Source organism: Vicugna pacos, chromosome 5 (genome assembly GCF_048564905.1).
Source record: "Vicugna pacos chromosome 5, VicPac4, whole genome shotgun sequence".
Classification (NCBI taxonomy): domain Eukaryota; kingdom Metazoa; phylum Chordata; class Mammalia; order Artiodactyla; family Camelidae; genus Vicugna; species Vicugna pacos.
This window is the reverse complement of record NC_132991.1, coordinates 31,513,975-31,658,153: the sequence shown is the minus strand read 5'-3', so window position 1 is coordinate 31,658,153 and position 144,179 is coordinate 31,513,975. Positions and strand designations below refer to the sequence as shown.

General features: G+C 35.6%; 1 protein-coding gene across 2 annotated transcripts; it reads right to left on the bottom strand.

Annotated features, from left to right (window-relative positions):
* Positions 1–23,183: 23,183 nt before the first annotated feature.
* Positions 23,184–143,188, bottom strand: KCNJ3 (potassium inwardly rectifying channel subfamily J member 3). Of its 2 annotated transcripts, XM_006196172.4 has the most exons (3): positions 142,297–143,188; positions 132,097–132,313; positions 23,184–24,941 (listed from the first exon to the last, which is right to left on the bottom strand). In XM_006196172.4, the coding sequence occupies exons 1-3, from the start codon at positions 142,996–142,998 to the stop codon at positions 24,355–24,357; spliced, it is 1,506 nt and encodes a 501-aa protein (XP_006196234.1). In that variant the 5' UTR covers positions 142,999–143,188; the 3' UTR covers positions 23,184–24,354. The 2 variants fall into 2 exon arrangements, with proteins under 2 accessions (XP_006196234.1, XP_031534376.1); XM_031678516.2 differs by lacking the exon at positions 132,097–132,313 and having other exon boundaries at positions 23,989–24,941; positions 142,297–143,079.
* Between the last annotated feature and the right edge of the window lie 991 nt (positions 143,189–144,179).

The following is a 144,179-nucleotide window of genomic DNA, read 5'->3' as shown; positions in this document are numbered from 1 at the left end:
GGTAAAAGAATACAAACACTCTGGAACATAGTTTAGCGTCTTCTTAAAAACTAAACACGTAACTACCGTAACTGTGTTATATTCACACATGGAGTGCCATTTAACGATAAAAAGGAGGAAACTTTTTTTTTTTGCATTTTTTTAATTGAGTTACAGTCAGTTTACAATGTATCAATTAAGGAAGAAACTTTCGATACATGCAACAACTTGAATAAATCTTGAGAATTCTGAATGAAAGAATCTAATCCCCAAAGGTTATATATTCAATATTTTTATTTATGTAACATTTTTGTGATGACAAAATTTTAGAAATGGAGGACAGATTAGTAGTCACCAGGAGTCAGGAACCGAGGGGACAGAGAGGGATGTGGGGTAGCTCCAAAAGGGCAACCTGAGGGATCCTCGTGGTGATGGAAATGTTCTGCATCTTGATTATATGAATAAACTCTATCTTATGCACTTGAAAATACACTAGTAACATTGTTTATTGAAGAAATATATGCATATTTCACGTATAAATGGAACAAGTGTACATTTTATTGAACTGCCAAGATTTGTGCCACCTAGATCCTTTATGATGTTATTGTAAGACTTAGATGTTATGCTTAAAGGGCTAATTTGTATGAGGCATTATTAAAAGTATTAACAGTATCATTTATATTAACAAAAACCACTCTGTTTTTAATAAACATTTATTTCTCCTAACTACTATTACTAATATCGATATTTATTTGATGAATATTCTTCTCCACATTTATTCATGTTTTCTTCCATATTTTTTTGTGAAGTGTATTCCTACAAGAAAATTGCTTACGGGATAAGTATGTTTTAATTTTTTTAAATATATTGCAAAATTGCTATCTAGTATGTTATAGATTAAAAGTATGTGAATGTTTCCTTGTATCCAATATTAGCTGACCCTGAGGAACGGTCACTGGCCAGAAAACTCACTTTGACAAGCCCAGTGCAAAACTGCTAGCTAGTATCATGATAGACACCAGAAGTATTCAAGTGGTGAATAATTTGTTTTCAAGTTTGAATAACAGAGAGAAGCAGAAAGATGGAATGAAGGAATTTGCACTGTTTAAACACCTAAGAAGGAATTCAAGCCAAAAATGGGGTAGTCAATGTAGTTTATGGTAAGGTTGCATTCTGCAAACAACAAATGATTGCATTGCTTCAGATAAATTAATATAACAAAAATCATCTGTGTGTTATTGTCTCAAATTAGCAATGTGTTACATATTTTCAGCCTATAGTTTTGGGAACATAATTCTGATGAGTTTAATTTTAGTGCCAAATGATTCAGCTGCCAGTTTACATTGGCCATGTCCCAATTCATTCCTCCTAGAACTGCCTACATGTAGCTGTAGGGCTTATGTCCTGCTTTGCTCCACATTACACAGGAGGTATTTTATGAAAGCCAAGAGATTTTGGAAGGGACAGATTTACTGTAGCTCAGCAAATCCCAGTGAGGACAGAAAGGCACCAAAAGAAGCACACTAGCTTCAGAAAATATCGCGACAAAGCCTTTGGTTCCTCAAATGTAGTAGACATTTTATTGATAAAAAATTTAGAGTTTGTTATTCTTTATTTTGAATGGACATAGCTGTTTCAGTGAATCAATTACATATAAATTATTTAGATTATGATTGTGTTTGTATTAATACTTAGATAATCCTAGAAAAGTAATTTAAAACATATAAGTTTCCTTTATACTACTATGCTTCAAAAAACAGTTTCATGGAATAAAGAGTGACAAGTAGCTCATGAAGCTGTAAACACAGTTGGCTGGCCCTGCAGTTGTAGTCCTAAGTCAAACAATCCTTTTACAGCTATGACATTAACAAGCCATTACCTCTTTAATCTTCCTTTACTTCATCAATGACAGACAAAAGAAAACCTGCCTTACAGGGCTTTTGTGATAATTAGTGATAATGTCATATATAGTGCCTGACACAAAATAGCTAATAAATAACCATTATTTAGAGTGACTGTCATAAAGTTGGTCCTTACAGATAATTTCACCTAAAAAGCTGAATTATTATTGTGTAGTGCATTACCTATATCTGCCCACTAAACTGTAGATCCCCTTAGCACAGAAACCATGTCTTACCTCTGTGCCCTATTATCTAACACACAACTGTTTCTCTGCAAATGTTTGCTGGAACCAATAACAAAATAAATGCCTCAAGTTCCTAAAACCACTTTAAGTCAGGTGCAGGAATTACCATAATAATGTTTATATGAGTAAAATAGCTCATATAAATTTTATACAGTTCAACTCCCTACTTGTATAATATTTTTATAAGACCAATCAATGTGTCCAAAAAACCAAAGTTTGATTTTTATCACCCATTCTTGTATATAATTATTAATATCCTAGATCCTTACAAACCAGCGTTTGATAAATGTTTCTGAATTGAATTTCATGGGTGTAGCCAAATTTACACCAACATGTTAATAATTTCCTGAACTACTTTTAATGTATCGAGAAAAAAGCTGAACTGTATATTAAAAACAGCAAAAGGAAAATATTTAAAACCATATATACAACAAGTGAATGGAAAAAAAAGATTGTGCATTGAGATTCACAGGAGAGAAATCAACCTTAACCTCGTTGTATTTCTCTTTGATGATGACCTAGTGTAGATGCGATGCTGTTGGTTAACACGTTGATGCCAGTTGTAGCTAATTCATATGAACATGTCTAAATGCTATGAGTCTCTTTGCTTACTATTATTTACCATATATTTCTTACATTATGTATAGTATATGTTATAATGCATTATTTTTTGTATTAATATTATGTATTATTAAACTATATAATGCTTTTTAAGTATACATTTTCTTACTACTAGTGTGTATTGTCTACTATTCACATGCCTAAATAATCAGCACAGACCCACAAAGGATGAAAATTTTCAGTCATTTTGACACTCATTTGGTTTTTTACGAGTTTCAGTTTACTCATCCCTTCTATCACTTTTTTTCTAACTTTTCAGTGTGTGTGTGTGTCTATTCATATAGTCTCTAGCCTGTCTGACCTTCTACTCCCCCAGTAAAGTCTGCCACTAAATGAAGCAGGGTTCTCACACTTCCGTCTTCCAGACCTAAATCCTAAATGTGCCCATATGGTTTAAATTTCCAAGGTTCTGCTATCAAGATATATTCCAATGTGATAATAAACATGATAAATTGTATCAATGTGTTCTGACATAGAAATGGTGGGTAACAAGCCTCCTTGTGTAGGTCATTCGTATGCATTTTTGAGGTGACCTTTTAGAGTAAAGGTCGTCCATATTGCTGGCTAAAAGGGAAGTAAAGTTAGAACTTTATGTCAGTTTTACCATCTGCTCAACACATCTAGCTAGAAACACAGAGTGGTTCTTTCCTCATTTTCCCACATTCACAGCATCCAGACAATCATGATCCCTCTTAAATCCCTCCTCTTCTATCCCACTAGCTTCCCTCTAGCCAAGGAGCTCATCCTCATACTTTGCCTGAACACCCAATAGTGCTTCCCTGGATCCTGGTACCTGAGTCCTTCTAGTCATCACTTCTGTCAGGGAGACTCATCCTGTACCTCACATTATTATGTCCTTGTTCAAAATTCTTTAATGGTTGTCATCACCTTAAAGAGACATTTTCATGTTTACTACATGGCGTGAACGGCCTTTGTCAATCTGCCCACTTGCCCACACCACCATCCCCAAACTTTATGCTGAGGGATTTTATAATTATTTGCAGTCTCCAAAGCACAATTCACATTTGCAGCACCTTCTTTGTGTTTGCTGTTCTTTTCTCGGAAATACTCAACCCGACTCATTTACCAGAAAAATCTTAACTCTTCTTTCCGTTCTTAGATTAATGTTACCTTTTCTGTGACTTTCTATTTCACTCTTATAAATCAACCTAATGTCACCTTTGATTATTTTCCCACCTCATCTGGTACATTATACTCATTATTTTTAGTGCCTTTATAATTTTTAATTTGCATGCCTATCTAATAAACAATATACTTTTTTGAGAATTGGGATTAGTTACGGTTATCACTGTGTTCCTAGATACTAGCTTAGTCATAGCACATATTAGGAGCTCAATAAATATTTGTTGAGTATCTGAGTACATGAATGCCCTGAGCTACCACTCACATCCTAACTGCACGTACTAATGGCTAGCTCGTTGCTTATTCAACCCATGTGATTGTTTTCAATATCCAGGGATCTGAGGGAAAAGCTCAATACATATATTCCATTTTTTTCTATAGATGCCCTTAACTTCTACTCCATTAGTATGAAGTATCCACAGAGAGTTAAAGCAGAAAAAGAGAAACCCAGTCACCATTAGTGACTAAATTATATTACTGCACTAAAGAAACAATATTTTCTAGTATTTACCACTTACCATTATTTAATACATAATATTTATAATACTTAATATTATCTAACACTTTGTATTCTTGGAAAATTGCTAAGAACTTTACGTTTACATAGGTTAACTCAATTAACTGATAAGTGCTATGATTAATCTCTATTTTATAGATGAGGAAATTGAGACAGAGATGTTTTATAACTTGCTCAGGATCTTAGAGAAAGTAATGAAGAAGCAAGCCTTCAAGGCCAGGCAGTGTTGCTTCAGAGATCTTTCCCAACCACTCCACTATTTCACTTTATAATTGAATGTAGTGTCACAGGATTTTGACTCAGCTTGTTTCTAGGCTTGTCTTATGAACATTTGGTGAGTCCACCAGGAGTTATTTGAAAGAGGTATTTTTTTTTAAACCTGAAAAAAAAAATTAGTGGAAAGACTTCTGTGCTGAAGATAGCTTGGTGCCTGCCTTGGATAGTAATTCCCCAGCAGGAACAATAAACTTGTGCCTGAGGCTTAAGGAGAGAGAGACTCCAGGCTGAAAATAAAAAGCTGTTTTTACACCAGGCACAAGGCATAAACAGCTCTCAGATCACCAGATGCGAAATCATGAGGGGATTAGCATTTATCTCACTTCTGCATTGAGCACAGCCTGGATTTGGCCTATCAGTACTAGAGGGCTGAGCTTCTAAAACTTCAGCCAGCATAGGATACACCTGTGGCACTCTTACTGTACAGGGAAGGTTATCCGCAGAGGAATGTGCAAAACCACATAAAAACCCCAAATTATCTGCTCGAGTCTTTGATTTGATTTAGATTTTCTGTGTTATTCAGAAGCAGAGAGAAGTTCTCCTTAAAACATAAACAAAGTTCTGATGGTTGATATTTTCATGGCTGTTTTGAGCTACCAGTTCTGGCCTCTAATAAAGTTCTTTGGCCTCCTCATTGGTGGGCATTTGTGAGCCATGTGGCTGTTGATTTGTCTTCTTGACTCAACAAGTCTGTCTGTCACCTGAAACCCGTACTCCTGTCCCCAAACTCTTGTCCCACAAATGCTGAGGTCTGCAAGTCTGGTACCCAAAATGACTAAGAAGTATTCTCTTCACTGTTTCCATTGCTCACGTGTTACTGTTATTTGCCACACACAGACTCACACAAACATACACACAGAAAAGGATGAGAATTTTTTATAAAGTCATGTTACTAGTTTATAGCATATATTTGTATGTAATAATTATCACCGTAAGCAATTATACAGAAGAAATACATCTAATGAAAGTTACATAAATTTATAAAGACAAACGTGCAGTTATTAAAGCTATTTAATTACAATAAATTTACATCTGATTTTTGCCATTTATCCAAAGCAAGGTTGTAAAATGCTCTAATCACTATTTCTGTTTTATTTTCAGTTCTGTTTATGCAATTTAATATATTTCTTAAGCTGTATTTCCGTGTAATATCAAGAGGTCTACCCACATATAGTAATGGTTTTTAAATTATTATTTTCATTGCTTTGGGTTATCCTACTAAAAAGGAAATGTGTTAGGTAGCATTTGGTCTTTGGCAACTAATCACTCTTTACCACTAGGTAGTGTATTTATTTATCAGGGGCCCATAGTTAAAGATACAGAGAGAAGGTAACCTTAAAGCCAGCATCAGCTCAGTGACCACAATTTGACAGGTCCCTACCTTCCTTTTGTGGTGTCCAGAGTGGAAATACGCTTCTGAACCCAGTCTGTTTCTAAGTTGCAACAGCGACTGTCTGTAAAAGCTGTTGCTCTGGTCAATGAAAGGGACAACTAAAAACGAAACACAAGATTTTTGCCTGCTCTCTCCTAGTCATAAGGACGTCACTTCTGGGGACAGATGGAAAATTTCTTACATTAAAATAGTGGCAAAGTTGAAAATGTGTTTTTTAGATGACGTTATTAAGATTGTGCTGATTACATAAAATAATTTGGAGGGTCTCAGTCTCTATTCTCTGAAATTGTTTAACATTTAAATAATTTGTTTCATGGCTGTGATAGAGTTTACTAGAGAAATTATCCATCCATGGTGATTTATTTGTCATAAGATTTTCATTTACCGATTCATTTTCTATAATAATGGTAGATTCACATCTTCTATACATTCCTATGTCAGCTTTGGTAACTGGAATATTTCCTAGGAAAAATTTCCATTTAATCTAAATCTTCAAAGGTATCAACAAAATGGTGTATAATATCCTTTTCTTATCTTTTTATTAACTGCAGTAGCTGTGGTGATACTTGCCTTTTTATTCCTGATGTTTTTCTGGTGGCTTTTTTTTCTTGATCAGACTTTCAAATTTGCTAATATCACTATTTTTTAATATGCTTTGTGATTCATTAATTCTTGCTATTATCTCTGTTATTTTATTCATCTTATTTTCTTTAGGTTTATTTTGCTCTTCTTTACTGGCTAACTTCTTGAGAGATATTCTTAGCTCATTAATTTTGTTTACTTTTCTTTTCCACTGTTTCCTTGCATTTAAGGTATTAAATTCCCTTTGGTTTAACTGCATTCTACAACTTTTGATGCATAATATTTCTGTTCCCATTTCATTCAAATGTTATCTGAACCTCATTATAATTTCCTTTTTGAACCATGGACAAATGAAAGTACTTTTATAATTTTTAAATATATAAAAAATTCTACTTATTTTTGTCCTATAGATTAACAGCTAATTTGTCCTATGATCAGAGTGCAAATTCTTTGATTTTAGTAATTTGAAATCTGTTGACTGTTGACTTGTTTCATGGCTCAGTATATGATAAGTTTTTGTAAACACTCCAGCTGTACTTAGTATGAATATCATGCTTTCTTTTCTTTTTCTTCTTTTTTTTTTTTTGCAGCACAATGTCCTATATAAAGTCATTGCATTTGTTATAAATCTTACTTTTCCAATATCCTGAATAAATTTTGTCAATTTTTTTAATCAAAGAAGTGCATCAAACTATCCCATTATAATTGTGAATTTGTTGCTATCTTCTTTTAATTTATTAATTTTTCTTTATGTAACATATGTGTGTGTCTTTAGGTCATTGTGGCTGAAAAGTGTTATGTCTTTCCATGATTAATGCCCTTCATCATCTTTGGAAAAGTCATGTTCCTTAAAGTCTGTTTTGCCTGTTATTAATATAGCTACCCCAGGTTTATTTGGAGTAGCATTTTCATCATAAATCTACTTGCATCCTTGACCCAAGTCTCTTAGAAAAAACATAGAATTGAATTTTGTTTACTGTGCAGTCATACAATAGAATTGGTTGGCAAGGTCCATTATTTTACGGTTTGCAGTTTTAACCACAATGAAGTTAGGAGACCTGCCAAGCAATTTCTGCACTATGAAGGTATTAATTATGCCAAAATGTGTTTAAATTGCCCTTTGTAACAAAATGTAATAACATTATTCACTAAAGCTATTTTTAAGGTCTGCTTTCAGAATTTAATCAATTTTACAATTTTGTTCCCTCTAGCTGTGACATTCCATTGCATTTTTATTTGCACTGTATGAATATTGGTGGGTGAGAATAATCAATTTTGATTTAATTAACTGAAGGGAAAAAATGACAATCCAAAATTGGTGTATATAGAAATACTTTTGAAACCAAGTTTTATTTTTTTTAATTTTTAACCAATCATATATCTTTTTCAATTGTTCTTGTTCTAGTTCTCTACTCCAACCAATACTCCCTTTCACTGACTACATATTGTGATAATTCTAGAAATTGCTAGGTCTTTCTTTTTTATTTAGTTGGCTTATACTCCATTCAATTTACAGGCAATTTTTGCAAAACCCCATTTAAATATATTTTATTGCAATACATATACAAATAAATGTATCTAAAATACAGTCAGGTATAACCATTCTGTGCAGAAATGGGTTATACATTCTTTTTCTAACTCTATTAACAATATCCTTAAGAAACTGGAAGGCTGCAGAGCCTTCACAAGATTAGGAAGTTGTCAAGTTTAGCTTGGATATAATACAGGTGCAAGTGGCTACTGAAATCAGATCTTTGTAGCCTGTAATGTCATTAGCAAGTCTGGGACATATTTTTAGTGAATGCTGTCATTTAAATAATTAAAATTATATTATTTTAAATAATTATCTACTATATAATAATATGACGTATTATTTTGGTAAACTTTAAAAATGGTGGACTATTTAAAATAAATATTTTAAAAACAAAATTACATACTCCTGTATACATTACAGTAAAATAAAGATGTTTTTATTTTGATTAGCTCATAATTTTAAATAATGTAAGCAGAATAATTTTTCTTGGTAAATAGTCACATATTTTAATCAGTTTCTCAGTCATATCTGTTTCTAATACTGTGTCTTTGGTTTTCTCCTTGAGTCTTTATTATTGCTAATTTTTTTTAAAAAAATGCACTCATTCAAAGTTGTGGAATAACTTTAATATTTTGACACATTCAAATATTTTTCACTGGGGGGAGAAAACCCACTCCACAGGTCTGAGATAACTGGTAAACGCTGATGAATATCTGCTAAATGAAGCCTATCTTCAGTGCAAATGTCCAAACTAAACAGAACAACTTCTTAATCTTATGATAACCATAAAGACTTCCAGCTTCTTAATAACACTGCTAATACATTTGAAAGAAGAATGAACGACTCCCTTGAACCACATTAAGTCCCATGAAATGCCTATAAGCAATCTATACATGTGATTTATTTTTTTAGTCTTTTTGAGAATATGCCCACTTTCTGGGTGTTTTCTTCCCATAGAACTTCGGGGACCTCCTTCAGGTCTTCATTCAAATGTTGCTACCTTAGTAAGTCCTTCCTGTGCCCCACCTTCCTGTCATCCTTCCTACCTTCTTCTGTATAGCAATTATCACATCTACAAATCTTACCCTTTAGCTATTCGTTTTATTTAGCTCTTATATTTACAACAATACAATATAGACTCTGTAAAATAGTTTTGTTTGTTTTCGATGTTTTGTCTGCTGAAATATGTAGTTGTTTTGGAAATATAGTTATTTCATTCATTGAGCATGAAATTTCCTGCATTAGAAGAGCATTGGTCAATCTACTTAATGCCTCTGTGTGCCAATATTATTATCTTTAATATGAAATTAATAATTACATTTATCCCACTGAGTGCTTATGACGGTTAAAAAAGAATAAAATGAACATAAAAGAGTTGTCACTTTGCCAGGCATGTAGTAAGGACTCCATAAGAAAATAGTAAGAAAGATGACGACCATAAATGGTGATGATTTACTACAGATTCAGAGAATACTTGGTGGCATTTGGTTTCTTGAAACCAGAACAAAAAACTTACTGCCTGTTCTTTAAAAAGCTTCAACAGAAGCTAATGAGCCAGAGAAGACTCATAATTTCAGAAGTTTATTAGTATTTGCCTGCCATCCTACAGTCACCAGGGAAGTCCATTTCAAATATGTAATCTGTCTCTTTCTCTGTCTTACTGCTTCACTTTATTATAATTCTCTTTCTATGTAATACTGTGAAATCAAAAAGATCATCTTTTGAAAAAAAGGATTATCCTTTCACCTGTTTCATTATTCAAGCTATGAGTCCAAAACATACAGGCAAACGCTGGGTCCTCCCAAGGCTTTAATTCTCAGAGGCAATTACAGCCTCTGGTCCCTGTGGCCACATCACTTCACTTCTTAGTATGACTTCTTTTCACATGTTTTCCATTTCAGCTGAATGACAAACCACTTCCCCTCCTACATTATTGGAATGTTGCTTACATATACCCACTCAATCTTATCATCTTCAGTTATATGCTTTGACTCTGCTGCTCTGCTGAAAACTTCACTCCCTGGAGAACTGGATATAGCTCTACCAGCAATTTAGTGATACTACTATTATTTCATCAAATAGGTTTACAAATGCAAATGTCAAAATTGTTAAGGATTATTACTAGTCTGCAATCAGGTTTGTCTAAAAATCTTACTGATTTTGAGGTGCAGCATAAAGTACACCATCTTAAATATATTCCATAGGAGTTGGCTTTTTATTGAACTTTGCAAATTAACTTTTCTATAATTGAATTAAAAACTGATCTTAGAAGCTGAAATATGGATATGGCCTATTTTTTCAACAATTCTAGTCAACATAGTTTGAATATACACACCAAAAAAGAACTTACCTTGTTTATAACCCAGAAAAATGAAGATTTTCAAGGCCAAAGTCAAAGATTGTTTTGCTTTAAAAAAAAATCTAGTGAAATAAACATTGCTGTTATATGTACTCTCAAAACTTCATTGTGCTTTGACCTTACCACAAGTAGATATATTTGTAGTTAAGTCAATTTTAAAAGTGCTTGCTGTTTGAAAATAGTTGGTGAATTCAATGATTGAGTGCACCTGTCTGCTTAGGCTAACCCTCATACTGGAGTTACTTCTGTAGGAAGAGATTTTAAGGGGAAATGAAAAGCCCAAATTATCCTAAATAATAATTCTTTGATAAATTATTCCCTCACTTAGAAAATAAAAAATAAAATCATAGTAAATTAGTGACACTTTGCTTTTGGGAAACTGGATATTATTTAGTCTATGAATATGTACAAAAAGTGCCATCTTCAAGGGGGGAGGCTATAGCTGACAGTGTTAGAGCGGACACTTAGCATGCAGGAGATCCTGGGTTCAATCCCCAGTACCTCCTCTAAAAATAAATAAATACACTTTATTACCCCCCCCAAAAAAAACTAAAAAAAAAATTTTGCCATCTTCTTAATTGACCATTTTCATAGGTAATGCTATATTACATTTCTTGCAGAGTTTTATAAATGGTTACCCAAATAAGTGTGTTGAAATTTTCAAATTTTATCTTAGAAGCTTTTTTTTGTAACGGTGGTGATGGCTGCTCCGTCTTATTACGTCTAGAGGCGCTACGGAATAAAGCTGCACAGGCCTCGTTATTACAGGACTTTGTAGCGGCTACGATTTGACTGGTGACATCATTTAAGGTATCTGTTAAGTTTTCCTTTGCAAAAATGCAAATAAGAAGTTAATGTTTGAAAATTTTTCTCTTTTATATTATTATTTTATATTATTACGCTTGCAAGGTTAACCCACAGTATTACCTGTAGTCTAGTTATTTTCATTACTTTATAAGATGTGGATTGTATAGATTTTCCACAATTTATTTTTCCTTTCTACTATTGAAGGACATTTGGGTCTTTTTATTTTTTCAGTATTATGGACAGTGCTATTGTAAATATTCTTTTACATGTATCCTGGTTTAAATGTGCCTGAGTTTCTCTAGTGTTTATATAGAGGAACAGAAATACTGACTATGGATATAGATAGCTTCAATTTTAATACATAAAGCCATGTTTTCTGGTGAGTTTTTCTGTATAAAAATGAAATAAATTTCCCTCATATATTTTGCTTAGAAAGTCAACCCAAATTCCCAGCCCAACTGAAACACAATGTATGACCTTTTAAGTAGTATTTCTGATTAATTTTTGTCTGTTTCATTTTGGGCAGGCTTTTATGTTTTACTTTTTAAAAATAATTTTGTTCAAATATTACAATTTAATGTATTTTAAAGGCTAAGTTAGATTATTTGGGGATAAGTATTCTAAAAACAGAAAAAAAAGGGTAGAATAAAAATTGAGTAAATAAGTAAGTAGACATAAGAGGTACCTATTCATAATTAACATTAGGAAAAGAAATAGTAATTTAAAGATAAATAGAAAATTACCCCTTCCAGTTACTGCTACATAGATTTTTTTCCCCCATAAAAGTTTCACTTAACATCATGGGTAACATCTGACTCAGAGGTACACATCTTTTCTTCAGGTCATTTTAGAAATCTTGAAACTTGTAGGACTCAATAAAAGGGTAACCGATGAGCTACTTAGAGGTTTGTGTGGAGTCCTACACATTTGAAAATTTTTTTAAAGATGGAGAGAGCAGCAGAGGACCGATTCTAACAATTTTCTGCTGATGTAAAATTTGGTTGATTTATCTGTTCAGCTTGTTAAAATCTATTCCAAATTGTCATAGTCTTCAAGGCAGACGGGAAAAAAAAAGTCCCTTATATGAAACCCTGCTGTGAATGCCTTTATGTGATCCCTACCCTTGCATGTGGACAGGACCTGTGGCTTGCTTAAATTGAAAGAATGTGGGAACGATGGGATTTGGACCGTTGCATATACGTGATACAGAAAAATGTAGCACCTATCTCCCTCTGCACTGCTGGCTTTGAAGAAGCACACGTCCATGAATCCCACAGCCACGAGCAAAGGAATATTTCTTACTTCTCTTGCTCATATTACTTCTGACTAGTACAGTTATTAGAATGCACAACTTAATTATTATTCAAAGATAAGCAAGCCCATATATTTCTCACTCAACACTGGGAGATCAAAAGAGTCAGTTTAATTAGACTTTATCAGGCAAATAGCACTCAGCAACTGTACTGCATATTTTATATTAGAGGCTGCCATTGTATTGGATGTAAAAGGGATGCAGATTAAGTAAGGAGTCAGTGGGCATGTATGTAAAACTTTCTGTAGGATGTAACTGCCCATTATTACCTGAGGAATGTGTTTCCCTGTATCATAGTTCTGGAAGAGAATCTGATGTCTTCAATAACAAATATGTCTTCACTGGCATAGGTGTCACTTCTATCTGAAAGATGAATATGGACAAAAATGGTTCTACAGTTTAGCAAATAAGGAGTTACCTGTTTTCCTGAAAAGAATTAATGACAGACAGTCAAACCACAGTATGAAACCAACTGTTCAAACCATCCAGATGGAGGCCTGGTGCAGACTAGAGTCACTGAATTTGCTCCATTATAATTAGTTTCCTCTTCTAGACTCAACTGAAATTACACTATGACCCGAGTGCCTCATTTGTAGATAAATACAAAAGTGGTCCTCCTAATGCATTAAAAATTATCTGAGTATTTTATCTATTTTCTGTATCCTCTTATCACTTGTGTATTTATTTTTAAATCATTTATAAATGAGAATGAAAACATCTAAAATAATTATTGTAGTCTCTTTATTCCCTCTCAAAGAGCATAATTTTCACATCTCAAACTTTCTGGGAATGTGTATGAGTATACGTACACCAAAATGCATTAGGTCATTTATTATTTTCAAACTCTGATCTAGTTATTTGTACTGCACTGAATAGGCATGAATTCTAACACTAATTAAAGCAAGTACTTGGAATAGTGATCTGGCAGCTCAGAATTTTTTTAAACTACTTTGAGATGGAGCTTGGCTGACTTGCTTTCTTGTCATCAGTATTGTTTTCCTCTTGGTTTTTGCCAAGTCATCTGCCAGTATAAGTGTACTGAATACTCAGATAGTTCAGGAATGAATTTCTTCCAAGGGAGCACACTAAATCAAGGAATTATTCTGAGAGAAAATTAAAATCAAACCCTTAATTAAAATTAAACCTATGCTAGTCAGGCAAAAAATATCTGCCATGTTTATTTAAAATCTTTCACTAGATATAAATTAAACTAGAGTTATATGGTGAGACTGAATGGAGGTCGACATTTGTCTAACCCAACCAAGATGCTCAGGGAATAATACACTGTGTCTCCGCCCACCATACCAGATATTGATTAGGGTGATCAATTCAATTCAATTTCTATTGAAATTTCAAGTGATCTACATGATTTTAGGGACACTAAGATATATACCACTGATTGACTTTGTTTTTATTTTTCTTTCCCTACATGTGGTAAATTAGTTATAAATTAGCAGTAACTCTGATTGGTATCTCATCAAAGCTCACACAGTTCCAGGGATGAAATGTAGGAGGCTTTTATGTATGAATATCAGTCTGCATGTGGTCTACATTGGTGGGTCACTATGCTGAATCTCAAGGTTGGATGAAAGGGTCAGTATATGAACATGTATTTCTTTGAGTGTCGTCTGGTAACAATCAAGATTTTATTTCTCTGAAAATAATCACCAGAAAGACATTTTGTTGCATAAATTTTAAATTCTAGTGATTTAACCAGTGAATCTTTAATTGTAAACCTTTAAATAATGGAGAGTCTGTAATATTATTCTAGATGACTCTAACTTGTGTGCCAACACTGGTTATTGCTTTTTACCTTTTTTGAAATTTCATCTTGGATTAGAGATTAATAGGAGTTATTTCTCTGAAACACATACCTGATACAAAAGTCGCTTCTTGATCTAATATCAAATTTGTTATATTTTAAAATCTTTGCTTCTTCGTAGTTTGCATTTTACCATCTTTTAAAAAGTCAAGTTAATGCTTTTAAATGTAGCAAGAAAAGGAAAAAGGAAATTAACTTTCAAATAACACTTTCCTTTGGGGAATTGTTCAGGTAATTTGGAGTGCTTGATTGCAGTGGTTGAGGAAAGAGACAATGTTGTGAAAGTATAATGAGAGCTAAAAACATCTGAAATTGTTGGTTGTTCTTTGGGGAATCATTGGCTTTTCCTTTTCAGATAAGGGGAGCCACATAAAACGATTTTCTTTTTCCCCTTACTTGCTAGAAGTGAAATATTACATTCAGTTGCAATATCTATATTAACTTTTGCAGTTAGAATATATTTTCTTGGTCTTTTCTCATCTCTCTTGTGTATTCAATTTTATTCATTTTCTCCTATAACATTTTGTAAGCCTCATAAATTCTTAGGGATCTGAGCTGTAAATAAAGTTTAATGAAAAATATGTTGGTTCAAATGAAATAAAAATTGTGTTTATTTACCCCCTATGTGTGTGGAAAGAGCGAACTTTTCTAAAATATGTATCTGATTCCACTATCCCTTTAAAATCTTTAAAAGTTGTCTTCAACATAAAAATCCAACTATTTTCTGAGGGTTATAATATCCTTTATGAATAGGTCCCTACTTAGCTTTCTAATTATCTCCTATATTTTTACACTTTCATACCCCATGACCTAGCCTATCTGAACTACTTATATTTGCAAAACATGTTTTCCAAACTCTCTGACTCTACAACATTGCTTTCTTTACTTCTCCTCCTTTTCATTATCTATGTAATTTCTCCAAATCTCTGAAAACACAGTCTCACTGTCCCTTACTGCAAAATGCTTTTCAAGATCTTCCCAGCTCCTTTCCCCACCCCAATCCCACATCTGATATGAATTGGATCACCTGCTTCCTTGGTGCACCCATAGCATCCTGTGCAGTTATACCTCAAAACATTCAGAACACTGTATGTTAATTAACAGTCATCTCTAATAAGTTTGGAGTGCCTTTATTACCTTCTATAACTCTGGTGTATATCATAACACCTACAACATACTAGGCACACAAAATTGACCAAACAAGTATTTATTTTTGATTTGAAGCTTTTACGTTGATGAGTCTCTGTGGACATTTCAACCTTGTAGTTAATTTCCAACTGGAGGAGAACCCAGAAAGTTCATGTCACTGGACAACCATTGGTTAAGTTTCTACACATTGTATAAATTGATTCCATCATTCCAAGTAAGAGCTCTCTTATATAAAAGGTATGTTTGACAATTTGGAAAGTATTAATAGGATATTGGGAAAAGAAACAAAATAAAATCTAAAACCAATGACTGAAAAATGATGTATGGGTTCACAATGGATTATTGGTATGAACACTGGTCATTCCCAGTTAGTGCTCTATTCCAACTGTAACCAACATTTGATTCTTATCCAATGGGGAAACTACCCTCTCCAAAACTAACTGTAACGCATACTTCCCAAAGCAATTTTTCCTCCAACTTGATTATCAATCATTATTTTATCCACAAATGAGCCTAAGATTTATGATTAATATTTAAATTTTCACTTTCTTTAAGAAACTCTTCCTATCATTGTATAGATTTCAATTTCTTTACCGATTTCTGCCACTTAATGCTTTCTTTACTGTTAAATATGAATTCGGTAAGTCAGCCAGAATGAAAAGTGTCTGGCATTAAACATGAGTCTCATTTTAGGCAAAAAACCACAGTTGGATGAGAAAGTTCATTTACATGTACAAATCTAGATAATTTTAAGTAAAGTCCTAGGTAATGTGAAATAAGAATCTTAGAATATAATGTAACAGAGTTTCATACTATAAATTTTATAAACAAGAAAGGTGAGAGCCAGTGAAGTCAGACCTATGCAGGGTTACAAAAATACAAGTCTATAATATAATTAATTGTCTTAGTCTGTGCACAATTTTCCTTTTATTCCAAGTAGCTTTATGAAACTAGGAAGTCACTTCATCAGTGAATAGGGGGAGGAGATAAAAGTTGACAATAAAAAACAATCATTTATTTAGGAAGCTTTAATGAAAAGGAGGCCATATATTCCATAGACTTTACCAGCCTATATCATTGTAAGTTCATATCATTATAATAACAGGATCCTGGGTAGAAGACATGCTATCAGCTTTTATTTATAGAAATAAGCCTGCATGTAAGTGACATTTTCTGATTTTCCCTTATTCAGTCAGCCACTAAAACGCAAAGCTTGATCGAAATATCAAATCTCATGGGCCCATCCAAAGTCTCAGCATATAGTTTATTGATCTTTTGGGTTAAAATACAATGGAATTTATTTCTAAAATTAATCTGTAGGTCACAAGATTTCATACACTTTTAGTATCTATGTGGCACATATTTTTCTGCCAAAACATACCAACATCAGCTTTTAGGTTATTTACTGAAATTTAAATCCACCCTTGATATTGTTTTAAGACCAAAGGATGGGGTGTTAACCAAGAAAAGTGGACCTGATGTACAAGCTTAGGTTCAGGATGTTGAAGTTATGGATAACATTTTCAATCTATTTAATGAAACACTGTTTTGTTTTATTTTCTTCTCTGAAAAACTGTAAAATAAAACCTGGTCAGACATTTGCTCCCAGACTATGACAAAAATAGATTTCTAAGAGAAAAATAATATCTTGTTAAGTATGTTTCCTCACAAGGAAGGATGACATTTTTGAAAATAAATGTCTGCTCTTATTTTTAAATATACTTAGATTTGGGGAAGGAAATATCTTGTTGAAACTATATTCTTTTTATTTAAAGGGGGATAAGTAAGACAGTTTAGTGAGATAGTCAGAATAAGCGTCCCTAAAGAAGCCCACAACAAAATCTCTGGAGCTGTGAATATGTTATCTTACTTGACAAAAGAGACTGCCATGTGTGATTAACTTAAAGACCTTTGGATGGGGAGATTATTTTAGATTATCTAGGTGAGCCCAGTGTAATCACAATGGCCCTTAAAAGTGGAGGAGGAAGGTCGAAAAGTCACAAGAAGATGCAACTATGAAAGAAAGGCACAGAGAAATGCAACTTTGTTGGCTTTGATGATGGAAGAAGAGAGCAATGAACCAAAGACTATGATGGTCTCTAGAAACTGAAAAGGTCAAGGAAATGAATTCTCTTCTAGAGCCTCCAGAGAGAACTGCAGCCCTGGTAATGTGTTGATTTTCACCCAGTGAGAACCATGTCAAATCTCTATCTATAAACTGTGGGATAATAAATTTGTGTTATTTATGCTGCAAATTTGTGGTAATTTATTATAACAGTGATAGAAAATTAATACAGTTAATATGGCCTTTTCTTCTCAAAATGGCAGATTAAATATAAACATTTATCTCTGCTGTTTCCTGAAACTATTGAAACAATAGCAGAGAATCTTTTAAAGGCATAGCAGATAGCAAAAAGTTCAGGAAAGGAGACAGTAATCCAAAGAACTCCTTGAAAGTCTGTTTAAAAAGCAGACTTCCCTTTGTTTTAATCAACTCAACTGGTTTTCAGAACAAGGGCAGCCAGGTACCTCCTCTGTAGGAAGGTGATTTCAGAGTCTTAACCTGGGCAACGTCAGTCATTGGCTTTAAAGAAGCAGCTTAAGGATTCTAACTTCCAGTGAATAGTCCAACCATGCCACTGAACAGTAAAGACCACAGTTGGACTTACCCCATATAAGTGCACAGAGCCTCAATAACCCTTTTATTGCCTCGCTAGAAAAATAGATTCAAAATCATATATATTGAAAGATACTGAAAAACAGAATGTGGGGAGAAGAAACATTTAAAACACACTCTCAATAATTTGAGAGAGCTAAAATCCTTCACTTATGATACAAGAAAAAGATCCTTTAAAAAAGGAAATAGTTAAGGAACAACAAAAAGTTCTTGTTGAAAATTAAAACTACTATAGATGAAAAATGAACATCTTGAAAGATAAATGAAATCAAATAGATGGATATAAATGAAAGTCACAGAAGATAAAATTAAGAAAATTTCCAAGAAAGTAGAGAAAAAAATACAGAAATAATAAATAAAAGAGGAAACATGAGAATACTAGAAAATCATCCCCAGAGTTCCAACATCCTAATAATGAAATTTCCAGAAAGAAGGACAGGAGGAAGATAGAGGGGAATAAATACAGGAAAATACTAAAGAAAATTTTCCTGATGGATGCGAGTTTCCAGACTGAAAGTGCACAGCAAAGCAGATTAAAAATGGATTTACACTTAGAAGCAGAGATTTTGAAAGTTTAGAACACCAGGGAAGATTAGAATATCCTATAAGCTTTAAGGGGAGAAATCAGTTTTATAGAAGGATTAAAATTTAATGGCATCAGATATCTCAGTAGCAACACTGGAAACTAGGAAAAAAAGGAACAATGCCACTGAAATTCAGAAAGAAAGTTCGACACTGGGCCAAACTCTTAATATTAAGTATTAGGGATAAATTAATTTATTTAAAGATACCAAGCTTTCAAAAAGTTTACTACCAGATTTTTTTTTTTTACTGAAAAACTGGAAAATGTTCTTCATCAAAACCAAGTAATAAACCAAGAAAGCTGAAAACATGTTCCATAAAACAAGATTTCGATACCAAGAAAGAGGTGAATGGAATATCCATGATGATGATAAAGGGAGATCCCAAGACAAGAGCTGCACAGTAGGTTGAAAGAAATTCACACACTTGAGCAGATCAGAATGCTTTGGCAGAGATTTCTTCAAGAAGATAAAATTGCTCCAATATCTTATATGTTTGAGGAGTTAACAGAAAGATATTTATAATTAGGAAAAACACTGGGGCTAAATTAGTGGTAAGTGTATGTATAAATAAGCAAAACAAGAACCACTCTATCAACTCACGGGGGGAGAGCTGTGAAGGGTAGGAAAAATGATCAAAAAACATGGGCTTAAATGCAATAGAGCTTAAAACACTGATTATCTAATTAAAATATGATATAAGAATATTGGAAATTTAAGATAGGTTGCGTATTGTAGAGATGTGGTGGGGATCAAGTGTAGAAACAGAACTAGAGCTCATCCACCAAATGGATCATCCGGAAGAAGCAACTGCATATCAATGGAACCACCCAGAGGGCAGGGACTACTCAGGTTTGTGAATTTAATTTAACTCTCTAAACAATCTCTCTGAGAATCAGTTTCTTCAAGTGTGTAACAGGGATAATCTCTACCATGTAGAGCTGTTGTGAAGATTCAAATAATGCATGCAAATCAGCATGTGAGTGTTTGACTTGCGGAACTGGTAAAGGATAAGCAGGAGTTAAACTGGATGATATTCTTAGTAAGCAACAAGAAGGGATAAAGGGCCCTACCGTATTTGCTGTCCACAGCGTCCATAGATCAAACACAGTCCAAGTATTCAAAAACACCTGTGATTTCAAGAAAACTTTATGGGTTAAAAAATCATAATTTGGAAAACAATTCTACTGGATAATGAGGATCATTCTTTTTGAATTCCACTAGTACAGAATACAAGAACTTGACTTTGTGGATTAATTCTGTGAGGTACTGGAGAGTGGAACACATGACATCATAGAACTCATCTGATCCAAAATTGGGAAAACACCTTCTCTTCCAACCACTGTGAGAAAAAGTAACTGAACACTTTTTTAAAAAGTTGGTTTGATAGTTGAAATTAGGAAAACTGTATTTGTCTGCTTTACTTACTGTGGCTCTTAAAACACGGGTTTAGCAAAGGGTAAAGCTAGATGGTCATGAAGCTTCCTCCAAATGCAGGTCTCAAATAGTTTGCATTAGTAAGTTCAGGTTCCATATTGCTGAAGCATCTCACCAGTAAGGAACCAAAATAAAAGGAACCCTCAGGGAAAGACTTTTAATGGATTGAATCATTGATTTTTTAAGGAATGAAGATTCTTACAATAAACAGAATCAAGTAATATGAGTAATTAACTGTTGAAAAGTAGAAAAATGATGAGCACACTGTAAAAATTTAACCCAATCATACTTTGAAAATTTAATACAGTTTTTATAAAACTGAACTTGCAGTATTGAATACATAAGTTTATATTTTTGAAACCTAAATGACCTTGTACATTTAAATAATAATAAAATGCATGCCTGACAGTGCAGTTAGTTTGATGATAATTTGAATATGTACAACATAATTCAAGCACAAATTTTGAAGTAGAGCTCACAGGTGTGCTGTAAAATCAAGCTGAACTCTCTTAATGGGATGAAATGGTAGAGATTTTCATTCAAATAGAATGTAAGCCACTTTCCCCATAATCTCACTTTTCCTACAAGAGAAATAATCCATTATAATCCCATCCTGTTTCCAAAAACATGGCTCTTGATTTCTGAGACAACCAAATATTTCTCAGAGTAATTAAAGCCATATATGGATGAATTTAAAAGAGCATAAGAATTTTTTCAGAAGTAATTAATGATAAAATATCCTTATTTTTAATTTAATATATATTTACAAAAGTATATTCACATATTGCTGAGAAGGATATTTAAATTGAAGATAAGCATTATCAAAATAATTGTATTTCTTTTATTTACATCATTTTGATAAATAGAATGAAATATTTTACCATGACAGGAGCTATACCAAGAAAATCCCATAGAAAGAGACTAGTTTCCAGTCATTAAGTTGAATTATTCAGTTCAATGAACACATTACATTTTGCTTCCAATAGTCATCACGTTGGTGGGCTGAAAATTATCTTGACTTAAGTTGACTTTTACTTTCTTTGATGTGAGCTCTTACAAATTCCTGAAATGGAAACACCAGAGGTTTATTTTTCATTCAGTCAATAAAATGCATAATTTTTCACTGCCAGGAAAACATGTCATGTACAGATGGAACAAATGTTACAGGAAATCTCTTTGATAAGAAGTCCTGCAGGCTGAAATGTATGAAACTGAGATGACTTTGCTTGGAATGATCAGTGTCAAAAAAAATCAGCAAAATGAGAAGAAAAAAGCAATTCTTTATTTTTATCCAAATATATCAGACTTCATAATTTAGTTAGTTTCAACAAAAACGTAGAGTCACCATATATCATCCAAACTGGGACATGGTAAGAGCGAAAGGGAGCACTGTTAATAATTACACACGTACAACAGATATAAACTGGAACTCTCCTGGGTAAACCGGAACCTAAGATCAGCTTATCAATAGGGGTTAAACTGCAATTACATGCAGAAATCATCCCTCTCCCATACATATGTGGGAAAGATAAGGGAATAGTATTCACTAAGAAAAATTAATTTGGCAAAGTGATTCTTTCTCATCAATCAGGTCTCTGTTCAAATACCACCGCCTCCCTGAGCCAGTCACCTCTCCTAAGATAATCAATCTTATTTCACCCAGTCATTTTCCATCATGTTGGCCTGTTTTCCTTCCTTTAGACTGATATTTTGACTCTCTGAAATCATCTCATTTGCTTTTTGTCTCCCTCTCCCTACTCTCCTGCTGATAATGCAGTGTTTGAATGAGCAGTGACCTCTTCTGACTTAGTCATATCCAAAGACACAGGAGCTAAAAATCTCTAGAACATAAAAGGCATGCAAAAATTTTGTTGAATGAATGAATGAATATATTTGGAGAGTTTATTTTTGGTCCTATATTCTCCTTGGTGTCAAAGATAAATTAAAATGACTCTCCAAATTAAAGTATGGCTCTGTTCAGTTTTAAGTGGTTGGACTAAATGATCTATGCAGTATCTTCCACTGATAATAAATATACTGTGCCCCCTGGACCCCCTTCTCTCTCTGCTACTATTTCATTTCCTATATCCAACGAATAAGAAAGTCTGGGGGTCATGGGTAGGGCAACCAGCTCCATTCACAGTGGATGGATGCTCAGAGTTGATCATTTTGCCAGTAACGATTCCCTGGTATATGTTTGCACCTACAGAATTTGATTGATAAAGAGGTAGCCAGAAGGTATTATTGTAGTCAATGATAGAATTGTGGATGTAATAATTTTCCAATAAAATCATCACAGGATTGCTAAAAACTGGGAAGTGATGAGAGTCCAAACCAGCCATTAAGATTTACATATTTGTGAGGAGAAAGATTAATTCTGGACAGATTTAGACTGCAATGCCCAAAGAAGTTTTATAGGAAGATCCATCCATGATAATCTGATAAGGAGCACTTATAAATTTTCATAAAAATCTCTGCATTCCAGATCTTTATTTTACATGTGTTCTTCTGAGGAATGGTTTTGATTCCCATTAATGGGTCATAAATCAGACCTTTGGGTTCAAAAAATATTACTGCTAAAATGATTTTGGGAGGCCAGAGATCCAAGACACCAATAAAAAGAACGTTTACCAAAACAAAACAAAACAAAAAGAAAACTCACAAGGGTAAAATATCTTCAAGTCATCTGGTTTTAAATTCTCTCAGGTATATACAAAATATTCCTTCTAAATTGAGTGACAGGCATGGGATGAGATAGGTTCCCCAGATGAGGAAAAAAGTCTGTCCTTTTATAACAAATGCCACAAACAAGAGGATGGCATAAAAAGAGACTCAATTAGACATACACATTTTAAGCATAAATATTATCATCTGTTTCATTGTATTAACTCATAAGGATAAATCATTAGTTTTTAAAATGACAAAAGTCCGAGAAAAAGAATAAAAATGTTACCAATCGACTCAGTTTGAAGCAGGGACCATTAATTATGTAGTTTTACACAGATTCCAACATATCCAATGTAACTTGGCTACTGACTGTTACAATGACTCAGCATTTGTTCAGAGCTCATATTTGCATTAAATCATATGCAAAAGAGATTTCCAGACTTTAATTCGTCCAGGAAAGGAACAACTCTCAAAATAAGCAATGTTTATTTTTCCCCAGTACTAGCAACTTTTAAAAATCATAAGAAATTTTCAGCATATTGGTATGCTTTAAAATTTACAAGTTAAATAAATACTGGTTATATTTCTGCAGGGCCATAAACAGAACAGACTTGTGTGACTCCCTTATATAAAGCACAATTGAAACTCTTCCAGGACCTTAAACAGCAGATAACATTAAATCAGATTTTAAAATGACAAATAATTTAAGGCTAAAATATTTGGTATTAATAATTAATGCCAGAAGCCTTCCTAGCCTAATAAAGTAAACATGCACAAGAACTACAACTTCGAACAAAACATCACAATTTTATCAGATATATATGTATGTATGTGTGTGTGTATTTATGGATATACATGTGTGTGTATATATAAAACTGTATTTTATACACACACACACACACACACACATATATATATATATATATATAGTTTTATCACCCTGAAAGCTATTGATTCATGTTTGGCTTAATACATATTTTAGAAATGTTGTGGAGAGTACCACCTCTTTAAATATATATATATGTATATATATATATATACATTTTCCAGAATATACAATATAAATATACCATATAGAAATCATGCCATAAAACTAAATGCAAAATTTGCACGTTATTGCATGCTGGATGTGATAATACATGCCCGTTAATAAGAACCTCCTTGTGATGTTCTCTCTTCACAACTTTTCCTTTCTGCACAGTAGCAATATTTGAAAAGGAAGGGTTCTCAAATATGCATATATGACTGGGGGGAAATGTACCTTTCAGATTCCTTAGAGAGGATGATCTCATCCACCAGATATGGGACTATTACTAAATCAAACAGTAAATAATGCCTGAAGGGGTGTTTTGTTATGTGAATCTATCTGAGTTCATTTTTCTTAATTTTGCTGGAAGATTCCCTTCCATCCTGGCTGCTCCTCCTGCCATCTTTTGAAGCTTTGGTGGCAAATCAGCCACTGACTGGCTCATGGGATCGGACAACATTTTGGTGGTTTTTGATACCAGTTTTTCTTCTGAATTGCCAGGTACTGAACTTATTCGTTGAAGTTTCATGGGCAAATCTCCCAAGCTGTAGGCTTTTTCAGAAGTTGTAGAACTCATTCTTAAGAGTTTTTTGGGAAAGTCTTCTCTTCCAGTAATTTTCTGTAGCTTAGATGGAAGTTTGGTACTAATGTCATCGAGTCCATCTAAGCATTCCACAGAATTGTGTCTTTCTTTGCTGTTAGTTATGGCTGGTGCTATTAAAGGGGACGACATAAGTAGCATTTCCTCCTGTTCTTTCACACTGTACGGTGGGGTGGGGACTTCAAATGTTGCATGGAACTGGGAGTAATCAACTTTAAAGAATCCTTCTTCTAAGGAAATTACAGGAAAAAAACGATGACCCCAAAGAACTTCGTCTTCAGTGTATGACGTTCGAGCTTGACAAGTCATCCCTGAAAGCAAAAAGAAAATCCTCGATAAATTATGCATAGTAGAAGCACAGGTTAAGGCAGTTTGAACTAAAGAGTTCATTTTGCTTTCTTATTTAAGCTTTGGACTGTTTATCTGAGAGACTGAATAACAGAATATGTTAAAAGTTGTGATGTATTAATAGCTTTGATACATACACTTTCTTCCAATAAAATACAAAGGGTACTTTTACTCTTCATGTTTGGAAAATAATACATCAAATCTTAACTAATTGTTTATTATCCATAAACCAAGAAGTAGAAATAACATAGAATAATTTCATAACACATGTCTTTTCTATAAGGAGATAAGTGGAAAAATCACATAGTCATTTTCCATCATTCAAGAAGCAATGTGATATAGGAAACAAACAAAAACTGATTTTGAATCCAAACTTTACCTCTGTGTAAACTTAAGGATACTTAACTGAGTACCTACCACTTTCCTCTTCTGCAGAGTGAAGCATAAAAACACCACTGTCTCATAGGACTTCTATGAGCATGAAATAAAATTATGTGTGCAGAAATGTAAGACGTGCCATGTAATGTCTAAATATGGTTGGCGTTTATAAATGAGAGCTAAGATAACTATCCCAAGTATTTGCTAAATAAATATAAGTTGAAAATATTTCTATGTTGTATAATGGAAAGTCATTGTACAATGTGATTCTCTTCCTCCTGAGCTTTAAGGCCAGAATGGACTTTTGCTCAAGTTTTAAAAATCTACATGCTGAAATCGGTAACCTGGGCCACTGTGATGTGACAAGTTCTAGTCTTACTATACAAATCTTTGAAATTAGACGCTAGATATTAGATGAAAAATGTCGCTATTTATATATTATGTTGCTTGGATATCATGTATCTTATGCTATTCTGATTTACTCAATTGTATTCTCCCCACAAATCATATATAAAGACTGAGTTACCGTTAAATCAGTCAACCTCTGAATATTCATTGTGTGAAGACTGGCAGTACATGAATAAATTAAAACCATGTATTAAATTTCAGTTTTATATTAATGAAAAGGTACGATTTTCTGTAAGTTGCCAAATTCGTTACTCCAGCTTTACTATCAGATTTCTGTTAAAGACTATTAAAATGGAAAATGATAGATGAATTTTTAAAATGCATCTCTTCAAAAGTTAAGTATAATTTATACAAATAGTAACAGTCTTCTTTCATTTCTGTTCTCCCTTTGTCATTTTGCAAATAATTTTATTGTGGTTAAGCCTAGAATACTTTGGGTAAAGAGATATTCTTTCTTTTTCCCCCTGACTAGTAATCACAGATACAATACTTAGAATTAGGATAAAATGCCTAAATCAAAAGCCATATTGTAGATAAATGAAATCCCTCATTGAATCCTTCCAAAATCTTACATTATCATTATTATCAGTTACGTATCACCAAGGAATCAGTTGTTATGACATATGTACTGTCTTTTTCCAGATAGTAGTTAAAGAAATTTATGTGGAAAACAAATGTCCATCTCAGGCACTGTGTTAGGTGCTCTGTCTCCATATTAATTCTAACCAATATCATCCTAGTAAGAAAACATTCTTATGTCTATTTTAAAGATAAGGAATCTAGTTAGTGTTCAGAGAGGTTAAATCATCCTGAACTTCCTTCCTTACAGATCTAGGAAGTTGTAGAAAAAAGAAATCAGAATTATTCCAACTTCTGGTTTTGTTGTTGCTTTTACTTTGCCATGATATCTCTATTATTTTGGGTAGGAAGCTGATTGTAAACTATGTATCAATTTAACTGTCATGGTGGAAGTCTGACAGTGACCAGACATCAGTCTTCAAAATTATTATCATATCAAGAATATCCCCCAGAAATATTTATATGCAAAGATAACAAAGTTAATTTAAAAAGTAATTTGTACATTTTATAGACATGCACATGGTAAGTAGCATTCTGTATTTTCAGATTTCCAGCCTCTGACTAAGTATTTCATGAGGCAAAATTACAGATCGTCACTTATTCAAGAAAGATAAAAAATGTATTTCCTGATATATTTACTTGGCTTTATTTTGAGGCATTTAAATATTGAGTAAACTACCTAGAATAAAGAACAAATATTGATGTTTTCATCCATTAATATATGAAATAATAAAACAAATAAGTACTCTTTATTTGCTTAATTAAAGAAGGATCCTTTAATTTCTTTCCAAGAGCAATTTCTCCCATGAATTCTTTATGTATCTTTCCAGTCCAGGGTATTAATTTAAATTTAAGAAAAAAGATTACAAACATATATTTATTGTTAAGTGATGGTACTTCCTTTTCAACTCCATTTTAATTTTTAAAATTCGTGCCATTGAAAATTGATGGTGGGTGAAATTATCTGACATGAGGGCACATAGTCAATACAACTCAGCATTTACCTTTGTATCCTAGGTTTGTGGGTTTGTCCTTTGATCACTAAAAATGAATGTGCACTGAGTTCAAGTAGCTTCAGACCATGAACTTTGGTCAGTTATTTCTAACAATAGAGTACCTATTGAAATAAAATTTGATTCCTACCACTACTTGGCCCATATTTAGTGACTTTTTTCTTTACATTCAGAAAGGACTATGAAATTAAAAATCAGAACTCTGCCCCCATTACTGATCATTCTAATAAACCACATTGTTGATCCCCAATGCCTACCTTGAGTTGTTTCCTATGTAGTTATTGGAAGCCATAGAGAAGAACTAGAGAAACTTAAATGGAAGAAAAACTGGGGGAAATAAAATCTTGTAAAATTTTCACTTTGAGGAAACAGGACATTGATAATTAAGGTGCTTAAGGCACAATGCCATCTACCATGGGAACAGGTATTTCAAGTGTTGTTCACATAAAAATACTTGTAAGCATTGTCGGTGGATGATTCTGACTGAACAGGAAGGAGGGAATTTTATTTTACTATATGAAATTGACTTCCTTCCTTCCATAGCAAACTAATACTTGGGAGGTAACATTTTTAAATAATTGCAAAATATGTAAATTTGGCTTCCAATCACACTACAAAATATCTTGTGAAAATTCTTCAGAGCTCTCTGAGCCTCAGTTTACTCTTCCACATGGTAGGCATAATAATATTCTCTGATGAGGCTGCAGAGAGCTTGAGATAAGTAAAGTGTACAGAAGAGTGCTTGGTATTACACAATGCTCAGTAATAACTGCTTTTGAAAATCATTCTGTGGGTGATCATTTGCATTTGCTCTTTTTCCTGGAAATTAGTGATAATGAATTGATATAAGTGGAGAATTTTGACATATTAGTAACTTGTCCCATATTAGTAGTATAGAAAACTAAAAATTGCAAGATATCAGATAGCAGTTCTCTTTTGAAATAGTCAATTAAATATTAAAAATATTTAAAAATATAAAAAAGATACATTATTCATCTTCCTAATTTTTAGAGTTTCTTACCATTTTCGACCTAATTATCTAGAATAGCAGGGGAGACTGTTTGGAAATTTGAGGTGTGTTAAAAAGGCCTCAGCAAATTGAGTGACCACAACCCATTGTAATACTTTGGTAATTTGACAAAGAACATTTGCCAGCACTTTACCCTTGTTTGTCCTTCTGCTGTTCCTTTTACAGACATTTCCAATTCAATAACATCATCGTTTTAAAGTCTTGGTTTCCCCTCAGAATATTAATGTACAATCAACATATGGATAACAATATGGAAGCATTATAAACTGGATAACAGGAAACGTTATGATGGTCAATCTGCAGTTTAGACCACATGCTAAGGTATAATTGAGAAACTACTTCTTTTTACAAAAGTTACCCCAAAACGGTGTGGAAAAAAATAGAATACTGATTTCAGTTGAGAAGATTTAACGTAAGTATGGTTATGTTTTCTAAGAACATATATGTTTCATAGTATTTTTCCTTCTAGAATGCATTATCTTGTGATATTTCTTATGCTAAGCCAATTTATTTAAAAGTAATCCATGCTTAGATTCATAATGACAAATGCCATCTGAAGCAACATAAATGCAGGTGAATAGCATTATTCAAAAGACACTGCATTATCACACCTCTTAACTGGCAGTGCGACTGTTTGCATGTTTTAACCAGATCCCAGACTTGAACAAATGTGATGAAAATCAACACGAGCCCATCTCTGTGGGAACTGGCAAAGTAACAGATGCTGCTGGAACTACAAATAGCTGGGACTTCTGAATCCTTGTATGAAAAACATTTTGTGAAAAAAATGACTTATTCTGTGCACTGATTTGTGGACAAAAAGGCTGTATATTGTTGTTTAGTCTAATTCATCCTAGAGTCAGTTTCAATTTAAAGAGACAATGCAGTCTAATCTCTCCATTTTTGACTTTTCTGATTCTGCCTTCACACCGGTAAGTCCATCTCCTTAACTAAATTGAACCTCCATTCAAATAAGAAGTCGGAAAGCTTTGTAAGTGAAAATGGCATAGTGAGTTGTTATTTGACAAGTCTTTAATTAAACTTTCAGAATACCTCCACCTCTGTTATTCTCTATTGTTTCTTCTGGGCAGAGATAGTACCTACTTGAGAGGGCTACGAGAGGATTAAACAGAGTATAACTGCAGGCCAAGGGGAATGTCTGGGTCCCATGACACAGAAAATACTAAATAATCAATAACTTCTGCACAGCAGAGCCTTCATCTAAACCTTACTCAGTATAGAAGTTGCTGAGAGAGGGAGAGAGAGAGGGAGGGAATTCTGCATAATGGTGGCTGTGGCTGTGCTTTCTTTGTGTGCACTAAACAAAAAGAAAAATAAATGCAAATCTCTTTCAATAAGTGATGTAATAATAATAATAAGAAGTAACATTGCTATAGGGCCTACTATGTGTCAGATCTCTTTCTGAGTACTGTTCAGAATCTTCACAACAGCTCTTTGAGGAAGGTGTGTGAACCCCAGTATGCCACTAATTAATGTATGATCTTTAAAAAAACGATCAAAGCCTTAATTTCATCATCTATAAAATGAAGACTCACCATACGTATTTTACCTGGATAATCTGAGAATTGAGTAAAATTAAATTATATATATATATATATATATACATATATATATATATATACATATATATATATATATATGTATATATATATATATATATATAAAATATATCTTGTACAGTAAATACTGGTCATTTTCATCCAGAAGTCCCTAAAAACAGGCTATAAAACTACAAATTTCACTTACACACATACACACACACAAATGAAAAATTCAGCCAAGTAATATATTTTTTTCTTCTTTAAATCTATTCTTTAAATTGGTAGTGGTTTTTATAACTGAATTGACTAATAGCTTAGCACGCATAGGATGTACTATATCAGAAAGTAATTTCCTAGTCCACTCTGTATTGCTCTGAGGATTATTGAATAAGGTCTGTAGCTGTGTCTTCCCTAAAGTACTTCCAACATTTCACTCATCCCCCAAGAAGTAATAACTGAAAGGCTCACTTGGCATTCTCTGCACGCTCTCTATTGTGTTGCACTGAGCTGGGCCCAAATTTAAACTATAAGCTTTCTGAAGAGGCATATGATGTTTGGCCTTTTTCAAATCTTGTTTATAAAACATAAAGACACTGTGTACAGTGCTGTTCAATAAAACTAAGGTTATGCCATCAGGCTCTTCTAGGATATAGGTCGCAAAGCTACTAAGAATATATAAATGGCTTCCAGAAACTGCAGTTTTCAAAGAGTTGGAATCCCTTTAAAGCTCAACACATTTTGCTCAGACAGATTTTTAGTGAGCAGTAGAGGTTTCTGGCATACATTCAATCCAATATTATCCTCTATTATTTACAAGCACTTGGTCTTACAATGTGTTCTCAGACATCAGTTTGCTATAATTGCCTTAGCTCGGTCAGAGAAGTCTGGGGAAAAAAAAAAACCAAGAAGTAAAATCCATTTATATTTGTTAGAGAAAGTGTCAATAAGAAATTTAGCAATAAAGATTTCAGATGTACTACTTTAGGTTTCTAAGTTCCCTGAAGAACCATGACCAATAGAGCAAAATGTTAGATTCCCAGAAAAGAGTAAAAGTGCAAGTGGTAAGAGTTAATGGCAGATGGAAAACATGACAGAGAATTCATTGTTTTACTGCTGAAGATACATTTAAGAGAATCAAGCTAATATTAAGCAAAAGAACATGGGCTTTGAATATAAACTTGAGATTGCTGCTGTTTTAATCATACACTATTAGTGAGGCCTTAGGCATATTACTTCAATGATCTGAACTTTGACTGCTAAAAAGCATGGTTAATAATAAGGAATAATACTTTATAATGTTATTGTAATTATGAATCATATAACCTATTTAATGGGTCAACCATATTATCTGATAAATAATAAAGGTTGAACAATTGGTAGCTATTATCAATCATTATTATTATTGGAGTTCCAATTAGTTGAAAGGTTATTTTTGATGTGTTTCAATTCTTTAGTGATCACTTCATCTCTTAGAATCAACTCAAAGCGAATGAAATAGTTTTCACCTTGCTAGTTCCTATTAATTTGATATAGACCATGTGATCTATACTTATCTGGAGTTTGAGGAAAGGCCAATTATTATACGCATTATGAACTGAGTCAAGTCTAGCACTGTCAGCCTGGTCTGTCCTGCATAAAAGTGACTACCTTTACAGTAGCAACTACTCCCCTCAAAATACAGTTAACTTCTGTGCTTTGTTGACATGGCACTCTCTTCAGCTCTCCACTCTGACTTCATACCGAAGCGCTGCAGAATTTGCCCAATGCACTTTCAACTGATTATCATTCCCTTAGCCTAACGGTGGAAATGTTTCATTCTTAGCACATCTTTTCCTATTTTCCTTCAAGGTACCTATTAAATATGCTTTCTTGCGTTGACAATTATAGAATCAAATCTGTTTATGCCATTCTCTTCTCCTGTCAAGGTATGATGTTTAGTTTCCAAAACATCTTAATGGTATAGGTATAATGTAACCTAATTACTGTTGGGAAATACCCTATGAGCTTGATTCTGAAATACAGAAAATATATTTTTCAAAGGGAAAATGTAATAAATTTCTAGCTTAAAAGAAAGCACACTATCTTTCAGATAATGCTGGAATTTAATTATTTTGGTGAACATTATCCCTAGTCATAGGGAAGAAAATCTTCTGAAATGTTGTCTGACGCAGTAACACATGTCAACTTTTAAAAAATGTTACATACAAATTACAATGATTAAATGTTAAGATTAATCCCTGTTTTTAAAGATATTCCTAAAATTCTGCTTTAAAATGTCATTGATAACCACTTTGTGTAGTGTATGGACTACTGTTTGTGTCCCCTTAAAATTCATAGGTTTCAATCCTAACCCTTAATATGATGACATTAGAAGGTGGGGCTTAGTAACTTTTGAACCATGTGATATTATAAATAAGGAAATAAACAAATTTAATCAAGAAATAAAAAACAAATCCCATACTCACTAGCGCGTCTTCCTAGCTCCTTCAAAATCTAAGTTACCACTATTGCTTTGCTCTTTAAAAACCTCAACAACAATAACCACAGCACATAGTAAAAAATATATGCCAGATCCTAAATGTTATCTCTGTGTATTGTCATATAATTCTTCCACCACTTTATGAAATACATAATACTCTTTTTTCATACGACAGATAGTGATATTGAGGTATCAGGAGGGGGAGTAGCTTGTCCAGTATCACAAGACGAAGGATGGTTGCAGTCCCAGATGCAAACTCAGTCCCTCCACATCCAGAGCCAGTGTTTATAAGCTCTTAGCTATTCTGCTCCAATTTTCCTAAATGGACGACTTTCCTATTAGTAACTACTTTTTTCCACACATATCACCTGGCTCACGCTATTTCAAAGGCTTGCAATATCCTCTTTCATTTCTCTCTACCTGTTGACATAAACCCTTATATTCAAAGCTTCAATCTCATGTCATTAATTCTATGAAGTCTTTCCTGATTTGTCTATTTTAATATATTGTCTTCTAAATACATCTTATTTTCATGCACTCATACACACACATCCATGTTCCTCGACCACTAGGTTTATAAATATCTCAATGACCTACATAATTGACTTCAATCAGTAATAATACTTAACACTTATTAGTATGTCAAACATTGCCTTTCTGCCAGGCACTCTCCTAGGTGCTGAATTACAAGGTGCTATGGCAATGGAGTGAAGGATCAATCCTATCAACCTCCATGTTTAAACCTAGTCTTGAAAAATGAGTAGTAGTTTGCTTCACAGTACATATTCACCATGTGAGAAAAACACAGTCTGGGACGGGGAAAGACTTGTGCACACATTCTGCTGTGTAAGGGCACAACCATTTATACCCGAATTTAGGGTACAGTTCCTGTTTGTTCATTCATCATGGTTACAGGCCAAAATCACATTAGAATATGCTTCTTAAGAGAACTCTTATCCACTTTGGCATCTCTAGTATCCAATATAGTGCCAGGTAGTAGAGGCTTAATGCCTTCTTTGGAGAAAGAGTAGAAGGAATGGAGGAAGAGGAAAATGGGAAGGTTAAAATAGCAGGAGAAGTGCTATTTTTGGTTAAAATAGTGCAGGAGAAGTCAATTTTTGAATGAATTAGAGCTCCCATACCCATTAGTAATTTATTCACCACCAGTAGAGATTGTCATCAACAAAAAGAGAAGGGATATAATTAATGAACTAGATTTCTGTAATATGATAATCCTGATTGTTTTATATGCTATTAAGGTGATGATCTATACACTAGTTCAACTCATGAATTCAAAAATTGACTTTGAAACATTTATAATAAGAGCTTCTTATTTTGATTATTAGGAAGGGAATAAAATTAAAATAAATTATATATAATCAGTATATAGAATATGACTGATTCATGCACAAAGAATCAAGACATGCTTGCTGATAAATCACATTCAATGGTAACCAGTTTTTTCCTTAGACTTTTGCAAAATTATCCGTTGTTAGATGTACATCTAAATACATTAACTAGAGAGGTTTATCTGCATTTAACTGTTAAACCAGTAAATTAAACTATGATAATTAAATTATTTGAATATTTTGAGACACTTGAATACCTGACTACGTCTACACTTGATTTTAGCCAAAAGGCCGAGAAGCGATTGACTACTAGTTAAGTCTAAAGTTTTGAGGAAACTACTCCTCATGCAACCATAACTGATCAGCTTATAAAATGGAGTAAATCCATTTTTATCTGACAATTGAAAACTTATTTTCCTCTTAATTCATGAGGCTGACTTTTTACATAGGTTGCTGCATCTTTCTCAATCACAAACTATAGCTATTTTTTTTAACATCTTCTTTGGCAGAAATTTAAATACATTTTATTTGCTTGCTGGCTTAGAACAGAGCCTGAACAAATATTTGCAATTCAATAGTTGTTCTGCTTCTATGCTTTGCAGTAAAAGGTGAGAGAATTTTACTTCTAAGTTTGCCCTTATGTTATTTACAGAGCCTAAATGAAAAATAAAGTCCCTATCATTTTGTGGGAACTATTACTGAATAGCTTTTATTTTAGGTGTGAAAATGCCACATCACAGTTATAATCACAAGTATATGGTATTTTAGCACATGTATTTTAAAAGAAAATGAATGACTGGTATGAACAAGTATATACAAGTCTTCTGAAAGAATTTATCTTTTGCCATGATGTAACAGGCATTTAAAAGTCAAACTATTAAGTTTCCCTAAACTACATGGTTTGTCATCTCCTTACATAGGACTTTAATTTATTTGAATTAAAAAAAAAAGAAAATCATGCAAAGTAAAAAGTTAAGATATAAAAATGCTGAGGCAAATAGCATATGAGATGCAAACAGTAACTTCCTTAAAACTGACATTTTCAGAAAGGAAATGATAACTAAACTCTGTAGGTTTATGCTAAAATATAGCTCAACTCCTAAGGCAGCCTAGATTCTCTCCCAGGTTCTAAGTGAAAAATGATCTGTCTACAGCATTCTTTTCATGGAGGGACCCAAGATCTAGAGGCAAAATCCTCAACTGGCCCAGTGACCTTGTGGGGAAATTTTATTACATGTATCTTTACAGAAAACTTCCACATTTAGGAACAGAATATTTACATCACACAAATGATACCAAGATATTATATAGTATATAAAACTATCTAATGTTTGAAGGCTTGATAATATTACAAAACAGTATAACGAAGGTCTAAATAAGGAAGAAAAAAAAAAGGAAAGACAAGTGATTGAACCCACTTGGAGTATCAGGAATCAAGGTCTTTGGCCAGATGCCCACTTAGAAATCATACCACTTAGAAATCATAAGAGAGAATTAATAAAGAAACCTGGTAAAGAAGAAGTTCATTTTGTGACCATAGATATCTGTAGGTATCAATTTTTGTATCAGTCATAATCAGAAACTACATTCTTATATATTCTACCAATTTTAATAGGTTTGGAGTTACTGATGTTTTACCCTTAGATAGGTCACTTTTTGAACAATAGACAAGAACAAGGATTAGAAAATAATGTCATGCAAATATTTTATTTCAAGTAATATTTCACTCTGCTTGATAAACATTCCTGAAGTTAAACAAGATTATATTTCATTTGACCTGAAAAATACAGGAACTGTGTATGATTAAATCCTCTCATATATATTGACAAAATTATTGTGAGATTGTTTCATTCACTAATTTGTCTTTATTTAACAAAAATTCCATAGGAAAAAATGATAGAAATTTATCTGCATTTAGGAGATGAGTCAAGAATAATAGAAATATTTTAAGTCAAGTCAAAAGGAAGAACACTGGTGGTACTGATTTTAAAGAATGAGAAGGGAAGCTGATTGGTGGGATGAGGTGTGGGGAGTAAGTATTTTTTCAGATGTGTTATTATGAAGTAATATAGATAATCTCTAACAGTATCACCTAAAGTTTATTGATATACATTAACATATATTCTAAAAAATAGATATTCTATTGAATTATTTTATTTTCAAAATCCCTGTGGAATAGTTACTATCTCATTTTCAGCTGATAAACCTGTATCTAAAAAAAAAGAAAAAAAAACTGGCAAAAAATCTGAACAAACATTTCACCAAAGAAGATATACAGATGGCAATTAATCATATGAAAAGATGCTCCACATTATATGTCATTAGGGAACTGAAAATTAAAACAACAAAGAGATACCACTACACACATATTAGAACGGCCAAAATTGGGGGAACACTGACAACAGCAAATGCTGGTGACGAGGTAGAGCAACCGGAACTCACTCGCTGCTAGTGGGAACGCAGAATGGCACAGCCACTCTGGAAGACGGTTTGGCAGTTTCTTACAAAACCAAACATACTCTTACCATAGGATACAGCAATCAGGCTCTTTGGTATTTACCCAAATGAGCTGGAAATTTATGTCCACACAAAAATCTGCACACAAACGTTTATAGCAATTTTATTCATAATTGCCAAAACTTGGAAGCAACAAAACGTCCTTCAATAGGTAAATGAATAAACAAATCGGTGTGTGTCTACACAAAGGAATGTTATTCAGTGATAAAAATAAGTCAGTCATCAAGACATGAAAATACATGGAGTTACCTGAAATGCATACTACCAAATAAGAAGCAGCAAATCTGAAAAGGCTACATACTGTGTGATTCCAACCATATGACATTCTGGAAAAGGCAATAATGGAGAGAGTGGAAAGATTAATTAGTACCAGAGTTTGGGGATGAACAGACCAGAGATTTTTATGGCAGTAAAACTATTCTGTATGACGTCATTGTACACTTGTCAAAATTTAGAGTGTGCAACACAAAATGCGAACCCTAATGTAAACTATGGGCTTAGGCTGACAATGATATGCCAATGCAGGTACACTGATGGTAACAAATGTACCACAATGGGGCTCAATGGCAACGGTGGGCAAGAGTGCATGTGGAGGTGGGGGTGGAGGGGGGGAATTGCTGCGAGGGAGGCGGGAGATTTATGGGAACTCCATACTTTGTTCTCAATTTTACTCTAAGCCTAAAACTGCTCTGAAAAATAAGGTCTATTGATAAAAAAGTAAATTAAAAAGTTTTTCAAAAGGTAAAAGAAAGCAAAACCAAAAAAGCTGATACCTAAGAGAGGTTAAATAACTTGCTTAAGGCCTCACAGCTTGTAAGTGATGAAGCCAGATTACTTCTGTTCTTGGAATTAACTTTTCCACACCTCAAGGACCCTTATCTATGCTTATTTGCTATATTTCAACCATTTCAGTATGCCATAAAGGTGCAACTAGGCACCATGATGCATATGGTGGGGGGAAAAAAAACTATTGACCTGTTTTCTTGTCCAACAATATCTAAATTTTGATTATTATCATCCATAAAGCCATAACTAGAGGAGTCTTAAATCCTTTAAAAATAATGGAAAAGATTACATTTAAAGATGGAATGAGAAGTCACACAATTAAACACCCTATTTTATTGTTCTTAAATTTGTGTATTCTAAAAACCTTGCTCACCACATTAGGCAATGCTTAGCCTATTCACATAAGTGTTTATGGGACATCTCTCTTACTGTGCCTATATTTTTATCTCCATAAAATGAATGGATGCCAGAAATAAGTGTATTTTTTATGTACTGTAAGCTAATTTCCAAACCCTAAGTTTAAAGTCAAAGTTTCCACAAACAAAGATAATATTACGTAAATCATTCTTTAAAAATATAAGGAAAAAATTCCTCTGTAATTTTAAATCATTATTATTGCTTATACTATTGACAGGGGCTCCATCCTCTCTGATACTGACAGCTCCTAGTTATTTATAGACTGTTGTTATGCCCTTTTATCTACTTCTTCCCTTAAGCAATACATACTCTTTTCCTAATCTTTGTTCAGATGTGAATTCTTACAAGTGCATAAAATATCTAATGAACAGTGGAAAAAGTGGAGCTTACTATACATACTTATCACATAAGATCTAAGTCTAGGATGGTTATGAAAATATGCTAGGATCTTAATGGATAAATGTTCTGATCACCATAAGAGAAAGGAAAATGTACATGGACTATTTGTCAAGAGAAACAGAAAGTAAACATCCAAGACCTCAATCTGCCAGAGGTGAATTTAACATGATACTTATGAAGCTTAAGCTCCAGGGACTTTGATAATTTTGTTTTCTTTTTTCTTAAGAAGAACCCCCTCAACTCCAAATTACACAAGGATCCATCCCTGCCTAGCGCTGAAGCCGAGAAGCGCTATAACATGCAATCAAAGCATGGTTCTGTGACTTCGACTGCCCTCCCAATGAAAAAGATCTGCCATTTCCTTGTTGCTGTTGTTTATAATTTATCCGTTCTTAATATTTATTAACTTTGGAAGGAGATTACACATTCTGCATACTTTTTATTGGCATTCTCTATTTCACCTCCGGTACATATCTTATCCATGCAAATTGCCACTTGACCACTGTTCTAAATCTGACATCATGCTTCCCCACCCTGAAGCTAGTTCAGAAAACAGCCCTCCACAGAATCTGGCAGTTGTCCTAAGGACTCTTCCTCACAATTTCCATTCTTTGATTTCATGGAGAACTCAATAAATGACGGCTCTTCTTAGTATAACCATTGTTATTATATTTTAATATTTACTTTCAGGGACCAAGATCTTATTACACAAAACTATTCCTATAGTGAAAGGTTAAACTTTTTCATTTCCTCAGAATGCTGGAAAACCTCTATCTGTTAAGGAGCATCAGTGTTGAATATTGAAGGGAAATTGTACGTATCACCTAAAAAAATATGTTACTCCACTCACTGGGGGGTAATTGATGTGTTTTATCAAAGGTTGTGATACAGTCTGATAGCATTTTGTAGAAATCATCTCGACGGCTCTGTGGAGGAAATATCTGATCAGGGCAAGACTAAAGCAGGTAAGACCAGTTTGGAAGCTGTGGTAAAAGACAATGGCTGTGGAGATAGATGGAAAAGATATTTAGGAGGCAAATTTAACACGACTTGAAAACTTATTGTATTTAGAAGGTGAGACACACTGGAGCATGACAATTTCATATTGTTAGAATGAAGAAGATGGATGGACTTGCCATGAAATTTTACTTGTACTCCTCATAAGAAAGGGAAGATAAAAATAGTAAATTATATCATACCCTTTTATTTTCTGAACTTTCTGATTAAATTTGTCTGACAGTTTTGTACCATCATGCCTGCCAACTTATAGTCCTAGCAGCCAGTAGCATGAGAAAAATAACCATCCTCATCTAATCATGTGCCATTAAACTAAGAACAATTACTTCCAACTAAACTGTCTCTCCATTCTGCTAAGCTCAAAGGAAATGTTATGACCGAAATGTCACCTCAGATCTCAAGTTTCTATATCTGGCATTAATTTCATTAATTATAGCTTCTTTGTTTTACTCTTGATCTGCTGACAGAGACCGGCTGGGTCTCAGCCAACTAATCAGATTAAATACATTGCATTTGAAATACATGATGTGCATCTTAATGCAGTTGTTTTTCCAAGGCACCTTTCTGAACCAACAGGTATCAATTATCTTACAGTGGTTTGGTGATGCTAAAATATAGTTTTGATGGAAGCCATTAACTTCTCTATAATCAATAGAAATCTCTTGGAATACAGCCACGATTGACTGCTTCTTTTCCAGGAATGTGAGAGCAAAATAGACAGAGAAAGTGTACTTTATTAAGAGCTCAGACAAAGAATTACATCTCTTGTAAGCTAAATAATCTTATTAGCCTGAATAGTTCAATTAAAGAAAGTCAGAATAATTTGAGTTGGACAGGCCTTAGGAAATATAATCTAAAACACTAAATTGTATCGAAGAGGGAAACTGAAGTACAAGAGCACCTCCTATAGAGGTGCCAGACTCACCTAGACCACAAGTGGATTTATAGATGATGTCAACACTAGAAAAGTGAAATGGGGATGTGAGTTCAATGACCACCCAATTTGAACACAGTCTAAATCCTTGCTTTGAAATGAAGAGAGCTGGGAGCTTGTCTAAGTCACCCAGATTAATCTCATTCTCAGTATAGGTTTAGTTACATTCTGAGTTACCTCTTATTTGAATTAACAGTTCTGGTTGTTATTAGAAGCTGTGAAGGAAACAGCCATCTGTTTCTTTCTCTACTGCCATTTTAAAATAATCTTTGTGTTTCAAACCTTGGTATACCTCTTCCAAGGCCCAATCAACTACTTTCAGCCTTTGTTGAACGAGGGCAAGGAGTGAAGAAACAGAACCAGGATGGTATAGTGACTGATATGGTACCATAAAATAGAGGGTTTTTAAAGCTTTATTACTTTAGACCTAAATATTATATAAAATCTATTATACCTAAGACAGCATAGCTGGCATAACACATTTTTGATGTAGTTACTTGGTTAAGTACATTCTACTTTTTACTGACTTTTGTTTGAAAAACTCTTAATATTTTACCTCTAAATCTATCTATCTAGCAATAGAGAGTAAAAGTTCTTGATTTTGAGAGGATACACAATTTTACACATCCAAAGACACGGACAAGAGAGAGAAACAAGAGAGTTCCCACCTCTGCCAGAGGCAGCACCATTCAAGGGAGCAGCATGGGTGGGAGCCTACATCCTAACCTTGTGATGCATGTTAGAACAGGATAGCTCTGTTTTAACTGAGCCCAGAGTCCATCTGAACTGCCGTTCTCATTGTCATTCCACATTGACATTACTCAGACCTACTTGCGCTAAATCCACTGATTACTTCAAATTTTCTGACCAGTCTTCCCAAATCAACACCCAGAAACGCCAACACTCCTCCCCGACCCAGCAAACTCATCATCTTAAACATATTAGAAACTTTTAACTCAACCTTTCTTTCTCCCAGCATTTGAGAATCTACCCTGCCTTGGTTGTCTCTGCACGTGGGAGGTGGACAGGGCTAAGTTCACTGGAAGCTCCATTATTAAGCTGCCTAAATATTTTGTCACCAATTTAAAATATTTGGGTAGGTTTCCCAAGGTTCAAGTGTATGTGCTTTTCAAACACTGGCTCTTGTCAGTGAAACCTACCCATCCGGTGATCATGTGAAAAGCATGCTTTAAGTTTTTTTAAATGTATATGCTAGCAGAGAAGTAGCAGTAATTTTGAAAATTTAGTCATTGGGTTCGGGTCATTTATTTAATCTTCTAGGACTTAATTTTAGCTTAACCAGAATGTAAATGTTAAACTCATGTCATCTATTTAATATGAAGGTAATAGAGCATAGAAGTGCACTCAAATATATGTCCTTGAATCTAACATATTATTAGACTATACTAACATATTACATGTTAGTGTTCACATATATTCTCTGTTCTATAAATAACAGAATATTATGCATATCAATGTTATATATAACATGTAAAATATAAGATACTAAAATACTATTAGTCTTCTGATAGTATCTGCTTTTATTTGCTAAAATCTGAATTAGTTACAGAAAATATATTGTTCTCTCCAGAATCTGATTATTAGACTCATTAGTAGCAACATTAGACAACAAAATTTTCTATTATGTTTAAGACAAACTGTATAGCTTATAAATGTGTTTATATTTATAAATGCCTGCTAAAATATACCAGACTGGAATATATTAGACATAGATATACATCTATAGCAAAAACCTAATCAAATGGTAAATCTTTTAAATGCACATGTTTAAATAAAAGCAATAATTTTCTGAGCATGTATAGAAAGCTTCTGTACACATCTGTCTTCAATTTGTTTGCTCCTCCTCATTGATCCTGTGTCCTCTAAATATCACTAGCTTGTGAGACTCCTAGAGGTTTTGAGCCTGCTGTAAATTATATCTCAAGCAGAGGTCATCACTGGAAAGAGGCAATGGTCTCTTCATACTTGCCAAGCAGAGAGAGTCTCTCAACATGAGGCAACCTATTTAGTAGACTATCTGTTGAGCTGCTTTAGGAAAAATATCACCTTTCAGAAGTCTTCAGGGAATTTCTGGACTAGCGCAGCAAAACACAGAACAGTGATAGGTTTTATCAACACACAAGTCAAAAAGAGTGAGGGGTCCTTTTGAGAATTTTTTTGATTGAAGTATTAAAAAAAAAAGGGTGGCTAGCCAAAAATCTAAGAAGCCAAATAGAAGCTTATGCCTAGAACACTTTGCTTGCAGGAGCTAGGTTTTTCTCAGCAAATCAAGGAGGGTATAAATTCATTAAAAGATATGCTTATGTGACACTCTCAGAATGGGAAATAAAGACTGGTTTATTACATTGGAAGCAATGAAGGATCTGATTTGGGAAAAGGTTGTCATCTTAAGAGAACAGAATGTACCAATAAGAAAGGGTAAGGGGGATCTTGGAGGCTCAGATACACAAGATATATAAAAGGAGTGGAGATTTATATGCTCCAACCTGTTCTTGAAAGTGAAACTGTAGAAGATGACCAGAGGCCCCTAAATGCTGTATACACTGTTTCTGAGCAGTAACTACAAATATACGCAAAATTACTGTGTTTGAAATTCTGTTACATGAAGTGTGCCTGCTTTAAATCAAAGTGAAATTGCAGGAAAATATCTGCCTAAACAAACACACACTTACATATATATAAAAACATATACAGGTAGGTTTGTCTGAAAAATAAAACATCCAGCCAAAATATGCATAACAGAATTGATGATCTCTGGATTCACTGTGCAGCTTTTTGGAGCAAGTTGTGTTGCCCGAACTCACAATATTCAATCTAAATACCCTGATTATTGGAGCGCTCTTGTCAAAGAGAAACAACTGTTTAAAGTATCCAAACGTATCTATTTCTCAGTTAGCATAAAATTAGCTTTAACATTATGTCTGAAAAGCAAATTTTAGTGACAATTCTAAAATTACCGATGTAGAAAGAGCTTTTTTTAATCTATGTGGGAAAGTTTTTTCCATATTAAATTAGCAAAATTCCATAAATTGACACTGTAAATTATTAATATCTTCACCAAATTCTTTTGAATGTAAATAAAAATAAAATAACATAGGGTTTAAATAAAACTCTTTAAATACTTTATAAGTATCTGAAAATCTTCAGATGCCATAACATTTTAGGAAAAAATCTGGTGTTGGTCAAATGCTATGTCCTCTGAACTAGTCTTTATGGACATTACACATATCCCATTGGGCAAAGACTATTCCTTATTCATTTGAGCCTTTTCCAATGATTAGTTAAATCTAGTTGCATATTTGGCCCTCAATAAACAATTCATGAATCTTGAGTAGCTGAGTGACCAAGGATGACCTGGGGAAGGGAGCCAGAGCCTCTCTCTCTCTCTCTCTCTCTCTCCCCCCTCTAAGTTAAATAAATATGTACTATGCCTATCCTAGAAGGCCAAAAAATAGGAGAGAAGTATTGCTGAGGACTTTCTCAGCAAAAAGAAATTGGTGGGTGAGTTCATGTCAGGTAATTTTACCACTGATCTTTGACTAAAATTTTTGATCTTTGACCACTGATCTTTGATTAAAATTTTTATCCCAGCCCTGTATTCTTGGTCAAGTGTTTTGTACAACGGTACAATTTTCTACTAGTGTACAATTAAGTTGTTTGTAATAGGTGATGGCTAATGAAACATCTTGCGTGGATCCTTGGGGCCCTGAGTCTTCATTTCTAAGACTAACTCCTCAAAATTGCTACTTACTCTTTAACATTTCTCTAGCTATTTCAGTTATGTCATTAATACAGTCATTCAAGCATTTAGGTATTGAGCATTGTACTAGGCACTGAATATAAATTCACAAATAAAACAGGTTTGATCCCCAATCTGGTTTACGTAAGAGTCTCGCAAAGAATAGATTTTTAAACACAATGTTTCAATGAAATGTGATAACATCGATCCAGGCACTTTTGAAACTCAAAGCTGATGCATCCACCCACGTCAGGGAAAGTGAGGAGGTCTCAGTGCACAGAGGAATGATAATGAAAGGGTAAATTGGGAGGAAGACTGTTCAGGCCAAGAGCTCTGAAAACTAGACTGCCCAAAGGGGAAGCCAGAAGACATTCTGAGTATATTGAGAAAACCAGTTCTGAACAAAACATGAACTACTAAAAGAAGAATAAGTAGGTAGCGACCAGGTCAGAGCAGGCCGTGAAGCCATACTAAGCAGACTGAACTTTAAGAGAATCACATACGTATTGAAGAATTTTAAATGTGTCACAAACCTAGCAAGTGATCACTTCCCTTTCAGATTTGTTTGATTACAGGGCTGCTAGCACCAAATAACCCCATGACTATTTTTCCTTAAAGGGGCATCATATATGGTTTAACTACGGCCCTTTCGAGAAGACATTTTTGTAGTCATTAGTTTACAGCAGTTGCTTCCGCCTGCATCCCCTGCAAGGTTAACAATAAATCTGTTTCTGATATAAGCCACTTTCTAGTTCACAATCCCTTATCTGGTTTTCTTGAGGCTGGATTCTGCTTTCTGGTTTCTATACGTAGAAATGTATATTTATGGTCTGTGTCATATGATTTAAAAAACACAGTTTCCTTATCCCCATTTTTTAAATGTCTTTACATTTTTCTAAATAGAATACCAGTGTAAGCAAGAGGTATATCTTAAGTTTCTTATATATTTCTTACTGGTTTTATTTCACAACGAACATTTGACTGTTTAAATAACTTTGAAAGGACTAAAATCCAGTGCAGTGTGACTTTAATGTCTATTACATTTAAACACTCAAATCTTTGTTAAAAATGAAGGGCTGATATTTAACATTTAAGGAGACCAGCATGAGTATATCAAGAAATAAATATTAATAAAAATAATATTACAACAATACAGTCTCAAGTATAAGATCATTTAAGCCCAAATAGACTTTCCTCAAATTCACATCTCTTTAAAACCAAAGCAAATAAGCCAAATACTGCTCACCAACAGGTTTTACTTCAAGAAGGTGGCAGCTCTTCAAAGATACTCATTCATTCAACAGTTACATGAGCACTTCCTTTGTGCCAAATACTAAAAAGTCGTAAGGCTAGAGATGAATAAATAACACAAAACCCCTGATTCAATGGAGATAACAACCTTATATAGAAGCAAAATTATAAAGAAATACTTCACAAAACAAGTGATAAGAATAAAGCAAGGAATGTATGTATAAATATTCAGATAACAGGAAAGGAAGTAATTATTGTTGGTCCCCGTGGTGAGATCAGAAACACCATTCAAGAAGAGAGGCATATGAACTGAGCTTGAAATACGCGGAAAACATGATTGCAAAGGGCAATATAAGACCAGGAATGGATATGATATATTCAAAGTTTAATGAAGGTAGTAAGATTAGAGACAGAAGATTACATGAGAGATAATATAGCATTAAGATTTATGAGATTATCATATGTTAGGTGCTGGAGAAATATTTGTTGATTGAGGCAAGAAAGATTGAATAAATAAAACCATGAATTATCACTGGACTTGGTTCACTGACTAGATATGGGAAGTTTCTATGGTACTTCAGTCCTCTTTACCATGACCTTTGGTTTTTTTTTTTTCTCCCTTCCATCTTCTAATTCTATATCAACATTAACTGTTCTTGTTGTATCACTGTCTTTTTATCTTCCAATTATTATTCAGAAAGTTACATTAGTGGATAAAAGTTTTTATCCACAGTAAATGGATAAAAGCCAACATAATGTTGCATATGCATGATTTATACACTTTAATGTTTGCTAGTGCTGTATGAATATTATTTTGCAACATAAATTATTAGAATCATCTGTTAAAGTTACAACATGTCAAAAATGGGTATAATGGTATCATATATTTCTTTAAAATATAGTTTTATCAATATCTTGTTAGTATATTAGTTAAAATAATGATTCATTTACTTGGGGCAATGAGAGCCTTACTTTTGTAATCTAATAGGCATATTCTATTTCCATGCAAACACGGTGTACATTATTACAGCACAATGTTCAGAAATGGGCTACATAAAGTTTCAACTACACTGGCTAAGCTGGTTACAGTCCATCCTTGTCAATGAAGAAAGGGGAAATGGAAAGAGACCGATTTTCTGGATAATAATGAATGGAGAATGTCTCGGGTCCACTTCCTCTAGAATATGCCACACTCACTATTTCATTTTGTCAGTGACAGAAACTGAATAAAATATATTTAACTACTGTCATAGGTCAGCCAGCACTACTGAAATGTCCCAGTGGTTCAAGATAATGATGAGGTGCTGAGATGGAGTTGAAAGCACTATGGATACCACCTTTAATACTGTACTTTTAATTTCACATATTTTAAAAAGTAACTGATCATTTATATATGACTCATCCACCTCAGACATTTGAAAACCTACTCAGTTTCATTTGTAAACATCTGTGGAGATCATACTCCAAGCCTAAATACTGGAGTCAGAAAAATATTACACTGCATCTGGTGTTTAATGTTTTTGCGAAGAACGCCATTAAGTGTGACAAGTAGGCTGCAGGCAGTGAGCAGTAACAGTGCATGCTGAGGTATTCCAAGTCCAAAAGTAAGAAAGTAGCATGACTGCAGTCTTTGGTGTCGTTCTGCTGCCAGACAGATGCTCATTATTTGGAAAAAGTAGCACATTCTCTTTTTCTTTCTTGGAAAGGTCTTGCCACTAGCATTTCCATCCATTGACTGTAAGCTTTGGAGGCAAGTTTTGCTTTCTTGAAATTAGAAAGCCATCCCTAGCAAGGTGCAAGACATAACTGATGAAATTTTATTTAAATTATGCTGCAGAAAATGATTTGTAGATAACTTGATTTTGAAGGGATATCAGAAAATATTTTTTTAAAATATTTTCAAGCTCACAGAAAAAAATGTGACAATGAATATATATATGTTCATGTATAACTGAAAAATTGTGCTCTACACTGGAATTTGACACAGCATTGTAAAATGATTGTAAATCAATAAAAAAGGTTAAAAAATATTTTCAACCTCTAAATCTTTACAGTAGATTATTTTCTAATAGTCAACTGCCCTATAGTCTGTCCACGAAAATATACACTTCAAGGAAACAGTGTCCATGTTCTTGACTCATATGTCCAGGCTATGATTCTCAATATCATTTTCACCCACAAAAAAAAAGATCCCTGGCTTTTTGAAGAATTGGCTCATTCCAGGTCTAGGACAAAAAAAATGCTCTGAAGAGACTCTGACTTCTTGTGCTGAAAAACAAGAAAACTCAAAATCTAACTGGATTGTGTAAAAGGGACACAGGAACCAGCCTGACTGAGCTAGTACTGGTAAGAGGTGGGGGGGAGGGGTTCAGCATGGAAAAGAATAATGAGTACAATTAATAAAAACCCTGAATGTACAAAAATCCATGAGCTCATAATGACACTGCAAAACATCTTTCTACAGAAAGGAATATAGACATAAGTACAGCTATCGCTATAAAGAGAAACAAAGTGTTCAAACAAACAAAAGAGGAAAAACAGAATTCCTGCTTTCACTGGGGGTAGCTGGAATATCGACATTTTACTATAAAAATTGGTAATGAAATGCAAAAATTAAAACTCAGGGTGCTTGGACTGAATTGTGTCCACTCAATTTTAACATACTGAAGCCCTAACCTCTGAACCTAAGAATGTGCCTGTTTGGAGACAGGGCTTTTAAAGGAGTAACAAAGGTCAAATGAGGTCATCAGTGTGGGGCTCTAAGCCAATGTGACTGATTTCTTACAAGAAGAGAAAGAGAAACCAGGGCTGCAGGAGCACAGAGAAAAGGCCACGTGAGGACACAAAAGAGAGTCTTTTGCAAGCCAAGGAGGCACAGCTCAGGAGAAACCAAACCTGCTGACACGTAGATCTTGGCCTTGCAGCCTCCAGAACTGTGACAAATAAATTCTTAAGAGTGTTTTTAAGCCACTCGGTAGGTGGTAATTTGTTTTGGCAGCTCTAGCCAATCAAATGTACAAGATAACTGAAAAATTCTAGTTGTTAAAGGCAAGTTTGTCTTTACAGTATTCCAGATAACAAATTATAAAAACAGACAATAAAATTAGAAAACACCACCATTTTGCAACCCCAAATGAAATAATGATTCAGGCAATGATCACCAACAGATACTAAAATTATGAGAAAAGTTGACAGGGAAATTTACAAGAGAATAACCTAGCTGGGACCTGCATTCCCAACCTGTCTCCATCACTAAAGTAGGACAAGTGGATATTATGTGTGTCCTGATGTGACACGACATTAAGTACCCAGCGTTAGCTTCAAAATATTTTTGTTAAAAAGATAAACCTAAATTGAACTATGTTTTTTGCTCTAACTTCCAATTCTCAAGAAATATACTAGATGCAGGTACATATTCAATTTGATCATGAAGTAACAGTCAGACAAGTTTAGAATGTAGGACATTCTGCCCATCAATTGTTTTGGTTTCTTTGATTAGTTGATAGAGGGAAGCACGGGGGATTGGCTTGTATATACAAAGAGCGATCCTTTGGATCCTAGGGGAGAAAAAAGACACTGGTGAAAAAAGTGGTAAAATCTAAATAAAGTGTATAGTTTAGTTAATAATATACTAGTGCTGATTTCTTGCTTTGAATCATTGTACTATGGTTATTTAAGATGGTAACATTAGGGGAAGGTGAGTGAAAGCTATCCTGCAACTTTCTGTATTTTGCAGTGTTTCAATAACTCTAAAATTGTTTCAAATTTGAAAGTCAAAACAGAGAGACAAGGCAAATACAAAGTGCACAGCATATTTGGTTCTCGATTTGAACATATCAATCGCAAAGTGTCATTTAAAACAATTCTAGGAAATTCAAATATGAATTCAGTATTAGATATACTTAATTTTGTAGGCATGATAATGGTGTTATGGATGCAGAGGAACAACTTATTTTGGAAAAAAAAAATTTAGAAGTATTTAGTGATAAATATCATGATGCCAAGGATCGGACTTTAAAATTCTAGAGGGAAAAAAAGAAGGAAAATTAAGCATTGATTAGTTTCCATTGATAACAGTTTAATCTGGGGATGGGTATACAGGAGGTCTTTATAACATACTTTCCATATCTGAGTTTGTTTGCAAGCTTTAACAATAAAAAGATGCTAAAAAGTTTATAATCCATAAATTTCGCTTGGTCATGCAACCAGAAAAGAGTTGTAGACTTGTTCCTAGCCCCTGTCCACATCATTCTCTGGCTATATGCTGCTGAGTGTAACAAAAGCTTCATGACCTGCTGTTGCAAGGGCTTCCTAGCAACCTCTGTGCCTACGCTGAGGCCTGCAGGAGAATTTCATAAGCTAATAAAGAAAAGCTTTTACAATTAAAGCATTAAGTGCTATGAGATTTCTATTGCAATCTATGACTTCCAAGAAAACAAACAAAAATATCAGATGCATCAGTCATGTTTTGTTGGGCTGCCATGACAAAATACTTCGAACTGGGTCACTTAAACAAGGGAAATTTATTTTCTCAAAATTGTGAAGGCTGGAAGTCCTAGATCAAGACACCAGCTGATTCAGTTCCTGGAGAGAGTTCTCTTCCTGGCTTGTGGTCAGCCATCTTCTCACACGGCCTTTCCTCTGCAAGTACAGAGAGAGAGAGAGAGAGAGAGGGAGAGAGAGAATGTCTCTCTTCCTCTTCTTATGAAGCCACCAATCCTATTGGATTAGGGCCCCACCCTTATGACCTCATTTCACCTTTTCACCTCTTAAAGACCCTATCTCCAAATATAGTCACCCTGTGTTTAAGGCTTCAATAAATGAATTTAGGGGGTCACAATTCTGTCTGCAGCACATGTCAATGGAATATTTGTTCTAAGTCTCCCTCCACCAGCATGGGTGAGAGGACAAACATCTCTGAATTTTGATCAAGTATGGATCAGGGTTTTAATATAGAAATATGAAGGATGAGACAATTATATAAAAATAATTATCAGTCTCTAACAGGCATATGAAATAAGAGAATTTCTTAGTTGATGGATAAATATGACTTTGGTTAACCAAGATTTTTGACCTTTTATAAGTTTTCTTGTTGCCCATGTTTTGAATCCCAATTGAATAAATGTAAAACTTATCTGAGATGTGGGCTGTATAGAAAGTAAAGAAACAGACAGTAAAACAAAGGTTAGAATAAGAGAATATCATGAAATTAAAGGGGAAGGATTCAGCAATTAGGAAGCACTTCCCAACAATGAAATCTATTAGAGCAGGAAAAGTTCTCCTGGGGGAAGTACAGAAATCTTATGGACCAAGTCATTTCAAATAGACTAGACAAAATAATAAAAAATGGCATTAAGAGAACAGTCCCTCAAGAGAAAGATGTGGGTGGGAGGTTGATTAGATAATTTAATAGAGCTGTCTCATCTTTAAATGTCTATAATTCTAAAATCCTATAAGATTTTTAGACAGTTTGGTCACCCAAGAGAGAGACTTCAATTTCATTCTGTATGACATATTTAATAGGTGAACAGCAGTGCTCATGCAAGCTTGGCCTGGCTTGCTCTCTGGGGCTGGCACTACACTAACTACAGCTCTAACATAAACCTCAATGAAACCAATAATTACTAAGCAATCCCTGTGCAGAATTTCCACCAGACATCGAAGGCTCATATCAGCACCATTAATGCAGAATTATTGAAATTTAAATCAGAAGTGTTTATCCAACACTGTGATGAGATAAAGTGATTTGAGACTGCTTATCATGATTAAGGCTGCAGATTGCAGGTTATTATTAGAATGAAAAGGGGATATGAAATGAATGGGAAGAAAACCAAACATGAGTTCTTATTATCTGGGGGAAGTAGAAGATTGCATCTTGAATGCAATTAATGCACTAAAATGGTGTAGCATTGTCCTGTTTCCTGCACTTTTATAACTGAGGACCTGCCTGAATAGGACATAACGCTTCAGAGCCAAATGAACAAAAACAAAGTCCCGACCTGTTTAAAATCTCTCACAAGGCTTTATCTTTCATATATGAAACTATTATTAGTGACTAAAGTAAAGGTCAATGAGAAATTGCAGTAGGAGAAAAGGGCTAACTCTGAACTACACTTTACATCCATACTTTAGAATGTATCTACAGAATTATTCACACTTACATGGAAATGTCATCCCATGGAAATTTGTTTTCCAAGGCTTCCATAAGTTGAAAGTTTAATGCTTAAAGTTATTTATTATAACATTTGCTGATGTATTTATAATTTTCTATTACTTTAGAATCCAGTTATAAAGAATACTGCAGATAACATCAACCAGTATGTAATTATTTATGTTTATTAAATAACACACCTATCACTTATTGTAGTCAATTGTTAGTGCTTTTACGTTCTCAACAGTTCACATACCTTTAATAATATTTGTGGATGTGCCTTTTTTTTTCCCCCAACTAGAATATGACCTCTTTTGGCTTAGGGAATTCATTTATCTACACACCACGTGGTATGAGATAGACAGATAGATAATAGATAGATAGATAGATAGATAGACATAGATTTAGATATACTTATATGAATCTATATTTGTATCTATATCTATTTAGAAATAGATAGCAAGCTCCAAAATGTAAAACACATGAAGGGAAAAGTTAAAAACAAGTCAAAGCCAAAAAAAATATGATTTTCTTTCTTTTTAATCAGTGAAAACTATTTTTAAAAAGTACAACTTTTTAAAAACCTTGATCAAGTCCCAACAATAAATACTCCCTTTCACACAGTATTATGTATAGGAATTTTTACTCACTATACCTTTTGAAAAGGACTTTTTGTTTGATTATGTTAACTAATTTACTCCTTTACATTAAAAAATATTCTGAATTTCCCATAAACGATTCCTTCATTATCTCAATTACAAATAACTTTCAGAATTTACTAGATGCCAGACAAAGGAACACCCTCATGAAATAAACATTCTATTGGGAAGAGAAACAAAAGATGAACAAATAATCGAATAACATCATGCGAGGCAATGATAAGCACCCATCCAAATACTGGATGTGAAGAGACACTTCCTTGATGGGCAGATGTGTGAATAAAGTGAGCAAATGAAACTGTGAGAATATCTGGCAGAACAGGGTTTCAGCAAAAGGACCATAAATGCAAAGGCCCTGGGGTTAGTATGAAGTTGGCAAGTCCGAACAACAGTAGGGAGTTCAGTGTGACTGCAGAGCACAGTGTGGGACAATGAATGTTAGAAACGGAGTCAGAGGGGCTGCTCGTGTGGGCCTCGCGACTGAAGGAAGGAGATACAGGGTATAAGGAAGGGGATCTGTTCCCAGTCAAAATGCATGCAGTGCCTATGTGTAAGTTTCACGAGGTCAGCGCTGGGTTGACTCACACATTTTCCATCTATTCAGCATTGATTCTTTCTGGTGAACAAGGGCATGTGTAATAAACCTATAAATAAATTACAAAGAGGACACTGTTGAAAGCTGACTCTACAATCAATATTCATGTCTAATGCAGTTTTAGAGAGCAAAAACAGGATGTAAAGAACTGAATATAACATAGCAGAATGTATTTGTTATTATCAATTATGAGCACAGATCTTTGGAACAGAATTAGCTGTGGAGGTTTTTTTAAGTTCCTGAGTATTCTCCATAGCAGAATTAATAACTACGTATGTTCACCTTTTTAGGACAGAGTTAAATTCAAAACATATATTAAAGAAGCACAAAGAACTTCCTTAAGGAGTAAAAAAAAAAAAAAGATACAGAAAAATAATTATATGGAAATACGGTTTTAAAGCAAATGTTTATATTGAAAAGAATTCAAACAAATGAGGCCACTCTGCTCTCCTATCTTCCTAACTCAGGGCAGTCTGGGGGGTGGTGTGCAGCAGCTATTTCTGCACGTTCAACACACCATAAATACAGCAGCCTTGCTTCGCTGTAAGTCACGGCGCCTGCTTTAACTGTCTCACCTATTTATGGCTGTGATCTTTTCAAGAATTGCTTTCTGGCTCTAAAAGTATTTTGTTAAATTGCCTCGCTTACAATAAATCCTTTTGTTACCACTGTGTTCCTAGGATTTAACAAAGATCTTAAAATGTTCCTGGATGGTCACCTTTCACTACAATGCACATAACATCACGGATTATATATTTTTACCTAAAGACCTTGGAAGGCATTTCTACTGAGATAATTATAAAAGAAAAAGACTGAAAAATGAGCAAATACAATTTTATCAACCTAATATATTGAATGATTTCCTTAACATACTTTACTTTATACTCTACAAATTCACCAGGACTATGTACTATTATTATATCTATACATTGTATTAAGCATGATATATGTGAAAACTTGGCTAGTAACTCATAAAATGACATGTGTCCCCTGGGAATGGAGCTGTCATCTATGTCAAAAGTCACACAGTTAAGTAAAAACCAAGAGAAATCACTGAATTTTGTTTTAAAGGAAAAGCTGCATCGTTAGGAAAAAAATGTGTATCAGGTAATAATCTTGACAGAATTTTGAGGTAGTTTTGAGGAGAAAAAGTGTGAAGACTAGATTTGGGGACACTGTTTAGTTAAAGAGCAATGTGGTTATTGTGCAGTGAGTGGCAAATATGCAGACAGTACAACCAGTTGATTAATATACACATTTTGTAAAGCAACCAGTTGTGACAATTTACCTGGGGCATGTAAACCAATTTTGAAACATAACATTATAGGGACAATGCATTTATCTCTGACGCAGTCGGGTTATAACGTCTTTTCTTTATAGATGAGGAAAATGTTGGCTGACACCATCAGAATTTGCAACTTAAGCCCATTCCCCTACTCTTAACATTTTGTCCTTAGGGCAAAAAAGTTGAATTTATAAAATCAATAACAAGAGTGATGTATTTCAATCTCTGTAGTGAAATTTGATTCAAATTACGGGATGATGTCAACACCAAATACAAGCTATTTGATATTTTGCTGAGGAAAGTATAAAACTGATCCCAAACAATAAGCAATTTGTCTCCGCCAGTGGCCAAGTAGCATGTCTGTCTAAAGCCCTGGTCCATCAGAATTCAGTGATGCAGGCGAGGACATGTAAGAAAGAGGGAATAAAATGAATTAAATTTGGATCCTAATAGAATGTGGAAAGGATCCGACAACAGAAAGGTGACTCTGATCTGTGATTTCAGAAACAGGAATCCATGACTCCAGGAGCAGATCTCAGAGGACTGTGAATAACGTGATCAACAAGAGATGCCATGGGCTGTGGGCTCCTACCAGTTGCCCTTCAAGTAGAGGCTTGTGGTTTGCACTCGAAAAAGACCACTGTGCCAGGTGGGAAGAAAGTGGGGCATGGCTGCCAGCTGGTTATTAATGAGGACACGTAGGCTTGAAAAAAAACAAAACAAAAAACATGGGACAGCAGCCCCTGCTAGCTACTAAATATAGCAAAGAAACTCTTTAGCAACCAATACAATGTTTAGGAGTGTGACTTCCAGCTATTCACTTGCTGTGTAGCCCAAGTTAATATCAATTCTTTACTAACATCAATTCCTGCATCTGGAAAACAGGAATGGCAATAATAATACCTTGTGGATACTGCCTAGATTAGTGGAGACACTGAAGGAAAAGCACTAACAACTATGAGACACACAGGACGTGCTCCATAAATGTTAGTTAAGATTACTGTTGATATCTATATAATATCCCGAGAGAAGCTTTTATTGCCCCCTTTCCGGCTTCACCCACTGACTGTGTCATAGTGTCAGGCAATCTGTTGTATGACATAGCAAAGTAAATTGTGGACAAACTATTTTCCTGTCTCTTCACGTGGTTATGGGAGAACCAAAATAAATCAAAACAAACTTTTGTAAAGCCCACATCAACTCCCAGTATTGTCCTGTGCCTGTAAGAACAGAAAGATCTGCCGGTGTTCAAAAAAAAAAAGATTTTTTAGTATGAAAAAAGGGGGTAAACCAGGAGACTCAGAATCACTGTCTTATCATGAAATCAATATCCTACAAGAAATATGGAAAAACTCTAGAAAATTTCCGATTTGTCTTCTCAATAGAATTCAAGATTCTGCAGCTTTCATCATAGAAAGGTCATAATACAAAAATAAAGCTTAGATACAGATTTTTTAAAGGACTGCCTTAAATTTAAAAAACCATACATATGCATACATATTAATTTTTGTCCTTACTCCTCTGTTCCAACTATCAGATAGGATACATTTGGGATCCTGCACACTACGACAAGGTAGTTTGTCAAAATTTCCTTGATTATGTAAGTGCCTTTTTGGTTCTACTGGTATTTTGATTATAACTGCATTAATTTTAGAGGTCAATTTGAACAAAGTTTTACCCTTTTAGTATTGATTGTTCTCATCGAGGGCAACGACATTCAAATTTTCTTTTGCGTAATAATCAGTCACATAAACATTTATCTAAAGAATAAATAAATGCCACTTTTTTTCACAATTATTGTTGTAATGCTCTTAAAATAGATCCTAAAATTTCTTTTCAAGTTGATCCAAGATATTTTGTATTTTTGGTAAATTAAACCTTTGTCCTTTTATAGAATTTTCTATTTGTCACTAGTAGGAAGGGCTGCTTAGTGAGACTTTCTTTTGCCCAACAATTGACACCTAAGGAACAACCTAAAACCTAAGGAGATTTTTAGCATTTTTTAAACTTTTATTTTAAAGAGAACTTCAAGCAATAGGGAGCAGACCCTTCCCCCAGGCATAATAATTGTGGCAGAATTAGATGAATTGCCAGCAGTCTCTGCTGCACATCTCCAGGTTCCCCTTCTCCTGTCCCTTTTCACTAAGATAGCTCAATGCCCACTGAATACTGTTTCTTTCCTCAATATTTCTGAAAACTGAAGGCTTGCTGGAGCAATACATGGCGGCAGGTCAAGAAGGGACAAGGTGTCGTGGGGTGGGGGCTCATGGTTAGCAGACGGGGCCAAAGAGAGAAAACTGCAGCTCTCCAAGGAAGTAATGGAGGGGATTGAAACAACGTTGCACATTGTTCCCAAACCCTCTTCTCTTTCCTGAGGACCTGCTTTGTTAGCAGAGGCTCCCAAAGCATAAAAGTGTATGGAAACAGTTTAGAGCCATCACCTGGTCAGCCCTATCACACTGAACACAACAGGTGTCATTTGACACCAACCACGTCTCCTCTCTTTTGACCATGCATTTCAGAAAATTTAGGTGTCCCCAAAAGACTCTTAGTGCATACACCATGGCCTTTCCCCACTCAGGTCCCTCACCTGACACCAGGTGTCAATCAGAGCACAGCTGGGCCTACATGGGTTTTTACAGTGTGCTTAGAGTACTGCTTGGTACACAGTAAATAAACAGTAAATGATATAAATCAGTAAAGGTGGAAAGAAAGTTACCCAGGCTTTATCCTACATGGGAATAAACCTAGTCATCCTATTTCCACTCTGGACAAGAGAATGCAAGAGACATCACAACAGTAGGCTCTAAAGTAAGATGTAACTTGGAAAAGTGAAAAGACCACCCTTGAGTGGTGGCAAATAGAATGTCTTTATTCTGATAAAATTTTATAAGAGTGTGACACCAAAGCATCTGCCAGGAAAGTAAGTAATTATCTATTATAATTTCTTTTTTACTGTTCTAATAAATAGCCTACTCATAACTGAGCTCAAATAAATATTTAAATTACATTTTCATCTAGTTACTTTTGGTTTGGAATTTTCTTTTTTAATTCATGTGAACTTTAATTATATTTTTGAATATTTTTCAAATAGTAAACCAACTGTTACAGGACTATTTAATGATTCTTTAAAAATAAAATTTGATGTGAAATGCCAAGTTTAAGATATGCTGAATCTATTTCTGGGTCTTCTGCTCTGGTTAACTTTTCTGTCTATTATGATAGTATTATTTTAAGTACATAATCTCTTAATTTTACAAGTTGCTTTAGTAATTGGCCCTTATGGTAGCTTATCTAGCGGGATATGTTTTTTAATGTGCCCTTGTCTTGCCTGTTTTTCTCACTCCCTGACCTTAATGTAGAGGACAAGTCTTAATCATCTTTAAAACCATATTTAGTGCCTTGCACATATATATAGTACTGAACTAAATTTTGGAAAATCTAAGTAAATAATGTAAAATGTAAGTAAAATAAATATGTTATACATATATACATATATTTATATATATATAAATTTTCTATAATGTGGAATTTCATAGGCATATATGAAATAGGTAATGTTATTTCCTTATGAAGACTTACACAAAGGTATAAAAACTTGTATAAACTAGGTATGTAATACTAGTTCTTTGAGTATCAGGCAAAAATAAAATATCATGGATAAGATGTTATATTCTAGGAAGCATATTTGTTACTGCTCTATATGAGCACATAGTTAAGAAGTCCTTGGGTTTCAGTGTACAGTTCATTAAAAAAACAAAGATACAATTGACTCTGCTTCTGATGGAAAAGTGGTGAATAAAGCAAAAACCCAAAGCCGAGGCTTTCTGTTTCAAAACAAAAGCAACATCTACCTACTCTTGTTGACCCGATGTTCCAGTGTTACTTATTCTTAGCCTTGGATGAATATTTCTGATCATTGCTTTCTGCCTCTCAATTCATTTTGCCTCTCAGTTTGGCAGTTAAATGACTATCTTATTTAATTAGCTAACTCTCTAGTCTAGCACTGCATAGGTGATAATCATTCCCTCCTCTTCCCAGGTTTCTGTCTATTGAAATGAAGTTCCCATCTCTCAGAAATACTGGGAAAACTTCTCTCACCCAGTCTTGCTTATGTGACCAGGAAGATCAGGAGAAAGAACTGGGTGATTTATCAGGAGTTGCAGGTTTTCGTCCTGCTGCCCTTCCTTTGCTGTATGGTAAGAGGCCCACCCTGGACAGGGCTACCTGCAGTGCCTAGAGCTGCGTATAGCTGGTGAAACAAGCCCATGGGGGAGCATGAAGCAACTGCTATTCCAATCTGCTCAAGCAGCCGCAGCCACATCACCTTGACCTATGTCACATGGTTTCAGTTTTCCAGACCATTTACCCATTTACTCTCTGATAATGGTGCAAGTTTTGTCACAAAGGCCACCCAGCATTAAGCCAACAGTCAAGGTATTTGTTGGGCATTTCATGCCTCTTTTCATCTTTGAAGGCTGGTGTCATTAAGAAGTGGCATGATCCTTGTAAAAATACTCCGAAAAAGATTTTTGACTTCACCTCCCCCACCTCCTGATCCACACACCTTACTAAAGGCAGTTTGGTCACTAAAATATGGCAGTTCCCCCAAACAGTTCATCTCTTCTTGGCCATTTCCCAGGTAATGATCAGGATCACAGGGTTGAGAAGTTATGTAGACCGTTTTGAAACTTTGGGATTCCATCCTACCAGTCATGATGCTTCTTTTGTCCCCCTAACAACAGCCTTAGGCCAGCCTGGCAGGGACTCTCTGGGTGGCAGCATGGCCAAAAGGTAGCCTTTGGAATTCAGACGTAACTGGTTCAGCCACCTGAATTCTAGTATTGGGTTTATCTGGTCCTGAGGTCATGAAGTAATAATCACTAGATTGAGTACACTGATGCCTGAGTCTGTGACAGAGACCCATGTGAGGCAAGGTGAGGGGTATTAATGCATCTCAATAAATTTTATCAAAATGCCCCTATCCCTCTTGCATCTGAAACTCTGGGTGGAAGATCTGGATGCATGGAGATGATAATTAGAGACAAGGTGTATTTATAGTTACTGGAACATGATACACTAACTTACAAATTTTATGGGAGTTTAAGGAGAGTAACAATGCCAACATCTGGGGAGGGATGACCTTAGAACTCAGGAGGTACAGAAGAGGGAGGGACATTAATGATCTTTTGTCTTTCCAAGCCAGTCTGGAGCCTTCTTCATCAAAAAAGAAAAGCATCCCAGTACTCTCTCCCAAAGGGTGGTAAGCAGCTTGCATTTAAATGACTCCCAGATCTGCTAGTCCCCACCAAACGCTGGTGAACCTGACTTGATCTCCAGTCTCTCTGACTTCATAGAGAAGTCAATCAGAATCATTAGAGGGTGGCCTCAGCTCCTGCAACTCCCAAGCAAAATGCCTTTCAGCACCTCTAAATATCTTCCTCCCTCCATTCCCCTCTCTCTCACTGGGTTATTCCATGGGATGGATTACTGGCAGACTTTTGGTCAGACTGACTGCCCTCAGGCAAGCCTTCTAAAGACACAGGCTGAACTGCAATTGGGGAATCTAAGGTTTACCAGCTGAACAGGAGGCCATAGCAAAAGTACCATTAGCGCATGTCCCCTGACTGATATAGATCTTGCTTGGAATAAACAACAATTACAATGAACGCTTTCCTTTCAGGGGCACCATGTTTCCTTTCTGGGACTGTACTATTTCTGTGGAAGCCAGACATTAACTTGTCTGGAAATTGCTTTAATTTGTCCCTAAGGACTGGTCATAATAGCCCTTTAAGTGTTTAAGGAAACACTACCAGTGGATCATGTAGCTCTCAGATGACGGTGTAGACCTCTCAGGATGGGCACCCTTAGTTACCTGGGGAGCTCCCAGGAGGGACAAATGACTGACTCACGGTATGCTTACTCACTGGGTGATTATCCCTACACTAGGAGCCATCTGATTAGAAAAGGTGGTAAGAAATGTGTTCCTGACTTCAGCTGAAGTTGTCAATGATATCACTTTGGACGCAGAACGTAATTAGGTCAGTTTCAGCCCACTGGCTAGGACTGTCGTGGAAGATAGCATTGTCCTACACACCCTTGCTTCAGACCAGGATGGAAGCAGTGAAATCCCTAATATATCTCTGTACCTGAAGTGATTCCTCTGGAAAAAGGAAAGGTTAATGCAGAGGCTTAAAGAGAAAGTCATACGTCTTTCTAAAGTATATACCCTGGTCTTTATGAAATTTGTCCAGCTGGCTGAGTCTGGGACCCTAGGGGGTCATGGTTGAGGTCAGTGCCACAGGTTGGCTCCACCATTCTGCTTGGAGTCTTGTTGATCGTGGCTTTACTTAAATGTTCTATGAGATAAATTGAACCCATATAGGTCCACTTTCTTGATGAGATTAATCAGCGACCCACTGACTGGAATATTCATGTGACAATTCGAATATAGCTAGAACATGTAGGGTTAAGGGGCGGAGGGCTGGGAGAAGCAGTCTGCCAGGACTCTGGGCGGCCCTGTGTGTTCTTGCTGAGTGTGCCAGACTGCAGAGTGTATCCATCTCCTGATACTGAGCAGTTTTTCTAGCTAGTCACATAAGCAACTAAGTAGGCCAAGTCCACCAGACTGTGACAACCACAGGGCTGCTTGCCCTCCAGCGGAGGAGGGATCTGCTTTTCTGCCATTTGCTGTGATATTCACCGCTGGCTCAGAAAGTACTTGGTCCTGGGTTCCTCAGCTGTGAAACCAACCCACTGCATGCGCAGCATCCACCTGGGCTCACTGCGCGGCCCTAGTGGGACAGACAAACACGCTGATGCGCATGCGGCTTTCCGTGCCGTGTGTAATGAGGTCCTTTGCTTCCTTTCAGCCCTCTCTGTAGTCTGTTGGGTCAGGATTGCACAAAATACTGCACATTCACCCCGATTTTAAGAAGTTATTTTAAAAATATTTTACAGTTATTAAATCCACCACTTTTGTACACATACCTATAGATTACGACTTTCCACATGCACGTGTATTCCAATTGCTGAATGGACTTCTTAGGGAAGTTGTCCATTCTTCTCAGGATTCCATCTGTTAGTCCTTGAAAGTACACAGAAGGCCCCCCTTTGGAGCTTTATACATCTCGATCTGCCTATTTTCTCTGTCTATACTCGCTTTTTGTCAACTTTAAAGAAAAGCTACTTCTTATCCTCATGTTTCAAAATCTGATTTGGCAATGAACTTTTGTAACTTGGGAACTACACAGAAGTTTATTAAGACACAGAAAAACTCAAAAGATGTATAATGGAAAATTTATCATGTGTAATTATTTTATATTATAGCCTATTTATATTTAATGTTTAAACAGGTTAGGAACATGTGAAATATTGGCAAGCATTCCTCTAGTTGGAAACATGGTTTCAAGTGGAACTGGTCCAGATTTCAACCTCAACACCATTACTCGTCAGTATGTGCACATGGATAAACTCCTTAACCCCCTCCATCTTGGATTATTCATCAATGAAATATGGATAACACCTAGGTTGGATGCTACCTAAACGGCCCCATGCATAGTAGCTGGCACTTACTTATCAAGCAGAGTATATTTGAACTTGTATTATCTGATAAGAAATTTAGCATAAAATTTATCATGAGACTATGGTGGAATAAAATCTCTCCTTTATCATTACTCACTTGACTACTTCTCCAACAGTGTGAAACATCTGCTAGACAATCTGGAAATACAGAATTTTTGAAAATAAGGACAATGGAAGAAAATAAAGAAAAATCTATGTGACTGACAAGCAAAACAAGTAACATCATATCAGAAATAGCTTTGCAGTAAATGTACTGATTGGATTTTTAGCTACAACTGGCACTTTTCAGTTAAATGGAAACACTTATAACCATTTCCTTAGAGATATCCCGCAAGCCTGTACCCCTCAGTATAATGTTCACTAACCTTCTTAGGTGCCACATGCTGTGTTGTGCTGTTTTTCATGTATTATTTTTCACTGTGTCTGAAAAACCACCCTTTGGATTAGGTATCATTTTCACTATTGAATAAATAAAACCGATGCTCAAAAAGTAAAATGTCTTGAGAAAAATTATAGCTAACAAAATTCTACCCATCCAAATTTTTACATAGCCCTCATAATCTTAAAATCTCTCTTACAAGTATAAAAGCTTTAAAAAAAACTTTAATATAGAATGCATAGAAATGCTCAGATACTATCACAACTCTTAGATTTTGTAAACTTTCTTTGTGTTCTTTCCAATTTCTTCCCCTGCAGCTCAAAAATAATACTTCAAATAGAAAAATTTTCTGTAGCAAGAACACTTAGTCATATACAAAATAATCAGCATTGTTTACTCATTTTGTATTACACTTCAGCTCAAATTCACTATTAATCTGGACTACATTTCCATGCCACAATATAGTCTTCATTTCTATAGGCATCTTGTTAACGAGATGCTCTAATTAAATGTTCTCATTCTGAATTCAAATCCATAACAGAGAAAAGTCAGCATACCCTCAATGTAAAAGCACACGTTTTAGTGGCCAGAATTTAAATCCTAGGCTTTTGAAGTTATGATTATAGAGATACAATCATTTAGTTCAAGAATGCAGGATAAAATCATGACTAAGAGCTTGTGATCCAGATTTTCTTAGTTTTTCTCTGAAGCTCTCTGCTCAAAACCACTAGGGAGGTACACAACTGCAAAGCTGGCAGTATTAACAGAAACTGTACAAGAGATACCAGAACCAAGTCGCAGCAGGGACCAGAACAGCAGGCAGCCACGGCTCTGCTCTCCCCACAAGCCACACAGAATCATGCCTCCCCACACGGCCACCCCTCTTCTGTCCCCACCAGCACTGTCTATAGACAAGAAGACCAGAGGCACAGGACAGCTGAAAAGCTGATGTCAAAAATGAAAAACCAAAACCCCTTTAAAACCCTGATAACATCACACCATGGGTAATGGGTTCTTTCATCAAAGATGCATATGAATAGAAATACGTTAGCCCTGACTCTGAACTACAGTCAGAATCAAATAGAGCGGAGAAAACCCCAAAGCAGCAGCCTACAGCTCCAAACTACATTAACACGAGCCAAGAAACTGGGGCTAAGGCTAATCTGGGGGGTTCTGTTTTGTTTTAGTTTTAGGTATAATATAAAAGGGAGAATATTCCAAGAGCCTAGGAAAATTGTGACAGGTAAGCACAATTCCTTCCTGGTATCAAAAGCTAACAACTGATCTATGTGTTCCCTTTTAAAGTTGGGTAAACAGAAGCAAATAAATAAAAACTATGGGATTTATAAATACTCCTAAAATTAAGAATAAATTTACTAACACTTAGAGTTACTATTATTGTTATTCTTACTAAGTTCTCACTATTTGCCAATTATTCTTTTAAATATTTAACTCAATATATCCACTCATTTAATCCTAACGACAACCCACTGTAGTCAGTTGCATTTTATTTCTACCTTAGAGGTCAGGAAAATGAATCCAAGTAACTGGCCAAGTAACTTACCAACTTAAGCTTAAGGTAAGTGACTTGTCCTGGGTCATGCAGTGAACACAAGTGGGTAAAAGTGGGATTTAAACTCAGGCATCTGGCTCCAGAGTACACAGGCTTAACACTCACTTTATCTTGTACATCTCAGGCTTTTAAAAAGGTGAGAATGTCTGTGATAGATTCTAAAACACTACTGGGTACCTCCTTCAAGTCAGGTGGGAGCCAGGTAGGTAGAAAGCTCTTGGGGACAAAAAGGTCATAGGAGCTTGCTCCTCTGATGAGAATGATACCAAGTGTCCTGCTTTGCCATCTTCCAGTTTGGCTTTGTATTTTTTACCTAAAACATAGTCTATACAAACAAGTAAAAACTTCCTCTAAAGGCACTACGGAAAAGCACAACAGTAAAAAAATTTTTCTATTAGAATTCAAAATACCTTTCTGAAAATAATTGGTGTTATCGAAGAGCATCAAACTCTATGAAAGAAGAAAATAGGCCAAGCTAGGATGAACAAGATGTTATAAAGAAGTAGGCAGAAATCAGAGGAAAAGCAAAATATCCTAAATACTGAAGCTCAGTTAAAATCCATGTTGAAGGCAATAAAAAGTGGAATTCAAAACTGAAAATTAATGATGGAGAGGAAACACGTAAGTACTCTGAAAACAGAGAAGAAAGTCACGGGAAGAAAAGCTACAATAAATATGGTAGATGTGAGGGGAATAGAATGGGGGACAAACCAGTGCATCCATTTCCATCCCTTCATTCAATAAATATTTATTTTTTTCCTAGGACTGCTCAAAACCTGAAACCTCTTGCCTCTAAAATCATGTCCATATTTTCGTAGAAAACTGACCTCCTACCCTCATTTTGTTTGATTTTTGGCGAAATTCCAAGGGTTCTTGTAGAAAAATCTAGAACACACTAAGCTGTGTTCAAAGTTATGGACAGTAAACTTTCCAGAGCTGGGGGATGGGGAGCACCTAAACCCAGAGATCAAAATAAGTCACCAAAGACTAGACAAACATAACACACGTGAAACAACATGTACATATTTTCTTGACCTTTTTTGAGTTTCAAGGGCAATGAAAACAAGCTTTTTACTGTGGAGCCCAGACATGTGCACTGCTAATCTCCCTGCCACTTTCAAGACTCGGTGCAAATGTCACTTTTTTGTTGACTCTGTCCTGACTATCCTGTTGAAAACTACAACCTACCTCCAACTCAACCCCACTCTGCCCCATTTTTATTTATGCTTCATGGTTAGCACGTACTAATGTACTATATAATTTCTAATATATGATGACTAGACTGTAGACTCCATGAGGGATTGGAATTTTTTATGCTATTCAGTGATGAGTCCCCAAAACAAAAAACAGTGCCTGACACTTACTACATATCAATTAAGTGTTAGTTTTATTAAGGAGTGAAATGCCCAGGAAGAAGACAGCAGCAAGATACACAAACAGGAAGAAATATCAGACCCCAAGAACCTACCCTTGGAGCAGAACCAGAAAAGTGGTTGGAATGGTAGATGGGGGTCAAATAATGAAGAAGAGAATTTTATTCTAAAAATTCTGGAGACAATTCTAGAGACAATAGGATTTAGATGTTTAACTTATTCGAGGGAAGAGAAGAGTGGGTGTTTGAATCCAACAAGCAAAGCCTTGTAAACATCTAGGACCTGATTACACTATCGGCTTCTCTACCCATCTCCTTCTTCTACGCCACCCTCCCACAAACTTGTAAAATCATACATACAGTCCTCAAAGACTCCAATCTTACATAGTCAGCCCTGTTTCTTTCCCACCCTGACATACACATATGTGCACGCACATGCACATGCACACTCACATGCACCTGCCGTGCACACGGGCTGTTCCTCAGCCACAACAATCCTGCTTACCATGCACCAAATGGAAGCTACATGGTTAAACTTCAAAGATTCCTAGACCAAAGGCTCAACACTTTAATTATCTGAACTCTTCCCAAATACATCTAAAATTCAGGGCAATCTCAATAAAAATCTCAACAAGTTGGGTTTGTTTTTTTTTTTTTTTGGTAGAATTTGTCAAGTTGATTCTAAAGTCCATCTGGAAGAAAAACTGTGCAAGAACAGCCAAGATATTTTTGGGAAAAGTGGAATAATAAGGGAAGGCTAGTCTTTCTTGATATCAAAACATACAGAAGGTTGCAATGATTAACATAGTGTGGTTTCAGTACAGGAATAAGTCAATGAAAAAGAATAAAGCCGTGAACAGTGGACACTGAGCATCAAGATAAATGAACTATGACATTTGTTGCAACTTCATTTAATGTTAAAGTAGAGGCAACCTATATGTTCAACCTAAGGGGGATGGTTAAATAAATCATCATGTATATCATAAAATATGGTATACTGGGAAGAATGCCCATAATAGATTATTCAGGAAAAAATGCAAGTTATAGTATGATATGTGTATACATGTATATATGTATGAATCTATGTACATAGACATATACATATAAAATATGCTCCGATTTTTATAAAATAATAACACCAAAGGTAGGAACAACAACAAAACTAAATATATTTGAATTATATAAATATATATACATAGACAGGGCTAAAACCATCAAACAACACACTAAACTGTAAACAATGCGGTTTGGAAGGAGGGATTTCCTTTTTTATTTTACAGAGTTCTGTGTTATTGGATATTTTCAACAAGGAACATATTTTCAGGTTTTACTTTTATAATTAAACGTGTATCTGTACATAGATCATGATATTAAATTCCAGGCTTATTGAAAAATGTCCATTATGTAATTTAAGTCTTACATCAACTGTGTGAAATCCAATCACACACGTTAAGATTCAGTTTTATAAATGAGAAAAGAGGTTAAAAGATGCCCCATAGAATGTAATTGGAATGCGTGGGCACCGAAAAGGTGACCGCTGCCTTTCTATGCCAAGCAACCAGAACACCAGGTGATGCAGAGCAAGTCTCTGTAGGTGCTCAGTAATGCAAATTACAGACATTACTTCTAGAGGCCAGGGATCTAAACAACCAGGTAGAGGCTTTTCCTTCTCCCATACCGCGAGCAGGTGAGACCTTTGCTAGAGACAACTCAGCAGGCTACATGCCACAGTCTCTGGTCAGCCATGTTCCAAGAAAATGGGCTGGAGACGGGTCTAGAACAGAATAGACGCAGCCAGCTGTAGCAGCAAACACTGAAGCAAGTATTTTGAAAAGACTTTTCTGCCTTTGAAAGAATAGTTTACACAAATGAATTTATTGCTCCCCCTGAAAATATATTTGATGGCTCTTAAGTGTCCTTCTAAATGTACAGTAATAAACAGCGATAAAATTAACAAGATATTCAGTTGATAACCCAGGTAACTTACTTTAAATGGTGCCTGCATAAAGCCATTCAATTCTGTGATATAGCATCTTTTTTTTTGTCATTATTATCACAAAGGAAACTTGGAAGCATGATTTGAATTCAGTGACTCAAAAATTACAGAGCAACACAGATTTCCATATTAGCTTTTCAAATGTTGAATGCTCTGCCTGCTTTGGACGGAAAAACACGACCCACGAACATCAACTGAGTGACGACTAAAAGGCGTCATTCATTGAGCCAAGTGGTTAGCGTTTAAAAGACACAAAACAAATAACTGTTTCAATGTACCAGTGAAATCACTGACAGAAAACAATAAAGACAGCTAATTGGGGTACTTTTTCAGACAACATAATTGGAAAAACTGCGTATTTCACTTTTGTATGAAGATACAGTACAGGATATTTTATATCTGCAGAAATCCACAGATGTTCTACTGAGTATCTACCTGGTTTGGCATCTCTTCTTTTCTTACCGTACATGCCATTCCTAAAATGAGTCCCCTTTCTGCAGATCTTGTACCTTAAAGATGGACTTCAATTTCTTCAGATAACCTCACACGATTATGGAATTCAGCACTACATTGCAATCTTTGTTAAGACATTCAACATAGTCTGCTGTTTAATCCATCACCCATGTTATGCAAGTGATAGTAGGAGAAATGTCAATGGAAAAAGTCTGCAGTTAGTAGAAAACAGCAATGGCCTAGGGTTTTGTGAATTAGTCTGCAGGATATTCCAAAGGATGCCCGTCTCTTAGAGTTTGAGTTACTGTCATTCACACTCCATTGGGGAAATCCAATTCCTCCAAATCCAATTTCCCAGGTAGAAATCCAATTATCTAAGTCTTTCCTTACTCTGTAATGATGTGTTGGGCTCCACACTGATTTAACAGGGAGGATAAAAGAAAAACACCTCATGAGGAAATCCAAAAATAAGACATCAGGTTTTATGACTCCAAAAATGCCTGCTTTTCAAGTGTCTTTAGGATAAAAATACCACTCATAATCTATTTCATCTAGACAGGTAGCAAATCAATATTATAAAGAATTTAAAAGAAAAGACTTGAACCCTATTAGACTGGCACTGGTATACTAAATTAAAAAGCCCTTAAGAAGCTAAAAATCTTGAAAATTTTTAAATAGTAAAAAAGTTACACCTGATGATAGTAAAAAACCAAACAAACTGAGTTTTAGCATTTAAACTTTTTAAAACATTTATAAAAAGAAGTATAATAAAGAATATTATTATATTAGAATAGTGAAATAGCCATAGGGAATTAATTTCAAGTACTGATTGCCTACTGAATGAGAAGCGCTATGTGTATATATATATATATATATGCACACACATATATATAAATACACACACAGATATATATACATATTCATGCATATATATGAACACATAGTATGTAATATTCATGCATACTATAAGTAGTAAAATATAATTTCAGCTTCAAAAAGATAGTTTAACTTGATTTGTTTTTCTAGGTTGGGATTATAGATTTATGATCTCAGTTTTATAAAACACTCATTTTCCTCTAAAACTGTAGAAAATACATAACTGTACACCAAGCCAATCAAAGGAGGAAGGAGAAAGTCAATATAATAGGTTTCTTAGGCGTAAAACATATGAAGAAAAAAATTTAAAAATTGCAACAGGTTTTGCACAGATGAATCAAACATACATATTTAATATTATAAATCTGAATATAGTCTAGTAAAGATAAATGATATCAACCAAATTATTCACTGAGGAGCACTGATTTGTGACAAGAGATATGCATGTTCCTGTTCAAAAATGCATACTCATTTGCTAAACTTAAAACATAGGTTTCATAGAGAAAAGAAAATTATGGTTGTTCAAAAAGTAGATTCTTCAAAAGGGCAGTTTCAATCAGATTATTCCAAAATACTTGCAAATGTTACTAAGACGATAGCCTTCCTTAATGAAGCGTCCTGTGTACCATTTCACCCTTAGCCTTACTGACCTGTGTCCCTGACTTACTGTGAGCTTCCTGATGGCTGCAACATTGTTTTATACTCATTTTTATATCCCATTACAAGGTGGCTGGCATATAATTTGGGTATTGGGAACACAATACATTGTAATCATTTTTTGATAGGGAAAGTATTAGGCTTTGTTATGGATATCAATACTTGATTTATTTCTATTTACTGAACACCTACTATGTGCTGAGTATTGTGCATCTACTTATTATGTCAATAGAACTAGGTACGAAGTTATCTTTGATTAAAAAAATGAGAATTCAGATGATTCATGTATTATACAACAATATTCAGGACTTCACATACTTGGAAATATTCATCAAAAGTAATGATCACACTTGTTCATAAATGAGTTGCAGTAGGACTTTGAGGGCAAGATGCCACTTGGCAGGTTAATCCCCTTTGCTGGGGAAATGAAAAGAGAGAGTTTAGCTGTGAGTGCTCTTCTAGATACATTTATTCCTGGATCTCTTTCTCTCCTCCACTCAGTCGTACTGCAACATATTGCACATTGCTTTAGCTTGGAACAAGCACCAACTTCAAAATTCAATTTGGAGAACCTTAAAAATAGACTGAACATATCATGACAAATCAAACATTTTGAAGTAACACTGTTGGCAAGGTGGCTTTTACTTAAAATCGAACATGTTAACATTTTGCAAGAAGGTGAATTATTTTTCCTGGAGATATGTTTTAAAGAACATTGAAAGGAAATACTGAATAAGAACAGAAGTGTCTAACATAAAATCGGTTCTCTTACAGGAAAGAAAAACATCAGAGAAATGACAACAAAATATATATTCTCTCCATCTGATAAAAACAACTCAATCTGAACAACAGTTTCCTATCAATAAAGCAATAGAGATTCTTACTCAATGGCCCAAGATATAAAATTATATAATATATTAATCTGATTCTTTCAGATAGATTTGAAATGTCAGCTCCCAATTCAGCAAAACTGAACTTTCCTCATAGATTGGCTTGGAGGCATTTCCAGACACCTCCACGTTACACTGCTGAAAGTGAACACATCACAGCCCCTGAAAATAGCAAGGCATTTGCTTCAGAAAAAAAAAAAAGAATTACCATAATTTCTGGGCTCGGAATCTGCAGTATGAGTGCCTAAAGGCATTAAATCCAATTTCCTATATTCAATTCATGGCCATTTCTTGTGGTACGATTCACTCATTTATTCATTCAACCAACAAATATTTATTAAATGCCAGGCTCCTTGTACTAGTTGATGAGCTTACAGACATATGTATTAAAGGTTAGTCACCAGTCTCTGGAACCTTAAATCTCAGCCCACCTTCCGCGTGTGTGTGTGTGTGTGTGTGTGTGTGTGTATTTAAAAGAACTATCCAGTAGCCAATACTTGGCAAACCTAAAATTTGAGAAGCTTAAGTTGATAACTATTACTTGATCCAATGCTCTCATTCAGATTTCTGTTTATAGGTTTTAAACCACAGATATTGCTTTTGGAAATCAATTTAGAAAACCTCACATGTGTAAGGAATGTGAAACAGGACTGAGGACCACGCAGTCATGGTAAAGTCACACAATCACATTTTCCTGAATTTCTGTGCTCTAGTACAGTCCTAGAAATCACGATTTTAAAGACTTGAAAAGGGAAAAGCACTGGAACACCTCGGTGTTCCTTGTTTTCATCTGTTCACATATATGCCTGCAGTTTCCAGCTTTCACCATAAATTGATGAGCATGTGCCTACAAGGCCCAACCCCGATGGAGTTCACGCAGTTGACGTTGATTACTCAAAACGATTCAATGTCATCAGTGGATGTTTCCCATGGACACAGAGAGGCAGTGAAAAGTAGACTGCAGGCACTGAACTCCCTCAAAGAGAGGGGGAAACAGGGCAAACTCACCAATATTGTATAATTCTTATGATGCGAATCGCATTTTTCATTAACTCACATATTCCCCCAAAACTTGCAGTCTTTCACATTCACGTGCCATGATACGAATCCTTAGAAACTATACTATATTCTGAGGAAAGAAAAATTTGAACCAGCCTGGTGCTTACATTTAAACTGACTATTTTAAGAAGCACTTTCCTGGGGGAAGGATATAGCTCAAGTGGTAGAGCACATGGTTAGCATGTACAAGGTGCTGGGTTCAGCCCCCAGTACCTCCCTTAAAAATAAATAAATAAACCTAATTACCCCCCCCAATTTTTGTTTTTTAAAGAAGCACTTTCTAATGCTCTATTTAGTACAATTTTGGGTTTACATTTCAAATAAAAATGTTTTCTATTCATTCCCTTCTGAATATTTATGCTAAGAGTGTGTGGTAAAGATTTCCTTTATCTTTTTCTTACCTCCGTGATCTTTGTGTAGAATCATAAATGGCAACTTTGTTCAGAAGACATTTTTCCACTCGAGTGGGTTGAAATGTGGTTGACAGCACGATAAACTCAGTTAATACTTTTAGATAGGAAAGTCATATCCAAAAACACACAAATAACTAAAGAAGAAATGAATGAGCAAGGCCAGTCATTCCGTGAAGCCACAAGATCTCTGCCCTTGCCCCTGGCTATGATCAGAGTACGGAATGATCCTTCGAGCCAATATGTTCATCTGCGATGGACTGATTTAAAGAAAACCTGCATTTGCTCCTAAGAGAATTTTGTTGGAATTTTGCACTCCTTAAGTGAACGTGATTAAGTGGTAGGAAGAAGGAGAAGTCACACTGAAATAACTATGTGAGGTAAGAAGTTTGCCTGACACAGCTGCCTGGATTCTCACAGAAAACACAGGACTCCTGGATCAAGGACAAGTAAGTTTACTACTCACAGGAAAATCAGAAGCAAAAGTTTCAAGATATTTGCTCTGGTTCCCTGGGCCCCCAGTCCCACAGGGAAGCAAGAGGTTCATGTGGGGCTTGCAACGTGCCACCAGAGAGGGGCCCTGATCTCAGGGAATCTGCTCCTCCCACAGGCAAGCCGTCAGCCAGCTTCCGTGCTGCCCAGAGGGAGACCTACACTGGCTCAGGCCTCAGTGATGCCTTCCTGGGATGCATTTCCCGCTTTGCAGAATCAGCTGCTGCATAAACAATCTCGAGAAGGGGCACAGGTGAAGGATGGTTTGGCCCCCTCTGCAAGGCATGTAAGACGACACGTGGACCACAGTGGACTGCTTTGCCGCAGACCTGTAAATTGACTTGTGCGCACCTGCAGCTGGGAAGTCCTGCGCTCCTAACTGGAAACAAAAATAGTTCAAGAACAAACCATCTACTCCTACTTCTACTTTGCCTTCTGAAGAAGCTGCATGAGGACAGGAGCCTTTGCTTTTTAGATTAATGTCATCTCAGGGCCTAACACAGACCCTGGCCGGGACCCTGGCCCTGACGGGAGGTTAATATGTTTTTAATATATTTTTCATGCTTGGATAAATAAATTCTGTTTATTTATCCAAGTGCACTTGCCCCATTCTATTAGGCATCTCGCTGATTTACCATTTAGATCTGATGTACTTTCGGTTTGAATCACCATCCTTGACTGTAAAAAAAAATGTGGCTTGTCCCTGTAAACTAATATTGAAGGCTTTCTAGTCCCTGCTTAGATGCCTGGGCCCCCAGGGGTCTGGGGCCTTACCTCTCCTGTCTGCTCTCCTCCTCGGAGCTGTAAGATCACTAGTCTCTCTCTCTTCCTCACAGCTATTCATCCTTACTTCCTACTCTACCACTTCTGATACTTGTCCATATTGGTTAAAAGAACAGATTTCTTGGTCAGAGTCTAGTTTCAAAATCGGATTTAGTCATCCACTAGCTGTATGAGCTCAGGTCTTGTAATGTCTCTTCAACTCACCTTCTTTAAAATAATAAGAATAACAGAACTAAATTAGAATTAGTTAATTAAATGAGATAAAGCACGTGTAACCAGTTTTGCAGAACAGGCTGGACTCAGGAAGTTCAACAAGCAGTAAGCAACTTTATAATTTTATCACGATAGCCTTCTGAAACTAACTTTGGTGCACCCTTTCTCCTCTTCCCTGGACAAAATTTTGGGCACATCCTCTAGATTTTTAAACACTTTCAGAAATTAATTAACAAGCAGTTCTTATACTCTACACTTTAAGCTACTAAAACTTTAATCTTAACCAGTTAAAACTGCAATATTTCCCTAGTTCAGACACAACCAACAATTTCCAAAGGCCAACAGTGGGGTGGCGGTGACTTATCTTTCTTCCCAGCATTTTCCCTGTGTTCTTCCCTCCTCCTCTAAGTTCCACCTCCTCCTCTTAGTCTCTATCATTAGACATCTTCTGGCTCCCCAGACTGAGGAAGAGGGGCAGAAATACGAGGATAAGATTGAAGTCATTTTTAACTAAAGCTGCTGAAATCCAAATACTATTCATCTCTATTGGGGTAGTTATCTGACTTATTCAGAGATCACCCTCACCTTGCTGGGGTCCTCCCACTACTCCTTTCCTAGGCAGAAGGGGCAAAAACTCTCTGGCAGAACCCTCAGGTCTCTCACTCAACAGCTGTCCACTCCAAAGAGTCTCCCTCTGCCAGGACCACCACCTTCAGAGGTACAAACATTTGAAAACATATGCCTTCTAATTGGGAACTCATCCCCCAAACCCCTAGGATCTTGGTGAGCAAAAATAAGGAAACACTCTTACATCTTATGATAACCCTTATAAACCTGTTTGCTTTTTTTGGAAGGGAGGGGCAACCTTCTGCAAAGCACGCAACCTCATGACAAAGCTACCATGAGAAATGAGAGACAGACAAAAGAGCTGTCAGTGTGCCTACCATTCTACTATTCGGGAAGCCTCAGAGTCATTTGAGAGTGCCAGCTGCAGGACAAGTATGTAAGAGGAGCAATGAAAGCAAGTGGAGGAGATAATTGAAGTTCATGTGACAGTATAATTAGGAAAGCATGAAAAGTGTCAGAAGAGGGAAGAAGTTATGTTTGCTGTCTGTGGCTCTATTTCCCTAGTAATACGGTCATCAGAGTAAGATCTACTAAAGTTAAAGTTTGTTCCACATATGACTGTATCACAAAAAAGACACCTAGGATAATTTTTCAGTTCTCTGTATTGCTTTGCATAATTTGGTCCACCTGTCTTGAAAGTTGTGCTATTTTTGGACTTCTGACAAGATACTATCTGATATCTGTCTTTCTGTCATGAAAGGGAGCCAAGATCATGCCCCACAGTGACAGTGATATTTAGGAAACATATCAAATCAGTTACCTTCCCCTTTTCCTGTATGCAATAAAACAGCTGCTAGTTATTGAACAGACTGGAACTTGATTTCTGTGAATTTCTCAAACATTACAAAGTATTATTAATAATAATCTTATCAGAGTACACGGATCACATTAATGTTCATTTTGTATTCTTTCATTTTGCTTCAAATGCTCTCTGTTGCAAATCTCCGTTCTCTCCATCACGCCTTCTTTAAATTTCCTTCTCCTATCTACCTACTTATTTTTGAATATCCAAAGCTTTTCCTATTTGGGCTCTCTAGTATATCCAAATTACACATTTCTCCCCAGAATGTCAACAAAGATTTTTGATTCTAGATGGCAATGTGGAATACTTAGGTCAATAGACATAACTCTAATGTTGAGGACAGAGGATAAAAGGAAAGTATTTTAATTTCTCTATATGCCTTTTATGGCTACTTCTTTGTTTTGTCTGGAAGAGTCTATGTTTTAATGAACTAACAATCTCTAACAGTTGAATGGTGCTTTGTTTATTTTGAATGCATTATCTCAGGAATCGGAGCAGACTTCTACTGCTATTCCATTAAGTCTATTAAGATCATAACATGTAGAGTTAGTACTTTCCAAAGAAAGTAAGTCTAGTTTCCAAGATCCCTTTGCTTCTCTAGTTTCTAATAAAGCCTTTCATAAAGCAAACTCACAAAATTCAGATCCCTAGATAAAGTAAATATGTATCCTCAGTGTTTTCCTCATATAAAAACCTCATGATATTCCAACAAACAAAGTAAATTCAAAGAGATAGTGGGTTTAATTTCCCCTGGGGCCACTGTCTTTTTCGCTTTACGTTTAGCCTGATTACTATTAGGCCCTAGGTACACAGTAACTTCTGGGCTCGCTGGTTGGAAAGAAAGCTAATACTCAGAAATTCTAGTGCTTTTCCTTACTGCAATATTATACAGCTAAGAAAAATATCAGCCACCAAGCCTCTGAGCCTTCAGCAAATTAAGGGTTTTGGAATTAATATAACCAGTAAGAGCAAAAGTTAACATTCATATCAACAAGTTCTTGACCACCTGGGAAAGGTTTCTCAAACCGTAATACTGAACTTCAGGGTGAGAATCGTACATAACTCTGAATTAGGAAGAGATGACATAGTTTTGTTTAAAATCTTCACATTCACATCAAGGAAAATTTAGGGTAACATTTTTTTCTCCAGCATGTCCCCATTTTTTATGGTGCACACTACCTTACTTTTTGAAAATTATCATTTCAAATGTGTTTGACTAGTAATTCTCATACTTGAGTTGCAAAACACCTCAAACTCACATAGTGATATCTTTTCCTCCATCTTAAAAACTATAGCAATACAAATATCAGAAGACATAAATACAGTTGAAATTAATATTTAAAAAAGAAGAATAATGCATGGCCATGCAAAATACTTGTTTATTAATAAATGTCACTAGCCATCTCCAATGTTTTCATCAATATTTCTATAAAAGACTACTTTTGCTAGCAGACAAGCTGTGATAGCAAAGGAATAAAGGAGAATGAAAAAACACCCATGCAGATACAAGAAAACTCTATACGGTGAATTGCTTCTTCTGCAAAAGACTGCCATTTTTCTCAACTAAAGAAGTAGAGCACCCCAATTTAAATTCTAGAATGTCAATGGTCTGTGGCATACACTAGGGCCACTCATACACTAGGACCACTCATGAGTTTGCATTTAAGTAACCCCTATCTACCAGAAAGCAACCTAATACAATCATTTACAAAAATTTATAGTTTCTTTACAATATTGTCTCAATATTTCTATTTTGTCAGGTGCTCACTGTGGATGAACTATAATCATGTAGACTGCATTTACCTTTTATATCAGTAAAGAATGTAGATGCATGATACAGGTGTGTTTCTCCTTACTCTCTCTGATTGGCCTCCTTTATTGTATCTTAAATATTGGTTAAAGTCAAGGCTCTTCTCATCTCACTTTTTATGCATTTTATGGCAGTATTAGCCACTCTTATCTCTTAAATTTACAAACTGAAAAAACGGGTGTGGACAAAGTCTTTTCCTGAACCATCTTCCCTCCACTCAAGGAGTTTTTGGCCAATTAACACAAATGTATTTTGGATTATATTACAAGGAAAGGTAAGGTTACTGTCATAAAAAAGCTTTGAATCTCATTTAGTTGGAAAGCACCACGGAATGACAGTTGGAATACTCAAGATGACTATCAGAGAATATATGACTTTTCAAAAGGCAGAGATGAAAGAAGTGTTCCGCTTAGCGGGAAAATCACAGCGGGAAAAAATGCATCAATGCGGAAGGACACGGGGTAAGTTCAAGGAACCTGAGAAGTACAGGTTGAATACTGGGTAAGTATGCCAGGTTTATCTACATCTAAATCCACCCAGATAAGGCTTTGGCATCTGTTAGGTTACTTGTTATGAGAACTTGACTTGGGGAAGACTGAGGAAACTGAAAGAATAAGAAGGGGTAAATAAACATCTCTGTAATTTGTGGTAGTACCTTGCTCCTGGTTCCCTAGGGTTTCACAGAGGCATCAGACGGGTTGCTGTGGTGGGGGAGGGAGGAGGGAAAAGGAGGGAAAAATGAACAAGTTTGACTCAATCCCTAGTGCAGAGCAGCTCCATATTTTATTCAAAAAGACAGTGAAAAGGGCAACTAACAGAAAAAAAATATTCTGAAAATCATTTCTTTTAGAATAAATGCTACAAGAAAGAGCCATTAGTGAATGGTGGAGTTGGAAAAACGAGAGGAAGACAATGTAATGTAATATTTAATGCCATAGAAAACACAAGGAGAATGAAATTGAACCTTAATTCCAAAGCAGAATACAAAAAATGCTTTCTATCATTTCCCAGTTATGGAAATCTTTTTCATCTCAATATATTTTTAACTGTTTTTAAAATCCACACACATTCTTCACAGTGGCAGGTTAAACACTTATTAGAAGATTAAAAAAAAAAGCCAAACAACATCACCCATTATTCCTACTTTATATCTCAAGATTCCTCTAAGTCGTACAGTAAACTAAATTTGAAAATAACAAGCTAGCATTCTCTGGTTCCTGTTTGCAAACATAACTATTAATTACTAACTCTTCTGTTTCCCTTGTAATGTGGGCATTATACTCTGATATACCATGGCTAATTCGTTCTTGGTTTGCCCTTCAATTAAAAACAACAGTTTTATAATTCAGCTTTTAGAAAATACTGTACTAAACAAATTCCTTTTTTTCAGTTGATTAAAATGAAAAATTTTTGTGATAATACCTCTATTAATGATGCACAGACAGCAATCTGGATGCCATCAGAAAAGGTTTTGATTTGTTTTGTTCTGGCCATGAGTAATAAATAACAGAGGAGTCTTCAATATATATCTGCATCTCAATGATACAGAATATAATAGCATTGCATACTAAGAAACAACGTGACTGCCTGAAAGTAACACAGGGGAATGACATTTCATTCCTCATATAAATGGTGTCCAATAACCAATTGGTAATTTTATAGCTTTGGTGGATAACACTATTGATTCTGAAAAACATTTCTCATGTCTATTGTCTAATGACCCATAAATGAGTAAAATACTTTTAAATCTGAGTACTTTATTTTAGGAAATGTCATAGATAGATATAAGGAAAGATAGATAGATAGGCCTTTAGCATTCCCGGAGTTCCCAAGGGTCTGTGGAAGGAAAATTTTGTAACTTTTTCACCTCAGTTCTCAAAGTGAGGGGATTAAAATTTCATCAGAAATTAATTGAGGTAAAAAATACATGAAATATTAATCTTACAACCAATGGTCATCTTAGTTCTAAATATATGGAGTAAAAAACTCTATTTCAAAAGTTGCCATCAGATTTGGAACTCTTTAATAAAAATATCTTGTCTATCAATCCATTTCCTTAGGAAGTCACAACAACAGGTAATCCTAAATTCATATCACAACAGGTAATCCTAAAAGACAGATACTCATCAGTTTCAAGGATGAGACATTACAAAGGAGATGATGACATTTCAAAGTTGGTCTAGACATTTAGTCATTGGTCTTAAATTCATTTCCCCTAAATATGAAATAAGAGTGTTCTGGGTTGAACTGCATTATTTTATAATCCACAAGTTGAAACCCTAACCCCCAGATCCTCAGAATGTGGCTACATACGGAGATAAGGACTTTAAATATGTAATTCAGTAAGATGAGGCCAGAGGGTGGGCCTCATCAGTCCAATCCGACTGATGTTCTTAAGAAGAAATACGGACACAGAGAGACCAGGAAACACTGCAGACAGAAGAAATACTATGTGAGGACACAGTGAGAAAGTGGCCACCTGCAGGCCAAGAAAGACCTAAACCTAGAAACTAAAACCAAAGAAACTAAACCTGCCAACACCTGGATCTTGGACATCTAGCCTACAGAACTGTTAGAAAATAAATTCCCACTGTTTAAGCTACCCAGTCTGGGATATTTCATTACGGTAGCCCCAGGAAACGAATACAATGGCTTTATAACACATCTTTGCCATTTACATGAAATTATGCATTTTGTCTAATCATCACATAGTCCCTATGAGAGAAAGTTAATAACAGCAACGTTTGGAGTAATATTTCACTTGCTTAATGCTGCCCTGTCTCATCTGCCACTTAGCACATTAAGATCACAGTCCAGCAAATCTCTCCCTCCTCTTCCTCTTCCTCTTCTTCCTCCTCCCCCCCACCACCATCACCCCAGCAACAACAAAATCTAACTAGCATGGTGTAGGCACTATTCTAAATGCTCTAGCTACTATATCACTTAATTCTCATTACTCTACAATTACGGTGCTCTTTTTATTAATTGGGAAATAGACACAGAGAGGTGAGTAATTTGGCCAAAGACACAGAGCTATATGACAAATCCAGACACCCCAACCAGGACTATTATTTAACTATCATATTATAGGGTTTAAAAATAGCTCTCTGCCTTTTAGAAAGTGAAGTCGTCTTCCATTTTGGCTCAATTACTCTCCTTAGATAGACTGAATCTTTATTACAAAAGTCATATCTGCTTTCTACTCAAAAGTTTTTTCTCTTTTATATAATGCCAGTAGCTTTTTGGCTCAGGTGAATAAGCTAAATCTAATTTCTTTTTCCAATTTAGACATAGTCATACATAAAGTTCCTTGATAAATGAGAACTTTTAAATACTAACCATTGTTTCAAAATCTTTGGTAACTTTACCAACTGGAAAACCAAATTACCTTTGCCACAATAATTGACTTATTATTCAAGTAATAATGTAAAATTTAATGAGGTATAGCCTCAAATTTTGACTCCCAGCAAGAAAAATTTTAAAGTTGGACTTAAAGTTTGTAAAATGTAAAGAATATCATGTTGAGTTTCATTATATGTGTTTGAGAAATCGCTTTCTTCCCCTACTCTAATCAAAGAGCAGTAATCCAAAAACATCCCAAGGTTATGGCACACAGAGAATTAAAATAGAGAATAATGGAAATTGCTATCATTGGGTTTCTTGAACGGAGAAGAAGCACTGTCTCTTGCAGTTCAGAAAGGCAGAGTATAAAGTTACCTGGGTTCAAATTTAACTGCACCACCCTGTAGCTGTGTAATCTTGAGCACATTATTTAACCTCTTTGTGCCTCTTTCTCCTGTTCTCTGTGGGGATAATCATAGTGCCCACCTTATGAAGTTTTAATGAGGATCTAACAAGTCAGTATTTATAAGTCACATGAAACTAATTTGGTCATGGTATCTTCTATAAATGTTTTTTTAAAGACAGAACTATTATACTTCTGTGGTTAATCCAGGATGTTAGTGGTGGCAGAAACACAGGGACTAAGGAGACTTTCTCTGACTACGTCATGGAAAAACCATGTCCCCATGTCTCCCTGTTTCTGATTCCAAGTGAAACAAAAACTCCAGCCAACAAGGCATAGATCTGTGAACATTACTAAAGCTCATTTTAAAAATTCCTGAATCATGCAAAATGCACTGGCGGATGTGGATAAAAATCTTTTAACATCCCTGACTATTCCAGCACTATTGCGATCCAAGCCACTTTCTGTTGCTCCAATGTCACTTCTGAGTGTTTCTTCACCAAAACAAAAACTGCTCTCTCACGACTGAAATGTGGAGCTCTTCATTCAAAAGAAATATGAAACTTTGGCTGAAGTGACGTAATTTGAACCCTCATTCTCTTTTTGTATCTTTGCACACCCTGGTCAACTGAGAAAGTAAACAAAAACAGGGACAGTGATTCTCTATGTATGCTTGATCTGAGTAGAACACTGTAGAGAAACTCTCTCTCTCTTCCAAACCTTTCACTGAGGTAGACTGCAAGGGAACGTTTTATTAGCTTCGATGCATGGCACCAGACAGGCAGTTGGGGACATAGTTTTATTAGCAAATATTTTATCATGTCATTTTGCCTCCATTTTCTGATCTACAAAATGCACAGTAGACATGAACGTGTGTGGGTGTGTGTGAGCTTCATAGGAATAAAAATACTTACGTTTCATAACACTTTAAAATGAATGTTTCATCCATTTCCAATCACATGTAAAGTAAGTCATCCTGGCTAACATTTATCTAGCACTTACCATGAACCAGTCACTGTTTGGAGTACCTTAAATATATTAGCTCATGTATTCCTTTCAACAGCCTTCTGAGACAGGCACTATTATTATCCCCATTTCACACATAAGGAAACTGAGGCATAGAAAGGATAAGGAACTTGCCCAGAATTACCCAGTGAGCAGGTAACAGAACCACATTTAACCAGGTATTCTGGCTCCATCATCCTTTATCTCAAGCACTACGGTGCTTCTTTAAACTACCTCAAACAATGCGCATGAGAAAGAAGAAATTCCTAAAATACTAAAAATGAAACAATAATTCACTTAATTCAATTTCACTGACAGGCCAAATAATCAAGAACAGCTTAAAAGGCACAAAGAATTGTATACCCACTTCAGGATATTTTGCGGAACTCAAAACCACTGACCGTTCTGTCCAGCAAGACACACCAGTTCACTATCATTAGCCTGACCCCATAAAACTCCTACTAAGTATAAGGTAGGCAAAGTGGGAGACAGAAAATGTCACCGATGTACTCCACGCTTACATCATGAACCTCTGTATGTAGACATGGCTACAGTAAATAAATTATTAGACAGTTCAGACAAGTAAGAAGTATCCAAATAGTTACTTTTCCCCTTTAAGATATGCTTTTATCTTACTGTATCATTAGCAGCCAAAAAATAAGCCAATCAGAAGCCAAGATTTTGCATGCTATTGAATTCTACTATCATTTTAGTCATTAAAAGGCACATTTTAAGGTACAAATTTCTAAACAGACTCTTCATGGCTAATTCTTGCATCTGTACTTTTGTTTTATTGTTGTGTTGCTTCTCTTTTTTTTTTCTCTCTAGACTGCTTTTACTATCAGCCAAAGGCTGAAATTCAAAGGTAAGATTTCTTTGGAAAGGTTATGGATAATGTCTGGGTACTAATGTAACACTTGGAATCTTCATGTGATTAACTGAGCACAAGGTTCTAGGGAAAAAGTTACGATCATAAAGCTCATTCACGTTCCAGGGTGAATTCATTTCTTAGTGCTTCTGTAACAATTACCACAAATATAGTAGTTTAGAACGAATTTATTATCTTACGGTTATGTAACCCAGGAATCTGAAAAGGGTCTCTCTGGGCTAAAACCAAGGTATCGGCTGGGCTGTGTACCTTTCTGGAGGCTTTAGGGGAAAATTCATTTACCTGCTTTTTCCATCTTCTAAAATCTATCTTAATTCCTTGGTTCATGGCCCCCTTTCATCTACAAAGCCAGCAATGTGGTTGAGTCTTTCTCATCGCCTCATCACCATGACACTGACCCTCCTGCTTTTCTCCTCCACGTTTAAGGGCCACTGTCATGACACTGGGGGCCCCAGATAAGTCAGGATACTATCCTTCATTCAAAGCCAGCATATTAACAACCCGATTCCATCTACTTCCTTAATTCTCCTTTGCTTTGTGATGCAACATAATTAGAGGTTCTGGGAGTTGAACGTGAACATCTCTGAGGGAGGGGGGCATTATTCTACCGACCCGAAGAGGCCGTTCTTCCCTTGCCATTCAGAAATCATTCATATGAATCACTGAAGAATGTTCTTCGAAAGAAAAAAATATATTTAAAACATTGAAAACACTCCCCCAATTCTATATATTTAAACAGAATATACCAAACAATACAGGAGGCTGAGGGTGGTTACTGATTCAATAAGTAATACTACCCCTTTCCAACATCTTAATACCATGCAGAGCAATAAAACGTATCAGGTCACTGGCAGGGAATGGGAGGGGAGAAAAGTGAAATGGAAACAAAAGATAGAGCAAATCTGTCAGAGTGACAGAAAAGAGGAAGACGAATTATGAATTTCATAAGATTGTTGATGGTTATCTGGCTTGCACCTGGTCAGTAATTTTTGACAGCAAAGTCAACCTGACTAAACCAAAACATGCACGTGATGTTGACTAAAACGGAAAAAAAAATTAAAGAACATTTGCTTAAGTTTGACACAGCCATGCAAGTGCTCACACATGTATTCACAAAGGCCAGGAAGACGCAATCAAAGGAATACGACAAGCCCTACTGCAAGTCAGTCCACACACTCGCAGTGAGAACTGCTTGAAAAGACCCTACTTACACAAAATGTTTTTACTTATGTGCATTATGTATGAAGATGTATTTGAAGGGCTGGATCTACTATTTTGATCCACCAGACAAATGTAGCTCATACCCCAACTGTATCTTTCCAATTCGATGATGTGGGGGCAGGGGGAACAGTTGAAAAGACTTCTTGAAAAATTTCTTTGGAACATTTAGAAACTGAGTGATTGGTATGAGCGATGCCATCTTAAAACAGAACCCCAGAACATAATTCCACTTTTACAAAGAATCTTTTTGTGTGTGTGTGGAAGGATTTTTCCTATTTATTACCAATGGATTGCTAAAAAAATGAGTATACAAGACAAACGATAAAAGTTCAGTAATATTATGGAACATTGCTTAACATTTAATATGTCTTTTCCCGGTGTGATCATCATTTTACTATAGCCATTTTTTAAACTAACATTGTAGATATTTATGTATCTTTTCTTCAGTGAGACTAGGATATTAATCAGTATCATCACGAATAATTTTGTAAAGTACTTATTTGTCCTTACTAAATCCTACAGTAGAGATATGATCACATGATTGAAAGAATGTTTTTCGTATTAGGTTTGTGAGTATTTCAAGAATGGAAAAAACATGTTTTACTAAATGTTAATGGTTTGAAAATTACCATGAAATAGCTGAAATCTTTAGCTTCAAAAGCACTAAATTTAATTAAGTAGTTTATAAATTAATTCATTAATCATATGTATATCACTGTATTCTGTGCACTTCTTTACTATGACCAATAGTGAACAACTGCTTTTGTTCAAGCTCCTTCCCCATTTATTCTCTAAACTTCCAGGCAGAAAGGGAGGTTGAGAAAGGAAACCTGGAGAAAAGAGGCGAGCAGAAGCCCTGAGAAATCCTTTCTACTTTTAAAAATGCTCATAGCCTGAAAAAAATTATTTTCCATTTCCTGTTTGCTATGAACTACAAAACAAAATAAGAAAAGAGCAAGCTCAGTATTTTGGAAGGAATTCTTGTTTGCCTCACAGACAATCAAGTGGACCTGAACTGCCTTATCTCCCTCCCTCCAAGTACTTCTTTCCATCATCTCCCAAAGTTGTCCTGGTCTAAGGTCTTGTCCTTTCAATGTTCTTTGCAATTACTTATGCCCAATCATTTAGTAGAAAAGTTCTGTAAAATTCCAAAGAGACAATAAACTGAATTTCCTTGTTTCTAAAATGAATGTTGCAGTGTAAGCGGTTTTATTTTGGGTGATGGAAATGTTTTGGAACTAGACAGAAGTGGTATTTGCACAACATTGTGAATGTACTGAATGCCACTGAATTGTTCATTTAAAATGGTTAATTTATCTAAATTGTGAATTTCACCTCAGTAAATTATTGAAATTTTAAAAGTATGGAAAAAATTAAAAAATAAAAAGAATGTTGTATTACACAATCACATTTATAAAAATGTATTCTTAATTCAATTAGTATATTGAATGAAATAGGATTATTTGATTATTTGGGTGATGACTTTATCTCACAGAATTTGTTGTAAATCTTTTCATTTTTAGCGGTTTGTGACACTTAGGAGAGGGAAAAAAATAAAGAAACTTATGTACTGAGGAAACATCTAATGTAGAAAAAGATCAAACCCAATTCTGTGAAGCAAACAGTCCTGTAATACAGGACTATGATAAAAATAACATAAATGAGTGGTTTAGCAAAAACTCTTCTGTAAAATACTGGTTCCTGAATAGCAAAGTAAACTAAACTGCCCAAGCTTCTTTGAAATCACTTTTTAAAATTTTACCCAACGGGAAAGACAATTCTGTGATATTCAATAAGTATTATGAAGAAGGAAATTCTTTCATCTTAGCAGAAAGTAAAATTCACAAAAATACAATTCAGTGGGAGAAGATAAAAAAGACAGAGGAATAGCTTCATGCGATGTTCATCTGCATTTAACAATAAGAAAGTGCCCAATTATTACATTGTCATTAAAAAAGATAAAAATAGGTGACATCCTAAAAAGCTAACCATAGTTTAAAAAGATAGCCTTGCATTTGTTTTTTCTAACAAGTTCAGGATTCTAAGTTTTTCCATGTATTACACAATTGCTTCCACACATTACTCATAAAATTGGTAATCTGAAGTGGAGTTGTTGATGTCCAGCAATAGTTACAGAGTTCCCACCTGATTTAACCATTTCATCAAAATATTTGCCCTTTTATTACTACAGTTAGTTTTCAAAACAATGAAAACACATTAGTGCTCTAAGAAATAAATATTCACCAATAATAATTCATTTAAATAATTAAATCCTAAAATAAGTCAAAGTTGTTGCAATAAATTAGTCAGTTCTGAATATAAAACTCTAAGCCAATCAATTATCTTACTTTGGGAATCTGTATTATTGAGGTTTAATAAAAATTTTCAGGTATATAAACATTTGAAGCAAAATGTTAATTTACCCATCTGACCATAAATTACTTCATTGAAACACTGAAGCAATGCAAGTGGGTAAGGGTAGCCTTCTTTACCCAAGTGCTGTTAAATGAGCCTTGCAGATGGAATGAAGCAGAGTTTACAAGCATGGAAATTAGTTTCCATTTGAGGGAATTAGTTCTACTCTATACAATTTCCTTCAAAGCATTTGTCCTGGGCCAGTGATTTTTTTTTCCATTTTGAGGATATATATCATTTCAGAAATTGTGCTGAAAGCAAATTATGATTGGCAAATGATAGTTGGTATACTTGGAGGTGATTAAAATATTAAATTTTACTGTCTAAATTGTTTTGAATTTAATAAAATAGTAGGCCAATATCCATCTTTTGCCAACTTAATGCAACAAAACTACATTCAATGATGTTTTCTGCAGCTCACTGAAATGCCATAAATGGAAATATGAACTCTTAGGAAAGGACAGGATTAAAGAAAACACTCCAGCAATTATACATGGGTGGAATTAACAGCCATATAATAAGTATTAAAATACCCAAAGAGTAATGAAATTGTATCTAAGAAAAATCATTCTCTGACAAAGTCTTAAAGAAATAATGCAACATCTCATAATGACGACATGAATGTCCTTAGCATGTATAATCTACATATTAAGACATCCTCACAAGTATGACTATTAGACATTTAATCACTTTAATAACCCTTTAAAACTTTTTAAAGTGCATATACGAAAAGTGTGCAACCAAAAGAGGAAAGTCTGAATTATTAAAATAACATCAAGATACAGAATACTAGTGGTATCCACATCAGAAATAAAGGTGTTAATTGAAACATGACTTCACATAACTCTCAGTTCAATGGTTCTTGACACGTGGGAGAGAGAACTTGGCGGCACCATGGATCTGCTCAGAGCTGAAAATCAGTATTCCAAAAGTGAATTTCATCTCTGGATCATCAAGTCTCTATCCAAACTCTAGGCACCTAATATCCTAATGCTGCCTTTAAACTACTCCCAAATTCCTATTTTCAGAATGGCATTTAAGCCAACCAGCTGGTAAAATAGCCTACAGTCCAAAGGTAAGCCAGACTTAACAAGCACCTCTCACACACACACAGTCTTAAAATTCATATTTTGGTGCTACCTCCAGCAGTTACCAAAAAGAAAGCAATCCCATGGTGTCATGCTTAGAGGAGCTCCAGGAAACCATTCAAGGAGCTGTCTGCATATTAAAAGCAAAGACTAAGTACATTAAAATAAGTAAAGCAACTAATATAAAATGAGAATTTAATTTCAGTAGTTAAAATATGTCATTTTCCTCATATTAAATGTGGTAACTTTTAATCCAGTGTCTCTTTTTAGGTTCCATGCTTACTTCACTCTACTGCTTTGTCCCAATCTACTCACTGGAATTTACCACCCCACTGTCTAAGAGACAATAAACTGTATCTTAAAAAAGCATTAAATATTTTGAAGATTTTCCTAGGAATAAAAATAAGGTAGATTTAAACTTAGAAATCTGATTTTAACACAATACTGAGTTGGTAAAAGTATTTTTGAGAAAAAAAAAAGTCATCATTCTTAGTCAACTGCACAGCTTGAATGGTTAAAACTTCCTGAGCTTTTTTAGCTAAACACTGGGATGGGTAAAGCAAGAAGGCTTAAAAAGATTGCCACTCTCATTCCTGATCTGTTCCTCAAGAAATGGCCTCTGAAAACGAAAAGTTTAAGAGAATAATTCAGAATGATTCTCAGCTTTCAGACTGCTCTGATTTTTCTGAGTTAACGCTTAAAATCAATCAAACACTTTTGACATGCTTTTGCTTGCTAAAGTACACTTTCTTTTCCAACAATTAAGGGAGAGTAATAAAGAAAGTTAAAAAGGTTAAGATGATCACTCATTATCGTAACTTCAGAAATCATATTTCAAGAACAAAACCAATTGTTAACATAGATTTTATATTACTTTGTTTCAACCATTCCAAATTCCATGAAGCATTTTTCATCCTCATGAATTGTACATTAGAATTTTAGAAATTTCTTTATTCCAGCAGAATGCAACAAATTAAAAACATAAACTGAAATAAGGGGAAAAAATGTTGCCACAGTCATTCTCAGCTTTTATCTCTTGTTCTCTCTCTCTTTTTCAATGTACCATCCCAGGGAGAAAATAAATGCAAGGATATGCAAAGAGGGGAATGAGACTGATCCGCTCAGTACATTATTTGGTATATAAAATACAAAAATATTCCTGCCTCTTTGCAAACAATTTTAAAAACTTTAATCTCTGTTTAGATTTCATGCTAAATTCAAATTTTCATTATCAATGACCAGTTAATGTCAATGTTGGCTTATTACCTCACTTGAAAGCAGTCATCTTTCTCATCATTGATTTATATATTTTCAGCATCTTGACATAGATTTTCCTTCACTTCCATCTTGGCCATCTGCTTCCAGCACACATGGGGCTAAATGTCCACAACCCCATGTGGTTTCTCTGATTAATCCCAAACATAAACAAGAGGAATCCAAACTAGTATATTATTCCAATACCTTGTAACAAGTTATCCTTGGTGTGAAGCTGCCACTAATTCTGTGCTCCAAATTCTTTGTCTAATAACTTGTACAGCCCACCTGGCTAGGATCAGTTCCTCCTGTAAGGATAAGAGGAATCCAACCCCTGACCTCAAAGTAAGGCTGTGGTCTTGCCACTGATCAACAACATTGTCTGGTACATAGAGTCTACTTGCCTCTTGAAAAGTGTTCGTGTATTTTCCACTGGACTCTCAGAGCACAGTGACCATGTTGGATACAGCTGATAACAATGTAATGGAGATCAACTGCTTGATAACTGGCCCACGGTATAGTGGGTTCTGTCCTTCGGAATACTCTGCCTCTCAGTTCCCGTAGTTGGTCTGTCCTATTCTGCCCCTTAATTTTACCTTTTACAGTTATCTGACCCCAGTCACTTTAAACTTTCCTGTAGATTCCTTCTTACTGCCATCAAGTCAGCTTTCCACAGTATCACTCCATGTTCATAAAGCAACCCCCAATATTTTTATCTAGTACTTTCACAATTTCATGTTTTTATATTTGATAGGTTTGCAATTTATCTCTTGTATGTAAGGTATAGATCCAAATGTATTTTCTTTCTCAGATGACTGTTTACTTATCCCAACATCATTTATCAAAAAGCCTTTTATGGGGGGAGAGGGGAAGGGGAGAATAGACTCAGTAGTGTTTTGTTTTGTTTTGTTTTTCCTTCTTCTGAACAAATTATTTTTAACAAATTACTTTAAAAATTTATCTTATTGAGACTTGCTGCTTATGAAAGGAGATTTAATATTTAATGATCACAAATTTACCACATAAATCAAATTCTGTTGGTGCCTTCAAAAGTATGGTTTCAGTATGTTGCACTAAGGGAGCAGTCATCCAGAGACACGAATAGGGAAAACAAAACTACTTCTAATAAACTAGTTAATGAAAATCGCAGGATCTCTATGAATCCTTATGATTCCTAACTTACTCCTAACTCACTACCTCCCCAACACTTCACAACAACAATAACAAAAACAATATTTTAAATATAATAGCAATGGAATGAATAAAATAGTAGAACACAACCCTCTTAAGTCAGAAAATTATCTGGTTAGCAATGGTATAAAATAATCACTAAACAATAATACATCCCTAAACCATTGCAGGCAAGAAAGAGAAAGGGGGGGAAAAATAGAGGCAAAAAAACTCTATTATCTCAGTTCCTTCAATCTGCCAAATCTGCTGCTTCCACTTTCCAAGAGCTGCGTTGGAACAGAATTTAGGAACTAGGAAGGTTTCCACCATCATGAATTCTACTCGTCTTTCCAAGAAGTCTCAGTGACATAAATCCTTAACAAATTAGTTTGGTGCACAATATCTGGGATTTCGAAGACGGTTGTTGAGAGAGCAGTGAAATGCAATGACAAGAACTAATGGAGAGGGCATAAAAAAGCAAAAAATTATTATAATTTTTGCAAATATGTTTAATACTGAGAATTGTAAATGACTGAATTTCCTCCAAATGACATACTTCACTCCTCAGTTCAAGTGTGGAACTCATTTTTAAATTTTATCAATCACTGTATTACTTTTCCAGAATTACTGATAATACAAGTCTGCAGATATAACCACCTTACTGAAAAATTCTTTTAAAAGGCTTAAACTTATTACTGAAAATTTCTGTATTAGAACTACCAGTGGAGGAATGATATGAATAGGCAAAGTTTATTAATAGTTTCAGGATTCATAAAATTTCCCTTTCATCCTGTCTGTAGTAATTTATATAATCACAGGCTGATGGGATTGGTATATAGAGTCTATTGCAAATGTAAAGAATATCTGAGCAATTAAATAGGATTTGGACTTTCAGCTAAAATAAATTTGCTTTAATTATAATGGCATTTATGCAATCTATGGCACAATTTAGTGAAAGCACAATTTACTGCAAAAGCAAAAGTAAGGAGATTTGGAGTTTAATTAAAAGTGATAGTTAAGGCCTATTTCAAATAACCTCTTATAAGAAACTTATCTAGTAGAGCCAAGATATTAATAACCTATGAGTAGCTTAGTAACCCTCTGGTAGATACAATGACAAGGCCTAACATATACTTAAAACAATAGCCCAGTTTCAGCATTACTAGACGGTCCCTATGAAAATGAAAAATATACATAATGATGGATTGTTTCTACTAAAATTTCTTCTTTCTATTTTGAGTAACCTAGAAAATCCTCTAAAATCAATCTCATTTTCTTTGAGGACTGAGCTTCAGCTTAACAGCAGAAGAAAATTTGCAACCCATGTCCATCTTAAGCTTCTTATCACATATTCTTTTACAAATCATAATGATGTATCACGTCAAAGATTTTATTCACTTCTTCTGGATACCACGTTAGTGTCTAAGTCTTATTAAGTAGCCACAGACAAGGGACTAGATTCATTCTGGTAGTGGCACATAAAAGAAATTAAAAAGACATTCTATAACGTATTCAAGCTTTTAATAACTAAGCAAAATTCTCACAAAATTGTCAGAAATGTGAATCCCGAAGTTACTAACGTAAATGCAATGGACTGGGTATTTTCATGATTTTATTTCGTCATCACAACAGTTCCACAAAGTTTTGGAATTGTCCTCGTGTAACAGATGAGGAAACTGAGGCCTGAAGAAATTAAATAATCTGCCTGAGCAAATAAGTCAAAGTAGAATGGAGAATTCTCTGTACTTTCCTATAGACCACCTGCAAGGAACCCATTCCCTCTCCGCCCCACAACCCCTTTCTTTTAAAGCTCCCCAGCCCTTTCAATAACCAGTGGAGGTTACTTACAATATTTTTCAAGTCAATACCCAATGTAACATAACAGCCACAGCTCGAAAGGATCTCATTTATTTTCATTTCCAATGTGTTTCTTCTTTTTGACACTATTTCCCTTTGTGCAGCTCTCCAGGATTAGAGCCCCTCTTAACCTACCCCTCTGTGCATCTCTTGACTGTTTATACACAAGATCTTATTTGTTTCTGCAAACAACCCCTGGAGATAGGAAATATTATAAATCCTATTGCACAAAAAAAGGGAAACCAAGATCCCAAAAGGTGAACTGGCTTTGCTGGGAGCACTTCTGCAAACAAGTAAGTGTCGGATCTTCAACATCTAGTCCAGAACTTGATTATTACAAATAACTGCCTCCTTCATCTTCAACCAGGCTTAAAAATCTGGCCCCACTCTCTGAGGGGCACCTAGATACATAACTGATGCACAACTGGTAAGACTGAACCACTTGTACATGTCTCTATTCCTAGGTCCATCTCACTAAAATAAACTGTTTAAAGTAGATACAGCATTTGTTACTTGATACATAATACTAAAAAGGCATTTTCTTCCTCACACTGAATCATACCAGAGCCTTGCAAAGCAATTTCTTCAGAAGGCATGCTTATTTTCTATTTCTGCTGTAACAAATTACCACAAATTTAGTGGCTTAAATCAACACAGATTCATCATGTTACAGGTCTGGAGGTCAGAAATATAAAACCAAGAAACTAGTAGGACTGAGTTCCTTCCAGAGGCTCTAAGAGAGAATCCATTCTTTGCCTTTTGAAGCCTCTAGAGGCTACCTGCCTTCCTTGGCTGGTGGCCACATCAATTTAGTCTCTACTTCCCATCAGTTACAGTCTTTCTCTGCCTATGACCTTCCTCTTTAACTTATATAAACCCCTGTAATGACATTGGGCCCATCTGGCTAAACCAGGATAATCTCCCCATCTCAAATTCTTAATTTATACATTTGCAAAGTCCCTTTTGATGTATCAGGTAATATACTCATGGCTTCTGCAGATTATTATGACATAGACATCTGAGGAGCCACTTCTCTGCCTACCACAGAAGGTAAATTTTAAAAGCAAGCATAATAAACAACCACATTTTACATTATTTTCATAGGCTTTGATATAGTACTTTAAGAAGTTAAAAAAAAACTAATCTGATTCATATTTAACGGTAAAATCTAAAAGTATTCTTTTTAAAGTACAGAATAATAATAAAGTCAACAAATATCGCCTATTTATTCAATATGCATGAGTGTACTGAAAAGCATAATAAAACAAGAAAAAAATTTCAGAACATATGAGACAGGAGGGGATGGAGCAGGGCACAACCATTAAAGAATGACATAGCAATTAGCACCAAGATGGCAGAGAATTCAACTTCCAATAGACCTTGAGGCCCAAGATGGTGGGAGATTTGACTTCCAGCAGACGTTGAGCTTCATTTTTTGCTCATCATAATATATCAGAATGACACTCCCACAGGCACCATGACAGCTCCAAGGTTGACAATTAAAGGTCAAAAAGTGGGTGGTGGCCCAATTCCTGGGAATTCCCGCCCCTTCCCCAAAGTGGTTGGAATAATCCTCCCACTAGTTAGCATATGAAGTAATCCAGCTCATAAAAACCAACAACCATCGAGGCCTTTCTCTTGCCTTCCGGGAAGGCCCACATTCTGTCTGTAGAGTGTATCTCCCAGGCCTCCACTGCTCTCCCTTCTGAGTGAGCTGGCCTGCACTCTGTCTATGGAGTGTGTATCTACTTTTACACTAAAATAAACACCTGTCCCCATGCCTCATGGCCTCTCTGGCCTTCTGAGATGACATATACTCTGTCTATGGAGTATGTATCTTTCCGAATGAACCTACCTTCACTCTACTATATCCCATTCTTGAATTCTTTCCTATGCAAAGCCAAGGACCATCACTTGGCGGGGTGTGTCCCAGGGACTCGACCAAGACCTAGGACATAGCCATCCTCTCATGCCCTATTTTTCCTATATTGTAAGCAGGTGGATATTATGAAGATTACAAGTCTCCCTAAACAATATTATGAAAGTTACAAATCTCCCCAAATAAGTCTAAAGACTCAATGGAATTCCAATCAGCGTTCCAGTAATTTTCTTCCTAAAATTTGATGAACTGATCTAAATTTTCAAAACATACAGTGAAGTTTTTTTAAATAAAGCAAGTTGCAAATGATGTAATTTGGTTATATTTTAAAAATAGAATAATCAAATTTATTTTTATGAATTGACACAAATATGATGAAAATAAAAATCTATGCATGGTATTGATACCTATCATTTCAGAATAGTAATTTCCTTGGAGGAAGGAAGAAGAGGAAAGAAAAGTGTAGTTAGTTAGGACTTAGTGATTTATATTTTTAAAACACAATTTCACATAAACATTTCAAAATGTAAAGAACTGTTAAAATTGGATAATGGATACACAAATATTTTTTCTTATCCATATGTTTGAAATATTTTATAAATAAAAGTAAATTGAAATAGAGCAACTATGAGGAAGGCTCTTGAAGTATATTGCAACAGGAACCAGCTCAAATGGTAGATCAATGGACTTCTAGAACCACATTAGTATTCAACATCCTTCTGGTGGATCCAAAAGTCATCTCACTTCAAACACTGGACAGGGGTGCAGTCCAAATGTACAAAGGACTAAGAATTGACATTAGCATCCCAGCACTGTGAGTTTGTTCCCAAGTTCGGCCCAACTCCACACAAACCTGGGCTTTAGGGCTGGGAGACTGGCTCTGGGTTGGCTACAGACCGGGACGTTATAAAAAGGGCATTTAATGGAAGGATTAGAGCACCATCTGTTCATGAGTCAGCAAAACCAGGGTATTTCCATCATCTGTTTTAATTGTTTGCATAGGAGCCTTGCTTCACTTGTTGCCAGAGGCCTCCAGGGCAAACTCAAGAGTCCAATCAACAGTGTAAACTGCAAACTTGAAATCATTAAACATAATGCCCTGAAGAAAAGGGTGAAAAAAGAGCTGTCAAAACAATTTAGAAGTACTCATTTCCTTAAAACGAGTCTCCCGAATAGTTAAACTGTCCTCCTATATATTCAGGTCATTATTTAATCCAATAAAGGGAATCGGCATTTGTTTCATGTCAAAAAAAGCAGCTTTTCCCCTGAACACATTTCCCTTGTCCAAGACGGCCATTCCTCCAGGGACATCCAACATTAGTATGCAAATGCCCTTGGTTAGAAACAGCTCTTACATTACTACCTTGTGTGCTTTATGTCTTTAATTTGTATTCAATTGCACTTAAAACTCTACCACTTCTCTGGAAGTCAACCTTGGGGCAAAATCTGAACACTGTTGCTGACCAAATGCCATCCTCACCAAACTAAAATAACCCTTGTTCTGCAATTCTGAGGGCTTCCCCACCCAAATCCCTGCAAAACCACTCAACTCAAATGCAGGAAATAATTGTCAAGAGATCCTCTATTGTCAAGAGATTTATAAAAATGCCTGAAATTAAGGAAGATTACTTAGTCGAGGTTCTGTTCAAAAAGCTTGAGATGCGGAGCATGTCTCCAGCTTTAAGCAGAGAATTTTGGGGATGCCATAAAAATCAGAGATTAAAACTAAAGCTTGCAAAACAGAATGAGTACCCAATGTTTCTCCTACTTCGTACTACAAAATAAGATCTCATATGGAGGGTGGAAGAGAAAGCCAAAGTGTACATATTTGTAAAGTCGGGAGCTACAGAGGCAAATATAAAAAGGGAAAAAGGGCAGAGTTTACTTGGTTGAGTGAAAATTGTATTTTAAGCTCCTATCTCTACTTTTGATAGTCTAGAAGTGCTATTTCTGATAAAGGAACAGCCTGAACCAGCTGTTGTGATACTAAACTTTCTTCCCCCAAAATATTCACTTCACTTATTTTACTTCTCTGCTGCTCACAAATACAAAATCAGCAGCTTTCCTTAGTTGCTCATCCAGAAAGAGCCAAAAAAAAAAAAAAGAAGAAGAAAAAGAGAAATGGAAAAAACATTCTGCTGCATTTGAATATGTCTTGATTTATATTGTTGATTTGTAATATTTTATCTACTATTATGTTTTATTTCACTCTAAAAAACCCATACTTGCTGTGAAATTATTTATATAATGCTCTGTCATTTAAAAGTACCTTTTAAATTCATTATTAATGTATTTCTAATGGCCTCTGAGGTTATTGCCATCATTTTTTCTTTTTACCTATTTCACTTGGAAGGAGAGAGAAGCCTAGAGTTGTTACGTTCCATTGTATTTCTAAGATCATACAGTTCCCCAGCAAAGTGCAGTCAAAAACCTCTCACATATATCTTGGGCTCTTTCTACTATAAATTTCTTAGAATTTACAAGTATTTACAAATTCTTTTTTCCTAAATATTAAATTAGACCGAACAGAAAGGTCTTTGCTCTCTTATACCACATAGTGTATTTGATAAAAATGGCTCTATGAACACAGAACTATCTGTAGAAGCATTTTTATAGAAATCTAATACATGGATTTCCAATACATAAAAATACAAATTTATTTGATATTCACTGAATTATCAAACATGAGTCACAATTACACTAGAGGCTATCAGCACTTGAGTACATAGTACAGTGTTGTTTTGAAAAGTGAAATAACATGCATAAAGTGCTTTAAGACAGAACTTTACACACAGTAGGCAATATATGTGAGAACTGCTACAGTTACCATCATTATTGTTTATATTCATAGATAATAGCTAACTCCCTTTGGTACTGGTATCAAGTCCCATTATATGCACACAAAATGAAAAATATAAGAAACTTGCAGAATAAAGGCACCATCTATATCTAAACATGAAATCCATATTGACTTGAAGACAGGAAGACAGAAATGAGATTCTAGGATTGATCAAATGTTGATAAAAAGAAGGCATGTACCATCATGCTATTCACATAAAGACATAAACTGAAAATCCAGGAACCATGATGTAAAAACGCTGAAGACCATCAGAAAGAAAGCAAAAAGAATGTCCTCAAAGTGACATCTTTAGAGGCAGATGGTGTGGAAGAATAATAGCATACTTAAAATGTAACAGAATTGGTGATAGAATCATCCAGATATCTGTATCTATATTAATTATCCCCAGTTCACAGGTGAAAAAGCTCCAGGAAAGTTTAAGTAACTTACCTAATATCAAAAAGCTAGTAAAAGTCAGAGACAAACTCCAAACCCAAACTGTCCAATCTCTCTCACTAATCTTTATTTTAGATGAAATTGTTTATATTTTTACATTCCTTTGTGTAACTTCATTTCTATGTAAACTTAAGAGCAATAAAGAGTATGTTAGTCTCGATTCAATGTCAAATTATAAGGAAAAGCAGGTTTCTGAGAAAAGACATAAATGAGAGCCTTCGGGTGAAATATCTATCTTTGCCCTCAGGTTTAATGAATATAAAATGCTGACCATGGAGAGAGACAATCTAGTATATTCCAATAAAAATCAAAATTATTTGAATTTGTGTAATTTTGTGGCCACAAATATTCACAAGGATTCTTAATCTTTTTGGCAAGAATTGCTTAGGCAGAATAATGTCTGTAAATGCATAAAATATCAGATTAAATAAAATATTCAGGTAATTGGGTATTTAGCAAGAAAACTCTAAGAAAAAAACTTAGGTGACAAAACTTCTCAGAATGAAAACTAGGTAATATTTTGAATTAAATGAAAATCAAGAATCAAGAATCTGAGCTTTCATCTCAAAAACCTAGGAAAATATGGTAACTCAATTTTAAGAAGAAATAGAAAAAGAGAATGTTAATAAGAAATCATTGAGAAAAGTGGCAGACATACAATAGGGAGCCTCAATAAAGCCAAAAGTTTATTGTTTGAAAAACTTTTAAAGTGTTGAATAGGAATAATAAAAGGGACATCATTATAGATCTTGCAGATATTACAAAGACATATTACAAACAACTTTGCATCAATAAATTTGACAACCTATAATAAATAAACAGATTTCTTGGAAACACAACTGACCAAAACTGATATAAGAAAAAGCAGAAAAAACAGTGATATATCAGATAAAAAAATTAGACTTGCAATTAAAACCTGCTGCAAACTAAGTGTTCTTCAGCAAATAAATGGATAAAGAAAGTGTAGTAGATAGATATATAGAGAGACAGATAAATAGATACAATGGAATATTAATCAGCCATAAAAAAGACAATCCTGCCATTTGCAACAACATGGATGAACATGGAGGGCATTATGTTGAGTGAAATAAGCTGATTTCACATCAACAGAAAATAGGACAGTGGTTGCCAGGGCCTAGGGAAGGCGAGTGGGGTGATGTAGATCAAAGGGTACAAGCTTGTCACTACAAGAATAAGTTCTGAGGATCTAATGTATGGCATAGTGACTATAGTTTATAATACGGTACTATATACTTGAAAGTTGCTGAGAGTAGATCTTAAGCATTCTTATCATGAAAAAAAAAGTTAATAACTATGTTAACTATGTGAGGTGATGGATGTATTAATTATCTTTAACTTGGTAATCATTCTACAATATATATGTATATCAAATCAACATCTTGTACAACTTAAATACATACAATTTTATTTGTCAACTGTTCCTCAAAAAAATAACGATAAAAACCTGCTTCAACAAAAACTCCAGACCCAGATAACTTCCCCAGTGAATTATACCAAACATTTAAGGCAGAAATAATATCAGTCTTATACAAGTTCCTTCAAATAGAGAAAAGTTCTTCCCAAATGGTTTCATGAAACTAGAACAACTTCACAACCAACTTGCCAAGGGATGAATGGCGATATATATATATATATATATATATATATACACACTAATAAATCTTATAAAAATAGATGAAAAATCCTAAGTAAATTCTAAATCAAATTCATCATTATATAAAAAGAATAGTATATTATATTTTGAAGTATTTATTGAAGGAATATATATTCAAGATTTATCAAAGGAATGCTAGGTTGGTTAAACACCCAATACCTAATGTGACTTACACATCAATGGAATAAAAGAAAAAATAACTATTCAGTAGATGCAGAAATAGTATTTGATAGAAATCAACACTCATTCATAACACTAGAAATATAACAACACTTTGCAATTTTTCTATTAATCTAACACTATTCTGAAGTGTAAATAAAAAGTTTATTTAAAAGTATATATATATACTTTTAAATGGAAAATATATATATATTAGTGGAAAAATGGGCAAAATTCAAATTAAGTATGTAGTAAAGAATTACTGAGTTAATGTTTATCCTGATTCTGACAATTATACTATAGCTATGAAAGAGATTAACATCAAGAGAAACTAGGTGAAGTGTAAGTGGGGATTCTCTATATTATTTATGAAACTTCTGTAGATATAAAATCATCTCAAAATAATATTTTTTAAAAGAAAAGATAAGACAAATTTCATGGGTAAATGAGCATCTATGTATCATATAACTGAAGTAAATACATTAAAATTTTTGGAAATGTCATCAGAATGAAATTTAAAATTTGTCATATATTAATCCCAAAATTTTTCCTCTCTCCTACCTCACCCCTGAAGTAGCCTCTGGAAGCCTTTTCTAGCTCCATTTTTAGAGTTTTCAGATATAGTGGGTTTTCAAAATGTAATTTTAAAATTGTAAGTACAAGCCATTCCCATGGTTAAAACAAACCAAGGAGAAAAATAATTTCCCACCGGAAATTAAAACTTGGGTGAAAGACAAGGCATTTCTGCTTCAGTGCTGAGATCCAGAACTAATCCTACAATTAAGATGATTTCTTAACCATCTTACATCTGAGTAAAGGCAACAATAAAGAAAAAACAAGTGAAATAAAAGAGGCATTTTCACTAATGTTAGTGTTAACAAAATTTTAATAAGCCAACATGCCACGCTGTTTCTAAACGGCTTCAAGTCAATCAGAAATGCTGCTATTAATAAACACTTATGGGGCAGTATAATTGGTGTAACCTGTATTGAAAGCAATGGGGGAGCTATCACATCATTGGCCTTTGACCTTGTAATTATAGTTTTAGCAATCCGTTACAAAGAATATTTCAATGACTCAAAAAGGCTTGCTACAAAAACAATGTTCATTACATTATAATTCACTAGACAAAATTTGTGTCTGATAAGAGAGGATTAGGGTCTTCATCTAAGGTCGATAATAATAACAATCAAATAGGATTGCTGTTTTAGGACAAACCTGGTACATAAAAACTGCTTAATATTACTTCTACTGAACTGTCTCATATACTATACATCTATTAAATATGATTTGTTATTTTTCATGTATGTCTTTTTTCTGAGTGTCATTCATCTTTGAACTCTATTCATGATATTTTCTGCATCTAGTCATATAGATAGATAATCTGCATCTAGTCATATTATAAATAGCTTTCTTTAACTACAGAGTTCTGTTTTTACATCCAGCAGTTTAATAGAATCCCAAATTTCCTAATACTTCGTGTCTTACTTAATGTCTTACTGGAACAATTATTATCCCAATTTTGCAGTTGAGGAGATCAAGGTACCTAGAGGTACCAAAGTTTATGTAAGATATTACAAGAGTAACTATTTGAGAAATGTTTGGACCTAACAAATAATATGTGTTTGAGAAACTTTAGGAACTTTCATATAGTAAGGACTCAGGAAAGGCTACTGGTTAGTCATTGTTGTGATCACCATTATTATCATCAAATGAAGTTTCATTATATTTCCTATCCTCACAGTTAAGGATGCACCAGATAGATAATTCCTAGTAAACTAATATTTTACATCATAGAGTTTAGTCTTAACTAGAAACATCTCTCTCCATTTCTTCAAGTTTTATTTATATCCTTCTACAAAGCTTCATATTTTTTGTGTGTCTTCCATCTTTCTTAGAACTCTTATGTATTTTGTAGTTTGTGTGGTAGTTTATGTTGTTGTTGTGAATGGATTTGATTTTCCCATCACATTTCTTAATTGGTTATTAGTGTTGCAAAGGGAAACTACTGATTTTTGCGGTATTACTTTTATAATGACAATGGTATATTTTAAAAGAAAAGCAATCTCAATTTGAGTACACCAATATGTCATTTGTGTATTCAAGATTACTTTTTGTTCTGCACTCAAGATAACACCAACCCATCTAACTTGCATGAACAGTTAGAAGAAGGAATTAACTGAAATGAAAACTTTAAAAAGCTATATTTCTTTAAATGTATTAAAAGAAATTTTAATAGATGTTATGGGATGAATTGTGTCCCCTCAAAATTCTTATAAGTCCTAGTTAACCCCACCACTTCAGAATGTGACTGTAATGGGAGATAGGGCTTTCAACGGAGTAATTACATTGAAAAGAGATCCCAGGTGGGCCCTGCTCCCATAGGGCTGATGTCATAGAAAGAAGAGGTAAGAGAGGCAGACACAGGAGGAAGACCATGTGAAGACAGAGAGAGATGATGCGTGTCCACAAGCCAAGGAGAGAGAAGGAAGAACTAACCCAGCTGACACCTTGATCTTGGTCTTCCAGCCTCCAGAACTGGGAGAAAATAAATTTCTGTTGTTTCAGCCACCCCGTCTGATACTTCCCAAGGCAGCCCTAGCAAACTACAATAATAGATGCAAACAATTTACCCTTTTTTTTCCCTGGAAGATATAATTCTATGGCTTTATTATATATTATGAGAGATCATTTTTGTCTTTCAGCCTCTTACAGTGAAATGTAACAAATACGCAGTAAGGAGTTCACAATAAAGATGTATATTATATCTCAATGGATGCAAATCACACAGGGTATGTTCTTTGTGTGGAAAGCAATTAAGATAGATATTACAAATGAAGTTTAAATTGAAATGCCACATATTTGGGAAAACTAAAAAATACAGTTCTAAATACCCTAGCTTAAAAATGGTTAGAAAATAGGAAATATTTTTATATTTAATAAAAAAATGATATTATTCCAATTTGTGAGACAGAGCTAAAGCTTTCCTTAGAGGAAACTTAGTATCTTAACGGAAAGTGTATAGCATATACCTGAAAAGAAAGAAATGCTGAAGGTCAACAGGCTAAACTTCTGTCTCAAAAACTTAGGAAAAATCAAATGTCATCCAAGCATTATAATTTTCAAGCAATATGGATAATAAAGTTTTTCTCATGATAATGATCATATATACAAAGTTCTATTTGCCAAGTCTCAAATACAAATTTTCAAGATTCATTTGAAGAAAAATAATTCCTTAATCACTGAAGGTAAAAGTGAAAAAACTAATTTCTCATGAGAAAATATAGGCCATTACGAAAATTTCTGTTGTCATTCTAGCTACACAACTTGTATCTTTTTTCACTCCAATCATGATCTATGAAGAAAAGGATTGTAATGAGGAAACTAGTAAAAGCCTCTGGTTGGTAACAAATCCACAGGAGTGAACCAAAGCCCTGTCTTTAATCAGTTCTCCCTTGTGATAAAGTCGTGTAAGAGGCATAAGCATCCACGAGATTGAGGACAAACTGATAACGTAGTGTTTCTGTTATTGTTGCTTATGTGTTTATTTGTCTATTTATTTATGCCAGGCTGACGTGAAACGATGGAATTAGGCCACAGTTTAGAACCTATGCCAAGAAACAGTATAATTTCAAGGTAAGAATTCACAGAAAGTCACACGGAAAACAAACTTACGGTTACCAAAGGGGAAAGGGTGGAGGTGAATGATAAATTAGCTATTAGCTATTTGGGATGAGCAGATATAAACTACTATATATAAAACAGGTAAACAGCAAGGTCCTACTGCATAGCACAGGGAACCATATTCAATATCTTGAAATAACCTATAATGAAAAAGAATATATGTGCATGTGTGTATATATACGTGTGTGTGTGTGTGTGTGTATGTATATATATATATATAAAACTGAATCACTATGCTGTATACCAGAAACTAACACAGCATTGTAAATCAACTAAACTTCAATAAACAAAAATAATTAATAGTAAGTCATACAAAAAGAATTCTAATCAGTTTTGAAATATGTTACCATTGAATTAAAACAAAATTTTAAATTTTTAAAAGTTCTATAATTCACATATTTGTTTTATATGAAAGTTTATTTAGTATAGATATTTTAATTATATTAGCAGTAATTAGTAGTACAATACTATTATGAATTAGCAAAGCTTATGACCATACCCTGTAGATACTGAAGCTAAAATGGAGGCTTTGTTAATCACCTGATTAATTATAGCAGCATCATATAATTAATTGTGTTCAAATAAAATATAAAGAAGCTTTTTACACGGACCTTGTTCATTTATATGTTGCACACAATGTTTATGTAGGTCTACTGTTTAATATTGTTCAATGGGAGAAATATAAGAAGAGGAAAACTTCTGAAAATGTAACATCTTACTTAAAAGGCATAGTTTTCAGTTTTGAGTCTATAAAAAGGTAGGCGAGTGAATATTTATTTGGTGGCTAACATATACTCATCATCACTCCCTCAGAAATAACCTGTTCCCATTTTATATGAGAGAAATAAGTATCAGAGAAATCATATTTCTGTGCCAAGTCATAAAACTAAGCAATAAAACCAGTATTGAAGCACAGTTTAAAATACAGAAAAGCAAATGATAAAATATCTTGGGTTACAACCCTCTGTGATGAGTTACATTCTCATAGAGTTCAACAGTTTTGGGTTATATCCATGCAGCATTACGACAATCAGATGCAACCAAAGATTACTTTGCATGTTTGAACATAGCGTACCTGTAAACATTGAGACGGACAGAAAATTGGGTTACCATCCTAGGGGCTGGCAAGCTAACTACTTTCATAAACCATGATGAAACAGATCTCCTAAAATTTTGATCAAATCCAACTTTTCCATGGACATACATATGAGCCTGCTACTGACATAGATATCTGAAAACTTTAACTAATTTGGAGGTAGGTCATTTGGTATCATCTAAACACATTTAAAAGGTCTCTTACTTGTCAGTGAATCTATTTAGTGGTCAGTGGCTAAATTTCTAAATAATAATTTATACAAAATTATTAGCTTCCATAAGAACAGACTGACTTCTATGTTGACACAGTTCACTCCACCCACTGCCCATTCCAATCAAAATTAAAAGCAGTGAGTCTTATTAGGTGATACATCTGGTAACTTTTAAAAATAAAATGGGAAGAAGGATTCTTGCTAATATTGGATAATGAAAATATTAATAGTCCTCTATTGCAATGAATCTGGTCAGCTGAAACCTGTGCTTTGTAAGCCACTTCACTTCTCACCATTGAGCTAGGGGAAAGTCACGTAGCTAACAGATCATTGCTAATGTGTCCAAATCTGTAGCACATTCACCAAATGTCTAATCTCCTAAGACTGCATGAAACAATTTGTATTTCCAAGTATATAAGTTTTCTCACTGAAAGTTTCAGTTAAAATAAAAGTTTATCACTTCTTCCTGAGCATGTAAATTACTACTTATTTTATTTTCCTAACACATCTGAATAAACTAGAAGTTTCTAAACAATTTGTCAATAATGTATGTCTGATAGTTTTCAATTCACTCATATTTCTTCTAAACTAGATCTTACAATTGGATGAGTTTGGTTCTAAGATACAGGGCAAAGGGCACCAGGCAAATGTCACATAGAATTGCTTCTTCATTTGCTCTCACTAGATAATATCAAACACAGTAACAATCTGAAAGGAAAAACCAACCTCTACCAGAGAACCCACATGTAACTTTTGACTTTTTAGTTGTTGACAGGGACAATCAAGATGAGCTATCGCACTTCTAACAGGCCAACACATTTTAATTTTTTACAGTTTTATTTAAAAGGCCACTGTATCCCTAGCACACGAAAGAGAAAAAAATCAGGCAATCAATTTTAAATTGATTTAAAAATGAGTCACATTATTTTTTTAATATTGTTTAACAGGCATATTGCAATAGGTGGGAATTTGGTTCATGAATTCAAGCAGAAAAAAGTCAAAATATAAATTTTTAAAAATCAAAATAATCAAATAGGGTTTATTTCTTCTTCTCACAAAAGGAGGCCAGAAAATTCTAACCTCCTCATGTGTTATACTTTGGGGTGGGAGGTGCTGGGGCAAGGACTCTCAACAAGGGATCTCTAGGGATTTATCAGAGTCCCAGGGGGGCCTATTTTGTCCAGAAAACTTGAAGAAGACTGTGGGGATGCTCCCTGACCAAGCACATGTGTTCACCAAAGGTGAACTGCTTTCCTGCCTTGGGAACTGGAATCTTTCACCATATTTCCCAAAGTCACGGTTCCTTGGTATTCGGCTCTCAGTAGCTGAATATCACACCATCAAACATCTGGCCTTCCTTTGGGGGCTGTAAAGGGGTCTGAGCTCAAACGAAGTTTTGCCATTTCTAAGACCTCCAGCTTTAGCCCATTTCTCTTTAGAAAGTATATTCATGTTGGGCTATTTGTCCTTTTCAAATTAAAGCAATAACCTCTTCTTTCTCTTATCTGGGACAGGCATGAAATTACAAAGGTGTTACTTGTAGTGAGGGCAGACGTGGGTAAGGTAAGGAGAGCTCAGACTTTCAGAAACATTAACTTGGGGCCCTACCACCCCACTTCCGCCCCCATCTTCCCACAATAGTGACAGAAAACAGAGTAGATTCATGCTTCCCTAATGGGGCCACAGCAACAATAACAAAAAAATTCTGGACAGTGGTTTTCTTCTTAAAAATATACCTTGTTGCATAAATTTTATAAACAGATAATCAAAAAGATAAAAAGTGAAGTAGAACACTAATTAAATTTTCTCAATTTCCCCCTCAAGAATTATTTAGCCTATGTCTCACAACTCTTCTGTTTTGCAAACCATTCTAAAAGAAAGAGAGCATATAGCCTTAATCACACTGATAAATGAGTAAAAGGAGTAATTGTTAACAGCTCAAGAGGTATACATTTTATGACAAGTGTTTAATAGTGACCTCTCAAGAGAGGCATTATTTTCAATTCACTTCTTACTTAATAGACTATAAAGTACGAGTCTAAAGTGGTTTATGCAATAAAAAGAGTGCTGCAAGTTCGGTGTGCACCCCCTACTGTACAAAAGGAACGTTCTGGGGCTTCCCTGATCTTCCAACAGCAACAGCAGAAAGCAGTTTGCTTGTTAGAAGCTCTTACTGTCATTTTACAACAGGCAGGCTAGATTTTATTGCTATGATCTGAGCAGCGCGCTGTTACTGCTCATTTAGATAAAAATACTGTCCGTATCATTATAGTGTAATAAGTTAGAAAATTTATTGTACAAATGATTTTCCAGGAAGTCATAGCAAGAAATACCCAAGAGAAGAGTTTGGTGTTTATTAGTTTCCTATGTAGCTTCAAAAGCCTTTATGAACATTTTTGTGCTCACTGTGATTCCTTTTCAAAATAAATAAATTTCAAATACATATACAGTAAAGGTGTATACGTCTATCTTTACCACAAGCAATAATAATGGGGATAATAGCACGAAATGTCTCTATAATTTGAGTACATATTTGTCTAAGAATCAAAAATCTCATAAAATTCTGTAGAAGGGAACCAGTTAATAGATTGTATATATTTTATAAATAAAAGTTCAGAGAGACTTGCACTTCTGGGAAGACAGAGTAAATAAACTTTTATCCCTGTTTCTCCAGTTAAGTAAAACTAAAAACCCTGGACTTTATGTATAAAGCAAACATAAGAAAACTGAAAGAGTAAGAGGCAAAATGGCAGTGGATCTCAGGACCCAAGGAAAGCCACGGTAATTATTTCACTGGGTTTTCTTTTTGCTTCGTACATTCCAGACTTGGAACAAAAGAACTTACAACCAAGAAACGCCAATGAGCACAGACATGAAAAGCCCCAAAAAAAGCCTGCTCTCTCTAGTCGAGAATGAGAAAAAGGGCAGACCAGCAAGACGGAAAGCTGTCAGGCAATAATCTTACTCCGGCTTTGTTCTGCTCTTCTCTCAGTCCTCACCAACATCACTTTTCCCTCAACCCTACAGGAGAAAATTCTTACTTAACCTAAGTAACTGCTCTCCCAGGTTTATCGAGGTTACAAACACTGAAGCCAAGCAGAGGGACTGAGGAGCCTAAGTGGACCATGACGTTAGCAGACAGTCTTCAAGTATTCCTATCACCTTCTCTAAGGGGGAAGAAGGTTCCTGTGAGGTCCATAGTGAGCAATATCTCTTTGCTCTGAAGCAAATTTCACCTTCAGTTTTTTTGTGTTTTGAATTTCTCCATCCTGATTTCTCCTTCACTCCATTTCATTGGTTTGACACACTTTGGAAATTCATCAAAATGTCTTACTTACTGATTGTACCCTTTCCTGCTTCCCAGGATTCTTCTGTGGACTCATTTCTCTGCACATACATTTTTCTGTCATTCAATGAAATTTGGGGCAGGAAGAGAGCTAAACTCATGTTCAACCTGCCACCTTAAACCACAAGTCAATACTCTAAGTAAAGCTGTTTTCAGCTATGATTCTCCACATAAATACTGGAATTCTTTATTTATTTTTTTTTTTTTGCTCAAACTTTCATCCAATTCCACCTATTTCCATAAGTAGAAGATTTGAAGGATAAAATGACCATGTCCTAATATCAATAAAACAATTCAATTCTTAGAATTTTAACACAATCAATTCCTTGTGACTCATTTAAAGAAGACAAAAGAAAATGCCTTAGAGGGAAGGGGGAGGAAGAGCAAAATGTTCATTAAAATTGCTTATTGGGCAAATATGGCACAAAATGGGATTACAGAGCATCCTGGAGATAACCCAGCAGTGTAGCATACTAGTTACCAACACGTGGTGTGGAGGCAGACCGCAAGGGCTCACATCTCAGAGGCACCATTAGCTTGCTGTGTGGCTTTGGGGAAGTTACTTAACTTCTCTGACAATTAGTTCCATCACCTGTAAAATGTGATTAACAGTGTCTACCTGGTGGGGAGGGTATAGCTCAAGTGGTAGAGCGCATGCTTAGCATGCATGAGGTTCTGGGTTCAATCCCCAGTACCTCCTCTAAAATAAATAAGTAAATAAATAAATTTACCTCCCCACCTAATACAAAACAAAACAAAACAAAAAAAACGAAAACAACAAAAAATAAAAAATAAAAAAAAAACAGTGTCTACCTAATAAGGAGATAAGAGGTTTAAATAATACATGAAAACACCTAAAATAAGGACTAGCCCATAATAATTGCTCAATAATATTTTTAAAGATTATTTAAAGCTGTGCTTCTCAGAAAGTATGGAGGTAGTACTGTCCAGAAACAGACTACATACCCTCTCAACATTAATTATTCCAGTTACAAGATTCTCTGGAAAGCTACGTTGGAGTAAGTAAAATATTCAGCTTTTTGGTACTCAGAACAAAAGCTCAAGAAAAATGAAGTGCTTTGTTTCAGTCTTATTTGCAATTTGTATTACTTACTGTCTGATAGAATGCAGAGCCAGTGCTGGTAGATTTGGCCAATTCAAAATTTGTGGCTTTCATTTCATATCATCTGCCTCAGTAAAATACACTGATTCTATATGAGAAATTTCTCATATTTTGATTACATAAAAAAACATAAAAAGGAGATTAAAGAGTCAATGCTAAAGCAGACTCAGGCAAAAACTCACCATCTGTAGCAGGAGGACTTTTTAAAACCCAGGGGTGTCTTCTTACCCAACTGTCAACACCAGGAAATGTGCCAAGAGGACAGATGCTAAAATTGGAAAGTCTCATCTAGGGCGTGACATCAGAGTTCTATAATTTCTCTCTAAAAAAGCATCAGGAACCACAATGGCAACAAAGAATTAAGAAGAAAATAAAAGCAGCCTCTTTAATGGAGAAGGGCTCCCATTAAGTAGTTACACTACTAAAATTCTATCAACAAAAATGAACAAACCGACTTGCAGGATGGGAAGTAAAATCTGTACTGAACCAGTTTCCAAGAGACCAGGAGGGACTTTTTTTAAAATCATTGGCAACAACAAGGAACACATGATCAATCAGGAAAATAATAACAGAAGCTATTACTAAAAATAGTTTCCAATGACAGTGCGGAGTTGGGGAAAATCAGTAAGGAAATCTCTCCTGCTGTTTCAATAATACAGGGACAGAGACCTGATAATGAAAATTGATAACTCGAAGATAGCATTCAGCATAAAAATGGAAAATAATTGATAATTAATACTATTGCATGGGGAATGTATGGTCCAGAAACACAGATGACCTTCAGTAACACCTACTTCATGCTGATTCGAGAATAGTTGAACTTGAATTTTAACTCCATTTAGATTTTCATGTCTATCAGAGGAGAAATTTGGCTTTTAAGATTTCAGAGTCTTCAGCTGTTTCACAACCAGGCTGAATCTGAAAGTGTACTTGCTGACTGCAGCTTTAGTTTCTAAAGCAGAGGCTGCACACTTGCAGAGTGCCAAGCAGGTAACATGAATGAGTGAGGCCCACTGCGTGAGGATTGTGGGAACCCGGAGAGAGAACAGCCCAGGGACAGAGGACTGAAGGATGCTTTTCAGCTTGTTGGAAGAAAGCAAGCCTGGTGTTGTCAAGTCTCATTTTTCAAGATAAACTTTAAAAATCCATACTTCTATTTGAATCTCCAAGTTATATAAGCATTGGTTAAAAAAATATATCAAGCATTATTTTAAAACTATGGGGGTCGTATACATCAATAAACTAAATCCAACACACAGGCTGCCATATGGTCATCTCAGAAAAGTCTCTATTTTAAGTAAACCTCATAAAGGTAAAAAGGGCTGTTTTGTTGCTTTGTTTTGTTTGGGAAGTATGATGATATAGCCATATACGCCAAAAATCAGATGACTTTTTACATGAAGATAAAGTCCCATGGTTTGCAAGTAAGAAATCTAAACTGAGTGAGAAAAACTGGATTATAAAGCTTTACTCAACACCCCAGTTTCAGAAGGAATACTAGATTTCTCAAGAAATGAAAGGGAAAATGAGGGAAATCTAGCAATTATTTTCTTTATTTCTAAAAGGTAAGAGAACAAAATAATTTCTACTTGCATTTTAGGTGAGAAGAAGCACTAATGTAACCCAGTCTGGTTATGGACTTACTATTCAGTGCTCAGAGGGAATTAAAATCATTAATGAGACTACATTTCAATGAGATAATAGGCCACTAAAGACAACCCTATAAAAGAGATTCAAATAAATATGTCCTCCTTTCTCTTTTTCTTAACATATGGTAAAAATAAACATCACCAACAAAAAACACCCCAAAGAAAACAATTAATAGAAGATGTACCATAGGTGAATATTCTGTCAATTTCAGCTTTTACTCACTCCAAGAAACCCTTATTGTCCACTTTTATTTTATTCCAAGGCAAATTGATAAGGACATTTTCTTTCCATTAGCCTGTCTTTTCCATTTCTACACCGCACTGATTCTCATTTCTATTTACAGAGAAGAAAACTCATATATGCCTGTATGACACCACACCATATTAGTTAGTTGCCAAACACAAATGCAAATACTGAACTATTTCCCAAATATCAAAATAAAGGCAGAAAGACCGTATTTGTCAAAGCACACATTGCAGATTATATCTTGCAGTATTAGCTTGAGGACTCTTCTGTTTACTTTGTATGCATTCTCCCCAAGACTGAATTATAAGATTTCCCATTCTGGCTGGTGAGGACAAGAACTCTCCTTGGCCATGTGTAACTTCCAGGTACTGGTCCCTCTAATCCTTCCCAGTGGTTCTTTCCCTCACCTGGGGTAGCTTCCCCATGCACATGAGTCTGAAAACTGTAGACCTCAGCAGATCTCCAAGGTTCTGTCTCTGTGCAGCTCTCCTCTGGGACGTTCTGCCCCATGAATAGCCACTTGAACCCCTCTGGGCTCCCAGCCCCTCCCCTCAACTCAGGGAACCCCTGCAGGCTCACCTGGCTGCCTCTCCCTGCACCGCAGTCTGGAAGTTGGGCAGGTGGTCAGCAGGGACAGTCGTGGGGCTCCCCTCATGTGTTTCTTGTCTCTCAGGGATCACTGCCTTTCCTTGTCTGATATCCAATGTCCTGAAAACTGTTGTCCAATATAGTTTGTTCTTTTCTAGATGTTTCAGGCAGGATAATATACCTTGTCTCTGTCACCCCATCTTTGCTTGCATAGAAATTTGGTTTTTTTCTTCTTTCATATGTATAATTTTAAGAGTAAGAGTCTGTTTTCTCCCCACATTCATTACTCTTTGAGATTTCTATTGCCTCATTAAATAAACATATTGTAAACTCAAGGTTAGTAAGTGGTACCAGAATAAGTTAAACCAGTGTGGCCACTAGCAGAATCTAATGTCAAGTCTTCTTGTTTTGTTTTATTCTCTTTAATTAGAACCTGTGACTCCCTGTCACTTTCTCCCACTCTAAAAAGACAAGATACACAAGGAAAGATAGTAAGATACTTCTTATGGCTTTGAGCGACACTTAGTTTTAAAACAGGCTCAGGTTCTAGACATTAAGATGACCTGTATCAAGAGCTGCAAAAATTAAGTTTATGACTTATTATACCAACCAATGTATGACAAGCTCAGGAAAACTGTATATAGTTTACAGCAGCAAGAAAAAAAGACGGAGCATAGGAAAAAGAAACTCCAAGAATGACTCAGAAGACACTGCAGATTTCCAAAAAGTAATGTCACCATACATTGCACACACAGCCCTAGGGTATTAGTAGATACACAGCAGCCTTCTTTTAAAAATCAAGAATTGTAACTTAAAACTCAAAATTAAGTGTATTATATAGTTTATTGTATCAAACTAGAAGGGTAGAGCTAAAATTCTTAAGCCAAACTATAAATACCTTTCCATGAAACAGTCCAGGACCTATTATTCAAAATAAAACTTCTCAGTTTACTTTTGCTTTTCCAAAAAGATACTACGGGGGGAAGTGAAAGATATACAAACAATGAAATTTTTTCAGAAATTCTGACTATTCTGAAGGAAATAAATATTAAAATAAACACATGAAGCCATCTAAGATAATATATAAAGAAAAAATGAAATTCTCAGAACAACTGGCAATGGTCTATCTATGCCAAGTTCCACTTTTAAAATGGACTTCTTACTCTTCAAAAACATTTTGTACTTAATCAATAATTCAAGCAAATTTAATTAACTACATCCCAGATGAAAACAAAATAATGTCAGATTTTACTAAGCGTATTTCCAGGGTTTCCCTTCATGCTTGGAGAAAAGCTGCCACATAATTGACTTCTTACCCTGGAAGGCTGATTGCCTTACAATCTCAGGTGCTTCATGTCAACGGGAACCCAGATTAAGATATTCATTCCTGTGACCTGGAGACAGGCCCGCAATGGGGTGCAAAGTCTAGCAAGCTAAAGCCAATGCTATTACTTGACTGAACATAAATGGAACTTGCTTATTGAACAGCCTGAACTTGATGTGGACAGAAAAATAAAACAGCTTCCTTTTTCTCAATTTTCTGCCTTTCAGTTCATTCTGTTGCATCCTGATTCTTCAATGAATGAGCAACATCTTAACTTTCAGAGAGGGAATAGTCCCTTTACTGCTCATTACAATTCACTTTTACTACTACATGTTTCAGTCTCGTCTAAAATCAAACTTCAATGTCGCATTCAAATTTTTTTTTTTAATTCACATCAACGGGTGTGCATGGTCTGATTCTTCCCTCTCTCCATCACCTCCTTTACTCTCTTTCTACCTGCTGGTTCTGCAAAATTGGCAAGGGCAGTGGGAGTAAAGATTAGAGGTAGAGGAGTAAGACAGTGACACCTCTCTGGTTCATCTTGTTTAACACAAGTGGTTGTCTTGCTCTCCATTCTAGCAATCAGTAGTTGCTGATTCTTTCACAGGACGTGTGTGTGTGTGTGTGTGTGTGTGTGTGTAGGCACCTCATAATTTCTTAGCATGGGTATTTCACTAATTCACTTGCTTCCGGTGGGGGTGAGGAAGTGCAGGGGTTATACTGTAATGACTTCTTTCTCAGATCCAGACCGTGGGGAATCATCCCAGATTTGCCTAACTCCCTCCGTCAGGAAGCCCTCCTGGGCAGGACTCCCCTCAGCCGCTTGCTCTAGTATGCAGTTAGCTTATGCAAACTGAGACATCCTTTCCAGGCAAAATTCTAGATACATTAGCCTTTTCTAGTCCTGCAGAATTCTGTCATCTGAAGCATCTCTAGTAGATTGCCATGAATTTCCATGAATTCAGAAAGTGGGAAGCAGATATTAATTTATATTAGAGGTGGATTTATCATAACTGTAAGGTAGTTTAAGCTCAGGGCCCCTTGCAGGAGCCTCTTCCAAATCTCTGAAAAGGGTGCTAGCAATGTATTCACGTAGTCAAGTAGTTTGTAACATTTGCAAAGGTAATATAAGGAGTAATATAATTAAACCCCACATTGTATACACTTCAGGCCCCACAAAACTTGGATCTTCTCCAAGCACTCTCTGTAATGACTTATGCTCACCAAACTCATGTCACCTTCTCATAAGAACTCTCACTAGGATCTCTCCTCTAAAGAGGAGATCTTTATGGACTACACATCTTCTATGGAATAGGAATGAAGAAGAGCCCCAGGACAGCAAACTCCCCAGCAGGCTGACACACTCTACATTAATAAATCTCCACAACAGCCTTCCAAATGAAAGTTGGCAATGGGGGTTAATATTCACTGAAATTTTGCTATCTTTTTTTTTTTTTTTAATGGAGGTGCTGGGGATTGAACCCAGGACCTCAAGCATACGAGGCATGAGCTCTACCACTCAGCTATACCCACCTCTCCATCTTTTTGGAAGTCCTAGATGAACATATCTAGCACCACCTCATGTTATAAGGCATTTATCACTTAGGAATTTCTGCTTTGGAGCTTCAGCCTGAAAACGCAAGGCAATAAGGAAATTTTCATGTAACTCCCTATTATGATGAGCATTCACCTGACCCAAGGCAGGCTTTCAGTGTACCACTGACTCAGGCTTTTCCATCATCCAAAAGACACCCTCAACTTAAAATAAAATTGCTGAAAATATTCAGAAGGATACATTTGTTTTATATTTTATCTTATTTTCTTGGGGGGAAACAACATATTTTCTCTTTAAGGGAAAGCAGAAAGATGTTTGTTCACTGAAATGTTTATCATATCTCAACCAGAAGCAAAATACTAGGGACTAATTTTACAGAAGTTAAGGATCTATGCTTTTTAAATTTCAATTTATAATTAATACAGAGTTAAAAAAATCATTTGAGAATTAGGTTTAAGGGTAGGTAGCCAATTCAGTAACAGGTATATAACACAGTAACTAAAAAAAAATGTTTGATTTTGTACTTTTTAAAAAAAAAAGGTAAAGTGGAACCTGCTAGGGATAGAATCTGCTTCAATACTCAAAGTGGGTTCTTACCATAGGTAAACCGGCTGGTTTAATCCCTAAATTTGTATAAGGAAAGTAGGTTTGGAGAAACAAAATGTATACAAATCAATAGGTTAAATGAAAACTCAATAGCAAAGCTTTCATTTGTTTGCTTTTTCCAGTGTTGTGGTGGGTAGACTTGGCCTCTGGTTCCTAGAAATGCGCTAAACATCTGGTTTTTCTCCCACTTTTAAAATAAGTCAGTGATAAAAGCTAAATGTGCTTTTGTACTTTCCATCCTTGATTAATCCCTGGTACTTTCAAGTGATCTGTAAATAATACATGCTTTTGAATGATATCTTGCCAGATTGTTCTTAGCAGGCCCAGAGCTACACACTGAATTCTGATGGGCAGTTAGTGAAATAATGCGAAGGAGGCAGAAATGAACAGCTAATGAGCTACTTGGGATGCCAACCCGGCACTGCGTCCAAGAAAAACTTCAAACCAAGTGGTAACACAAAGGGGGAAAAAATGATTAAAGCCACAAATCTTCTGAATTCTGTTCCAAAATATGACCCTGTAAGATGTTTTTATGTTTCTAAAGAGTCCACTGAAGTCTGCCATTGTCTTTCTTTTATCTAAACACCAGTAGGTAAGAAAAGTGTGGACTGCCATGAAGAAAAGGGAGTGAGGGTTGGGAAAGAGAAAACCCATCAATACTATGCTAATTAGGAAACAATGACCAATTCCACAGCAACAAAATTGTCCCAGGATATCTAGGGCGTTTCAAAGTTTAAAATACAAACATATGCAGAATCAGGCAAGGCGGCAAAAACTCACTTCCTACGAAGATTTATCTCTTCAGTTTCATAATGGCAGAAAAAAAATAGTGTACTATTAGCACTTGTTAACCTATTAAGTAGGTATCTCGGCTTATTTCACAAGGTAAGGCAAAATTTTTATTCTAATTTAAAAAAAATTAATCTAAGAAATTATTCACAGCTCAAAATACACAATTCCTAAAACTCTTCCAGTTGTGAAAAGAGTCAGAGGAGGTTTTGACCAAAGCAATGGAGAGAGAATTGCCTAGGAAATGTCCTTTCCCAAGTACAGTGTAAAAGCCTCTCCAGGAGAAAGCTCTGTTAGCCCTTCCTCCTCCGCCTTCTTGCTGCTTGTAACTCTGAAATGATGCCTCAAAACGCAGCAGCCGCCATGACCACTAGCAGGAGAGACACATGTCAAAGATGGCACAGCAAGAAGACAGGAGGAGTCTCAGTCTTTAATGACATCCTTGAGCAGCTGGACCAGCCTGTCTGCCAGCTTCTGAACATCTTGTTACAGATAAAAAATGAAGCTCTAGCTGCTGAAACTACTGCGGTGGTTGGATTTTCTACTATTTACAATCAACTACATGCCTAATTCATACAGTATCATTGAGGAGAAAATATATTGCAAAAATAAATCAAGCTTTCTGATGTAAAGTTATTCTGATTTAAAATCATTTCATTACAGTCTGCTTTATAATAAAACCTTAGTTATTCTTACTCATCTGTTTTTAAAAAACTGATTTGTATCGTAGCTATGGCTCTAGATATGGAATGTTTTAGTCCTCAGTCCTTGATTCTTATTGATGGTGAGGAGTCAGAATAGCCAACTTTTATTGTCAGTCTTATGCTAATATAATGCTTTACAGGTGGTGGTTTATAAAATGACTAAGCTATTGAAAACACTTCCAAAAATACAGTGCAACAGAATTTTTAAAAAATCCTAAGTCAAGTAGGAGTTAAACATACAGCTGTTGATAAAATAAGACCTAAGAGGAATATTCTGAACACTGAATACTATACCCAGGTTCATGGACCAACAAGAGGAACTGATTTAAATGACCACGGCTGACTCGGGTAAAGGAAAGCGGCTGACTCTTGTTAGTACCTTATGACATTTGATAACATTTAAAATTAAAAGATAGGTGAAATTCCTCTATATCTAGTTGGCAAAGGTAATTATAAAAACTACAAATTGGAGATGTAATTCTTCCAAACTGGCATAAATAAATACAATTTTCAATTCAATCTAGTCATGCTAAACCTGCACTGGTCAATTAAAAACCTGCTGAAACTAAGGAAGGCTTCATTTCTGGTTCTCATTAATAAATTTTCATTGTAATTTCACATAAGGGCTCATCCTTGGTCAATAGCTTTAGAGAATTAGTCTAAGAAAATTGGTATAGATTACATATGTTAATACATTAATAGTTTTCAAAAATGAGTTCACTTAAGGACTAATGACATTGATGACAGCAATAACAGTTAGTAATTTTACTGGGTGGCCTTGAAGTATCAGATAATATTCCAAGCATGCTCACTACTACATTATCTTATTTTAAATTTGTTTGTATGATCTCCCATCTACCGAAATACACACACACACAAAAGAGATAGGAATGATTTCTGCCTTCATTTTACATTTAAAGATATCAAGACAGAGGAAAATTAATCAACTTTCCCAGAATCATGCGAGTAATACACGGCATATAGTCTTCAAAACCAGGCAATCTTACTCTGATGTCTCTACCTATAATCAATCGCTATGTGAGTTAACTCTCTGAAATTCAACTGCCCCATCTCCTCTACCAACTGACATATTTGAAAATCAGCAGGTTGAAATATCATGCAACACATTCTTCTACAGCCAGTCAGCTGTGCAAATACTGAGTTGTTTTTTTTTTTTTTTTACTAAGAATGACAAATTTGTTCCAGTGGTTCCAGGAACCAACCACATAAATTCCCAGAAAGTGAAGTCAAATCTTTGGTGGATTAATAGGGAAAAGGCTTACTGTAACATGACAACAGTTTTGAGAACATATGATTTTTTAGATATTCCCCTTCCAAACTGACATCAATAAAAAGTAGTCCAGACATTTACATGGTCACCAGCATCAGAGGAGAGTGTTTTAAAATACATAGAGATAAGCACATAATATGGTGGATAAAAGTCAGCCACAAAGCTGTTTCTATAAAGGGGAAGAGTAACAGCAGTTTCACTGGCTGTAACTACACTGTTAAAAAATACACAGTCACAATGAATAACCAAAGATATATTTTTACTAAACATATATATGCAAAATGACACAAAATACTATTGAAATTTTGATGCAACCAGAAGAAGAGTTACAGAAACATAACTGAGAAATAATGACATAAATAAAATACTAAGAAGATGAAAATGATATGAAAAATGATATTAAGACATTTCCACTCATCAAAATCACTATATTTTATATATTATGGCAATTAATACTTTCAAAAAATATTTATTTCCCTTTGTCTTAGCAAAAACCAGGATAAGGACTATTATTCATATGTTGTAAAGAAAGAAAATTTTATTCAAGACTAATATTTGACTTGGCAAAGATAACGTGGCCAGTTAGGGGCAGAGCTGGACTATGACTCAGCGTTCTTTCTCCCACAGTAACTGGCCATGCAGGTATAAGAGGAGGGTGGGGTATAACCAGTGGTAGAGTGCATGCCTGGCAAGTACAAGGTCCTGGGTTCAATCCCCAGTACTTCTACTAAATAAATAAATAAACCTAATTACCTCCATGAAAAAAAAATTTTTTTAAGACTATTCTAAATGCCATTTTAAAATGTTAATACCTTGTATAATGTCTGTGCTCTAGTTTTCAGTATAATCAAACTTTTAATGTGAGACCAAATAAAAGAACTTACAGTATTCTGTAAACACAGAAAGGTGCAGCTTTTGAATAAATTTGGTTGATACTCTTCCCATAGATTAAAATAATTTTCAGGTTATTGGCAGATCTGTGTAGATTATACCACATAGTTAATAAAAACTATGTTAAGAGTATTGTCAAGAGTTAGTGAAATAAAGTTTGACACAGGAAAATTAATCAAATATCTCTAGGGAAAAATACGGGAATTAGAATTGTGTAAGTTTATGTTTTTAAATTGGTGGCACAGGAGTGAGGGGTAGTGAAAAATGGAAGACAGTGAGTTGGAGGGCCTTTTCTTATACAGGACTTCAATTTTGCAATGCATGGTCTATACATCATCTCTTTGAATTCTTAGAATAATTTGGAGAAGTAAGTGGAGAAGGTACTATTACTATTTTTCAAAAAATGGAAACATTCAAAGAAAAGACATCTTCCCAAAGCACCCAGGTAGTTGGTGGAGGATGCAAGATATAAAAAGTAGAAAGTAGCAGAAGACAAGTCTCCAAAAGAGAATAAATAAACATTTATTGTCTGCCTAGTGAATGACAGAGCAGGCAAGTGACCAAAACCAGTAACAATGTGCAAGATTTCATTTTCAAAAAAACAAAAGGCTGTCACTGATATTATTACCAGTGAAGTGATATTTCTTGAAGGAGATTTTTGAATGTCTAAGAAAATTTTTTTTGAAACATGAGCCATTAGGCTGCAGAAGAATCTCCCAAGGGAAACACTATAAGTCCAGATGAGTCATAAAAACTCTTTCAGAGTCAAATAATACTTTTTCATGTCTCAGCTCTGCGTTTAAGGTAGATATGTGGGTTAAAAATAAAATGTAACATTTTACTTAATACCTATAAATAATGTAAAGTGAAACATTACACTCATAATATAACAGTAGTATAGAATTTACTCTCATCCATCACATCAGATTTTATTTGCTCAGACAGTTAAGATCTTCATTTTCCAATTTGAAACTACACTGTATTGAGACCCAGCAAAGTTAACCGTAAAGGTAACAGCGCATTCCTATAGCACGCAAGTGCTGGCACAATTCCAGGAAAGGCAAGGTGTCAGGGAAGGCCTTTTTCAACAGGTTATACTCTCCTCTCACTCCTGCTTGCAGAGTAAAAACCACTGCACGAGAAGAAAATGCCTAACAATGTTTTTCACTGTTTCAATGGCCGCACATTGAAAGAAAATCCTTGAGCCCCAGGAAAAAGGGACTTACTATGCCCAAATCAGTTTGAAATGTATTTTATTCAAAAATAGGGAAGAGTTTATCCATATTCAGCACTCACTGAACTAAGTTATTCTTTTAATAGCACAGCTACTACTACTACTAGTAATAATAGCAGCTCTTGGTTAATCTTATGTGTGCTCATCATAAGACACATCTGTACAAACACACGCGTCAACATTTTGTGAATTCAGATGCTCACAGTATCTTATCAGTTAGATATTGTCACTAATAGAGTAATCTCTGTAACTATAAAAATTGTTATCTTCGCACAAAGCATTGATCTAATTTTAACATATATCTAATTTCTGAGATTTTATTTTTCTCCAGAGTCATAATTTTATATCTTAAAGAATTCTGAAAGACAAGTGCAGCATGATTCAAAAATCCTCTCTGGAGCTTCATTTTAAATTACAGAGTACAAATGTATAATTGAATGAATTCAATATCTTCACAGATTTCTTCTGAAAAAGGTTTTTAAATGCCAGTTCTAATCTGACACTTTATTTTTTATAACACTCTGTAGTGGATCTTTAAAATATCATGTTAAAGACCTAAATATTTTTTAAAGAATAAAATTTTACAGCAAATTTTAATTAAAAATAGTAATTTAGGACCACTTATTTTAACTGAAGCACTAAGCATCTCATCTAATTTATAAAATCTACATATCACATTGCTGTAAAGCATTTTTCAAAAGCTAAAGGAGTTCAAACTATCTCCCTTTAACCTATCTTTCCTCTCTGTGGAGGGACAAAACGAACATGAAACACAATGAAACAAGAAAGACAATATTCTATACACTGCTGTTCTTTATTTTACACATTATTAATCTGGCCTGTACCCTCCTGATCTACAAATCTGATCACAGCACACTCCTGCTCTAAAACCTAGATACCTTCTTTTTTGCCTGATAACCTGAAGTTCTGGCGCTCTGGGTGGTCCATGATCTCCCAATACCTTTCCGGCCTTACTTTTTGGCCTTCCTCTGCTTATGCATCTCACTCTTCAGTCCAAATCTGAATTTAGAGACTCTTCTGCTGTATAGTCCCTACATTTTTGCACTCCCAAGTCTGCACCTTTTCATCATTTGAAGTGTCTTCTCCTTCATCTTCAGGCATCAAATTTCATTAAGGGCAACATGAAGTTTTACATACTTGAAGTTTTCAACAAGTCTTTCCCAAAATCTACTAGCAGCAGATATTTGCTTCTCATCTGAATTACTGCTCTAACACCTTAATTGATCAACACCCCCTCTAGTTTTTCCCATTTAATACTTTCTACATGGTCAGCCAGAGTGATTTTTTTTCCTAAAATGCAATTATAATCATGTCATCCTTCCACTTAAAAGCCATCTCTGGCTCCTCATTACTCATAACAATTAAATGCAAACACATAAATGACTTAAAAGTGCTACATTTTCCAGCCTTTACTCTTCTACTACCATCTCCCTAGACTCCTTCATTTCCCCATTATGCCATACATATTCTATCTCTAACCGTGAGATTATCATTCAGTACCTTAAACATAGCAAGTCTTCTCTTTCTCCTACACTTGAGGTCTTCCAACTTTGTTCACTCTCCCAAAGAACCTCTTTTCACCCCTCTTGGCCTGGCCAACTCCCTTGTCCTTTCTGATCATAGCTTGTGGTCTTTATGCATCTCCCACAAGCATGGTATATTTCCCAATTCACATTACTCTCACTGGCTGTGTGAGCGTTACCTCTCACTGGATCATGAGTTTTGTTGGCTGGGACCCTCAGACTGTCTTATTCATTACTGTGATCCAGTGCCTGGCACATTGCTTGACATACAGAGGTTGATACATAGTTACTGAAAATATGGTGATCTCAATAACTACCACTCATATTGCATATACCCAAAAAAGGACTTTGCGATGCTGTTCAAGACCAGGCTTATTTACAAGGCATAGATCTCGCAACTGGCCTTCCCTTCTACTCAGCTAGGCAAATAGCTGATCTGATTCAAAACTTAAACCCTAGTAATAAGGGAGAAAATCCTTGACATGTCTTTACAAAACACAATCTCCATCATTATAAATTATCTTAAAATACGTAAGCAAGAATTGCACTTAAATAAGTGAATCTTCGTTGGCAATGAGAAGAATGTTGGAATAAGACCCAAAATGCAAAAATATATTCCAGACTTTTCCACCAACTGGTTCTGACAAGATGGGCAAGTAGTTTTTCCTCACTGAATCAGAGCTTCCATTCCTGTTTTAACTAGATTATTACCAAGGTGTATTTTATCTTTATAATACCATCATTCCAATTCTATTATTTAAAGCTAAGTTGTAAAAATCATAAATGGGACTTTTTTTTCTTCCTCTCAGCTTCCTCTGGTTCTGATATCATGGCTTCTAGCGTAAAGAAAAGGAAGAAATATGCTTCTTTAGAGCTGAAAACAGCGTATTAGATTTTACCAAGCATATCCAAGCCAGGGAAGACATCATATTGGGCAGACATGGTTAAATGATCAGTTCTAATAAGGCCCAGTGTTTTAACTGACATCTGCACTGCCGGTCTAGTAGAACCTGGAACAGAGGAGGGCACTCTAGAAAGGTCGGGTCCCTTCTTTAGTAATGTGTTAGGCACATTTAAAAGATAAGCAAAACTCAGCTTGTTAGACTGGATTCACATTACAGTCAAGACTGAATAAAAAGCAAAAGACCATCTGCATATTGTACAGGAGCGACATTAAAAGTTCAAGACCAAAGTCTGTCCTCAATTTTAGCAAACTGGTCTTAAAAACTTAAGACACCTAAACTTTTTGATAAGGGATTACTGTGTCAGTACCATTCTATAATTCACAGACTATAAAATATTAAAATCTTAACTCAATGAAGAGAATAAGCCAAATAAGTTCAAAGAAACACTGCATTTAATGTATAAAAACATATATGGAGGGTCATGAAGCATAGTTGAAAAAAGGCCACTGGGATAAATGTAGAGCAAAGCAAAACCAAAAAGAAACAGATAACACATGTTAAAACATTTTTGGAACCGATAATGCTAATCTGAATAAATACACACATACAAAGAGGCTACATCATTTTCTCTCTACATTCCCTAAGTAGTGCTGCCAAATACGGAAGGATTGGAGCCATTTCTGGGGAACTGCTGAATCAGGAACATGAGTCAGAAAGTAAACCCTTAGCACAGAAAAAGTACTAAAAAAAAAAAAAAGTACTGAGAGCTTATACACAAACGGACATGCATTCAGTTCATAAGGTCCAAACCTTCTCTTATCTTCCAGACACCAGGCACTCTTCCCTTCCCAAAGTTATCCATCATATTATGCATTTTTGGAAGAAAGTTTTCCTTCCATGGAATCAGATTTTATCTGTACTAAATGCTGGAGTATAGTACAGAGTTGGTGCTTCCATGTGCCCAAAAGGGGCTCAGAAAACTAATGGCAAGACATTCTCCAACTGACATGACAAGAACTCTAAAATAAAAATAAAATTCAACAAAATAAAATAAAAGGCTTAAATTGTATTAAAAATTAATTTAGAGACAAACAAAAAGATCGCTTGACCATAATCCAGGGAGACCAAGACGTTCTTTCTCTAAAAGCCTTTAAAATCTAATCATCCCCCTGAGAGGGTCTAGACATCACTCTTCTCTGAACTGGGCAGCCAGAATGGATCATCAGTAGACCTACTCTCAGGCTTATGAATGTATTTTTGGCACAAGAGGTTCAGCAAATACAGCCCATCTACAATCAACACAATGAAAGTGATGCTCCAAGGGTAAGTCATCCTTGGACAACAAAGAATTGATTATCCTCCTTCCTCCCCTGCCCCTTGGCAAGAGCTTCTCAATATTGTAATGGCACTGGCACTGTCATTAATGAATATCAAAATGCCCCAGTTTGTAAAATAATTTCATACTATTTTTATCTTATTCAACATTCATTTTCAACTATAAAAATAATAACATTAGCCAGGATTTCCCTCTTGAATTTCCGTTCTGAGATCTCTTCTACAAGCTGAATGGGTCAGTGATCTTAGCTCTTTTTCAAAAAGAGCCTCGGGTATCGAAAGAACAAAGTAATAACCAATCAAAGTGAAGCAATGTCAACTTGTGCCTAGAATCCTTGCTTGTCAAGATATACTCATTCTATGTGGATCAGAAATCTTTCCTATTAAAAGTGCATTTCTCTTTCATCTCTGTAATCTCTACAAAATTTACGCCAGAAAACAAAGCCCACAAATAGTTTAGCTTTAATGACTAACTGCCAGGGTCAGTCTTAGTGTAAAATCATAAAACTTGTCCCTCTGAACTTTGCATTACACAAAATGGTAATCCCTTCAATGTAACGGTAAATACCTGCATACAATGTTCCGGTCAAACACGTGTGTAGTGGTTTCAGCGATCATTCTCCCCAGCAGCGAGTGACACTAGCATCCTTATTTGGAATTTATATTACATCTTCACACGATGTTCCACAATAGCTATCACATCTTGTTCTTGGGTATGATGATGAATAGCAATGCATTTTAATTCATACTCCTTATTTTCACTGTTTTCCACCCACATTAATTTGCATTTGGCTACATTGATCAGCACAGTCTGAGTCGACACAAAGCTTCATCTCTGAAGACTTCAGCAATTTAGAGACCTATGTTCTCTTTCATTTTTATCACATGTCAGTGTGGTGGATTTCAGTTGGGTAGTTAATTCAATAAATATTAGTGTCTTTACTAGTTGCTGGAAATAGGAGTTCTCAAATTTTAATATTCTTGTAAGAATCAATTGGGTGCCTGTTACAAATGCAATTTTCCTAGTTCACAAACACACTGTAAGTCTAGGCGAGGGCCCCAAAGTCAGCATTTTAATAAGCATCCCATGGGATTCCAAGTCAGGTAGTCCCAGGACTTGACTTAAAAAATCTCTGAAAATTAGTTAATGTCTAACTTCTAAATGAAGTTTTTTGTCACTGGACTATGCCACATCTTAACCAAAATTGCTTTCCCCAATTAATTACAATCCCCCATGTTTATATTTAACAACTAGATTATCCATACGGTCTGCTGATTTCTTTTATTCATACGAACTATAGGCAAATTTGTGACAGAGTGTCAACCCTCCCCAACTCACCCTGACGCCTAGTAATTTACCCACACCAACCTCCTGCACAACTGAAAAACTTCCATTCTAAGATGCTAAGGATTGTATTAATTAAATAGTCTATGAAACACAACAATGAAAATAATAGAGAAATATACTCTTTTTAAGAATTTTTGAGACTTCAATGTTGACAAAGGCAGAGCAAGGAAAACAATGGAGTAACTCCAATCGTAAGTTTGAAAAGACCTATTCCACCACCAATAAAGCAAACTTCTCAATTAAATTGAAGTGGGCATTGAGGAAGGCTTAACAAACATTTCCGACTGCCACGTAGGGTGACTAAGCACTCCAGTTTACTCAGAGCTCCTGGTTGAGCACTGAAAGCCTCATGTCCCAGGAAATCTTTCAGTTGCAGCAAATGGAAAGAGTCATCCTACTTCATGTTTCAGTAGTTAGGCATTAATTTTTTAAAGACCTTGGAAAAATATCTATAACACCCAAAAAGAAAATGACAAAGCAGGGTTTTATTTAGGAATTACTCATAAAAAGTTGCCTTATACTAAAAAAGAATCTATGGTTTTCAAAAAGTTGAGTTTTATTCTGACTCAACAAATTATTTAAATGGTATCTCTAAAAGAGAAAAAATCACAATTAAGAAGCAGTGAATATTTTAAACATATATGATCATAGAAGTTATTGGGAGGGTGGGAGGGTACTTTGAGGTTTTCCATATATACAGATCCATGGATCATGGACTTTTGCTTAGCAAGGTGGAAAGTCTTCTGAAACTAGTTTACTTTAAGCAGTTACCTTAAAAGGTAACAGTAATCTGGGCAGGAACAGGAAAACCAGAGGTAAATCAAGATATCTCTGATTTAGGTCCTAACTGCAACGCATATGAAGAGCTCACAGGCTAATGATTCAGAACTTGCCATGAAGAAGGATGAATAGATTTTCCAGTGGTCCGCAGAGTACTACTGAGACGGGGTGGGGGTGGGGGGCAGGGCACAACCCTTAAAAGAATGACACAGTGACTGGCACCAAGACGGCAGAAGGTTCAACCCCCCGTAGACCCTGAGCTTCAGTATATGCTCACTGTGATACAGCAGCATGCTAAATGGCACGCCAGCTGGTGCCATGACTGTTTCAAGGCTGACCATAAAAGGTCGAAAAGTGGGTGACGGCCCAATTTCTGGGAATCCCCGCCATTCCCCCAAAGTAGTCAGAACAATCCTCCCACTTGTCAGCATATGAAGTTCCCGAGCCCATAAAAACGAACACCCCCACACCTTGTGGTCACTCTCTCCTGCTTTCTGAGACAGCTCACATTCTGTCTATGGAATGTGTATCTACTTTTACCTTAAACTAAACACCCCAAGCCTCGTGGCCTCTCTGGCCTTCTGAGATGGCCTGCACTCTGTCTATGGAGTGTGTATCTCCCTGAATAAACCTACTTTGACTCAACTATGGCTCGCTCTTGAATTCTTTCTTGTGTGAAGCCAAAGACCCTCACTCGGCAGGGTAAGACCTAGGGACACACCCATCGTCTCTGGCCCCATTCTCCTGTATCACTACCTCATTTGCAATAATACTAGGGGTTTGCTGATCGCTAGCGTCTGAAGAATCATTAAAGTATAATGATTAATTACAAATAATAAAGCTAAATATTGGGGAATCATTCATAGAGGAAACCTGTAGGCCCATTTCAATTATCCCCAAGTTGAGTTTCTGCTCTGTGATTTATTCATTAGAAAATCTCACTAGTAGGAGAAGAGTCAGTGGCCTGTTCATGCTGTTTTATTTATTTTTATCAATTTGTCTTTTTGTTTCTTTGGGTGTCACAGCTGCTTCTAAGTAAGCTGCAAAACTTCAGTGGGAAGGATCCTGGAACACTTTTTTTCCATTCCTGTTTAATCATAAGTAACGGCTTTGGAACCAGAGGCCTTTTTCATTACTTTCAACAGTCACAGAGTTGCCTGAGCCAGACAGTTTCATGCAGGACCCAATTACCTCTGGTCTGGTCAATTGAAACAGCCTAATAACTGGTCTGTCTCCGGTCTCAGCCCCAAACAATCCATCCTCCACCTGCAGCCAGACGGTTCTTTTCATCATGCAAATGTGATCATGGCATTTTCCTGCTTAAAACCCTTCAAGGGCTTTATTGCTTGTAGAATTAGGTTCAAACTATGCTTCAAGGATAGGCTCATCTCCAGCCAATTTCCCTCCACCTGTTCCATACTTGGACTGTAACCAACTATTTGACCCCTCTAACAAAATGAACTCTCATTTGCTGTCCCTTGGGCCAGGATGCCCAGCTCTCCTAACCCTCTCGACGACCTTCACCTTCTTATCTTACTTCATGCTGTGTCCTTTCAGGGGCCTCTCAGACCTCCCTCAGAACAAATCCATCAGGGACCACTACTCTAGGCCTGTACTGTACTGTAGCCTGACATACATCTGTTTGAGCACATATTGTTAATACTCAATTCAGCTCAACTTCTTTCTCCCTTTGGTCTGTGGGCTTTCTCCTCGATCATCTTCGCACTGTCTTATACCTACCATAACATGGATAATCAACATGCATTTGTTGATTAATTTCCTATAAAAAATTTGTGACTCAGAAAGCAAGCCTATAAGCAAGTCTATTAAATACATATAATAAAGCAACTCTATTAAAATCAGTTAACAATAACAATGAAAAGATCAGTTGTGTGTACTGGTACCTGCCACCTTTTGGGATCTATAACATACAGAAAAGAAAATACAGCCACAAAACAAAGTCCTCAATCAATCTTGGCAGTCTACAGTTTATCTACAGATGTAATAAAGCACATAGAAGATGAGTAAGAAAAAATTATACATGTATATATACATAAAGAAAAATTGTGATAATAGTACAGACTACTAGGAGTATGTTTTCTTTTAAAATAATGTGTTTTAATATGCATAAAATGAATTGCAAGCAAAATGAGCACTATTAACTGAAAATTCATGAAATAAGATTCATAGCCAATAAAACAATTTCAACCTTGCTAGTAATCAAAAAGAATAAATCACGTCAAATTGGAAAAAAAATAAAACCAATTATAATATCCATTGTTGACAAGGGTATGAGGAAACGGGCACCTTCATATACAGTTGTAAATTGGTATCAACTTTCTGTATAGCTGAAATAAACATTAAAAGCCAACAGAGTTATATGTCCCTTTACCCAGGACTTCCATCTCTAAGAATTTACATAGAATATTAAAGTTGGTGGTAAATAAATTAAAACTATGGACTGTAAGAGTATCTAGCTCATTAAAAAGAAAATGCCTAAAACTCTCAAAGTAGGAGATAGATAATAAAAAACTAAGATAGATACACAACTAGCACACAATAAAGCCACTGAGATAAATGGTGTAGAACTGTAATTTGACATGAAAGGTATTAACAACACATTATACAACAGAGCAAGTTATAAAACGGCACGTGCAGCATAATAACAACATATCTGAATGCAGACACCTGGAAGGCTAATGACCACTATGCTAACTGTACAGCAGCTGAAATTAAGAGTAAAGTTTTCATTTTCTGTATTTGTATTGTTAAAAGTTTCTTCTATAATGAGCATTGCTTAATAGCCCTTTCATAGTAAAAAACAGTTTTATAAAAGTTATTAAAGGAAAGCACATAGACTAAAGGGCCCAGACTGAACAAGCATGGCAGCTGTTAAGCCACGTGAGAGAAGACAGAAAAGCTATCCTAGGCAGCGACAATGGTACTATGGCAGACAGGAGAGTCAATAGTGAGCATCAGTGTATGGACGTTACAGAAGTAGAGCAGCCTAATTTTTTCAGGAAGAAACACATGTATTTTGATTGGCAGGCATCAGGGATGTTTGAGCATAGATATATCATGAAACTAGAGTTGTAGGCAAATTCACCAGGCAACCATACAATGGTGCACAATCTGCATATAAGCAGATACTCTAGACCTACTTAACCCATTCCTGAGACAACTGCTGTAATTTAGAAGTATTATTATTAGGTGATTTTAAAGAGGAGAGTTGAATTGTGAGACATCTCTAAGAGACAGCAGCAGCCAAGTACCTAGTCCTTTGGAGCTCCCTTCTCCCAGGTATCTGCTTTGCTCAAGATACTGCGTTTGGACTTAAATGTCATCTTTTCATTGCAGCCTACCCTGACTTCCCCTACTCCCAGTCCCTCTCTTTTTGTTCTATTTTTTTTCCATAATACTTATCATTCTCTGACATTCTAGATGAGGCACGTCTTCATTTTGTTGTCCGGCTCCTATATAAGAATATAAGTTCCCCCAAGGGCAAGAATTTTGTTTTGTTAACTAATGTGCCCCCAAGGGTCTAGAATACTGTTTAGCTTGTAATAGGTGCCCAACGTGGATCTCTGGAATGAACAATGAAATCAACTTCCCAGATGAGGATAAGAGGATTACTTGGCATTTAGACAAGTTGACTCTGAGTTAAAATAGTGACACCCAAGTGGAAAAATGTTCTAGAAATTAATGGCATACACAAAGCCATAGCTGGTAAGAGATTTCATAGCTGGAGAAAAAAGGAATGATGGACTTGTGAGTACATCGTACATTCATTAAAAACAAACAAACAAACAAACAAGAACTCGCTGAGCATTAAGCAGAGGAGTCCAAGAGATGAAAGACATAAACCTGTTTATATTGCCAAGAAGATTACTAAAAGCATTGGAGTAATGATTTCTCTCAAACAGTTTTATTTGGAGAGTTACCTGCCTCACCTCTTAGACATGTAACTGCTTTCTTTAAAAAAAAAAAATTTAAGAAAAGCAAGTATCCAAATTCAAAACAAAAGAAGGCAAGAGTGAACCCTGATAGGAGAGAGGAGGAGGAGCAAGAGGCAGCCAGGCAGGGTATAAGGAACAATTGGAAAATATAAACTAAAGAAAACAGAAAAAGAGAGGAAGAATGTGGTGTCTCTGAATCCCAGAAAGAACCTTGAGTATAAAGGAAAGAATAATGGGGTTTTGCATGTTTTTCATGAAGAAAGACCTGGACATTTTTGAGAGCAACTAGAGTCAAAGGGATTTGAAGTATTAGGTATGTTAAGTGTCAGAGCCTGAGTCACAGGTGATGCAAAACACAGTGATAAAGCAGATGGTTTTGGAGAAGAATTGGGGCACTTTCCACACCAACACCAGGGAAGAGAAAGAGAAGATAACCACAAGAAAAGGATACAGAGAGTAAAAATGAGAGTATAAAAATGGAAGTGTCACATTCTTTTTGGTAGACTAGGTGGAGAGATGGTATGCCAAGGAAGGGACAGGACAGCTGGGACCGGGGGCATGGAGCGAGAGAAAAGGTCTGAAATAGATCCCATGGGGAGACAGCCTGGGAGTGCAGAAAAGACAATTAAGAAGGCTGCCAAATAGCAGCAGAGAGCAGATTGAAGTTTGAAAGCATCAAGTTCTAATGAGCCAAATCTGCAGTGCTGTTTGCCTCTAGCAGTGCTCTCCCTCCTGGGAGAAGCGGCAAAAAGAGCAAGACTTAGAGGTAACCTATGTTTAGAAATTTGCCACATGAGCAGAGAAGCAAAGGTTAGTCATGAAGAAGCAAATTCTGTGTTCCTTGTTAGAAGGAAAAGCCCAACTCATCTGAAGCAAAGCAAGCAACAATCCCTGAAATCTGATCACCAAGGAGTATTTCCAAGGAAGTGGGGAAATTAATGATTGTGAGTCTCAAGTAGAAAGCCGAAACTTTCAAAGAAATGAGGAAGCTTCTAATTTTTCATCCCCCTCTCCACCGCCACCACTCCTGCTGAGACTACAGGAAGGGAAGAAGCAAAAACTAAATGAGATCAGAAGATTCTTATCAGAGGACTGCTGTGAAGTGAGCAATCGGGGAGGGGCGAGGTGCTGTGTGGGGAGGATCATTAAGATGAAAAAGTAGAAACTGTCTAAAGTTTTACACATTTCCTAGACATTGGGGTCAATCGTTTTTAAATAAACTACAAGCAACCCACTAGAAAAAAATGTGTGTTTTGTTAGATACAGTTTGAGATGACTAAATATTACTCTATCATATAAATGCAGGCTTTGCTTTTTAATGGAATCTCAACTCTTTCTGTGAATGTGATGCAGTCCTCTGTTTTGCAGAGGTGCCCCCAACTCTCTGACTCCTTTTACCCTAGTCTCCACACTGTTCACTCTGCTCTAACCACCACCGCCTTCTTTCAGTTCCTGGAATTGATCAAGCTGGTTCTCAACTCAGGACCTTTGCACCAGCTGTTTCTCAGCATCTGCCACACTCTCCCTGCAGCTGGGAGGGGGTCCTTCTTGACAGACAGGTCTCCGCTGATGTGTCACCTTCTCAGAGACACCTTTCCTAACTGTCCACTTAAGCCTGGGATAAAATCTTTCTATTCCATCGTCTTGTTTTGTTTTGGTTTGTATTCGGGACACAGTACTATCTGATAATACTTGCTTATTTGTCTTTTTGTTGTGCAGCCTGCCTCCTTCAATTAGAATAGAAACTTCATGAGGAAGGGGATTCATTCTGCCCACCTTGGTCACCACTATATTGCGAGCATTTCAAAGACTTTCAAGCACACAGTATACATTCAATTACATATCTAATTAATGAACGAATGATAAAAACTTAGTATTAATGCCAAATATGACAGAAAGTTACATTGAGTAAACATTTAGTCACAAGCCTGTGTAGCAAAAAACATGAAACTAAACTAGTATTAGTGTTGTCTCAAAACATCACAAAGGATCATATCTGTATTACTCTAAGCAATAAATATTATGAAAAATATTGTAAATGGAAAGATAAAGGAGAAAACATCCTGAAAAATGAAACTAAATAAATCTCAGTAAAGTTTTAAATGATATAGACTTAAACATGTTTATGTTATTTTTACCAGACCCGGGGAGGTCTGGAAATACAGACAGATTTTACAGAGTTTGAACAGTATGTGATTTAATTAGGGCATATACACAAATAAAATGTCAGATAAATTTTCCACCAAATAAATTCTATAAATTATGAGTAATGTTTCTGCTGTGATTTGCTATATTAGATCTAGAAAACAGGCTTAGTTAAGAGGTTAAGAGGAAGCAGACTTTAATATCTTCTTCATAAAAGGCAATCTCCAAATAAGAAATTCAGACAAGTTTTCACATTTTCTGTAGAGAATAGTCTCTGCCAGTTCATTATTTAAAAAAGAAAAAAGGAGGAAGGAGAAATGTTAAAATAAAATCTACAGTCCTGATGAATAATTTAATATTACAAAACTCCAAATGACCTTATGTAGAATATCAGTTACTAACCACGATCCTCTGAATTCTGATGAAGACACATAGCATCAGTTGAGTCAAGAATACATATGCATATTTTAAAAACAATCTGCTTCAATATTCTATTAAGATGCCCATGTAGAAGTCAAAAATGAAAAGAATTAATGAATAAGGAAAACTCAGACAAATCCACATTGAGAGACATTCTACAGAATACCTGGCCTGTACTCTTCAAGTGTATCAAGGTCAAGAACAGACAGTGAGGCCGAGGAGCCATTCCACCTGGAGACTGAGAAGACAAGTAACCAAGCGGGGGCATCATCTTTAAATTGATGTTGAACCAGGGGAAAAAATAGCTATGATGGAAATGACTAGGCCAACTGATAAAATTTGAATGTGGACTATGAGCCAAGTAATAGCATTGTATCACTGTTCAAAATCCTGATTTTTTTCTTAATTGCACTATGATTTTGTGGAAAATTTTTCTGTCTTAGGAATATACACTAACTAGGGATAAGTAGGAAAAATGGATGGATGGATGGATAGACAAACAAAACTAATGAAAGATTGCTAAGGGTGTCAAGTGAAACAAACCTCGCTCATGGGAGTTATTAAAATAATAAGCAATTAGTAAACTATAATCAGGTGTGTCGAAGATAAAACTGTATACTCTAAAAAATAAATCAGTAAAAACATCTGCTGTTTAAGCTTTAACAATATGTTATTACTTCAATAAATGAGATGAATAAAAATTAAAATTTAAATGTAAAGATCTCTTGAAAAAAGCTTTATAAATTAGTTTCATTATTTATCAATATATATTTTAGAAATAGACTGTGACATCATTTCAATTTTTAAGTTAAAAACTAGACAATTTAAACCATAAAATTAGCCACTGAAATCAAATTTCAGATATAGGTTGATGAGTTATGTCTTTACTCACCATCCTCAAAATATTAATTTTTAAAGTAAAGCACTAATGATAATAAAATAATAGTGATACAACAAGCAGCTTCACGGTGGTTATTACATTATTCCCCTTTTAAACAGAAGGAAAAGAGGCTTATGGAGATTAAGCATCTTGCCCAAATTTCAAATAGGTGTAATATAAGACGTGTACAAAGATCACAACGGCTAGCCTCCCCCTGCTGCTCCAACAAAGCTTTGTATCAGGGTGGGAGATTTCTTCATTATGTAACTCCTCCCACCTTCGTACAAGGCTTGAATGTATCTATGTTATTCCCATTGTTACTTTCAGTTCTATAGTTTAAACATAATAATTAGCATTTTAAGATCATTAGAATGAAACTGGGAGAAAAAAATTGAGAGCGAAAATACTTCATACCTTCTCATTACTTGTAGAAAGGGTAAAACTCAAGATAGATAGACAAATAGACAGCTAGATAGATACAATTATGTAGATATCCCATTATTAGTCTCAAACTTCCAGCAGGTTCCAAATCAACTGGCAATACTCAGGCTGCAAATAATACACTCTGATTTATTGTTTTTTTTCTTTGCCAACCTTATTCTCCTCAGGGAGTAGCAAATTGTGAGTATTCAGGGCATACCAGCATTATACAGCATCTTAAGGAAAAACAGACAGCACACAGCTATACTAAAGCAGAAAAAGGAGAAAAATCTCCTTTTAAAAATGTTTTGTTCAAGGTTCAGCTGGGGAAATCTACTGACCCACTTTGAAATTAAAATGCTGCTTTAGCACACGCTCACACACACACAGAATTTTCCACTGAGGTTGCACATAGTAGCATATCAAAGCTCTATCAGTGACACACGAATCACCATCCCTAAGGCAAGAATATGCATGTTGAGTTCAGGCTGCTCACTAATTATCCTGAATTTATTTTAACCTTAAATCTTTATAAAAAATATGATTATAGGAAATCCAAGTCTACAATTAAACAAGAACATCATAATCATTTCTAGGAGTCATCTCAATTTCCCTTTTTTTTTTTCAGTAAGTATTCCTGAGTTAACATTACTTATGCAGTCATGGCAACAGTAAATCTTCATTTTCCAAGCAGTATCAACTTAATGTTAAAAAGAAATAAGAGGCAAGTCATTACTTTCATTGTTGCAAACTGAGACATTTAACCCAATCCATGATAGGTCTTGTGCATATAAATATAATATTATTATGGAATAAAGAAACTTGATGTCATATCTATGTTTTTACTCACCAGTTGTTTCCACAATGCCTTCTAGGATGACGACAATCTCGAACTGTTCACTTTGCATGCTTCGCTGGGATAGGTCATAAAAGGGGCTTTTGGCATCGATCACGTGGCAAATTGTGAGGGGGGAAACAAGAAAAAGTTGATCTGCCCCTGTACTAAAACCTACATCCAGTTCAAGTTGATCAAGGGGAAGGAACTCACCCTCAGGTGTCTGCCGAGACTAGACAAGCACACAGAAAAAGAGAAGAAATCACCACTTGTACTGAAATTTTCAAGGCAGCCCAACAGTAATTTACATCATTGCCAAAATTCTGCACTATCAATCATCTGCAACAAAATCCAAACAAATCATTATGCAGCTATGTTCTAGCAAATGGGCCGAAATCCCACACAGCTCATGCGGAACATACATGCATTATTTATAATATACGACTTACTATAATTACCATTCCCTAACTCATGAGCTTTGGAGAAATGCCTGGTCCAACAATAGCTGTTAACACAAACTGTGGAACTGAGTGTACATGTGCTACTGCTTGACATAAATCACTAAAGGATAACTCATTGCATGCCAGATGTTTTTTCCTCACAAAGCAAATATGTGGGCAATTCTTATAGTTTGTTAAAGCCAAAAAGGTTGATCATAATTTTAAAACAGGTTTATTGCATTGTGACAAAGCAACATAAGAAGTTATTTTTCCAGGACCTTTGGAAAGTAACAAATAGGTATAAATTAGAATAGAAGAATGAAGAGGTTATTGTATGCAGGATGTTATATACACAACAGCTCACATAATAAAAATAAAAGGCAGATGCTGTTAGCTAGTGGCTTTTAAACTCCTAATAATAAACTGCATTAAAATTGTTAATTTCTCTACTTATTTTATGAATTGTAACAAAAGTGAAAAATTTATACTAAACTGAATTTCTTTAAACAATAATGTAGTTCAAAAAAATCTGTATTATACAAACATAATTTACTAAAATTTCCATAAGGCAGTGGCATTCAGTATGAATTATGGTAAAGCTCAATTCAATAAACTGCTTGCATGCTACAAAGAAAATTAAATATGACTATTAACAATTAGCAAACCATGAATGTAAACTCATCTTTCTTTTCTATTCATTTTTCAGATCTGTTACTTATAAGGATCATGTGTAAGCAAATATTTAAGTTTATATGATAATGCTAATAAAATAAAAGCTGGACTAAGCAGTTGCATACAGAAACACGATGGTGGTGGAGGCTTGTTGTGGATCAAATGGGGATTGGAAGAACCCAATATATTTTAAGAGACTCTTTCAAAGCTAATTTAATAAACAAAACAGAATCTGTAACACTAGTTTCTCCAATGAATCGGTAGTTTGAAGAAAAAAATCCTTACTTTCAGAGTTCCCCAAAAAAGACAATGGCTTTGTAAATGAGTCTGAAAACACTGAAAAATATGGCTTAGTAAGATGTCCTCCATAGTAACATGGAACCAAGAGTTTCAAGATGGTGGTGGATTATTATGGTAGCAACTGCTGAGTCTCAAAAGCAGAATTAGTCAATTATAGAGGCTACTTTGTAATCAGTGCTACTCAGGACTTTTATTTGTGTAGGAAAAAAAATCCAGTGAAAATACTAAGACTATTTATCTTCTCTGCTTTGTGAGTAGTTGACTGATTTAAAAAAAAAAAAAAAGGAAACAATTACTGATCAGGAAAAAAAAAAAACTTGGAAAAACCTGATAGTACAATAAAAATAGCAGCTCTAACAACTAATGTTGGAGAAAATTAGGCATTTCTAAACCAGCAGAAGTCACATGTCTTTCTAAATATATTCTCAAATTGGTAATATACGGATGAGATCGTCATCCTTCCAACTACACAGTCAAACAAGTATTGATTAACATAACAAAATGAAAGCCAAACACATAACAAAAATAAATAAAAACAAAACCTCTGTGTCATCGTTCTGCTACCTACTAAGAGACAGGTGCTATATAAACACAAGGTGGTATTCTGATGTTTATAATTAATGAACAGAATTTGGGTCATTTTACTAACTATTCTAAGCTCTGCTTTTTCTGCATGAAGTAAAAATATTCACAAACGTAATTTCTTAAACTCAATTTCCCATTTATTTTAGAATAATTTCCCTGAAAGAAGATATATTTTTCTAATTTTTATATACATACACCAAAACTAAAATCCATCTTCCTTATCTATGTATTTGTTATTTATACTTGTGCCTCATTTACAGAGTAAGCTATTAGCTTCCGTATTTTCTGATTATTCAACAACCCATAAAAAGAAATGGCCTAGAAACAGGCTATCAGGAGAATGCCAACCTAGACTAAGAAATATTTTATTTTTAGCAAAGCAGTTAATTCACATGTAGGTAATTTAGACTTAAATATGCATGAATCTGTTCCATTCAGATTCCACGTTATATTCAGATTTTAAAATGTGTTCTATGTACTCAAACTTATGCCTATATGCCCCTCCGCCACCAATGCTTTATATCCTTTCCAGGTCTTGGCGGAAACAAAGTTGACAACTGTACCTATTATGTGATACTATGGGGGGCGTGCTACATTTCTTTGAAAGATGTTTTCCACATTATATGTTTTTCAGATAAGTGAAATTCCCCACATACGCATTGACAATTACTTTCCAGTGGATAAATTTAACCTTTCTTCAAATGACTCTCAGATATTACATACACCCAGAAATCCAGAACATTTTATCTTTCAGGTCTTCTTCCTTTTTGTTAGGCCAACAAATATTTCAACTATCAATATCCTTACCTCCCTGGTTTTTATTTGCTTCTCTGTCTCTGTAATAGACTGGGAAGCCTATTAATCATTGTGAATTAAACAGAAAGCTTTTCTGTTTAGAGGAGTGAAGGGCGTGTGGCAGGTGCCTGGAGCACTGGAAATGTTTGAAGTCTGAGCTCCCAGCCAGAGCAAGGTTATCTTACCAATGCTCAGCCAAATACAATGTTCCAGAAATCGACATATGTCTACCAAACACATTTTCAGAAGCATACACGTTCTACTCTAGGCTTACAAGGAATTCTAATCCAGGCTCTTCTAATTCTGGTGCAATTCCACAGATTTTCTGGAACAAGGTGGGGGAAAAAGCCTATGTTAGTTTTAAGCCTCTCAACTTGTATAAGTGGAATTAGAGAACTTTTGTCCAAGGAACTGTAATACACACATGAAAGTCCACAAAGGAAAAAGAGGAGTTATGTATGTGCCTTTATAAAATTAAACTGTGATCTTTACCTTCAGTATGTAAATCAGTAGTGCTGATGGTTCATTCATTTCTAATTCTCTTATTTAAATATCAATCACCATATTTTACCCAGAAGTCTTGATAATAGGCAGAGAAAATTTAGATTAAAACTAATTTAATCTTTATTTAGTATTATCCATCTTAAGAATTATGATAAAAGAAGAAGTCTTTCATTAGTAGGGCATTTTGCCCCAGATCTACATTATCTCCTTTAGCTCTGTAAACCTCCTAATTCCAAAGGGAACACAGAACCATGGCCATTTCCTAGATAAAAATATGTGACTAAACATGGTTGAATCAATAATAATTCAAAATAATTGCTAAAGATTAAGACTGATGTGGTAAATTGTTGAAATTTCTGAGGTTGACTTTACTTGATGAAATAATCATTTAGAATCTTGAAACTACTGAATGAGTAAGTGGGGAAAGGGTGGAAGGAAAACAGTTCATGGAAAATTGGTAATTCTTAAAAATTTAGAACATAATTTGAAAACACTAGGACTTGAGAATGACTTCTATACAACTTTTATTTGCAATTTCATAGAATAATTTTTGGAAAGAAAGAAAGATCTTTCCACCATTTTAAAGCCTTTCTAATTGGTTCTAGGAGGTAAGAAAAAAAATCAAGGAAATCTAGGGTATAAAGTTTGTTCAAATTTATTGTTCAAAAAAATTATAAGTAGACCAGCATGGATTTTTGAAATGATTTTGTACAATTTAGGTTGTGGCAATGATTTCTCATTCTCTGTAATAAAAATATTGCTATTGAAATGCAGTATCTCTATTATATACATTTCAATTGTATGCCATATAGATATATGTCTAGAACTTAAAAGTTTGTGCCTCACTTCATAGTCACATGTATTAATTTCAAAGAAGCAGCTAATGTCAAATGATTTTCAACTCCCTTAGAGTCCAAAAAGGCCTGCAGGATAATTAATTACAATTCTGACTAGGTGGAAAAGGATTCAGAAATCACAGATGCCTGAAAGAAATATTCATGGTTACATTCTTTAGAGACAGATAGCTTTCTTATTAGGGATAAAAGAATACTGAGTCTGTAACCAAAGACGCACAACACACACACACACACACACACACACACACACAAAACTCTGGAATACACATTCAGAGCTGCCCAGACATAAGCAGATCCACATCTGGCCATCCTCCTTCTGGGAGCTTTGTGACCAGTCACCCACATTCATTCAGCAGGGACACACTTCACAATATAATCCCTTTGCTGCCTTTCTCCCATCTCTCTAACCCATAACTGTGTTCTAATTATTACCGTTGTGCTCTTTCCTACCTCGGAGGGAAGCTAGAGGAATTTTTTAAAAATAATAATAATAATCACTAACATTTGGCTCCTGAGCTGTACTTCTATCGTATTCTAAGGCCTGATCCATGCCCCACCACCTTTCAGATGTCTCCACTGAAAAGGCAATGAGGGACAGTGGTCCAGAGAGGAACAGAAAGAAAAGAAGGTGAAGATGGAAAGGGCGGCCCTACCAGCCTACCACCTCCCCACCATTTTATCTGTAATTTCACTTCTCCTCTTTAAACGTGCAAAGTGTATGTCTGTGTGTACACTGAATATATGCTGAAGTCAGGAAGAAAATCACACGCAATGAGGTCAGAGTACTATCTGGAATCTAAAATTAGGAAATGAGCCACAAGCAGGTATCAGGATAAAGAACAATTCCTTGTGACTCAGAGCAGTTCTAGCAATGGTCTGGGTGCTCGGACCAAAATTAAAGTCAGGTAGAGGAGAATGTGGACCTAGAAGTTCATCTGGACCGTCTAGAATTAAACTGTATATTTCTTTTGACTCCTAGAGTTTGAAATTCCATCATTACTCAGGTGGAAAAAATATAACCAACATCAAGTCTACAATAAAGATATTTAAGGCTAAGCCAATTATCCCAATAAAATATGCTCATTTTTATGACAAGAAAGTAATTTATAGAATGGAATGTATTTATCTTGGAATAAATTTTGTGAGACTTTTATAGCATTCAAATGAAAGAATAGCTTTATAATTCCTTGAGGACTTTTGATGGAATTTATAATAACTGTGGACAGGATTTGGAACCCTACTTGCATGTTCTCCTCCTACTCACCACTCTTCAATCCAGCAAATGCTTTTTCCTGCCTCCCTTTGTCATTTGTTCTTGTCTACTGCTGTTTATTTGTGGTCTTTATGTCCTAATTTCTGCTCACACTGTATTCACAAGCCACCCTGTACTTTTCAGGAACCATATTAAAAATAAAAAACAAAACAACATATTACTACTATTAAAAAATAACAATAATTACAGTTTTTAAAAAGAATCCAAGTTCTATACCTATTACAAAATTATTGTACTTGTGTCAGAGAAAGCAAAGCTGGACTAAATAGGAACTGTCCTTTTTTTTAAAGACATAATAAAATGCACTTAAGACACGCATGGGCCATTATAAGATCAAACCCCAAGAGTTCTGGGGATTCAGTCTTAGACTCCTTGAATATTTTTACTAATTATTTGTATCATATTCAGAAGAAAGAGTTTTTAATAGATATTCATTTGTGAATTTATTTCTTTAAAAGGACATAACTAATTATCTTAGGATTAAAACTAAAGTGCAAATTGGCCAAGAACAATTAAGAGAGAAGAGTCAATCACACAAAATAGGGTCATATAGCATCAAAACCATAACTGCGTTTAAGTGCAGTGTATGGAAAGAAGACTAATAAATACACACATAAAAAGTCAAGAATCAGGTGATCCAGGAATCATTGCAGTTGAAAGATTAACAAAATGTTAAGACATATGAAAAGGATGAGGAGCTCATTGGCTTTGCAGATGACAATTTTGTTTTTTATTGCATCAGCACTGGATCACATTCATATGAGGAAACCAGATAGCAATCAACTTTGAATATCCATATAAAAAGGTGAGTATAAGAATAACATATGTGAGACATTACAAGATGACTGCACCATTATCTTTCATTAAGTGAAAGTTAAGGGCTGCACAGCTGACCTCCTAGGAAAGAAAGATGATGACTATTTGCAATGAATAAAAATATGGAGTTATAAAATTATACTTCCCTGAGAAAAATGTATCCTTATCTCTTCATTTCAAAATAAGATCTAACAGTAGTTGATTTTATGTTCATTAGGTAAATGAAGTTTTACTGAGTGTCTATATAAATATATACATACACAAACACACATAGGTGTACATATAAATATGATGGTTTCTGGATAATAAATGTGCAAATTCTTGAAGAACGTATCAAAAAGTTTAAATTTTTCCCTAATAAGGTGCAAGTCCAGGGCAGTCAACCACTGGTATTAGATTTGTAGGAAGGAGAGAGTGAGATTTCCAAATCTTTCAAACTCAACATTACATTACTAATGGTCCAACATTTCAGCCAATAGTCTCCACTCCCCATTCCAGGCACTTTTATTAAAACTTTAAACTGCATGTTATATTAACTTACAATGACCATGTTAATCATTAGTCCCTACATTCTAGGTTAAAAAAAAAGACAACTAAAATAAATTAAAGATTCAAATAAAACATCAATATGGGGATGAAAAGAAAAGAGAAAGAACACTCATCTTAAAAGAGCTTTCTATAGCTATATTTATAATAATGTTATAAATTTTAAAGGATAACTTTCGATTATATTCTTAAATTTTTACTTATTCTGCTTTCTTTTTTTCTACATTAAAAAAAAGACTGACCATACCAGCATAAACTTGAAAGATCTAGATTTAAATATTGAAATAAATTTCAGTATTTTCAAGCTTGGAAGGCAAGAATAGAGTTGAAATAAAATTTGTTAATAACAATTAAAAATTAGGCAGAGAAGCTGAAAAAGAAAAACTTCCTTCAAAACTTAAAGAATTTTTTTTAAATGCATGGAAAATTTCATAGAAGCAAGGATTACATGTTCTTACTGTCCCTACAAGAAAAGAGAGTGCTTTATAGTCATCAAATAGAATTCTGATTTTAATACTGATACGTAAGATTTTATTTAGCAAATAAGAAAACAGCAATAGAAAAATAGAAATGAAATTAATTAGGTAATAGAAGACCATATATAGACTATAATTACTTTTATTAAATATTATGGGTTTGTTGCCTTAAAATTCTGTATATTTCTCCATATTAAAGATACATAAATCTTACATTTAAAATGTCAAACAGAGGTTGAGAGAAGAAACTGACTGTGTGTAATAATATTTAATAAGAAGAATGTATAACCCTGATATCAAAATATTATTGCTTTAAGATTTAGATGTAGCTTGTTTTTTAAAATATAGTTGGCTGTCTTAGGTCACTTCATCTCAGTCCCTAAGAGAAAATTAGAGAAACTTATTGAAGGAGAATATCCCCTCTAATTTCACTGAATGTTATCAGCTCCCTAATAAAACATGACTCCTTTTTGGTGAAGTCTAAGGAAATGACAAGAACTATGAGAATGCATGTTAGTCACCATGGCTACAGGAAAAATCAACTTCAATCAAACTGCACTAACTGGCCACATGAAGAGCTGGTACAGATCAACCCTCTCCCTTCACAAAAAAAGCAGGACAGAATTTCACCATAATTTTATTTAAATATAAATTGATGTCACATGTCAACCATTTTTACTTTTAGCAATGACATCTTCCCAACAAATCAAAAGAAAGAATTTTATAACAATATTATACTACATATGTTGTTTTAATTAGATGTTTTTAATCACCTTGTGTTAATATAGCACCTTGCTCCATATTTGCCAACACTAGAAATCTTTTTTCTTTTTTTAAATCAGGACACTCTTTATGGTATCTGAGGTACATGGCCTTGCACATAAAAATCATTATCAGTGGCCTGAACCAGTGTAGGGACTGGGTGCTTCAGATTCACTGTGCCTTTGTAATACACAAAAACAAACAAACAAACAAACAAACCCTGCTATGTAGATTAGTTCTAATTATTTCTGGCTTTGTTAAAATACAAGTTGATAAAGTCTAAAAACATCTAACACATGTTGCCTCAAGAAGATATTTGTTTTAATAAATGTATCTATATGTTTGAAAAACTAGAAAACAACAATAACTGATCTTGAAAGTCTAATTTTAAATTTCCAATATGATAAACTACTCTTCAGTAAGAATCTCAAATTGACACAGAAGCAATGGATTCCATGACAGAGACTTTTGCACTATATTTAGTGTTCCTGGTGGGCCTAACCTAAAGAGAGAGGCTATATATCTTGTTCTATTCATAGAAACGGGCACACTCAACAAACATCCCTACAACAAACAAGTCTACAACATGTTTAGCCTGATCTAAACAACTCATTTAGTTCAAATAACGGTCCATAGTCTGATGTGCTAAGTTAAATTTTTTTTAAAGTTGCATGCAGTCAATTGCAGATAATTATAAAGAATATGACCTACCCAAATTATTTATTCAGAGTTATCTTAACTCACATATACATTAGAACCAGGTTGAAATGTTTCCACTAACCTATACACAATCAGTATATTTATTGTCTGTAGCAGGGTAAATATGCATATGGTGTGGAGTGACAGGACTACTGGGTTGCTTTAATTCTAACACTATACTGAGCCAGATGGTCAAGAATAATTAGGGTAAGACCTTAAATGAAAAATGGAAATGACGCAAGAGCCAAACTTCTTAAAAGCACATTGGGTCACTCTGAACTACAACATAAAGTGAGCTGTGTAAAACAATACAGACTTGTCGAGTAGAACTGAAATCTCAAAGTCAAAATCTCAGCTTAAAAACTGATCAGACTTCCATTTTATTACTGCTAAGTTCTGAATCAGCTATGCTTCTCAATTCAAAACTTTAAGATTGTATTGAGGTCATCATTTTCAACTTACGAACATTTGAAAACTACCTAAGGCGAATCTCTCAAAAAGATGAATTATCAATGACACCCAGAGAACTGGGCTTGTATCCCTCAGTCCCAGACTCTAATTGGGTGCGTGATGAGAGTGGGCTTCTCTTCTTGTTTGTAGTGGTGCCCTCTAACGACTAGACGGACCTCGCTTTAGTAACCACTCCGCGAGCGATTTGTTTTAGCGTTTACACTGCTGATGGTAGGAAGCAATCTTCTTTAATGGATGCTGAAAAGCTTCAAGTGAAATCTGTAATTGATAAAGGCTTCATAGACACAGGCAATTAAGAATAAAATTAATAAGAGGCTCTACAGGAAAAGCACTCCTGCTTTCACAGAATACTTCTCTAGGAAAATATTTAGTAAAAATAAACATTGCAAAAAAACAGGTGTTGTTTCTTCCACTTTATAAACTTCTCTGGTCTGTGTGCTTGTTTAAAAGATGACCACAGACAAAGTTAGTGTAAATGTTCCTGGGTCTAAAGGAATAATTCACCTGCTAATTTTATTAGACTGGGGAAAAGGAAACAACACAGTAAAGAAAAGCCCTAAGTGAAAACTGAGGCAAGTTCAGCACCCATTTCTTCAAACTAAAAGCTGTTCAGGTTCAAAACTTCAAGTTAGGAGTCGTGTATTGGCAACAAATCAAAAGCTCTCTAAAGAGCGAAGCAGCAAGGCTGCGAAGAACAGGGCACTCGTGAACCTCAGGGTTCCAGGAGCCAACATTACTCCGTAAGTGTCACTAGTCCAGAAAGTGACTCAAGCACACATCCGATGAATATAAATAAGAATAAGATAAAATAAAATAAAAGCACGAGAGTGAGTGGGGAAAGAACAGAACTGTCAACTGTACTCTGTCCATCCTCCAGGCCCCCGCCCCACCTCCCAAAAAAGGAAGTTTACCTGCAGTGATAGGTAAGATTAGGAGCCTGAGGGTGGCTCTCAGGTGAGTTAATTCCTGAGTTTGGGGGTTGGCGGTCGCCAGGTGGGGAAGGGGCGGGTAGCACTTACTTTGAGCAGCTTACAGCGGATCTGCGCGGAGACCATGTGGCTGTTGCGCAGGTTGCCCACTCGGAACATGAGCGTGAGTTTCCCGTCCCTCATGGAGATCACCGCGTGCTCGCTAAACATAAGGGTCTCCGCGCGTTTCTTGGGCTGGGACATCTTGATGAACATGCAGCCGATGAGGAAGGCGTCCACGATGGAGCCGAGAATGGACTGGAAGAGGAAGAGGATGATGCCCTCGGGGCACTTGTCGGTGATGTAGCGATAGCCATAGCCGATGGTGGCCTCGGTCTCGATGAAGAAGAGGAAGGCGGAAGGGAAGTTATAGACATTGGCCACGCAGGGCGTATAGTTGCCGACGTGGGCTTTGTTCAGGTCGCCCCGAGTGTAGGCGATCACCCACCACATGGACGCCATGAAGAGCCAGGCCACAGTGTAGGTGAGGATGAAAATGAAGAGGTTCCAGCGCCACTTGAGGTCCACCAGGGTGGTGAAGAGGTCCGAGAGGTAGCGGCTCGTCTCGCTGCCCAGGTTGCCGTGCTGGACATTGCACCGGCCGTTCTTGTCCACGAACCGCTGCCGCTTCTTCTTGGGCACAAGCTGCTGCTGCGGGCCCTGGCCCGGCCCCTGGGGCTGCAAGCCCGAGCCGCTGGAAGAGGTGGTCACTACCTGGTAATCGTCCCCAAATTTCCTTCGGAGTGCAGACATAATACGGAGGGGCAAGCCAGATTCAAACGCGAAGCGAAGGCGCAGGAGCCGAGCGCTGCAAACCAGCACCAATAAGGAGGTGGGGGCGGGAGAGAAAGGGGGGGACCAAAGAGAGCGCGCCTGGGGTGGGGGGCGCACCCGGCAGGTAGCTGCGGTCTCTGTCCCCTGCAGACGCCTCTCCTCCCCTGGGACGGAGGCTTTCTCTCCACGCTGAGTCTTAACGCACACACACACAAAAAGTGTTTTCCTTCACTCAAAGCGGAAGGGCTGCAAGGACCAGGAGCCCAAACGCAAATTTGCCTCCAAGCTTTTGGAGGCTTCTCTTTTCTCCCCCCACCACCGGCATCCCGGAGGCCACCTCTTGCCTTCCCACAGCCCTCCCGACTATCCTGCAGCACTCCCAAACTGACTGTTTTAAAATTAATGAGTTGACAAGCGAGTGCCACCCCACCTGTCAACTCGCCAGGCTGCCGGAGCCGCGCTACCTGCTCAGACCAGACCCTCCCCCCCTCCCCGCCGCTCCCCGACCGCCCGCCCCCCGGGACGGCTCCCGGCTCTCCCCGGCGCTCCCGCCTCCTATCTTTTGGCCAAAATCCCGCCCAAAGGCATGTCTGCCGGGCACTGGTTCAACAGCCCCTACCCTCGCCCTCCGAGCTCAAGAGTCCCCGCTCGAGGCTCCAGAGACGCGTCCGCCTGCCGTCCGCGGGCCGCCGAGTTTCCGCGGGCGCCACCGGGGCCCCCGGGCGGACCCTCGCTGGCCCCCAGGCCGCCCCTGCGCTCGGCTGAGACGCCGCGGGGCGCTAAGGCCGAGCACTCACCCGAGGGGAGAGGGCAGGAGGCGGCGCAGCGGGCGGCAGCGGCAGCCTGGCCTCGCACTCAGCCCGCAAGGCTGTTTTGCTCGCCCCCACTTTTCCTGGTGTACCACGGTGGGCGCCAAGGCCGGTCCCCCAAGCTCCGCACTTCCCGAGGGCACCACGCTGCCCCCACCAGAAGGCTCCTGGCGCGCCCGCCGGGCACTGACCGACTTGGGAGCGGGACTTGAGGGTTCCTGGGCGCCGCGCTCTCCCAGCAGGCGACCACGGTGCTGCTGTGGGGGGTTGCGCCTCAGGCTGCGGCTCAGACTCTCAGGTTAAATACCAGCGCCGCTCCAGCTTTTCCTCAGCTTCACGGCGCCTTCCTTT

Bases quoted from the DNA above. Each gene is read 5' to 3' on its own strand.
- KCNJ3 (XM_006196172.4), bottom strand. From the start codon at position 142,998: ATGTCTGCACTCCGAAGGAAATTTGGGGACGATTACCAGGTAGTGACC. The intron at 132,314-142,296 runs GTAAGTGCTACC...GTGCTTGTCTAG, and splicing joins TCCGCTGTAAGCTGCTCAAA to TCTCGGCAGACACCTGAGGG. The intron at 24,942-132,096 runs GTGAGTAAAAAC...TTTTGCTTTCAG, and splicing joins AGGCATTGTGGAAACAACTG to GGATGACTTGTCAAGCTCGA.